This window comes from Thermothielavioides terrestris, chromosome 1 (assembly GCF_000226115.1).
Source record: "Thermothielavioides terrestris NRRL 8126 chromosome 1, complete sequence".
In the NCBI taxonomy this organism is placed as follows: Eukaryota; Fungi; Ascomycota; class Sordariomycetes; order Sordariales; family Chaetomiaceae; genus Thermothielavioides; species Thermothielavioides terrestris.
In genome coordinates this window covers 1-104,724 of record NC_016457.1, presented here as the reverse complement: position 1 = coordinate 104,724, position 104,724 = coordinate 1, and the positions used below count along the sequence as shown (strand labels likewise).

The window sequence follows — 104,724 nt, the reverse complement described above, 5'->3', positions numbered from 1 at the left end:
AGGTTCCTACGGTTATCTAGGGTAGAGCCCTAGATAACCCCTTTGGTTTTATACCTATAGCGTTAATAGAAAGTAAGGTATAGAAGGTGCTCTCTAAGTAGGTAGAGAGCAATAAACTAGTTGATAATTAGGAGCTAGAGTAGGTCGTTGTATAGACAATAGAGCTAGTAGAGTAGTTAGAGATATAAGCTAAGATCCTTCGACTTTAGGGAAAGGTAGCGATAATAGAGCTTATTAATCGTTAGAATATATAAGGCAAGAGCGTAGAACAGTAGTAGTAGATAGTCTTTAAAAAGAAGATAGTTGACTCCTCTACTCTTTTCTTACCTAATATATATTTTAAAGGTTTAATAGAGTATAAAAGTATTTAAACTTCTACCTTGAGAGCTACTTCGTTAAACCGTCTATAGGTATCTATACTATAGGAAGGTAGAGTACGTCGAACTACTTATTTTAATACTTTTAACGAAGCTATATATTATAAATATCTATATAGTATAGGCGAATGTTAATTCTTATATACTCTTCTACTATAAGGCGAATCGTCTATTAGTTATTATAAAAGATCTTCTAAGGCTCTCTAGTCTTAAACGCGAGGTCCCTAAATAAGCGTTTTAGAGCAATCGTTTTAGCTATAGTAACTAATAGAGCTTTCAACTCCGTTTCGATAAAAGATATAGTAATAGTATCTTGCTATATAGCCTTCTAGGAGATCAACTTGCTAAAGAGTATTATAATATAGCCCTATAAAGAGCATTGTATATCTAGATCGTTAATATATAATACATTAGATATAATCTAAAGTACCTAGTGAACAACCCTATCCCTATACTATATACTAAGGAAGTGTATAGTATATAAGTATTAGATAACTTGTTTTACTACTTTAATATACTCTAGTCCTAGATTTGTTAAGAACTAAGAGAGCTTTATAGCTATAAACGCGACGTTAGGCTAGATTATAACTATAGAGTAGAGGATCGAGCCTATAAGCTTTTGGTACAGTTTGACCTATTTAGGGGTCGCCTCTTCCTCAAACTTACAAAGCTTCTCTATAAGGAGAGGAATAGCCAAAGCATTTACAATATTAGAGAGACTATACTTCTTTATAATCTTCTCGATATACTAGTCGTATATAAGCTAAATCTTATATACTCTATAGTTATAGATAACCTTAATCCTAAGGAAGTATTCGACATTGCCTTGCTTATATACCTTATACTTCGTCTTAATACCCTTTATAATATACTTTATAGCTATAGCGTTATCTCGATAGTAAACTACTAAGAAGTTATCGATATAGAAGATAAAGATTATCTTCTTCTTAGGGTCGAGGAACAAGTAGGGTTCTTCTATAGAGAGCTATATACTAAGCTCCTTAAAAGTACTATAGAACTTATTATACTATAGGAGTAGTAAGTCCTTTAGCCTATAGAGAGCCTTTAAGAGCTCTACGTAGATCTCTAGTTTCTTAAATCCCTTTAGAAGCTTATAAGTTACTTACTCTATATCTAGCCTCCTTGTATTTAGGAACGTCTATTTAATATTAAACTACTTTACCTCGAGGTCAAAGTATACTATAAGCGCTATAATAGTATAAAAAGAGCGTATAGCGAAGGTAGCTATATATATATTTATAATATTAGTAGTGTCCTATAGATCGCCTTATATATAGATATATACTTTGCACTTTTTAAAGTTATTATCTTTGTTGAGCTTATAGTCGAATACCTATTTTAAAGGTAGAGGCCTCGTTTTTATATACTCTTGTTTAATCTCTTACTACGTTCCTTTGCTTATAAGATTATAGATCTCTTTATATATAGCCGCCTTAAACTCCTTCCTATATAGGTAGTTCTCTAAGTCTCTCTAGCTCTTTAAGAGAGGAGGGAGCTCAGTATTATAATATATCGTTAGTATCTAGCTAGTAGTAGTAGTAAACACTATATATAAGGTCTAAAACGACTTTAGGAAAAGCGTTTTAATACCCTCCTAAGATATAGGGAAAAGCGTCTTATTACTATCGTAGTGTTCCTAAGGAGTAGGATCTAGGTGATTAGTCTAGAACCTTAGCCCTAGGTTCTCCTATATTTCCAACGACCTAATAAAGAAAATGTATATATATTTCAAAGCTATACTTAGAGCTATATTCTTATACGCTTTTATAGAAGGCTTCTAACTCTATATACTCCTCTTTATAGGTATAAGATACTCTCTAGGCTTATATTACAGTTTTAGTATACTCGTTCCTAGCTTATTAGTCGAAGGTTATATTTATAGAGTTTTAAGCTCTATAGGCTAAGTATCTTACTCTACTATATATTCTATTGTATTGTAGAATATATCCTTTTCCTTACTTTATAGAGCTATAAGCTCTATAGGCGGAGACGCCTCCTTATACTTACTTTATAGAGCTAGGGGCTCTATAGGCGGAGAAGCCCTATATTCGCTTTTAGGAGTAGTGCTTCGTAGAACGGCTATAGCTAGCCCAAGATCCCTAGGTACTTCGCTAGTCTCTAGAAGAGTATTAGAATTATCGACTAGACCCCTATTTCCGTTATTACCTCCGTCTATAAGCTCTTTCTATAGCTAAGCCTATAGTTTTAATAATATCTTAGGGGTTAAGAGTCTACCCTATATATATATTTCCTCTACCTCTAAGTCTTAACCTAGTAGTATACTCTTACGTTTAAGAACTATAATAGTAATAGACTTAAATATTAGTCCTCTATATTTAAGTTCGTAGAGCGTTTAAAGAATCGACCTAGTGTCCTAGGTCTCTTTAACCCCCTTGTCTAAGTACTTTGCTACCTCTTTAACAATAGTAACTTCTTAAGCTAGAAGCTCTTCTTTACTTAGATAGTAAAAGGTCCTTTCATCGAATATTACGTTTTTTGTTATAATAACCTTGTTAAGCTTAGGCACCTAGATATAGTAAATATTGGATACTCTATATCCAACTAGATACCTAATTCGCCTATATAGCTATACTTTGAATTCTCTCTTCTAATACTTAGCTTTATACTCCTTATCTAAGGGGTATACTCTATAGCCGTATATGAAGATCCTAGACTAGTCGAGGCGTAGATTCGCTATTAGCATTTAGTAGAAGGTTAGCTCTTACTAACGAAAGTAGTTCTTAAACTAGGAGTAGAGTACCTTGTTAAAGCTTCAAAGACTATAAATATAGCTAGGCGAGATAGAATATAAAAAGGCTATTACCTTTATTCCCTTTAGCTAAAGCTTCGTAGATAGGTTTATAATAGTAAGTATCTTTATACTTTTAAGCTATAAGACTTGTCCTATCTACTCTAAAGCTCTATTTAGCTATAGAGTATATATTAGTATAAGCTCTAAGTTAATGCCTTTGTTGTATACCTAGAGCTAATAAGCTATTAGTTAGTGATCTTCTAACGTAATAACTCCTATATCATTGTCCTAGCGGATCTTATAGACATTAAGTCCCTATTACTGTTTAACCTAGTATTTAAAAGCTCTAATAGTATTAAAGAGCTTGGTTTAACCCTTATTAGAGAGCGTAAAAGCCTAGATCCTTCTACTAAATTCGTCCTTAATCGTAAAAAGGTACTAGGATCTGTTAAACCTAGAAAGGAATAAAAAGAGGTCCTAGGAGATATACTAGAACGGGCGTAGAGTACGATACTCTATCTTATAAAGCATATTATATTCCCTAGTATATAATAGAGTATATACCTTATATTCGATCGTCGGCGTTCCCTAGATCTTAACGTTTTTAGCGCTCTACGCCAATGCCTAAAGAGCTCTTTAACCTAGATGTCTAGATCTCTTATATTAAAGCTCCTTAGTATCTTCTCTCTCTCAAGGCGTATATAATATATATAACCTTATATTATCCTTATAAACAACTATATTCACTATTACTAGGCCTATAAAGCTCTATAAAGGTTGAAGAGTATAAAAGTAAGAGGAAAGGTTCTTCGATTTAAGGAAAACTATATTGAACTTATAAACTAATTACTTGACCTTTATACTCTTTTTAAGTGTTCTATACTATAGAGAGTAGTCTAGACTTAAATACTAGATATTAGCTATATATAGAGTAGTTTCTAATATAATATTAGTATAAAAGCCTTCTACTATAACGACGTTCTTTAAATAGAGGTCTATAGTTCCTTTCCTCTACTCTCTATCTAGTACCCCCTTTATAATATACTCTCCTCTTCCTAAAATAGGGAAAGTAGTAGTACCTACTTCTATATAGTCACCGTCTCCTAATAGTACAAAGGTACTAAGAACTAGGAGCTTCTTATCGTTAATAATATATAGAGTAGTATAGTTGTTAAAGAGAGTACTCTAAAAGAGCTAATAGATAATAGTGGTTAAGAATATAAGTAGATAGTAAGCTTCTTTACTAAAGAGGCTTAGGTCGATAATAGTATAGACGATTTTATTAAGAAGAGCTAAACTAGAGTTCCTCTACTTTATAGAGCTAGAGCTATACTACTTTTAAAGGCTCTTCTAAAGGGAATACTACTTTAGTTCATTGAGGTACTCCCTAATTTTAGTAATCTACACTTCTAAAAACTTATAACGGCCCTTCTCTACCCTAGTAACTACCGTCTAAAGAAACTAGTAGTCGACTAGCTTTTATTTATATTTGCTATTAGCCTTGTAAAGGTATAGGTAGAGCTTTAAGCTATAAGAGCCTACGCTATCCAAGGAACTATTGCCTTAAGCTACTCCTAAAGAGGTAAATATACTATAGCTAAGCCCTTTAAAGTAGGCGTTGTCGATCTAAATATTAAGGTAAACGTCTAGCTTATCGAGAATAGGAATTAAACGCCCTTTAGCTTCGAGTACCTTGATCTTAGAGAGCTAGTAGCGAGCCTAGTCTAGGGCGATCTAGTGACCGACCGCCTTAATAAGGTGCTTAGAAGCTCTAGGTCCAATAACCTCTAGGATATTAAAGCTCTTTATATATAGATACGCCTTGTTCTAAAAATAGTACTACTTATATAGATTGATACCTACTCTATAAGCTTCTTATAGGACTATTATATACTAGTAAGCAGCTATATCTTCTATAAGAATATTGGTAGGTATAAACTACTTATAGAGCTTATAAATAAGGGCCTAGGGGCTACTAAAGCTAGTGTTTAAGATAGCAATATATATAGCGTTAAGCAAAGGCTAGTAGACAAAGCGTATAATCTACTAGTTGATAAGCGAACGCGATTTAACCCTACTCTCCTAGATAATAGAGATTATAAGGTAGTCTTTATATATAGCTTCGAGCTTAGTAGTAACCTTTTACTTAATAGGAGTCTAAACTTGCTCTAGAAGAACGCCTAATACCTTAGTACACTTTTTATAAAGCTCTTCGATCGCGTTTTCCTCTATAGGGACTTTTAGTCGCTTATCCTAAGGCTCATTAGGAGTATCTAGATCGTATTTATCCTAGATACTATTACTTAGAGCTAAGATCTTAAGCTCTATAAACCACTTGGTCTAATCTATATAGGACTAGAGTATAATAGTTGAGTTGCTCTCGGTAGTTGTTATATTAAGATATAGAGTATAAGAAAAAGAGAGAGAGAGAGAGAGCTTGCTATAGGTTACTTGCTATATACAATTATAGAGCGCCTAGGCTTATAACTGACACGCTATAGCGAGCTACAATATATAGATACAACAGTAGGATCGTAGTAGAGTATCGGAATACAAAGAGAGTACGTTGTTCTAGTACAAAGGAAAGCTAAGGACTGAACAGAGCGTGGTATATATATATCTAGGAGTGGGGAAATCATGGCCAGTGCGCTATACCAAGCTCTGAACCCCTTACCCCTGACGTGACACATGGGGACATCCTGCGTAGCCGATCAGGGCAGCAAACAACCCAGATCTGTGTCCTGATCATAATCAGTCCAGATATGGAACTGCGTCACTCTGGCGTGTACGCAAGGTTGCATGTCGAATACACCACGCCACGGGACCTTGATGAGACAACACCCGTTTTCCGCGAGATCCCAGGCGATAACTCCGATGGGCGCTTAACTGTAAGTTATTGCCGAGCTGAGGCTGAGCCGGAGGGCTCCGATTACGGCCTAGCGGTTCAGCGCTAAGCAGAGGATTCGGATTCGGACCCCTGGGCCTGAAGAGCCCCATGTCTCAGGCGCTGGGCGTGTTCATCCACTTCACGTTCACGTTGACAGATACACGGGAGCTCGTGTGGCCTGCACTCCGCCCGCCGCTCCCCTGGCGTCCACAGCTTCACGGCCAGCGGGGCCACCACCCCCGTCCTCATGGCGCACCAGGCGCCCACGCACACATCGGCGCAGCACTCCCCAGACTGGCCGCCGGCCCAGCAACAGCAGCCTCCGGGCCAGAAGCCTTCGTGGTCACCACCCCATGGAGCTCAAGTCGAAGCAGCGCAGCATGTTCCACCGTCCGGCCACCAGCCACGGCTCCCGCCGGAGGTTGGGATGGCCAACCTGAGAATCGGCGGGGCGAGTCCGGCGCCTCCACGTCTCCTTCGGAAACCAGTAGCAGGGCACGGAAAGCCTCTCGAGGCGCCGCCGTTGAAGCCGCCGTCAACGGGCCATTTTTCACCGCCCACGCCGGCGCCGAGCCCGGGTTATCAAGCGTATTATTCGCCGCAGCAGGCGCCCGCCGAGGCCCCGGGACATGCTTGGGCATTCCCAACACCGCCTGTCTTCGAGATGGAGGCTTCTCTCTACCCACCGCCCGCCGGGAACATCGCATTGGCAACATGGACGCCTGCCGGGCAAGTCCAACCAGCCCAGAGCTTCATTGCCGAGCTGCCGGGATCAGAACCTGCAGCAGTGTCCAGTGGCTACCAGAACAACTCAAGCTCCCGAAGTACCGAGCCTTCAACAGTTGCCCAGATAAACCCTAGTCCCCAAAGCAGTGTCGAGCCTGCCCAACCACCAAAGTCTATTCTGATGGCAGACGGTCACTCTGACCCTCCTGGCCCGGGTTCCACAAAGAACCTAGATGCCGCGCAGGCTTCTCCTTGCGAGCCTGCGCGTCCGGACCCGGCGTTGTCTTCTCTTGAAAGCGGGGGCCTTATCGTGACCCAAAAGCCGCCGCCTCTTGACCATGAAGGCCTTATACCAGCTCTCGGGGCTGCAGGGCACGATGCTGTTGCTTCGAGCTCCCCGCCCAGCCTTGCCCGCCTGTCGACACCAAGCCCCAGTCTTGACCCCGTCCAACCCGCGGCCGGTCCGCCTCCGGTTGCTGCCGCTTCCGCTACGCCTTCGGCTTACCTCGGACATCGAGCTCATTCGGCCATGTCCCCTATTACCGCTCAGCCTCCCTCACCGGCAGCAACTCCTCACCAAGCTCACACAACAGCGATTCAAGGCCCCTCAGCAACTCATGAACCGGCTCTCGCGCCGATAGGGCCGACATACACGCCGGCTGCGCTCCCCGCTAAGCCTCCTACCATCCCAGCCCCAGTTGCGTCTTCTGGGCCGGCGGCTTCGGCTATCGCCAACGCGACCTCGCCCAACCTATCGACGCCGGTGGCGCCTCCGGCGACGAGCCTGGCTCACCCCGGCTTCCCAGCCCCGTCTGCACCACCCACACCCAAGCCCAGCAGGCACGCCGGAGCGAGCTCAAGCTTCAGCGGGTTTGCCAACTCGATATTTAGTAAGGACACGGTAAGGTGGAGCAAGAAGACGGCTAGTCGACTCGGTGACGCCCTCAAGAACGCGGCGTCGACAGCACACGCGGCCGCCACCAACGCACAGGTCGCTGCTTCACAAGCTGCAGCGCTGCACAGGCAGAGATCACTGTTGGCCGCTCAGAGACATGCGGCCTCGAGCGGCCCGGGCGAACCGCCGGGAACTGCTCCCGTGCTAAGCACACCGCAGCCGGCGCCTGCCGGGCAGCCTCAAGCCTGGCCGGCTGCGGCCCCCCATGCTGCAACGCACGGAGCACAGGCGGGTATCCTCACAGCACCTGGAGCCCAGGCGCATCCAGCTTGGCTGCCCGGCCCTGTACAGGGCCAAGCGGGACTGCTGGCCGGACAGCATGTCACCCCGGCGCAGCCGAGTACCCCTACACCTCCTCAGCTGATCAGTTCTGGGCTCGGACCTGGAGGGCAGCTCCCTGCTACCGTCTCGCAACAACCATCGCAGCAGCCCTGGTTGTCCGGCACCGCAGTCGCTCCTGATTCCGGGCATCTGGCAGGCAGTCAAACCCAAGACCATGGGCCAACACCCCCGAGTTGGCCAGGACACGGGCCCGCTCCCGATGCAAAGGGGCAGGATTCTCAGCCCGGCTCAACCAACGGCGATGCCACTGCGGATTCTAGGACCGTGCCAAACAGACCGGGGAAAACCGACTCGACAGGTCCCGAGAAAGTACACCTAGGCGCAGGAGACCCTGACCGGCCGTCGCAACCGCAAGGAGGTACTTTGCTCAGGGCTTCGGGACAAGTAGCCGAGGCACATCCTCGCGAAATGCCCGTCGCTGCGCCTTCTTTCAGCTATAACCAGGCACGTCCAGCAAATTACCCACCGCTTCATGCTTACCCACAAGCCCAACATCCCCAATACTGGGTACAAGGATACGTGGCTGCTCCTCTCGCCGGCTTTGGCACACCGGCGCTAGGAGTCGCAGGCCAGCAGCAGGTAGTCGCGGGACAGCCGCCTTCACAGCCTCTGGCCAGTCAACAGCAGATGGCGAACCATCCGAGTGGTGTATACTCAACGGCACCTGGAGCAATCCCATACCCGGGGGCGCCAGCTGGTCTCACGCAGGCACAGTGGGGAACTGGACATGTCCAGGCATGGAGTAGCCCGCAAATGCCTGGCGGCCCGGCTTTTCATCAACCCGTGCACCAACCCGCTATCCACCCTTCTCAACAGCCGCCGCAGCTCATGAGCAGCGCCCAGGCAGGCCCTTGGACAGTACATCCCGGTGCAGCACCTGGCGTGGTGATGCCTGGTCAAGTGCCGGCAGCTTGGCACCAGCCTGCTGCTCAACAACAGCAGCATCCTTGGGCGCCTCCGAGCATCGCCATGCCCGCCGCGTCCCAGTTCACTCCAGCACAGCAGCAGCCTCAGCCGTGGCCCCCTAGCATGCCGGTCGCGATGGACCCCAACACGTCCATCTCCGTGCCGTTCTCCAGGCTCGCCCAACCTCCCGTCCCCGTCGCCTACCCTGGGCCACCACACCCGGGCGTAGCCGCCGCGACCATCCCGCCGCACGCCCAGGGCGTACCGTCTTTCCCACAACCCCAGTGGCCAGCGCAGCCGTCGTACGCGCATGGCTACGTCCTCCAACAACCGCACCAGATGCAGCCGGCTCCGCAGGGCAACGACGACATTCAGCGGCCCGTGGGCGGGGTGGCGGAAAGCAGCCAACACCAAGTAGCAAGCGTCACCCAAGAAGGGTTCGGCGCAGGCAACGCGCCCTCCACAACAGGCCTGTCCCTCTCGAACGAACTTGCGACCGCCCCGGCACCGATCATGGGCCAGCTCACTGCCAATGATGGTTCCGAGAGGAAGAAGGCCCGGGCTGCCGAGCCTGGCGAGGCAGCTGGCCGCGACATCGCTGATCCTGGCGGTGCTGGTCATCCTGTCCAGGATGGTGCTGGCAGCAGTGACGCAGACCCGGGGAAGACGGAGCTTGCCGGGGACGGGAAGGCAGATGGCGAGGCGAAAACAGGGGATGCACAACCGGAGGCCGCCGGTCCCGGAGGGGGATGAATCTGCCGAGCAGGACAATGCGGCCACGGCGGCAGTTTGACGTGTTTGGTTACCTAATTGATCGAACACAAGACTAGACGGCAGACTCTAAGTTCTTCTCTCCCGAGTCCCACTTTGTTCTCCTGTTTTCCCTCATATTTTTTTCTTCCTTTGATTTCGTCTCTTTTCTTTTCTTTCCCTCCCCTACATCCCCTAGTTTTACTTGCTTCTTTTCTTGCTCCATTTTTTTTGTTCTGCTTTTATTTGTTCCAGGTTTCCTCTCTTATAGATTAGTTCACTAACTTGAGCGAGTGCAGAACGTCTAGTGTTTAGCTAAAGTAAACTGTACTACTGTAGCTGCAGTTTAGTCTGCTATCTACAGTCAAATATAAGAACCATCATGACATGAAACGAACTACAAGCATCTCCAACAAAGAGTCATGAACATACTTTTCCTTAAACGCCGTCCATTTATCATCCGTATGGCCTGTCATTTCTGTTAGGTCTGGGAGTCAGAGGCAGGGTCTCTAGGGGTTAGGGTTCCCTCTTATCGTCGAGAATCCGCAGCGACCGCTTCCCCGGGATCTCCACACTTTCAGAAGCCGTCAAGGCCAGGGCGAAGTGAACTACTTCAGCGCCGAACCTTGGTATCACTGGCTGACTGATTGTCCGAGAGGGGACTTTTGCATGAAACACTCTCACAACAGCGCCATATTTTCGTTGCGATCACCACGCCATCGAATCAGCCAGAGCACCTCGGGGAGGACGGGGGGCAGCCTCGATGCGGCCCACCCGCGCCGGCTGAAATTATGGCGCGGAGGAACATTCTGTTGTGCTTCGATGCATTTGGGACCCTGTTTAAGCCCAAGCGCCCCATCCAGGAGCAGTACGCCAGCGTGGCCCGGCAGTGCGGGCTCGACGGCTTCAGCGCCGAGCAGGTCCAGGCCTCCTTCAAAGCCGCCTTCTCCGGAGAGTCCAAGGCTCATCCCAACTATGGCAAGGACAGCGGCATGGGCGCGGAGAAGTGGTGGACGAACGTGAGCCGCCCTATACATCCTATACCGCTCTTTGCTATTCGCGACTGACGGGCATCATGCCAGGTCATTCACCAGACCTTCCGACCACTCATCGGTCCGGACAAGAAGCTGCCCGAGGACCTGGCTCCAAGACTGCTCCATCGTTTTTCATCCGACGAAGGCTATGCCCCGGCGCCGGGCGTGGTCTCGTTGCTCCGATCCCTCAAGCAGCAGCAGCAGCAGCAGGGCCGGAACCGGATCACCGTGGGCGTCATCACCAACTCCGACGACAGAGTCCCCAGCATCCTGTCGTCTCTCGGCCTCCGCGTCAGCCCCCTCCGTTATGGTTATGGCGCCAGCACGGACCTGGACCTGGCCAGAGCATCCGGCCACGCGTACGACATCGATCTGCACTGCATGTCGTACGACGTCGGCTTTGCCAAACCGGACCGCCGCATCTTCGACGCCGCCGAGCACATGGCAAACCAGCTGCTGGCAATGCAGCAGCAGCGAGGAGCTGAGACCGGGAGCAGCGGATCGGCGAAGGGGGATTCGCCCTGGCTGAAGCTGTACGTTGGCGATGACTTTGAAAAGGACGTCGTAGGAGCCCAGGGCGCCGGGTGGAACGCGGTCTTTGTCAGCCCGGAAGAACACTCCGTTTCGGACCAGAAGAAGGACATGTCGGATTTGGAACAGCTGGAGGGCAAGACGTTGGAGGACGTGTTCCCCCAGGACGGGCCATCTCCAACTCTGATCCGGGCAGAGCGCACTCAGAGCTTTCTCGCGTGGCTCATGAAGCGGTGCGCGGAGGGGGATCAGTAACTAGCGCACGAACCCAGCTCCACTAAGGAATCAGTGGTCAAGAGTCTATGCCGGGAGAGGAGTGAGCAGTTTGACACCGGGGCGCGAGACGCCGCTGGATAGACGCCGTCTACGGAAGCCAACCGCATCGGTGATAACGTTATGGCTTATCCTGCCAGAGGTGGACGGCGGACCTGTAGTCTCCGGGGAGATCGCAGGATGTGGGCCAGACGGCGCCTCGACTGGCAGGTCCCAGTCGCTCCTGACTCTGAGTGATGTAGCGCAATTGTTGGGGAACGCAGAAGCCCAGACGCAACAGAGTCGAGCCGGACCGACTTTACTTCCTTTGCTTCCATGCTATGTAAGGACTGCTGAAGTAGCATCGTTGCAGGACAGGTGTATTTAAACAAGGTATCCAGGTATTCCAAAGAAAAGAGCAAGGAAAGGAGATAGGGAACGAAAGAGATGAGCCCGAGACTGCAGAGGCTCCGGAGCCGCCCATGTGACTCAACAACGACAGCTCCAAAAAGGGAACACGGTCTCCAACCATGACGCACGGAGACAGAGCATCCGACACTGCTAACGACCCTGTTGGCGAGGAAGCCATTGTTGCTTTGGTTTGCTCTCCCGAAACCCTTTTGGTTATGACGAACACACGCCTTGCGCCACGCTTCCAACCTTCTAACCCTCTGAGATGTCCTGTCTTTCGCCATACTCCCTCCACCATCACCACGACGCCACAGTTCCCCGGGCAGTCCGTGCTCAACCCGACATGCGTGAATTCTGGTCGGCCGACACTGTTGGCCGAGCCGGCGCTGGAGGCGGCTCGGTAAGCGTTGCTGGCGGGCCAGTCTGTTCCCTGTTCCCGTAAAGCGTCTCGCACCACTCCTCGGCGCTCACGAGAGTCCGGTTGAGGACGTCGGCGACTTGGCTCATCAACTGCAGTGACTCTCGTGCGAAGAGCAGCGCCAAGTGCGAGCTATTCCGCGCTCGCATCTCCGGGCTGGGGTCCTCGGGTCGTCCCTCCGATTCGCGGACGTAATGGAACTGGTAGAGCCCCGGCAGACTCATCAGCTGGCGTTGGACGATGTTCTTTGCGTTCTCCGGGAGGGCGCCGCCGGCGTACTTTGAGATGGTCTGCACCGTGCGGTAGATGACGCGGAAAAGATCGTCGCGGAGCTCGCTCATGCGCTGGATGAGCGTCTTCCGTTGGGCTGCTGTTTGTGGGTTCGCGTCGGGCCCTCCGACCATGGCACGATCCTCGCCGTCGGTGCGGGCTGCAGCGTCGAACTCGTCGATGACGCTCTTGAGCTTGACAAGGACACCATCGATGTACCCATGTGTGTCCCTCAGCACCTGCAGGCAGTATCGAAGACTCCGCAGACTTTCTTGCTTCATGGCCACGCCAAGTCCAGATGTGGTCACGACGAACCGCTGGCCCCACGGCTGCGGGGAGGACCCGAGTTCCGGTCTCGAGCCGGTCGAATCCTCGGCCACCTCGGTATATGCCGGCGATCGTTGGTCGTCATAGGCGGGGAGCGTCTCTACGGTACTGATCGACGTGCGCCGGTCGTCTGCATCGGCATCCAAGTCCGCGTACGGCGCATCCGAGGGGTTCTTCTTCTCAACATCCCGCTCAGATTTGAGTCGCTTGTTGCTTCCGCGCTCGCCCGTCTCGATATCCGCGGACGCTTGTTGTTTCCTGCTGCGCCTGCCGAATATCCAGCGCACGCCACCCTCCACACCTGTTTTCCGGCCCACATTGCCAACGGCTTTTCCGACCGGCTTGAGGTAGCTCTCAACGTATTCGGCGCTCGTTCTGAGACGAGGCGAGTAGTTTTTGCCGCTGTTGTAGGCGGAAGCCGCTCCTTCGATGGTAGTGGCCAAGAGGGGGTGCGAAGTCGTGATCAGCGTCAAGAGGGGCTCTGGCTCCGGCGGGCTGCGGCCGTTGGTTTGGGGCGAGGGACTGACGGAGGAGAGGTCGCGGGAGGGCTTGCAATCGCTGTGTGTTGAAGCGAGCGACGTGCTGCGATGGCGTGGGGAGGAGCCAAAGTCTGCATTCAGAATGTTCCCGGTCAGCTTCCAACCTCCCGCAAGGCCAAAAATCCCAGTGGATCGTGCTCTCCCGTTGCCAACGTACCCGCTCTCATCTGCCCCAGCGCTTCAGCAGCCATTCTCACGTCGGGGTCATCTAAGCTGACGCTGGGACCCCTCCGGGCGGCGTTCTGCTCCACGACTGTGCCCGGCGACGACTCGACAGGATCTAGATAGCTGGGTGTGTAGTATGCTGTGAAAGGGTTGAGACTGGGCCAGTAGTTGGTCGTTTTGGTATACGGAGCGGGATGCGCAGGCTCTGGCGGCTTCGGGAGCGGTGCATGGGCTTGTGCGCCAGTGACGGAGGACAACGGCGGCAAGGTCTGGCCGGAGGGCCCGGTGGGCTTCTCATGCGGCTGCTGGATCGGCGCGAGCTCGGTGGTGGGATCGCTGGGGAAGGCGAGAGCGAGGGGCGGGAGCTGAAGTGGGGGCGTCGCGGCGACGGCGGGCGGCGAGAAGCCGGCTGACGGCATGTGTTCGGGGCGGCCATCCGCGAGGCGCGTTTGATCCGTCGACGCGTCCGAGACGGCTAACGCAGCCGAGCCGGCTGGTTGTTGCATCGTTGTTCCAGCCGATCCTGCGGCCTCGCCCGGCTCCGCCCGCGGCCTGGGATCGATGGGCGGCATGTGATCCTGCCTGACCGTACGGCCTCTTAGAAGAAAACCAGCGAAGCCGTCGGTTTAGAAGCGCGCCGGCATGGAACCTGGGGCTTTCATTCAGCGCTCGCTCGAATTGCTCGCTCGCCCTCGTGCGTCCGATCGCTCGATCGCTCGTCGGCTGGTCGTTTCGACAGCCAGTTACGTCAGGAACAGAGCCCACTCTCCAGTATTGCACTCGCAGATCCAAACTGCCCGCAGGGTCTGGCTGGGCTACAACACCGGAAGCAACACTCGCGCTGTTGCAATGGACAATGGCCAGCTCAGCTGAGATGGGTGCTGTTTCTACGGTGAGAGGGTTGTGGTCAGCGTGCGGAATGACGAAAGGCCTCTGCACTGCGGGTCTCACTGGGGGGGCGGCCAGCGCTGATGATATTGGCAGACTTCCTACCTTCCTGTGTAGTCCGTGCTGAGGGGGTTCGGTTTGGTCGACATGGGACCAGGGTGCTGGGACACACGAGAGGGTCCGAGATTGGACGGACGATTCCCGCGCGTATCCGCAGGTAACGAACAGGTGAAAAGAAATATCGGATGGATGTACGGATCAGTAAAGGATGCCAGTCGGAAGGCTGCAGCTCATAGCAACAGCGGAGAACTGTTAGGTCGTCTGAGGTTTGGGAGCAACTTTCGTTAGTAGGTGGGATAATGTCTTGTTCAACGCTGGAGGTGCCCAGCTTCTTGGCTGCCACACAGGGCCAGGGAAGATTCAGGATGTCACACTGAGGTCAGGTGCAACTGGACTGACCCTTGCATCCTTGCCCACCCACTGCGCGGGGTCCTTCATCCCATCCATATCCGGGCTGCAGGGTCCGAGGCTCTTCCGTTCATTCGTAACTGGAAGGTTCAAGCACGTGGGGCGAGGTCGGATTGTGGCGCTGGCGGCACGCCATTGAAGGCATCAAGACGCATCGACCGCCAACCTAATGCCTTGTGCTGGATAGAGAGTAAGAGGAATGCACACTGTATGAAGTTTATGTACACTACCTATAACCCACTGCAAACAAAGCTAAACACCGTTACGAGGAGCTGCGGTGCTGGTGCGATGTGGTGCTGGGATTCTGGTCTGGAACAGTCAAGTCAGCGGGGCCACCAGCTCCCCCATGACCGCACATGGCCCATGGCATCATTGTTGTAACTGAGCTTCGCATTCCTGGAGTTCCCACCACACTTGGGCGCAAAACGACGAACCGAGGTCCGCCTGATAACTGCCTAGCGTGAGCAGTAACTAGCGTTCAGCTGGTTCTGTAAGCATCGCTGATACGAGGATATTCTGATCCAAGCACGGGTGCGGTGCTCATCGGTGGAATGTCAAGCACGTGTCAGAGCTACCGATAGTTGCCTAGGTAGGCAGATTTAACCGCGCCCACTCGGCTCCTCCTGGAGCTTTGTCATGTCATGAGCACCGGTTGGCCCACTTTCACATGCCCATGGGTCCGCTGCAAACGCTGCCGCCCTGGGGCCCAATGGGTTCCTGTCACCGCGCCCTTCACTATGGAGGTACAGAAACATAAGGACGTCCTTATTTCATGGGAAAACACTCGTTCAGGTACCTGCGTGGTCATTGGGTTCCATCTTGTTTGCCCGGCATGTGATCTTGAAGAAGGCTTGAACAGTTTAACCGACACACGAAGCGGGAGGGAGGCTGAGGGGGAATCTGCGTTGTCGGTCGAGGCATGGTTGATCCGGCACGAAAACCGAAAGGGACTGAAGCTTTCAATGTGCTCGAAACAGCGGCTTCCGCGAGAACGGAGCGAGTGGTACGGCAGTGGGATGGTGGGATGTGCGGCGCCTCTGACGCTGCCCAAGCAACAAAAGGGATGCGGCTCAAAGAGCCACACAAGTACTCGGGCAGCTCTTATGGCGCCGTGCAATAATGATTCCTCTCCGCGTCGCTAAATCGCAGACAACATCAACAACGGCACGGATCGGAAACACGACAGAAAGCCGGCACCAGTTGTGCGTACGATGGACTGCACTGTCTATTGGACGCGTTGAGGAGAGAGAGAGAAGGGAAGAGAGCGAGACCAAGCCCGAAAAAATTCTCTGCAAAATGCCCAGTCGGGGCAGGCGCAGGGGACCCGCCACGGAGCTGAGTTTACTCCGTTGGTAGCCTTCTTCACCCGCCCCACACCGGCCGCAGCCCCGCCACGTGTGGGGTTGAACCTGATGCGGCCCGTGCGTTGGCAGCCGCCAGCATCGCAGCAGCACGGAGCTGCCTATCACTTGGCAGTTAACGTTAACATGAACTAACGTGAATGGAAACGCCGCCCCGTCGCCCAGGACTGGCGCATCTTGAAGCGGAAGCCCCGACGCCGATGCCAACGCCGATGCCGACGACAAGCCGCTCGCTGCCTTTGCCCTTTGACACGGACCGCGCGCAACGGTGCAATTGATTGATCGCATAAAGATCGCGAACAAGCAAGCAAAGCAGGCGAAACGTCGTCTTCTCCGCCACTGCCCTTGTCGCACTCGATACCGAACTCTGGATCGGCTCTCCCCAAGTTACCGGACGGCTCAATTCCTTCCGTGAAATCTTCTGCAAGCTTGGGCCGGAAAGCCTCCGGCACCTTTCCGCCATGGCGTCGGCCATCTTTTTCCTGGACCTCAAGGGCAAGACCCTCCTTGCCCGCAACTACCGGGGCGACATCCCCATGTCCGCTGTCGAGAAATTCCCCATCCTCCTCAGCGAAGCCGAAGAGGAATCGTCGGCGGTGCCCCCGTGCTTCTCCCACGAAGGGATCAATGTAAGAAGTTGTGTCCGTCTCGAGACCCCGCCCCGACTGGCCGGTGGCTGAGTTTCGCGCTTCGCGCCTCTGCAGTACCTCTACATCCGACACAACAACCTGTACCTTCTCGCCCTGACAAAACGAAACACCAACGCCGCCGAGATTCTGCTCTTTCTGCACAAGATTGTCGAGGTCTTTACCGAGTACTTCAAGGCGCTCGAGGAGGAATCCATCCGCGACAACTTCGTCATCATCTACGAGCTGCTCGACGAGATGATGGACTTCGGCTACCCGCAGACGACCGAGTCCAAGATCCTGCAGGAGTACATCACACAAGAGTCGCACAAGCTCGAGATCCAGGCCCGCCCGCCCATCGCGGTCACCAACGCCGTGTCGTGGCGGTCGGAGGGCATCCGGTACCGCAAGAACGAGGTGTTCCTCGACGTCATCGAGTCGCTGAATCTGCTGGTGTCAGCCAACGGCAACGTGCTACGGTCCGAGATCCTGGGCGCCATCAAGATGAAGTGCTACCTGTCGGGCATGCCCGAGCTGCGCCTCGGGCTCAACGACAAGGTCATGTTCGAGACGACGGGACGGACGACGCGCGGCAAGGCCATCGAAATGGAGGACGTCAAGTTCCACCAGTGCGTGCGCCTCTCGCGCTTCGAAAACGACCGCACCATCAGCTTCATCCCGCCCGACGGCGAGTTTGAGCTCATGTCGTACCGCCTCAACACGCAGGTCAAGCCGCTCATCTGGGTCGAGTGCCTTGTCGAGTCCCACAGCGGCTCCCGGATCGAGTACATGCTCAAGGCTCGCGCCCAGTTCAAGCGCCGAAGCACTGCCAACAACGTCGAGATCATCGTCCCCGTGCCCGACGACGCCGACAGTCCGCGCTTCCGCACCAACGTCGGCTCGGTCCACTACGCCCCCGAGCAGAGCGCCATCGTCTGGAAGATCAAGCAGTTCGGAGGCGGCAAGGAGTTCCTCATGCGGGCCGAGCTCGGCCTGCCCAGCGTCCGGGGCGATGACGAGCACGGCGGCGGCATGACTGGCGGCTTTGGAGGTAGCATGGGCGGGATCGGGGGCCCCGGCAAAGGGGCCAAGAGACCGATCCAGGTCAAGTTCGAGATTCCGTACTTCACCACGAGCGGGATCCAGGTGCGGTATCTGAAGATCACTGAGCCAAAGGTACTTCTGGATGCTCTTCTACTGATTTTCATCGGCTGACGTGATTTTGCTAGCTCCAATACCCTTCATTGCCATGGGTGCGCTATATCACGCAATCTGGAGACATTGCCGTCAGGCTACCAGATGTGATATGAGTGAAGACGATAACGATGGCCAACGGCTTGCGGGACAGTTGGATGGGATCTGCCATTTGATGAACCAGGAGGATGTTCATCAGATCAGATGAGGCGCAGGCCTTGGAGACACGATTTGAAGATGAGTGTGACGCCAGTGGTAACATTCGAAATAGACCGTGACAAGAACCAGACAAACCAGCCGGCATTTTGCCCTGAGGGCAAAATCTCTTGAGCGCGCATGCCACGCCAACGTTCGTCGTGAACTGAGTGACGCCGCTGTGTCATCCCGCGCTACCTTGCCAAGTTGGGAGAAGCAACCAGGATATATACACGACTCAGCCCGGCGGACTAGCTGCAGAGGAAGTTGATAACGCAGAAACTAACAGAAACAAAGATAGTAACCTGACAAGGAGCAGCAAATGGAAGAAGGACGGTGCGGTGAGTGACGATGAAGGGGAAAGAAGAGCGAGATAGGTGAAGGAAGAGGACGGGCACCAGCGTTAGCCCTGGACGAGAATGGTGCAACACTCTAGGTATTGCAACACCTCCGTGCATTGCTCGACCGGGATGTTGTTCTCAACGCTGTCTGCCAGACCGTCCACCAAGTTGTCCGTGCAGACCTGAACGTAGAGGCCTCGAGGGCTCTCGCCCGATTTCGGGACTGTGGATCCCGTCAGCTGGAGGACGAAAACGCCATGTTGACGCGCAAGAGCGGAGGGAGGAAAAAAAAAAAAAAAAAAAGAAAAGAAAGAAAGAAAGAGAAACAAAAAAAAGAAAAAAAGAAAAAAAAAATTGCGGAGGGAAGTACACACGGTAATTCGATGCGCGGTTCGACAGGGTCCATCTGTGCTGATGCCACCCGTGGGCGGAAAAGACGTCGCTCGCGCGGCCGGGCCGGCCGTGGAAGCCCATCAGGGCGAGGATGATGGGCAGGTAGCCGGAGAGGCCGCGGGAGGGGACGGCCGAGGGGCTCGTGTTGCGGTAGACGCTGGGCACCAGCGAGGGGATCCACGAGGCGTCCCTGCCGGCCACCCACGGGTCGCCGGACGCGCACGAGTAGACGTACGAGATGCCCTCGCCGTTGTCGCCGCCTCCAAAGTGCAGGTGGGACCAGGTCGAGTAGCTCTCGTCGAAGACGGTGTCGCAGGGGCACAGACGGCGCAGGAAGGTGAAGCCGAGCGATGCGTCGCCGTCGGTGACGATCATGGGCAGGAGGGCCGAGCAGGCAAAGACAGTCTGGGATCGGTAGACGGCGGGGCACCCGTCAATGTCGCCCGCCTGGTTGACCCGGACGATGCAGCCTTCCTGGCCCATTGCCGGCCGGTACCTGCGCCAAAGCAACGCACATCCCTTGTGTCAGTCGCTGCGGGACCGCGGGTCTTTGTGCTTCGCAAACCACACCGCTAGCAGGGGGCTTGGGGAAGTTACCAGATATATCCGGGAGCCGGAGACACGACCCCGTTCCGGTAACGGAACACAGTCCCTGGATACTCGCCTGTGTATGCTTCCGCTCGCTGCGGAGGCACCATGTTGAACCACTGGTCGGTCAGCGGATGATCCTCTCCGGGCTGCGGTTCATAGTCGACTTGGAACTCATTGACGGCGAACAAAAAAGAGGCTGGAACAGTTCCCGGGTCGAGGCCCCTGGGAATCTTTGTAGTCTTGGGGGCTTTGGAGTGCTTGGAAGCGTTCTGGCGGTTTCCGTGTCCAGAGCCATGCTTGTGAGCCTTGTTGCCGGCCTGCAGGGCCTCATGAGAGCCACGATCAGCACAATGGCGCGGGTACCTTATCCGGTAGTGGGGGCGTTTGGGGGCTTACAAGAGAGGAGAACATTGCCGCTCTCAATGTTTGTTGGACGAATAGCACGCCGTGAATGTAGGAAGGGGTGGTGAGACGACAGAGTCTCGGAAGTTACCAGGCAACTTAACTGGTTGTGGCTCGCTCAGTGAGACTGCAGGAGATCTATCACAAATGACGGAAATCAGGGGTAGATATAGATATTTCTGCAACATCGCCCACAATGTCCAGCACACTGACGTAGGCTCCGGCGCAAATGGCGCCGAGGATGACATGACTGCCCAACTCGACTTACACGGGTCACCGCCTCTTCTCCGTGAGTCATTGGGTTGACCGTGGTGGAGAGCGGGAAGCCAGACACAAGCACGATGGAGGGTCGAAGGAAGTCTGCGGGATGTTGGGTTGGGATTGCGGGGAGCGACGGCACATCAATGCGCCCTGATCCGCCGTCACCGCCCATCCTTCGCACCGGTAACCGGAGGACGACTCGGGACTGGTATCCGATGGCCTCACCCTGTAGAAGGGCTTGAGGTCGGTTCCGCGCCCAACCGAGCTCGCAGTGCTTGGGAACAAAGGGGTTGACTGGGCAGTGGGCACACCGGTGGAGCGGGATCGCCTGGTCGCCCGGCCTATCAGCGCTGGAAGTGTGAGAAAGCCGTGATGTCGGGCTCTGCGTGCTGAAGACGATCCCAGGCATCGCTGCCAACAATCTGACGGACTGCGAGCCCTGATTGGATCCGCTCAAGAGGGGAAAGAGACCATGCGCCTGGCACGCGTTGTAGAGTTGGATGTGAACCAGGACAGCCGGGCACTTGATGACGCGCCAGCATCTCGCGCAGTGCCCTCCGGTGGCTGACTGTGGGGCCAAATCAACAGACGACAACACGCGCTGCTTCATGACCATCGCGAGAGCCGGATGTCTGGGGAACACGGGAACTTGGGTGGTGGAAGTTCCATGGAGCGGATCCGTGTGTAACGTGAGGAAGCCTGATTTCAATCACGAGACTAAACACGGGAGATCGGCAAGGGCCACGGCAAAGGCTTTTCTGGAGGCTAGGATGGGATATCGGCGGCAAGGGATGGGTTGGCTCGACTCGCTTGGCCATGACGTCGGGGGCTTTGGCAGCCACAGGCTGGCAGGTAGGAAGCTAGCTACCTTAGGGTTCAGGGTATTGATGGCCCGGGTATGAGAAAAGGTAGCAGGTAGGAGCATCTCGCAACCGCCGGGCGCGGACGTATCAATGGCCAGGGGTCGGTATCACTGTGTAGGAGGGCTCGAGGCGGGCCGCCATAGAGGGTGGGCAGCCGATGCCCCCCTTCCTTCGCCTCCTATGTGTCTTCCCGCGGATTCCCCTCTGTGGAAAAGCAGGTCCAAAGCACAGTGATCGAACGCGACTGAGGTTCCACAAGGAACGAGACGTTCACCCTCTGCTGGCTGTCCGTAGCATGAGAAGGAAGGATGCTCAGGCGGTCAGCACGGAATCACGGCAGATGGTCTTCGAGCGGGCAGTTCAGCACCTGGGCTTGGGCATTCTTACAAATCGCAGTAATAGTCTGCCGCATGGTTGAAGGTAGCTGCGGTACGCCAGCCGAGGTGCTGGTCTCGGGATACCTGCTAAGGAAAAACCAGCCATTCAAAGTGGCTATTCCCCGCAGATTCGTTGGCACGACTTGGAGACATACGACTGTGTTGTGTAACGCGTTCGTGCTGGAGGGGGGGGAACCTCTTCGATGCCCAACCGGGCGAGCCTCTTGCGCGTGATGCGCTGAATCCAGTGGCCGTTCACGGGTGTGCCACAAGCAGGTTCTCGCCGCGTGGGGGCTGCCCTGTCATCTGGCTCAGTGCTTCGATAGTTTGCCCAAGGTAACTGGTTGTCTGGCCGCCCCGGACCTAACCTGGAAGCTGGTCATCCGCACCACCAACCTGGAAATCCCTGAACGCCGAATCTACCGGGCAAACTCGTCTGGCAAAACCCAGGATCCTGGGCCCAGGCTCGACAAAACACGCTGTCAGACATCTTTTCTCCTGGGTTGGTGGACATATCTAGGTGATGCTCGATAGCATACTCATCCGCGCGTCTGTCGAAGCGCTGCGCAGCGACGGTATCTGGCAGTACGCTTTTGCGTCGCCAGATCTCCTTCTTTGGCGGAGTGGCGGGCTTTGGAGGCCTGCTTGAGCATATAGGCAAAGGATAACCCTTTCGTCGAGCGCCTGATCGCCACGATAGGCGATTTCGGTACCTGAAAAGTCGAGAAGACCGTGTGCGTCGTATGGCCGCAAAGGCAGCCGTGCAGGGTTTCTCCGGTCTCAGGGAGCACGGCGTCTTCCAAGTCCGTGATCTGGATGCCATGGATGTCGAGACCGGTAGAAGGTGTGGTGCGTCTCTCTAATTTAGAACGATGATGTTTGGTTTGATATCTAGATGTAGAAACGACGTTTACGGTCGGGCGAATGCCAAAAAAAGGGGGCGCTGTCCTTCTCGGTCCAAGACCGCACGTCGACGAACCGGAGGAGTGTCGTGGCAACCTAATAACGCGGACCGTTTTGACTGGGACACTCAATTTCATGGCTTCATAGCTATACAGGGCAGTGACTCGTCTTCCGAAGTACACACTTAAGAACTGGTGGCTTTATTAGGAAGCCGGAGCGGGCCGGGTTACCGGTCAGTGTCAATGGCCTCGACGCTCCGTGGGCGAAGTCCGGGGCCAATCGTGTAGAAGACCTACGCAAATACGCCTTTGCCAGAGAGCACTCGCTCATTTATTATCTACTGCTTGTTGTATGAAAAAAGTATCCGTACTGGAAGTGACCGGGCAGAACGTCTGACGAGTGAAGGTTGATGCCGACTATTGGACTGTCGTTGTTCTGGCTAATCATGTCTGCCCCTGCCGCACGTCTTCTGGGGCCAAAATAGGAATTATTCGTTCCGATCCCTGGACCTAGGAGAACTGCCGACCGAGGTCTCGTCATTGTCAGTGCTGGTGCGCCTGTTTTATATTCCAGAATGGCACCTTAACTAACGCAATTACCCGCGCTCTATATTACCTACCTTGCCTCCCGGCTTCTAGTGTCCTGCAAAAGAGCCCATCCAGGGGTTCCCGGGGTTATATATGTCCCCGGACACCAGCGGGCTGTCCATCGGGCAGCGTCCATCTTGTCCTTCCTAGATTGCTCTCCTTCGCAGAGCCACACGCACGCCATCCTCCACGAGCCCAACATGCATTCTCTTTCCCTTCTAGCCTTCGCCGCTGTTGGCCCTCTGCTGGCCGCAGCGGCCAACTGCACACGCGAGTTCCTCAAGGGCACTGCCGACAGCCTAGTCGCCGCGCAAACCGCTGGCGACCCGAGCCAGCTCAAGCCCGTCTCGGAGAGCCTGGTATACCGCGAGAACTACGCGACCGCGGCCTTCAAGTCGGGCATCCTAGCTACGGCTCTCAAGATCGACCACAGCCGGCACGACCTCGACACGACCCAGTGCGCCACCTTCACGGAGCTGGTCTCGGCGTCGGGGCCCAAGCCCTACGTGATCGGCGTCCAGATGTACTTCACGGACGGCGCCGTGTCCAAGATCGACACGCTCATCACGTCCACGGGCGACTGGCTCTTCAACGCGACCAACACGCTCAAGTGGACCAGCCAGGAGGACTGGGGTACCATCCCCGAGGACAAGCGCGACACCCGCGCCGTGATCCAGGCGGCCGCCGACGCCTACTGCGACATCTTCAGCAACAAGAGCGTGGTCGTGCCGTGGGGGAGGCCGTGCGCGCGGCTCGAGGGCGGCGCGTACACGGGCAACGGCGGGCCCAACGACCGGTGCGACGTCGGCATCCCCAGCGGCGTCTCGCTGACCGACCGGCGCTACGTCATCGACGAGACGATCGGGGCCGTCTCCGTCTTCCTGAGCTTCTCTGGCATCCCCGACAGCCACGAGTTCCGGATCGAGAGCGGCAAGATCCGCTACGTCCACACCATGACCGTCATGACCGCCGCCAGAGGCAATGGCAGGGGAATGAGGAAGGTGAGGGGGATCGTGAGGCCCCTTGCCAACTAAATGCTCTTCCAGAGTATGGCGATGGGCAACGAAGGAAGGGGCAGTGTGCGGCCGTGTCCACGGAGCATGTAACTAGCTCTTAGTCCCCATCTTCGAACACTGCTATCTGACCTGCGGTCCAATGACCTGCGTGAAGCAAGTGTTTCTGAAGCCTATAACCTTTTGTAGCTGCTCGTCGTGAATGGGCCGACTGTATAGAACACCACCCACAGCAGGAAGGGCCAAGAGTGAGACCGAGAGAGAACTGAGGACGGCGCGCGCGCCCAACCACTTTCATTCTCGACTGCTATGGGGCCTGAGCCAGTGGCCATTACTGGGGTGTTGGAATGATTCAACGGCCGCCGTACCATAGCATGCACCATCTCCCGCACATATCGCTTAAAAAATGCACGCCATACCCGCAGGTATACGATCCAATGGCGAAACCTCGTTTGGTATGATGACGCCCGTCATCGGACTACTCCTCCGTAACCCTAAACGCCAGAACAATGCAGTGCCCTCCTTAAAAGCGTAAAATGTAAAACTTGCACAGGGAGATGGTAGGAAACTCCAAAACAACGGGCGGCTATCTCCGCCCACCGCGGCCACCCTGCCCACCCATCAAGCCGCTCATCTGCCTCATCATGGCGCCCATGTCCATGCCACCCAGGCCGCCCAGGCCGCCGGCGCCGGCGCCCCCGCCACCAAACATCTTCATTAAGCTGGCCATGTCGGGCATGCCGCCGGCGCCGGCGCCGCCTCCCATGCTCTGCAGGCGCTTCTGCATGGCGGCGAGCTGCTGGGCCTTGTTGCCGCCGGCCAGGGCGCTCTGGGCCCTCTGCATGTTCTTCATGTTGCCGCCCATCTTCTTGGCCATGCCGGCCATCATGCGCTGCTGGGTGAGCAGGTCCTCGACCTCGCGGACGGTGGTGCCGGAGCCCCGGGCCACGCGGGTCATGCGGGTCGGCTGGTCGATGAAGATCTTGCCGTCGCTGTCGAGCTCCTTGTCGGTCATGCTATCGCAGATATAGATCATGCGCTTGAGCTTGAGCGAGCCCTCCTCGTCGTCCATGCCCTGCATCATGTTGCTCATGCCGGGGATCATGCCGGCCATCTTGCTGAGGGGCCCCATCTTCATGATGTTCTGCAGCTGGTCGCGCAGGTCGCGGATGGTGAAGATGCCCTCGCTGATGTGCTTGATGGTCTCCTTCTGGTCGAGCTTCAGGCTCTGCACGTGCTCCACCAGGCCGGCCATGTCGCCCATGCCGAGGAGCTTGCTGATGAAGTTGCGGGGCACGAAGCGCTCGAGGTCCAGCATGTGCTCGCCGGTGCCGATGAAGACGATGGGGGTGTGGGTGGCGGCGACGGCCGAGATGGCGCCGCCGCCGGCGGCGTGGCCGTCGGTCTTGGTGATGATGATGGCGCCGAAGTCGGCAGCCTCCTTGAAGGCCTTGGCCTGGGCCTCGGCCTGCTGGCCGATGGAGGCGTCGAGCACCATGATGGTCTCATCGGGGCGGATGGCGGCCTGGATGTCCACCATCTCCTGGAAGAGGGCGCTTTCTTGCCTGTGGCGGCCCGACGTGTCGACGATGATAACCTCGAAGCGCTCCTTCTTGAACTTTTCGACGCCATCCCTGGCGACGACGGCCGGGTCCGTCTCGGTGAGGCTGCCGTAGTAGGGGATCTTGGCCTTTGTGGCATTCTGCTTGAGCTGGTCGAAGGCGCCGGCGCGGAAGGTGTCGGCGCAGACCAGGCAGGCACGGAAGCCGCGCGACTGGTAGTGCCTGGCGAGCTTGGTGCAGGTGGTGGTCTTGCCGGCGCCCTGCAGGCCGACGAACATGATGACGTTGGCCTTGCCCTTCTTGGGCTTGAAGGGCTCGGCGTGGGGATCGACGAGGCGCACGAGCTCGTCAAAGACGGCTTTCTGGATCAGGCGCTTCTTGTTGACGGCGGGGGGCAGCTCCTTGAAGTTGACGGTGGCGCGGATGGACTTGCGCAGCTGGCCGACGAGGCGCACGTTGACATCGGCTTCGAGGAGGGCGGAGCATATTTGCTTGAGCATGGAGTCAAAAGCCTGCGGAAGTACATTGCGCGGAGGTCAGCAACGGCATGGGGCGACCTCGATCTCAAGAGCGACCTCGATTTCGACCTCGAACCTCTGGCAGGAGATGATGGCAGGGGACGTTTGACAACTTGCCTTTTCATCAAGATTTGGCGCCCGTGTCAAGTCGCTCACCGCCGCATTGATGCGGCGGCCGAGATCTTGAAGAACCATGGCGAGAGGGGAAAGGAGAGAAGCACGGCTGCGAAGCCGGCAGGATATTGTTGCGTGGACGAGCGAGCTTGCTGTCTGCAGGCCACGGCCACGACGCTTGGCTTGTACTGACTGACCAAAAAGGTGGAATGGCGGGGTGCCCCACTGGGCGGACGGTGGGGCGGGCGAATAACGAATAACCGAGACCTGCTGGCAGGTTCAGGGTTAGGGCTGACCTTCTTGAGGCTTCAGGAAGCCTCAGGGTCGATTGCGCAGTCGCAGGAGCCTTCAACCAGTGCCGCCAGAACAAATGGAAGCCCGTTCCGGGCCTGCCCTGGAAGGCACATTACGCGTTTGCATCAGACATACCTATGTCGGAAAAAGCATGCCCGCACGCACACCACACCAAAGAGACCATATGATTGAAATAAAATCTCGGAGAGACCGGGCATTGCAACAATTATTGCGTCGATTCTGAATACCAGATCCTGGATCGTCCCTCCATTCCAGGTTGCTTCAGCCAGCAGGTTAGGTCGTTTTCTCAACACACCCGGCCGGCTTCGATGAACCAACACAAATTTGAGGGTGCCCAGGTGCACTACCTATCATGAGCGGTTCTCCCAACCCGCGAATTGCTCCAGCGGCATGACGGTTATTGGGGCCGCCATGTTCTCTTCCTTCTTGTCGTTTTCCACGAGCCAAGCCATGACGGGGCTCGATGTGTGTGCGTCAACGGCGGCCTGGTCGAGGTACCTGCAAGCAGGCAAGCAGAAACGTCAGCAACTCAACTCGACGCGACTCGACTCGACGCGCAGCCGCATGCACTGGGCCGCGTACGTTTCCCAAACCACGATCAGGGGCTTGTCTGTGCCTCCGGCCCGGAACCACTGGTATTTCAGGACGCCCGGTTCCTTCTCGTGCACCGACTCGCACACTTGCCGAGCGATTTCTTCGACCTGGCCGCGCCGATTGACCGCTGGTTAGCACTGATTGTACCGGTCTCGACTCGTGCTCCTTGCTCGTGCGCGAACTGCGCCTGGGCGCGGCTTGCTTACCCGTGCGACCCGGTCTGGCTTTGGATACAACATGGCTATGAAGTTGAGAGGCATGGCGCTCGCTCCCTTGCTCGGTCTTCGACGGATAACTGTGCGGGGATCCGAATCCTCGAATCGAAAACGCAGGGCTCCACAGCCGATCAAGACCACTATAGAGTTGGTGATCTACCGTTGACTGCTGATAGTAGGTAAGTAGGTCGTCTCTCAACACATGCCAAATCGATTCCGTCGTGATCACGCACCAGTGCGAGTTGCTGGATGGGGTATCTAACATGGAGGGGAATACGGCCTGCCTACCAATCCACACAGACCGGGCCGGAGAACGGTTCCCGGCGCGCGCCTAGGCGGCTTCACGGGACTAGGTAGGGTTAGCGTGTGTCATTGCGGCTTGCTGAGGTGTAGTATCAGCACTGCTAAGTGACCCGGTGACTCCTCCGCGCTGCTCATGATGATGAATCACCAAGGCAAAGAGGTAACTAGTAGTATTTGTCAAGTTGTCGAAGTCCAAGACAAAATGCAAACACACGCATAAATCACTCCGAAGTAAACACATATGTATGCATGGCCATGAGCATAATACAATGCCAAAAACAGATGAGAGAGTTTCCCTCAAACCCAGAGATCCCGCGCACGGAGGCATCCACGATCCATTTGCTGACCCTTCCCGAAGACCCCCCGGCAAGAAAGGATAGTGAACTCCTCGCCGGCACTCAATCAATCACTGCGTACGATGCAACCTTGGATTGAGACGATGCAGCTGCCGGATTGAACCCGGCCAGCCGAGGAAATGAACTCGACATCCTCTACGAGCATCTCCTCGCTAAGCGCTCCCGAAGCTCGAGATGTCTCAATGCACGCGAGATAAGAATCAGAGCACAGTGAGGGAGACGCCCGAGGGCAAATAACCGGCGAAGCACTACATGTAGCTGATGGGCTCGTTTGACCCAGCCGAGAATAAGATGCATGACCCAGCAATTGTCTCCAAACCCATGGCTGTCTTTGACAGACTTGGCGCGATCCAGGAATGCTCTTCTTCCCAATAACGAGAATGGCGGGAGCACCGGATATTAATATCGACATGGTTCCCGGCCAATGGGGGCACCCCCGCACGCGGGCCCCTCGGCGCACTTGTGGAAGCTGGGGAAACGTCCGAGGGGGTAACTGCCGTGGCCGCTTGTGTGCAGTTCGGAGCAGGTCTGCCGAACAGGCTATGATCTGCGATATTGACAACTTCATCCCAACGAGGTGGTTGGCTAAGCCACAGCATGGCGTCCCTTAGGACCCAAACTTCACCACGCAGCGAAATGACAGCATGACATCTCAATGCCCACCATCGTGGGCGCCAAGCACGTAGGGGGGATGCATTTGCCCATGGATTCGGAGTATAGAAGTAGGCATGTGTCTTCTCGTACCGTCCTCAGAGACCGGCATGTTTTGGGCTGAAGAGCCTTGCGCTGTGTGGCTGCTCCCCTGTGGTTGAACTTGTTTGTGCCTTCAACTTCTTTCCAGTTGAGAGTCATTTCTCCATTGTCACCGTGGGCAATGCGCCTCCTCGAGACAATTGGCGCTGCGGCGGCCCTGTGTTGGGCGGGTAGGTCCATGCCTCTTTCATATCATAGAAGAACAATCGTCGGAAAGCCCTTTGACAAACACCCGCCCGGGTTAGAAGACAAGGTTTTTCCGGTTGGGGCGCTGGCAGCATGAGCTGGTGCTGACCGTCAGACGACAGTCGCCGACGCCCAGACCGTGGCCAAGCTTCCGCTGCCCAGGTCGTGTAGCGGCGTCAGCAACTTCCGGTTCTCGAACCAGGTTGCGTCGGGATGGACGGCCGTGAAGCTCGCCGGCGGGCTGAAGCAGGTGCGCACCATCGTGTTCGACCCTCTGGGCAACATGCTGGTGGCCGAGGCGACCAAGGGCATCTCGGTGCACACCTTCGGCCCCAACGGCTGCATCAACAGCACCGCCATGCTCATCTCGGGCAGCCAGCTCAACCACGGGCTGGCGCTGACGCCCGACGGCACCACGCTGTATGCCAGCGGCGAGTCGGCGGCGTACAGCTGGAGCTACAACCCGGCCACGCGCACCGTCAGCAACCAGAAGACAGTCATCAAGGGCATCTCGTCGGGCATCCACTTCACCCGCACCATCTCGGTCGTGCCCAAGCAGCCGAACCTGATCCTCGTGCAGGTCGGCGCCGCCGCCAACTTGGACACTGCCGCGGCCCAGACGAGCACCGGACGGGCCATCATCAAGATCTTCGACACCACCAAGACCCCGTCCGGCGGCTTCAACTACAACACGGACGGCGAGGTGTTTGCGTACGGCCTGCGCAACACGATCGGCTTCGTGCCGGACCCGAACGGCGTGTACTGGGGCGTTGAGAACAGCGGCGACGTGCGTTTTCCCCCGTGGCTTGCGTCCGGCGTAAACCAAGCGAACCCCTTAACTGACGACGCGAAATAAAATTATCAATAATGCAGGACTTCACCCGCACCGAGAACGGGCAGAGGAAAGACATCCACCAGAACAACCCGGCCGAGGAGCTCAACAACCGTAAGTCTTTGAAGACCTTTTGCTTCCCATGGAATGACAACTTCATTGGAGGATCCGTTCCTCGGGGGCTAACCGGGCTGGGGTTGGGGTGGTGTGGACAGTGGGCGATCCCCTGACGGTGCGCAACGCGTGGTACGGCTATCCGACGTGCTTTGCCGTGTGGGATCCGTCGGCCTTCTCGGGCCTCAAGACGGGAAGCAACTTCGTGCTGGCGCCCAACGGGTCGTACAACGACGCGTCGTGCAACACCAACAAGGCGATCCCGCCGCGGCTGAGCTTCCAGGCGCACTCGGCGCCCATCTGGAACGCGTTCGACGGCGACGCCACGAACATGTACGTCGCCTTCCACGGCTCGTGGGACCGGCAGCCGGCGACGGGCTTCAAGGTGGTGCAGATCCCCTTCCAGAAGCTCGCCAGCGGCGCCTACGACCCCGTGGCCCCCGCCGACAGCCAGAGCGGCTACCGCGACATCTTCACCGCGCCGAACCCGGGCAGCTGCACCGCCAACGGCCTGACCCAGAGCAACTGCCACCGCCTGACCGCCGTGGCTTGGGACCCGGCCGGAAGAGGCCTGTTTGTCGGCAGCGACAACAGCGCCGAGGGCGAGATCTTCATCCTGAGCCCGCCGGCCTGAACGGAGGCCATCCAAGCCGAGCGAGAAGGTGCGAGAGACGGAGGTGGTGAGGTGGTCCACGGTGGAAGCCTGAGAAGTGGCGACGGATGGGATAACAGACTGAAAACACCTGCAACATCCCTATTCCCGCCCTACATCCATGACGTTGATCAAATCCACACGTGTACCGTCGATGATAACAGTCTTTTTTTGGTTGTTCAAGAAAGTAACGTCAGGGCGAAGCTCTTGCTTCAAACACCCTTTTTTTTTTCTTCATTTTCTCAGCGCCGCTTGGCGACCATGGCCGCAGCGTCTGCGCCCTTTCCCACAGAGAGTACGCCGGCCTGGCACAGAACTCGGACCGTGTTGTGAATCACGTTCAGGTCGACTCCTTGGCTCCGCTCGGGGAACCTAACCGTCTCGAGCCACTGCCGGGCGTCCTCCTCCGAGTAGTCCAGCTCGGTGCTGATGTACTTGATTGCCTCCTCCTTGTTCTCGTTGAAGTGCCTGATGCCAAGGTTGAGCTTGCCCAGCAAGTCGTCGACGCGAGGATCCAGCTTCTCGCCGTCGATCAGCCTCGTCGAGGCTACGATCTTCCAGCTGCTCCAGGGCGTGTAGATCTCGCCGACCTTGCGGATCTCGCCGTTGTCGTAGTAGCGCTTCGAAGTGAAGTGCTCCCACATGAAAAAGTCGGCCTCGCCGGAGTTGACGGCCTTGCGCAGCTTCTCGAACGTGTCGAGCACGACGAAGTCCGAGTACGGCGACGCCTGCTCGGCGGCCGTTCCCGCGCCGGCGGAAGGGATCAGCCACCCGCGCTCGTCGGCCAGCACATAGCCCATCACGTAGCTGCCGGACCCGATGCGCGACACGCCGATCTTGCCTCCCTGGAGCGAGTCGACCGACTTGATCTCGGGCCGGTCAGCGCCGGTCGAGATTGCCCAACCTGGCCGCAATGTTAGCCTCTAGCATCCTGAGACATGAAGAGAGAGGGAGCGAGAGCTGAGTAAGTACATAGCGGAGTCTCGACGTAGGTGCCGACGAGTTTAAAACCGCCGTCTCGGTCGCCTGACTCCTGCGACCTGCCGAGGCCGGCCACCCAGCCTTCGGTGAGGCCGATACCGACATCGATCTCGCCGCCGCGCAGCGCCGTGATCATGTGGCCGGTCCCGGATGGGAACGGAATCAGTTCCGCCTCCAAGCCATAGTGCTTCTTGGCAAAGTGGATGGGCGTCGAAAAGTGCTCGGGCACGTAACCGACTCTGAGTGGCCCGTGGGAGGCCATGGTGCGGGCGGTCTTCGGTGGTCCAGTCGGGGTGGCGGCCGTGAAACTGCGAGCTCGTTCCTTATACGGCAGGCAAGCTTTTCATTGATTGCCTTACGGTGTGTAGAAGAGGGTTCGAATTGACAGAGACGGGGTTGTTAAGTTGACGGCAAACAGAGAAAATGACGCAAGCAAATGCGGGGCGAGGAATGGAGGACCAAAGAGCAGCAGATCCACTCGCTCACTCAGTTTGCAGATTCACAGATGCCGTAGACGGCAATTACTCTCAGAGAAAAACTTACAGCCGGATGACGGCCTGGTTTGAGTTTGAGGCCCGCATTCATGACGACCGGTACGGTGTACCTGGCCATCTCGGGCAAGGCAAAGCCAAGGCCGGTGAGGGTGAACTCGGACCAGGCATTTACGATTTACCCAAGCTGAGGAGGAATTGGTGCGCTTCTTGCTGGCTGCTGACCTTAACGGAATAACCAGATCCGCCTTTTGAACATTGTCGAAGCGGTGAAGCGGAGGGGAGATTCCATAGGTAGGGTCCAGTTCCAGGGAGACATCTGTCGCTCTGCTTCTGGGAGAAAAAGGATTTCAGAATGACTGCATCATTGGCCAAGCAGTCCAAGGTAAGCGGGCACATATATCCGCCGGTTAGTTTCAACAGCGTCGCCACGACGGCCCTTGCATTGCTTGGCGCAGATCGTCTCCAGTAACCTTGGAAGTCTCTTCAGTTCTCCACGAGAGACCCATCCATGGATCCTGACAGCGGCAGCGAGCTCAGACCCTCCGGCTCAATGGCTCTTGCTTGGTGGGTGAGAGCTGGGAAACACGTCATGCCGATGCGGATTGCAAGCGTAGGACAATTCACAAATGACCTTCTGGGTTTCCTCTCGCAGCCACATGTAAGTGAGACGAGTTACAGATACGTGTCCATCGCCAGCCCTTCCAGGAGATTGGCGCTGCCACTCGACCTTAACAGGACAACCTTGCTAAAAATAGGATCATTGCCAGCACATTGACTGCTTTATGGCCTTGCCCAAAGCGTTCAACGGGGTGAAACTCCGGCTTGGCTTCGCAGAGCGCAAACGCTGCTGCGCATATCCCTTTGCTGCTAGGTAATCTCGTCGTACCCAAAGCCTGTAAGCTGTCCCGAACGGGCCAGCCCCCGATTCAGCCGCCCCGAACACGAGAAACTGGATGGTTGCCATGCTCTTGGCCAGGGACACTCCAGCGACTACCTTGTCTAGTTCCCTAGACTCAAGCCCTGAGGGGCCGGGTATAAAGTGAATCAGATCTCTCAACATAATCATCTTGCCCGAAGGCACCATTCAGCAACCCCAAAGTACGCACGCAAAGACGGAGCATAAGTCCCATCCTCAGATAAGCTTGGAGAACCAACCAACCTCCATCATGCGCGGTCTCTTCCTTGCCGTCCTGCCGCTCCTCGGAGCCACTGCCTTGGCCTCGGCCGACAAGCGGGCCACGCCCACCACGCTGGCTACTTCCAAGACGACGACGAGCCCGGCCCAGCCGACCTACCAGTCGTGCGGCGGCTTCCGCGCCAATCCTGTCGAATGCCCCGACGGCCAGATCTGCATCGACGACCCGTATCGTGGAGGTTGCGGCATGGCCTGCGACATGCCCGGCATCTGCGTCGAGCCCGTGTTTTGCGGCGGCATCGCCGGCATCGCCTGCAAGGACGGCAAGAAATGCGTCGACGACCCGCGGGATGACTGCGACCCCGAGAACGGCGGGTCCGACTGCGGCGGTATTTGCGTCTGAGAGCTGGATCTGCGGGTTCTGAATACGCACCATGGCAAACATTCTTGTACATACGTAACATAACACGTCTCGCCCTCAACAAGTGGGCCTTGAAAAGCAAGACTGCTTGATATCCATCTCAGTTGCAAGTGTCGACGCAGAGCTCGCGTTCACCCTCTTCCCTTCGTCCAAGAACCCCAACTGTGACCGAGGGTGTCAAAGGCAGACCGCTGAGGATGCCTGCTACTGAACCCCGTTGGTGTCTCGATTCTTCGAGAATATCGGAATGGACGCGATGGGGGGGTAACGCATCTCATCTCCAGGTAGTCGTTTTGGGCTATCCAGCATATAGTAGACAAGATCTTGTTGTCTCGCCGCCGCAACACGAAACTTGGAGATGCTGGAACGAGGAACGAGGGTGTGTTGCCGGGAAATCCGAGAGCTCGTATCACCTCAGCTACCTAACTTTCGGCCACCACCCCAACGCCTGCCCAGGCCATTTCTTTGCAGCCAATGAGTTTCGACTCATCATAGTCCTTGTGCCGGACGACGGCACCGAGAGGGGCCGGGATCGCCAGGGCAATTCGTGGTTCAGTCTGAGCTGAATCCCGCCGCTTAAGACCGCGATCCAAATCAAGAAGAGCGTAAGAAACTTGATTTGGTCAATCTCTGAAAGGATGACTATGCCCTTGGTGAAACTACTAGTGTTAGAACCAGCCTGGCCCGGGGCTCCGGGCCGGCCCACCGAGATTAGGATCTACCGGCTTGATACCCAACTGCCGCCTAAGACTGGGCTCTTGATTAGGAGAACTCTCCTACAATATAACATCTTTACTACTACGATTGTTCCTAGTTATATACATTACTTATATCGTAATAGCTTCATCTTCCTAAGCCTATATAGCGGTTCTAACAATTAAGAGTCTTATTAGCTCGAAAACCTAGCTCTATCTCTAAGTATATAGCCCTATATATAGTGCTTAGTAGTAACTATTATATTTTCGAAAACCGATATAAAGATCGATATTATCTTAGCTAGCCTAGATAACTAGGTAGTTTAGAATCGTAAGTTCGTCAATAAGGCTAAGTACCTTGACCTACTCGACTATTTCGAAAGTAAGGCAGAGCTACTCCTAAAGCCTATACTAGCTAATACCTATAACCTCGCTTAGGAACGTATTTGGCGTAAGCTCTAGGAATATATCGTTGAACTATAGGCTTCTACGCTAGCTATAGCTATAGAAGCTATAGCTAATATAGGAGCTCTAGCCGATCTAAGAGCGCCCTCTATAGACAAGTAGTAGCTTAGCACTGTATCTATAGCCTAGCTACCCTAGGATAATAAGGCGGATTCCTAGACCCTTTCTAAGAGCGAAGGCCTATAAGAGCAACTCGGTGTCGAAGCGTTAAATACTAGCTAGAGAAGGCTCTATAGAGATAAAGAGAGGTAGTTTAACAACAATATCGCTATCGTCATTATATAAATGCTAACCTTTATAACTACTACAGTGGCGGCCAACTACTAGTCCACCTACTTTACAAAGTATACTGACCTTTAAACGCAGTATAACAATCTTAAAAAGACTACTTAGCTAACTATCGAGACAATAACCGAGCTTTGAACGTATATTCGTACCTATCTCAATATACTTAAATACCCTAGGAACGTATATATTAAAGAAGCTAATTTCAAGAGGTAGCTCGTTAAATAGAAGAGCTTAATAGATAAGGCCTCCCTTTAGAAAATAAGCGAGGCAAAGGATTCTAGCCTATAGTTCAATGAACTAATAGCTATACTAGAGAAGCTATTCCTAAGCTTTGTTTCCCTCTATACTATAAGCAAGATAGAGATCCTTAAGAAGCTAACCTTTTAAAATATAGCTATAGAGGTTTATAAAAGTATATACTTATTCTTTAAGAAGGTACCTAGCTATATAGGAAAAGGATCTTTCCTAATATATAGCTTTAGAGAGAAAGAAAACAAAGACCTTAAACAATTAGAAGATTAAAAGGATCGCCCTAGACGCTAAACTAGTTGTAAAGAGGGAGCTAAAATCGGCTAATCCCGCTCTAAATATAAGCTAAGTACGTCTATAGCTTCTAGCACCTCTATAAGGTCCTTAAATATATTAAGGAAGTGCTATACCTACGATTATTTCTATTTAATTAAGCGATGCTACTACTTAAACTCTAAGAGTATATCGCCTAGATAGGAACTTAGAAAATATATTAAGGCTTATATAGAGGCTAATTTAAAGGCTAATTCAACTCTATAAGCAGAGGCTAATAAGCTTTAGATAAAGAGATCTAGAAGTAGCTTCGTTAACAACGTAAAAAGCAATATAGGCGAGGATCTACTACTATATTAACTAGCCGACTACTCTAAGAGAGCTATAGCTACACTTCTAACAAAGGAGCCTAAGGTCCCTAAAGTGGATATAGCCAATGCCAACGCCCCTAAAGAGGGCACTGCTCCTAAAGAGAGCACTACCTAGGAAGAGGGTAATGCCCCCAAAGTAGGTACTACCCCCAAAGTAGGCACCGCCCCTAATATAGGTATCGCCCCCGATATAGGCATTACTCCTAATATAGGCAATGCCCCTAAAGTAGGTACTAACATTATAGCGATATTTAGCTACTAGTATATTATAAGAATATAGTAGTAGAGAGCTATAGGCAAATATATAGCGAGCTTCGCTACGATCCTAGCTATATTCTAGATAAGCTAGAGATACCCCTTAATTAACTTGGTAATTCTAGATTTAGGGTCAACTATTTATATCGCTAACTATCTAAGTAGGTTTAAAAGGCCTCCTAAGTTAGCTATATCTAATAATTATATCTAGATAGGCAAGTACCTTATTTAGATTAAAGGATATAGTAAAATAGATATTAAACTATAGAACAACGAAGGCATTATAGTCCTTATACTATATAATATAGCCTATTGCCTAACATTTATATATAATATTATATTGTTAGAGTAGCTTAATCGACAAAGGATCTAGTAAGACAATAGGCTAGAGAGTATACTAAACTATCTACTTAAGTGCTATAATTATACCCTCCTTAGATATACTATAAAGAAGCTCCAACAATATATCTTTAAATATATACTCGAAGACTATACGCCTATAGCCTTTACTACCTAAATAAAGAGACTCGATCGTTAGGCTTACTATATAGAGAGTATAGTAGATACTATAACTTAGCACCTACGCCTTAGCTATATAGGCCTAAAGGCCCTTAAACACTTCGTTAATTACTTATAAAGAGGGTATATTAAAGGTATATCAACGTTTAAGTATAATGGCTATAGCCTTAGTAAGTTAAAATATAGGCCTAATCGCATTTCTAGGCTATTGAACTATAGCCTAGGCGATAAGATCGCCCTAGATCTATACCCTTTCTAAGAAGGCTAATAGCACTTTAAATATCTACTATTAGCGATAGATCGCTATTTAAGTATAATATAGGACTACTATCTATATAACTACGAAGCGCTAAGTATTCTAATAGCTATTAAACATCTTGCTATACTACTTAAAAGGCAGTATCAACTATATATTAAAGTCTTAGAGTATAACAACGAATTTATATAAGCGAACGCTATTACTACCTAGGTAGAGAAACAAGGTATCTAAATAGAGCCTTTAGCGCCTAATACACCTATATAGAATAGAGGCACTAAACGCTTAGGGGGTATAATTAAGGAGAAAGCTAGAATAATAGCTATTAGCGTATAGTTGCTAGAGCAACTATAGCTAAAAGTTATAAGGGCTATAGTATATCTCTATAATATAACACTATCTTTGACAATAGAGTAGATAATACTATTAAATCGCTTTTACACCTTCTTTACTAAAAGAGATAGCTTAAGAGCTTTAGAGTATAAACTATACTAAAGGTATTTAAAAGTCTATAGTTATAAAGTATTCGCTATAATAGATACTACTAAAAAGAAAGAAAGGCGCTTTAAATAGTTCTAACTAAGAGCCTAGATTGGTTACCTTATAGAATACAATTCTTTAAATATCTATTGTATCTAAAACTTAACTACTAACTAAGTAGTATATATATATAATATAATCTTTAATAAGAAGTAGGTATACCTAGGTGATCTAAAGCTTATAGTATAGGACATTCCCTAAATAGACTTTAAAGAGCTAAAGCGCTAGCTTAATACTAGAGGCGCTAATAATGCTAATTAGCTAGATAATAGTAATCTTACGCCTATAGCTAAGGAAGAAGATATAACAAAGGCGTTTAATACGCCTTTAATAACCTTTAAAGAACTAAAAGAAAGTCTAGCTACTACCAACGAAGTGTTAAATACCATTGTAGTAAAAGGCGATACTATAGGCATTTTTCTAGAGTTCCAATATTTTACTCCTCTACCTACTTTGCTAAACGCTTTGATTATAGCTACCTTCCTAGGCTTATATTCGCCTAGAGCCTCTAAAGGAGTGTTCTAGCTATAGGAGGCCGCCTTTAACGTAGAAACGTTAGGCTTTAGAGCTATCGAATATAAGTATTTAAAGAGGATCCTCTATATAGAAGAAGAAAGAGAGGAACTTGTCTAAAAGAGTAAAAAGAAGGCTAAGAAGATAGTCGGTTCTATTAAAAAGGAAGATAGTAATATTAAAAGGATCTCCTAAGAAGAAGTCGATCGCCTATAGTAAGAAGGTAAGCTTAGATCTATCTATTAGTTAATACTCCTATCTATACCTCGATAGCAATTTAAACTCGAAGATTATCTACTAGGCTAGCTATTCCTAGAGGCTAAATACGATTATCTTTAAAGCTATAAAATAATAGGCTCCTAGGAAGAGATTTACTACTATAATAAAGAGGTTTAAAGCAAATAGATCCTAGATTATATATAGGTATATATCTATAAGTTTAATAAGAGTAAATACCTTATTAAATATAAGGCGAAGCTTATAGTATATAGTAATTAATAAAAGAAGAGGTTTACTAAAGAGAACTATATAGCTATACTCGTTATATAATCCTTTAGAATAGTATTTACTATTATAGTAAAGTTCAACTTAAAACTAAAGTAGTTTAATATAGTTAATACTTTCGTTAATACGAAGATCAATAAAGATATTTATATAGAGATGCTATATAGCTACTATAAGCTAGAAACTATTTTAAAGCTAAAGAAGGTATTCTATAGCTTATAGAAGTCTCCTCTCCTCTAGCAACAAGAGGTAACGGCTACTCTAAGGAACTTAGGGTTCTAGACTATATTGTAGAAGCCCTATATTATAACGAATAAAGGTATTATTATCTTCTTCTATATAGATAACATTGTCTTCGCCTATTATAAGAAGGATCAATACTAAGCTAACGAAGTAATTAACTAGCTATAACGAAAATATAAACTTATAAAAGGAGATAACCTCTTATAGTTCTTAGATATAGAGATTTATCGTAATTATAAAAGACGTTTAATTTAGCTTAGTTAAACGGTATATATTAAGAAGATTATAAAGTTAGCTTAGGAAGAAAGAGAGCTAGAGACTCTAATAGCTAAAGGCGAATTACTCCTATATAACGATATTACTAGCTATAGCTCTATTAGGCTCTATCAAAGGAAGGTCAACTTAATCCTATATATCGTTGTTAATATATGCCTAGACATTGCCTTTATAGCCTCTAAGCTTATATAGTTTAATTAAAACCTAAGACTAAAACATTATTATATAGCTAATTAAGTACTATAATACCTCTATTAAATAAGGTTTTAAGCCCTCTAGCTAGGAGAAGGAGATATCCTAATTATAGTTAGCGATACTAGCTTTACTAACAATAGTATTAATTATAAAAGCTTATAAAGTTATACTATTATCCTATTTAGAGGGCTAATCGCCTAGTAAACCAATAAATAGGATATAGTAATTATATCGACTATAGAAGTAGAGTTGTTAGTATTTATATAGGTAGCGAAAGAAAGTATATTCCTTTAGTACCTATTAGAGGTATTAGAGATCTATCTAGATAATAAGATCTTATCGATCTAGTATAATAATAAATAGACAATTTAACTAATTAACGCTAAAATACCTATACTATAGATAAAACTAAAATATATTAATATTTATAACTATTAGCTATACTAAGAAGCTTAGAATAAGAGAGTTAATATAGATTATATACCTTTAAACTAGATATTGGCTAATAGCCTAATAAAGGCGCTAGAACCAAAGCTCTATAGGAAGTTTATAGAAATGCTTAATCTAATAGATATCTAGGCCTTTATTAAGATCTATATCTACTAGGCGGTATAGAAGGAAGAAGTATAGGGCTAGAAGAAGGCTCTAGCCAAGCTAAAGGTTCAGTTTATAATATAATATATAGGATTGAGAAGGGTAGGCGTAGAAGGCTCGATAGATTAGAGCAATAGCAAAAGGACCTTAACACTATAGAATTGCTAGATTAGGAAGGATATAGTATTAGAAATAGCTTTATAGATTACTAGATTTAGTAGGCTAGAGCCGGAGGCTCGACCTAGGGGGGTGTATTAGAACTAGCCCGGCCTAGGGCTCTAGGCCGGCCTACCGAGATTAGGATCCACTGGCTTAATGCCCAACTGCCACCCAAGACTAGGCTCCTAATCAGGAGAACTCTCCTACAATACAACATCTTCACTACCACGATTGTTCCTAGTTGTATACATCACTTGCATCGTGATAGCTTCATCTTCCTGAGCCTGCGCAGCGGTTCCAACAACTAGAATTCCATCAATGCGAACATCTGCTGCCCAAGCGATCAAAATACCGTGCCTAAATGGATCACGTAACTTTGATCCCTTCCCCTTAGTAGAAGGCCTTTTCCATGTCTCTGAACCTTGCCTTGAGTAAGTCGAGCCTCTGTTCAAGCGGGAGCACGTTGGTGCAGCTGAGCCAATGGCCGAGCGAGAAAGACATGCAGTCCTCCAAACGTACATGATCCCGTCTGCAATATCTCAGCTGGGTGCCATTCTTGGTTAGCATTGAACCACGACGCGGGGAGTAATGGTCATCAATAAGTTAGTCCAGCTGATGCTCGATGAGGCAGCTGTAACCCTGCTCTCTCCAACTCATCCAATACTATTTGCTGCTGCCACAGGAAGAATCAATGGCGCCTCAGAACGATGCGCGCTCGGACTCTATATCACAATAGGCGCTAGAAATGGGTATGCAAGAGACTCAGGTAGCAGGTCCTGGAGTATAAGAAGGCGCGAATCCGCGGAGGTATCGCTGCATCAGCCCTCCCCCTTCTCTTCCCACCTTATGCTCGAGGAAGCCAAGGGATCCCGAGATAGCGAGAAAGCGATCAAAATGAAGTCGGCATTCCTGGGCTCGTTATACTGCGTGCTGATGCTCGTGGGACTGGGGTTGTCGACAGACAACAGGATGCCCCCGAAAGCGCCCGGCCTCAGCCATCTGTACACGGTCAACATCACGGGCGGCGATGCTGTTCCAGTCGGGCCCGGTCCGCGCGGCACCCGGCTCGTGGTCCCCATCTTGGGCGGCAACTTTGCTGGACCTAAGCTCAAAGGTGTGTCGCCGGTTATTTATTGGGAATGCGACGGGGTTATGAACCCAAGCTCATCCACCGCTAGGGACGGTGCTGCCCATAGGCGCAGACTGGGCCCTGACCGATGCCAACGGGGTCAACGGCTCGCTCACGGCCAACGTCCGGCAGACGTTCAAGACGGACGACGGTGCGTTCATCCAGGTGTTTGAGACGGGCGAGGTCCAGCCGGACGGCAGCGCTTTTGTCCGTCTGGCGTACGAGACAGGAAGCGAAGCGTACTACTGGCTCAATACTGTCGTTGCAATCGGCATCATCCACAACGTGGACACGAACCACCTCACCATCGATACCTGGCAGGTCAGTACCTTTGCTTTTTCCCTTTCTGCGCTGTGGCCACATTTCCCATCATTCCCATCTCTGGGAGTCCTGAGACTTGTGCGGCTTGACGTTGACGGTATCTCGCACCGGGCTAGATGACGGCCCCGTGATCGGTTGCTGTGTCGTTCCGTGACTCGGCAATTGGAAGCAGATCCGCAATGGGGCAACTCCCCGATTCCCTGTGTTCTCGATGTGGTCAGGTCACTGGGTCCCAGAGCGCCGTGGTCGTTGGCAAAAAGCCAATTTAAAAAAATAACGAGAGGCCGAATACTTAGACCATCACCTCAACAACGACGGCTGCTATTTTTTTGTGTAGTCGTAATCTGCGCTGCAGGTGACCTTGCTCTTAAAATTCCAGCTCGGGCCGAGGTCAACCATGGCATTCCCGTCTGCTCCGGCTGCTTCCGGGGACAGTTCTTTTCCGCAATGACGCCAATAAGAGAGGGAACGATTCTCGTTCCGGCTTGTGCCGGTCGTCATCCGGCAGTTTTCCGAAGCGCAAGACAGTTTGACTCCCGACGGGCGGGACAGCAGAGCCCGATTGGCCCACCCAGCGGCGACGCGACCACTCCACCCAGTTTCACTCAATGCCATTGCGGTGGATACCTTACTTCAGTCCTCCCGTCATCCAGTCGCGGCGGAACAGACATTATTACGGAGGATATAAAGATCGAGGTGTAGGAGCATGCTTCTGATTTATGCAAAAATTGATATTTTCGGCAGTCAATTCACCTGCTATTTGCTGTGTGCCTATGCCATGAGTGAAAGCGGAAAGCCATCGAGTTGATATCGGGTAGGTACTTGGATGTAAATACATCCGAAAGCGGCTTGGGCCCCCCTTCGGGCTGCGGTGTGCGTGCCCCGCGTGCCCCTCCACTGGTGCCCCGCCAGAGGTTGAGGAAGCTGCTCTCTTCTGTTGAGCCCTCGGACGGGAGCTTCTCTGCGAGCGATTGACCCCGCACCAACCTTCAATTCATCCCACTTTCCAAGGTTGCTAGCCCTCCACACCGGGCATCAAGTCGAATCAGTGCTGCGTCATACAAATCCCTCATCGGTCGCGGCATATTGTTTGTGCGAGACTAAGGTAGTTGAACAGGTCTTCGATTCTCCATTTCTCTTGGGCTTCGGTTTCCCACTGCAAAACCCTTTCAGTCAGGTCAGCGCTACGGTATCGCTTGATTTACCCCGCCATTGCAACCTTGGCCTGGACGTCCGTCAATTGACATCCCAACATCAGCCAGCACCACACATCACATCACCATCATGGGTCTGCTCGAGGTGCGTGACAGCGACGAAAGGTACCGCAGGTAGTCAATCCTCTAACCGCTGACCGCCTCTCTCTGCACAGGATCTCAAGTTGCCCGTCGGCGTCCTCTACGGTGCGGAAACCCCTGTCGCCGACACCGGGGTAATAGGAAAAAACTGACCAAAGTTCGGAACAGGCGACGATGTGTTGAAGCTTTTTACCTATGCGCGCGAGAAGGGCTTCGCCATCCCTGCCTGCAACGTCACCTCCAGCAGCACTGTCGTCGCTGCACTCGAGGCTGCCCGTGATGCGAAGTCTCCGATCATGTACGGCCGCTGCCCCCCCTCCTCCGTCCGTCCCGGACCCCCGACGACAGAACAAACCCGGCTGACAACTGGTCGCTGCCAGCCTCCAAACAAGCCAGGGTGGTGCTGCCTACTTCGCCGGCAAGGGCATCAAGAACAGCGCCGAGAAGCAGGAGGCCTCGGTTGCTGGCGCCATCGCCGCTGCCCACTACATCCGCTCCATCGCCCACCTCTACGACGTGCCCGTCGTCCGTGAGTGCACTCACCCTCCTCTCCGTCCCACTGCTGCTTGCTCATGGCGTCCTATAGTCCACACCGACCACTGCGCCAAGAAGCTCCTCCCCTGGCTCGATGGCATGCTTGACGAGGACGAGAAGTTCTTCAAGCAGCACGGCACTCCCCTCTTCTCCTCGCACATGATCGACTTGGTAGGTTCCGCTGCTCCGTACTATCTGGAGTCTCCTAATCCGACCTTGTCTCATGCTAACTGCCCCAGTCCGGTATGTGATCAGTCCAACCCTTCACTCGCTCCGAGTTTCTCTGGCGACCACCACACACCCATGCCTTCGTGGACAGTACTGAAATAACGGCGTTAGAGGAGCCTGTCGATGAGAATATCAGCACCTGCGTTTCGTACCTCAAGCGGATGGCTCCCATGAAGCAGTGGCTGGAGATGGAGATCGGCATCACCGTAGGGACAACGCCTCCACAAATGCCCCGTGCAAGGGTGCAGAGTTGGCCGCTAACGCCGCTGCAGGGTGGTGAGGAAGACGGTGTCGACAATTCGGGCGTACGTTGGGAGCTCACCTGGTCTTTGCCGTATGACTCTGCTGACATTTGCCTCTAGGTTGACAACGCCGCCCTTTATACCCAGTAAGCAGCAGACTGAGATCTCCGGTATTTGTGGGTCACTGACATTCGCCGTTTAGGCCCGAGGACATCTGGAAGATGTGCGTGTAACGTTTTTCCAAAACGCTTGCAACGTATTGACTGACGCCGTTTCGCAGCGAGCAAGCCTTCCGGCCCATCTCTCCGTACTTCTCGATTGCTGCTGGCTTCGGGTAGGTCACCTGCGCCTCCATTGGGCGATGCAGGTGCTAACAACTTTGCAGTAACGTCCACGGCGTCTATGCTCCTGGCAACGTCCGCCTGCACCCCGAGCTGCTTGGCAAGCACCAGGCCTACGTCTCGGAGAAACTCGGCGGCAAGGATAAGAAGCCTGGTAAGATTGTGCCTTTGTAATGCGTCAAAAAATTGGGCGCTGACAACGACAAGTCTTCTTCGTCTTCCACGGCGGCTCGGGCTCCAGCAAGCAGGAGTACCTGGAGGCCATTAGCGTAAGACACACTAGTACCTAGATCATGGTTCGGGAAACTGACATTCCACAGCATGGTGTGGTCAAGGTCAACGTCGACACCGACCTGCAGTGGGCATACCTGACTGGCATCCGGTGAGTATCCGGCAGGTAGTGGGAAACTTGTGGTATTGTATCTATTGGCTGACGGGAGGCCAGTGACTACATCACCAAGAACATCGACTACCTCAAGACCCAGGTCGGCAACCCCGAGGGCCCCAACAAGCCGAACAAGAAGAAGTACGACCCGAGAGTATGTACCCTTCCGTTTCTTCCTCCATGCACCGAACTCTGACGATTCGTGCAGGTCTGGATTCGTGAGGGAGAGAAGACCATGTCGGCCCGCGTTGCGGAATGCCTCCAGGACTTCAAGACGGCTGGCACTTTGTAAATGAGGGTAAATCGTTGGCGGATGGGATGCCTGAATGCCTGTTGAAGTAGGTCCTCGACTTTACTTAGCATTTAGGAACTTCTAATGACCTTTGGGGGGTTGGTCAAGTCGATCATGGCTGAGTATCTGGTTTAGGGAGGGCTTAGATAGTCCACCACAGACAGGAACGCAAAAAGATACCATCCCTCACACCGCTTCTGATGTCCTTGGGAACAGTTTTTCTCCCCTCTGTTGCTTCAACAGAAAATTGTTGTTTGTTTTGTAGTTCTCATCGCCATCTCCGGATGCCGGCGACTACTACTTCCCAAGCGATGGCGATGGCCGCCTAGTATTGCGCCGGGTGGGCACGCATATGCGCGACGTGTGGCGTGCCCTTGAGACCTCGACCGACACGCTCCAGCCCGTCTGGCGGGCATCAGCCGCGTGCCTTTCTCTCGATGTCCTCCCAGTGGATGATAACGTCCTCCTTGGAGTAGAGGTACAGCCGCTCGCTTCGCGCGCGTCCGAAAAGGTGCGCGTCGTTCATGATGGCCGTGCTGAACGAGGCCGCGCTCGGTCGCCCCGACCAGCCGCCCGTCACCGTGCAGGCCCGCCCAGAACAGGGCCTCCCCGCGCCTGGGTCACGGCGAATGGCCAGGGAGATCAGCGGGTCGCGCCGAGGGCCATGGCGCGCGAGCGGGCTTCCAGCGTTTGGTAGAGCGGCTTGAGGATGGCCGAGAAGATGAGAACGGTCCGGGAATGTGGGAATAGCGCCGTCGACATATTTAACTCCGAGCAGAGGACGGGCATTGGCCAAGCCGTAGATGACGATCGTCGTGGGATGGCTGGGGTCCTGCTAGAGCTTCGTACCGGGTTTTTGAACGTTGACCTACCTGGTTGCTAGGCTTTTTGAAGCCGAACATCAACGGCACGGCCTCGACGGCTTGCTTGGACATAGCGACTCGGGGAATGCCTGGGAGAACACCTACTTTATTGGTTCAAGTAAACTGTGGAATGCGCCTCTTGGGGCAAAGCGGCGCCGTTTGCTTTGAACAATATTTGTTGCCAGCAATCACCAGGTCGTGTCGAAGTTGAACACCCAATCCAGGTCAAACAAACCTGCTCCTTGCACAGGAAGCAGTTACACACAGGAACTTAACTTCCGCAGTAGCAGCCAGCAGCCGAGGTTCCTGCCGGCTCTTTGTGGGTCTACCGGGGGGGTCACCCATTTATGATTAGTCGGCCGAGGAACAAGGTTGTCGGAGGCCATCGACCGTCTCGCACTTCGCGGTGGCACGGCGTCGGGGCTTGACCTGGCTTGTACTATGGAATCACTGCGTGTTCTTCAACGACCTTGACGGCGGCCGATCATCTCAATAGTCACCTGTTTGCGGAACCATGGACGCTCAAAACACAAGCAGCTTGGTGCCGTTCTCGGAGGCTACCAGGGTCGAACGACTTGATTCGCATGCGTACAGGGTGAATCTAGTCGACTCGTTTTGTATTGGGACTGGTCGGGCTCCGCCTCTCGCCCTAGAACTGCTCTTACTTACGGGGCGCGAGACTGACCGTGTTTCCAGTTCCAAATGGGGGCTACGTGGCGTCGTGCATCCTCCGGGCTGCGGGCATGCATCTGGCACAGGCAGGCCAGAAGGACGTGTTGAACGCGCACTTCCAGTTCCTGAACCGCACCGAGACCGGCCCCGCGGTCATCGTCATCGAGGACGTCAAGATCGGGCGGCAGCTTTCGACCCTCCATGCGACGCTCTACCAGCGCGCCCTCCTGCCCCAGGCACCGTGGATCACCCCAGGGGGACCGACCCGCAAGGAGGTCGCCGTGTACTTGACCATGACCGACCTCAGCAAGGAGCAGGGAATCTCACTGCCGACGTCGTTCAGTCTGCAGCACCCCGTCGCCGCGCCGCCGAGGCCAGACTTTGCAGCGCTGAGGCAGGATCGAGACGCCCACTGGTGGCGCCTCAGACAGCGCGGCAGCACTCCGGCGAGCTACACGCGCAACCGGCAGAACTTGGCCTACTACGAACCTCGCGGTGGCCAGCGCACCAAGACCGTCATCGACAAGTGGGTCCGGCTCGCCTCGGGCGAGAAGTTCACGGCCGCGTCGCTGGCCTACGTTGCCGACTGCTGGCCGTACATGGTCGAGGTGTGGAGGCCGTCGAGGGCGGAAGCCGAGGAGAAGAGGCGGCGGGGCGAGAGCGTGCCATTTGCGCCCAACGCTCTGTTCTGGTACCCGACCGTGGTGCTCAATCTCGAGGTGAAGAAGGCGCTGCCGGCGGACGGGGTGGAGTGGCTGCAGTTGAGGATTCAATCCAAGCAGATCAAGGACGGCCGGTTCGATCTCGAGGTGCTGGTGTTGGACGAGCATGGCGACCTCGTGGCGCTCAGCAACCACGTCAACCTAATCCTGGACAGCGAGAGGAACTTGGCAGAGAGGAGTAGAGGCGCCAGCGCAACGGGGCAGAAATCAAGTCGCATCTAGGTAATCTAAGGTTTGTGCTCGCAGAGGTAGAGACGACAACGCTCTGTGGGACTGAAGCGAGCTGCCACGACAGTGCAGCATCACGACTTCTGCTTCGGCTTGGTGCCGCGTCCAATGAAGTGCCGCCGCTTGTTGCCCTGCTGAAAAAAACATAGGCGAGAGTCTGCCGTGGTCTGGCTCCACTGAACTGAAACTTCCAGGAGACTCCCAGTTAAGGCGTATTTGACGGTGAAGGCAGCCACGTCACCTCCAACAGGCCGTTCAGGCGGTCGGACGGGGCTTGGGCAGACCTCGGACAGCTGGGTCGGGCTCCAAACTAATTGTCGGGAAGTGCGCCATGTGTTGACTGGGGCTGCTGCATATTCTGTAGCGCTCGATTGGCTCACCGGGCGCTGCCCCCTGATCGCCCTGCCCGAGGAGAGGGGGCGATATGGTTCTTGGGCACGAACGAGATGCAAACATAGTCGACTCGAGCCCGCGCTTAAATACTAGCTGCGAGCCTGGCCCTCGAGATGATGATGCTTCACACGCTTGCAACTTCCACCGGAAAACAACCTGCCTACCACTGTCTTCTTCACACACGGCAAAATGGACGACACCTGGGTCGACACTCAAGAACTTGTAAGTGGCAGTCTCCGGGCAGTCTCCTTCAAGTCAGACATGGTCCCCATTGCTGACTCGGGCCCATCAGCGGCGACGTTTCACGAACAAGACCAACGCGGTCTTCAGCCGGTCCGACTGGCACGATGATCGCGAGTACCCGGCCGTGAACTACGAGCGCGTGTTCGATTTCAGCGGCTGCAAGGACATCATCTTCCAGCGCGGCCGCGAGGACGACGTGCTCATGCTGGCCCACGGGTCCGGCCACATGACGCTGCCCGCCGGCGTGCGGGTGCGGGTGCTGTCTGGCTACGCCAGATGCGCGCCAGCCGCCCCGGACTCGGTCGGCAGCGGCTCGACTGTCGTCGGCTCGGGCGTCCGCGCGCCGCCGCCGAGCCGCGTCTCGGCTTATGCCCACTCTTCGGCCGGCTCGGGCTACGCACGCTCTTCGGCCGGCTCGGCCTACGCACCGAGCGCTGCGTCCTTCCACCGGGGCGGCGCCCGCAGCTCCTACATGTCGGCGTGCGGCGTGCCACTCCCCCCGAGCGAAGCGGGAAGCAGAAGCATGGCCGGCTCGGCCAATGATTGGGTGGTGGTCGAGGAGATGGAAGGCTATGGCTTCCAAGACGACCGGGACAACTGCAGCATTGCCCCGAGCGAGAGCATCAGCTCCGTCGGCAGCCGCGCCGCTTCCCGCTGGCCTGTATCCGCATCGCTCCGCCATTGAATGGTGAAGGCGTAGCGCGAGTGGGCGTGGAAAGCCGGGAGGGAGCCGAGCGGAGGAGCTTTTTCCCTCCCGGTCATGCGGCATGCGGCATGCGGCAGGTTTCTGATCAGGGTTCGGTCGGGGCGATGGGTTGTGCCGGAAGTCTGCAGGATAATCATTCGGGATAGTATTTCTCTTGGGATTCTTGGTTGATGTATTGTCGCTCTCACCCTCTTGATATACACGATATAACGGCAGATCGTGGTCCACCAGTCGTTCAAAATGCGCGCAGTAGAAACTACCCCCCTTCCCCCCCCCCCCCCCCCCCCCCCCCCTGCCGTGCCAAATGCCGGCGTTATGCCACTTTAGGCTTCTTGCACTCGAGGGCGAACAGGCATGCGTGTATCTCCCCGCCATTCCTTCCTTTTTTTTTTTTTTTTTTTTTTTTTTTTTTTTTTTTTTTTTTTTTTTTTCATGGCTTAGGCAGGCAGCAGGTTGTTTCCAGTTCCCTTCCTGCTTTGGATGCGACTGGCCTGGGAAGCTTTTAAGGTGGGCCAAAACAACAAGGCGGGCCAAATGAAATACGGAAAATGAAATACGGAGTACTTGATTGCCTGGTGCTCCAGAATCTTGCCTATGACACAACAGCCATCCACGCCGGGCTTTTTAACGGGTGGCCCGGGGTGGGATGAGTTGGGTTGCAGCAAGAGGTCGTCGGTGGAACGGTGTGTAGCTAGCCGGAACATATGCGCATAAATACACGCCTCACTCAGCGCATTAGCTCGGCCTCGCTTCTCGTTACGGTTAGCAGAAACGCTAGGTAGTCAATGTTACAGTCGAAACCCCACCATGGGTCCCGGACCCAACATGGCCGTAGCACATCCACATGGGCATCATCGCAATAATAAAAGGAGGGAACGGCCCGCGAGCAGGTGCCGGAGCGCAGCGGACTGGCCGATGGACCACCTTACATCATGATCGCGACCGTTGTCCTCCTGGCCCTCCCGCTCGTGGCCACCTACTTGGTTGCGACCATCTGGCACCGCCGGTTTAGGCAGTATGCCGGGATTCCTCAGCTCAAGCCCTCCTTTCTCTGGGGCCACTTGCGGGCCATCCACGAGCTCACCACCTTGCAGAGCCGGCCAGGGCTCCACCCTGGTAAGTTCGGGTTTGAGAAGCTGGTGTTGCCACGCAGAGGTTGAACACGCAAAAAAAGGCCGGACATATTGACCGGCACCGCCTACCTCTCAGACCATGTATTCGCCGAGATGGCCAGACAGCTCGGCCATCCGCCGCTCATGCTGCTCGACCTTCGTCCCGTCAGGCCCCCCATGATCATCGTCACCAGCCACGAAGTGGCCGAGCAGATCACGCGCGTTTCCAAGCTGTTTCCTTGGAGTACGCCAAAGTCCCCGACGATGAGCAGTCTGGTGCGGTTAACGGGAGCGGAGTCCATCCTCGCGAAAAATGTGAGGGTTTCACGTCGTTGGCCCCCTGATCATAGCTACTGGTTGCTGACGGATAAACCCGCTGATCACCACCCGGGCAGGGCGAGGACTGGAAGCAACTTCGCAGGCGCTACAACCCGGGGTTTGCGCCGCAGCACCTCATGAGCCTCCTCCCGTGCATCCTGGACAAGACGGACATGTTCGTGGAACACCTCGACCGCTACGCCGGCTCGGGCGAGGAGTTTCAGCTTAGCAAGCTCGCCATCAACCTGACGTTCGAAATCATCGGGGCCGTCACCATGGACGTGGACTTCCACGCGCAGCACCCCGAGTCGTCCGGCCAGGGCGAGTTCATCAAGCTGTTCGACCAACTGCTACACATGTACGGTCCCGTCGACAACCGGTTCCCGTGGTGGATGTACCCGAGGCGGGAGTGGCGGCGGTGGCGCTTGAGCGAGCAGATCGACCGACTCCTCGAGGACATGATCCGACATAAGCACGCCGAGCACCAGCAGCAGGCCGGGAAGGCGGGGCGGGCGCGCGACGTGCTCAGCCTCAGCCTGCAGGACAGCAAGGAGCTCACAAAGAGCTTGCTGTCCGAGACGCGTGACCAGCTCAAGACATTCCTGTTCGCCGGCCACGACACGACGGGGATCCTGCTGTCCTGGGTCTTCTACGAGCTGTCCCGGACCCCGGCTGCGCTCAAGGCGGTCCGGGACGAGCTGGACGACCTCTTCGGCCCGGATCCGAGCCCGGCTGCTGTACGACGTAAGCTGCTGGCGCCCGGCGGCGAGGAGCTGATCCACCGCATGGCGTACACGACGGCCGTCATCAAGGAGGTGCTCCGGCTGCACCCGCCGGGGGCCACGGCGCGCATGTCGCCGCCGGGCACCGGCTTCAGGGTGCGCACGTCGGACGGGCAGAGCTTCTGCCTGGACGGCGCCATCCTGTACAACTGCGCCACCATCATTCAGCGCGACCGGACCGTGTTCGGCGACACGGCCAACGACTTCATGCCGGAGCGCTGGCTGGGCGACAAGGTGGGCATCATGAGCGCGGGCGCGGGCGGCGGCGCGGACGAGGACGCGGGGAGGAAATTGCCGGCCGGCGCGTGGCGAGCGTTCGAGCGGGGCCCGCGCAACTGCATCGGGCAGGACCTGGCCACCATCGAGGCGCGGGTTATCGTGGCGGTCGTGGCGAGGCGGTTCGACTTTGTCAAGGTCGGGCTCGGCGAGCTCGACCTCGACGCCGAGGGCCGGCCGGTGCTCGACGAAAAGGGCCAGTTCAAGACCAAGTCGGAGTTGTACAGTGTAAGTTCCGTCATGGCTGGAAGTGGCCGAGCCTCAATTCCTCCTCCTCCGCCTCCTCCCTCTCCTCCTCCCCTCCGAGTAACAGCCCAGTCAATGCTCACTGTCATCGATAGACGCAGCAGGTGACAGCCAAGCCAGTCGATTCCATGAGAATGAAGGTGAGGCGGCGGTCGTGATTGGCTGGGCGAGGGCGAGGGCGAGGGCGAGGGCGCAGTCGCGGCGAGGGAACCTTTTCTTGTCTCGGGTCTGGGGTTATGTTGGGAACCCAAGACCAGCCCACTCGCGTCCCCCAATTCTGCCCAATCCTGGCTGAATCTGTTCAGTTCCGCCTAATTCTGGGACAGCTCGCCAGATGTAGGCGCCTGTAAAGTGAGATGTCACGCGAGACTCTCGAGCTTGGATTCCTTTCCTTTCTTTCCTCTTTCGCTTCCCATTTCTCTGCATCGGTTCGGTATGTGGCTTTTTGTTGTCAGTACACCGCCGAGTGCAGTTGTGTAGGTGATTCGTACTTCGTAGTTAGGTTATTCGTAGCTTCCATCGCCGTCGCATGTCGAAGGAAAGTTCAAGTCGAGGAAGCGCAGCGAGCAGGTCGCGAAAAAAAAAGTGGGTGCTTCTTTTCACAAGATGACGTCATTCTTGGCCTTATGTGCTGTATTCCGTACTGTACAACTTCAGTTATTCAACCTTTATGACCCCAGCATGCACTGCACATCGCTTAGTGCAGGTTCCCGTCCCCCGGGCCCCCACCAGAGCGCCCTGACCCGCCCTCATGGCCGCTCCGCATCGCGCCTTTTGACTGACGGTCCCGGTCTGCCCGGACCCTTTTGACTGAACAGCCTACCTTAGGTACCCGGACGGCCCCCGACTCCTGGCGCCTGGCGCTGGACAGGAGATTTTGTCGAGCCAGGTACTCACAATTCAGTATTTCGCTGGGTACAGTACCTGAAGGAGCAAGCTGGCTTCCCCCGTGCAACGGTCTAACTGTAGTTGGCACGTAACACAGTCCATCCCCGGTCTCGTGCCTCTAAATCCCCCTCTGTTTTTCAACTCGCACATCTTCTCCTGGAATAGCTGCCGACAGAGACGGGAAGGCCCTTACCTCCCCCCTCCTCCCCCTCTTCCGTTCTGGTCTTATTTTACCATAATTGTTAATACTATTTTTGTTTCCCGGGTAAGGTACCCAAGGACGCCGAGACCGAGACCGCCATGGCAGCATCTCAGGAGGCCCTGGAGCATGTCTTGTCGTCGACGGTGGCCCAGATCCGTCTAGATGCCGCGCCAGCGCCCGAGCCCGAGAAGACCAAAAGCGCTTGTGTTTCTAGCCCATCTGGCCCAGCCGTGTCCGCCACGGTGACGGTGACCGAGCTGCCATCGCCATCAACGCCGGCCTCGCCGGCTGCGAGTGCGCCTGCTGCCGAGGAGACAAGCCCCGACGAACCAGGGCCGCCCATCAGAGCCGCGCCCGGCACGTTTCCCTACTTTCCCTATCTCCCGGCCGAGTTGCGTCTCAAGATCTGGTGAGTGTTTTGTTTTTCCTCCCTTCTCTTCATTATTGGAGCATCGGGCTACGAGTCCCACCGGTGGCTCTGCGCCGCCCCCTCCTGTTCCTGCATTGCCAGCATTTAATTGTTTTACCATGGCGCTATGGTGGCCTGGAAAAGCCATGTGAGAGGAATGGATGATCGGCGGACATGTATGCACTGACAGGGAGGCCGGGTCGGCCCTGGCTGTGGAACCAGGCACATGTCGTTTCTGCCTCGCACGGTCGAGCTCCACACGCGGCGCTCGCACTACGCCGACGACGACCGGCACGGCAGCACGCCCAAGTGGCAGTCGCTGTCGCGCAACCCGGCCGCGCTGTCCGTGAACACCGAGGCCCGCGCCGCGGCGCTCGAGTGCTACACCGTCGCGCTGCCCCTGTTCGCCCTGCCCTCCCGCACCCAGGCGTCGGAGCGCCCGGGCGAGCTCCTGCAGGACAGCGACCGCGTCCTGTACCTGAACCTGGAGCAGGACACGGTCGTGCTGCTCGGCGACCTGCAGTACGCCCGCCTGACGAGGTTGCTCGGCTGGTTCCGCAAGATGGACACGCTGGCCCGCGGCCGGGGCCGGGGCGCTGCCGCCTCCTCCCCCCTGGCGGCGAAAGGGCTGAGGCGGCTGGCCATGAGCGTGGCCCCGTGGGCCCACGAGGTGGGCGCCGCCACCCTCAAGGCCTTTGCCCGCACCGTCTTTGCCGACCTCGACGAGTTTGTGCTGTTCATGTATTCGGAGCGCCTGCCGCCGCCGACTTGGACCGGCGGGCTCTGCGTGCTCGAGGAGGCGGCCCCGGATACCGACCATTACCGGCGCTTCGTCATCGGAAGGGGCAGGCAGTTTCGCGTCGGCGACGGCTGGATGGTGGTTGGACAGCGGCCCATGAAAGTGGCCGACATATCCTTCGAAGAACGCTGGTGATGACTTGTCTCTTGTGTCCTGGGCGGATTTTGTGCCGCCGATGGCCCCATGCCGGTCGGTTTTGTTGGTCCCCTTTTTCTTTTTCTTTTTCTTTCTTTCTTTCTTTTTTTTTTTTTTTTTTTTTTTTTTTTTTTTTTTTTTTTCCGGTCGTATGGGCGTCGGCCTCTGCAACGTTGGGAGAACTAATATTAACAGTGTACGAAAGCACAATCCTGAATGAACGCAGCTGCATCTCGGTGCGTTTTGCCGAGGGGCCGGCCGTTTGCTCCGTGAGCGACATGACAATCGTGAGCCACGGGTGGAAACGCAGACCGAGGAGTCGGGCCAGCCTCTCTCTATTCCCTCCCTGATATGGTACAGAATTATACATGTCTCCCATTCCGCCGCGAGCCCGTGTTTATGCTCCGAGCCTCCTGAGGATCTTCTCCCGGACCACCTGTTGTGCCACTGCCGCGCCGTGTTGTAAAGAGATAGCACCGATGATTGCGAAGAGGGCTGTGTTGAGGACGACGGTCAGGCCGGAGGTCTCGAGCTTTTCGGGCTAAACGCGTCGTTAGTCTTGGGCGATCCTGTTATGTGTGAGGCAGCCTGCGGGCTGGTATCAGGTCACATACCATCCTCGGCTTCCACCTGACCACCTCCGGCAGGCCCACTTCCTTGGCAAGCTTCGCCAGCTTTTCCTTGGACGCGACGTCACGGGGCTGCCTCACGCTGAGCTTGTCGACGTTCGAAAGCGCGTGGTGCTGGAAGGGTTCGCGGCCAAACTGATCCGGGGCCGGCGGGTTTGGCGACGAGGCGGGAGAGACCATGATATGTCTCGTAGTTTCAAGCGCAAGAATCAGCCGCCCTGCCCAGCATCGTTTGGTTAGCCGCCCGGCTCCTGAGTCCTGCGCGAAACCAACCAGGGCTCTCTCTGGGATGACAGAAGGGCAGGGTGCAGGTCTCTGCGAACGCACCGAAATAAGCCAGCCTCGTGTTGAAACCTCTCCTCCCTTGGTCGAAGCTCTTGTGTGTAATGGCAAGCCACTTGATCTCGTCCGGCAGCATCCTGTCGCCCTTGGGCCCCAGCAGGCGGTTGTACATGGCGTCCAGCTTCGCCGGGTCGTCGTTGTTGTGCCACACCGTCCGGCGGGGATCCTTGACGATGTTGATGGAGAAGCCGGGGCCCTTCATGCGCTCTGGCGTGTAGGACCACCGCGGCCGTTCTTGGGTCTCGAGTGCCGCATCAACAGCGTTGGAGTTGCGGGTGGCCGACGTCGTGGACAACTGTCGAACGGCAACGGCGGACGGACCGAGCCGCTGCGCGATCGAGTGGGCAGGGGCACTGCATCTCTGGAGCGCACTGCTGCAGCCCGATGAGAGCGCTGCGCAGGTGGAACGGAGCGCCATTGCGCCGCACGCTGCGAAGATCAACGGCCCGGGGCCCTTACAGGTGAGTCGTGAGTCGTGGAGTCGTGTGTCCTGGGGATGGCGAGTGGTGCATCGATGATCTCGCGCAGTTGTTTGATGCCCTCCAGTTTTGAGATGCGCGTCGCCTTGGGAATTTTTCCTGTCGAAACCTCGCCAGCTGGCAGGCTGGTCACGCCCGGCGTCTGGTAAGTGTTGAATACAGCACATTACGCGACGTAATTTACCTCTTAACACACGGGCCTTGGATCGTTCTTGGCAGGGGCCACCGCTTGTTAGCCTTCACATTCACTCCCATCAGCCAAGTGCCAATTGGCCCATCCCTACCTCGCTTCCCGCTCCGTTCGGTACCAGCAAGCCAAGTCTCGAGCTCCACCTCGCTTCCCCCAATTCGCAGCCTTTCGCATCAATCTCGCACCAACCGCAGAAGCGACGCGTTCCCGGTTGAATGGTCTCGCGCTGGCGGCAGCCATGTCGTCGTCTTCCGCGCCGCTCGCCCCGAAACGAAGTTCCGCCAGCGCCGGACCCGGCAGCAGCACCGCCAACAACATCAGCAGCAAAAACAACAGCGCCAGTTCTCTTCGCGAACGGCTCGCAGCCGTGCTCCCTCGAGGTTACAAGTTCGGCGTTCACCACATCTCGACCCCCCCGACGCGGGCCCAACCCCTCTGCCCCGCCCCACCGGGCCACCGGCCAGACAAGACTTACAAGGAGAGCCATTTCCTCGCAGTCTCGATCCTGACCGACCCCGCCAATGCCGCCGTGCCGGTGAAACGCGCCTCCCCGGGCGCCGGCCAGGCCAAGGAGGCTGAGGCGAGAAAACGGGTGCTCGTGTTCGCCATCGAGGTCTTCATCTTCACCACCGCTTACCAGACCACCCTCTTCGTATCGAAGGCCGACTCGACCGGCTATCTCCACCTCCTCGGCCTCCCAACAGGCTCTCCGTCTCCGATCCGCCAGGTCTGCGCCATCTTTCTCGCCCACCTCCTGGACCACCGCCAGCGCAGGCACGCCCAGTCCGTCGTCAACCTGTTCGCCCGTGCCCAGGCGCAATACCTCTTCCCCGGCAGTGTGCGCAACAAGGGGAAACATGTTCTGGACGACTGGGGCCTCGTCAGGTGGTGGTGCAAGATCTTGAACCCGCTGATGGAGGGCCTGAGCAAGCGCTCGTGGGGCAGCACCAAGGGCTACCTGCTCGTGCCCGGCTTGGAGGAGACGGAAATGCGGGCCTTCATCCCCCGGACGCCGGCGAGCACCCGGAACTGGGCCATCGGCCACCCTCTGGAGCGCATCTCACACTACACACGCGAGCTCGACTGGGTTCCGCCCCGGTGCTTGATCCCCAGCTACCCGGACGACCCCAAGGCGCGGTTCCGCGACGAGCTTGACGAGGAAGTATCGAAGCGGAAACAGGGCGCCGGGGCGTGGAAGAGTGTCAGGTCGTTGAGCCAGTTCTGGGAGATGATGGCCTTCCGTCAAGAGTGCTCGAGTGGGCGTTTGACTGGCTTCATCTGGTTGGTCTTTGACCCGCCCGTCAACAAGTCTGAGTCTCTCGGGAATTCTTCTCCCTCGGCCACCGTGGCAGCACCCAGCCTGGCGACCCCGAACGCCTCCTTCGACTCGTCCTTGACTCCACCGGCGCCGGCAACTCCGCCTCGGCGACGCGTCGATATCGCAACCCACACGCCTCAATCAAGCCCCCTCAAGACAGCGCCTGTGTCCCCTGCCGTGTCTTTGCCGCCACCATGCAAAGTTTCCAAGAAAAAGGCGAGAAAAAAGCTGTCCGGCCGAATCGTGCCACGCGCCCCGAAGATCAAGACCCAGGCGCGGAATTACCTCCAAGACCGCCCGACAACGACCGCTTACTATTACTGGCCTCAGGCGGGCCGCGGGGATAGGCTGGCGAGTGAAGCCGAGTACAAACGCATCGTCGAGCTGCTGCTCCATCTGGACTTCTCCACGCTCGATAAGGCTGCTGGTAGCTCTCAGCGATGGCTCAAAGAGGTCGGTCTGGGTGATGCCGCGGAGGGAGAGGTTGTGGGGAAAGCAGCCGCCCCTGAGTCGCTGAGGGTCAACGAAGCCGCTCCCACTGCTGCTGCCGGCAGCAACGCAACCAATTTAACTGGACTGATCAGAAGGAAGAACGCACCGCAATCGACTGCGCCTGATCCGGGCCGATCCTCAGATGCGGCCCTAGACATTCAGGGCGGGCCTGCGGCCGACTCGTCAGCCGCAAAGCAGGTAAATGTTCTTGAATCCGGCCTGGTGCGGAAAAAGAAAAAGGATTCGAGTGACGATGCTCGCCGGTAGGTGGTTATCACCCCCCGACCCGGGGTGGAATCTCCGCCATGGTTGCCTCAGCGATCGCCGCTGGCAGCCTTAGCTGCCTCTTGATACCATGCGGCAGTTGGGGTTGATGGATGCTTACCTTCCCTAGCATGGATGGGGCCAGTTTGCATATCAGCCTGGATCATTGTCCCTCCCCAACATCATTCTGATCAGAGAGTCCCGCTGCTAGCGTTGGCTGCTGGCACCAGGGAGACCCATTTTGTCCATGTTTACCTCCGCGCCGTCGTTTCCCGAGACGTGTACTGCATAGTATTCTTCCTACGGTCCGGGCTCTATGTAATAATACAACGTGAGAAGCACAAGCGTCCTGGCTGCCGGTATCTATCCGTCCAGCAGAATGGCCGACGGTCCCCCGACTGTTCAAACCCGCCGTCTCTTCACAGCTGGGGCGTCATCCTCGCGCGTCGTCCGGGACGCCTGGCTTTGCAGCTCGTCCAACTCCCTCCGGACCCACGACTGCGCCTCCCTGAGGAGCACTTTCTCGCCTATTCTGACGCACACGGCCATTTCCTGCCGCCCGGTCAGATTCCCGGCGTCCATGAGCTGCCTGTCGTCCTCGAGCGACGTGGCGTATTGTCGCTCGCGGGCTTGGAGGGCGGCCAGAACGGCCTGCAAGTACAACTCCTTGCGCATCTCCTTGTCCGAAGCAGCCCGGGCCGCAATCTCGGAATTGGCGACCTTCTTCGCGGCCTTGAGGAAGGCCTTGAACTGTTCGCCCAGCTCGTCCGGCAAGCCAGCGAAGACGGCGTCACCGCTTAGCTGTCCGGTGGAGTCGGGATCTGCACTGGAGCGCTCCAGCACGAAGCTCCCCTCGAAGTCGTCGTCGGCCCGGACCAGCTCCCGGACCTTGTCCCACTCGGAAGCGGTCCAGTGAGTCCCGACGCGGCCCTTCAGCTCGGCTTCGACGAGCTCCCACGGCAGCTCCACCACGTCGTAGCGGCTGTGCTTTGGCGTCACGTAGCCGTACCGGCGCAGGAGCTCGCCGTTTGGCAGCGGGCCGTAGTAGTTCAAGATCTCGTCGCCAGCCCTGATGGGCCGCAACGCGGTGGCCGTGAGCGCATCGTCGCCGTGATTGATGTGCGCATTGAACTCGGCGTCGGCGTTGAGCATATCGGCCATGGGGACCATGCCCAACATCGTCCTTCCCTCCCTGTCTTCGACCCACTCGTCGTCTTCGTCGGCCTCGTCGTTGTCCGAGTCGTCGTTTTCTAGGTCAAAGGCATAGGCCATGATGGTGCTTCCCATGCGGTGAGCCAGCTCGAACAGCTGGGCATCGTCGAGCTTCGCGCGCCCGGGGGGGAAGAAGACCTCTTCGTGGGCTCGAATCACCGGGAGTACCTTGGCCTCGATCATCCGGTCGGCCTCGGCCCTGCCAACCTTGGCCACCAGCGCGCTGGCTTGCAGTTCGGACAGCTCGGTGGGCGACCAGAACATGGGCGTGTCGAAGGTCGGTGGCAGCACATCCAGGTACGGTCTCCAGCGGGAGGCTTCCCCCTGGAGGTGCTCGTAGATCAAGACGAGGATGAGCAGAGTCCAGGAGTCCTGTGACGACGATGATGCGGCACCGTCCTCATCTCCCGAGTCGGAGTGGCCGGCGCCATGGTCGCCCTCGAGATCGAAGACATCCGGGATCTTGTCTCGGAGGGCTGAAGTTGCCGCGCAGAGTATGGCGCTGCGGGGGATGGTGAAGAGAACAGTGTCCGCGGGGATGTCTGCCTTGGCAACTGTGTGTGTAATAAATCAATCACGAACGGCTATGGTTAGCAATCAGAGCTGCAGAGTGAAGTTGCGGCTGAGTCTTCTTGCTCACTGATGCCGCGGCCAGCACCGCGTCCCCTGAGGTCCTCGACCACTATGTCGGGATGAAACGTGGCGCCGGGCAGGGCCTGGAACCAACTTGTGAACCTGCGCGTGCCTTCGGCAAACCCGGAATCCATCGCGAGGTGGCAGTGCTTGACTGTGAACTGTATTGCCCAGACTTGCCGATTTCCCCCTCAGTCGCTTACCTGATTCAACAATTCAGTTAAGGAACGCTCCGAGCAAATTTTACGTTGACCGAGCAGCGGGTGGCTCGTGCATAGCCGCCGACCATTACAACTTCCGGCACCACCATCACTCAGCCCCTGAACAACGTGTGTATACAACACGACCTTCCTTTTACAGCTCGTGAGCATCTTGTTAATGGACTGAGCAAGCTCGTCGAGGGCTATGATCCCCGCAATCCGATTGGATTCATAATTAGCCGTCGTGAGGGGGGTGTCTCAACGCCGGACTCCGAGCCGACAACTTGAAGCGCTCTCCGCGCCAACTCGCAGTCAGTCAGAGAAGAGTGTCCTTTCAGTCCGGGGCATCTGCAAGGAATCAAAGGCCGCGTGATGAGCGATGAGCGACTGTCGCGGCCGCCTCGGACGTAGCCCGGCATTCGGCGATGCCTCTCTGCTGGCCGCGTCACGGCTACAACCCCCGCATGACGCAATGTTCAATCGGATGGAAGTTAACTGCCCATGTTAGTTCCCCAGGGGTGCATCGCAGCGTCGTCTTCCCCCGTCACACAGGTGCTTCAGTTGCAGATACGGGTGAGCTGCTGTGCGACTCCGCAACGATCATCCAGCCGGACTCGCAGACGGCATCCGGGAATACAGAGGGATTGCGGGGAGAGATGCGGGGTTTTTGAGGAGACAGGCCTCGGTCTGGGATCGAACACCGAGTTTGTGACGGCGAGGTCGTCGAGGACATGGGACGAGCGGAGCGGAGCGCCCATAAAATGGGAACGGGGGGAGGGGGCGGCGACGCAGACATGACATGCCCGCCTCTCCCCGAGCAGCCCAGGCATTCTCTGTCTCCTGAGTCTGTGTCACTGCCTCCCTAGGTGCCTGGACAATTGCACGTCCGCGAGTGTGTTCGAAACATCATGCACCACTCTCAGAGCCTCCTATGCCTGCTGACTGCCTGCTGGCAGTCTGCCAGAGTATTGGCATTGCCGGCGCCGCAGTGAGCAACCCATATAGCCGCTCCTCCCCCGCGGCTCTGTCGGACATGCAACTAACCCTCCGCGCCGCCCCGCGATCTCGCATCACCAGGATTGGATCGTATGGTGAAACCACAGGTGCGGTCGGCGGTGTCACACCCCCCATCCCGACCGCCACGGCGCCCAGCGGCTCCCTCCGCGGAGACTCCAGCCTGTTGGGAGGCAACGCGCCGTTGCCCGACCCTGACAAGTCCGACTCGGCGGTCGTGTCCAATCCGCAGCTTGTCACCGGCCAAGAGGCCGACGCCAAGCTCGGTCTCTACCTGGACTTTGACAGTGCTAATCCCCCTCAGCCGATCCGCGGTGCCAACGGGAACACGGATCCCGGACCCCGTGAGCAGAATCTCCGGTGCTACCAAGGCTTGGAGAACGGCTGTGGTGCTGATTGAAGTTCCTTGCAGGCACCTTTGAGTATGAGAAGCTCAATCCGGACCTCTTCGCCCCGCCGGGAACGGACACGGGCGACATGCCCAACCTCATGTGGCCCATGGGCCTGTCGCACAACCGGCCCGGCACTGGCAAGAACTCGGGCTGGGCGAGACAGCAGAACACGGAAGTGCTGCCCGCAGCCAAGGCCATGGCAGGCGTTGACATGCGTCTGGCTCCCAACGCGTACCGGGAACTACACTGGCACACCGCGGGCGAGTGGGCCTTGATGTTGAAGGGCTGGTAATTGTCAACCGCCTACCGGGAAGCCGGGGCTTGTCCGGCGTCATTACGTGGCTGACATGGTCCAACTCTAGCGTGCGTGTTGCTGCCATTGACGACGAAGGAAGAAGCTTCGTTGACGATGTCTGCGCCGGCGACGTCTGGTTCTTCCCCGCCGGCATCCCGCACAGCATCCAGGCTTTCGACGAGGGCGCCGAGTTCCTGCTCGTGTTCGACAACGGCGACTTCTCCGAAGACGGCACCTTCCTGGTGACCGAGCTGTTTCTGCGCAACCCCGTTGAAGTGCTCAGCAAGGACTTCCGAGCCCCCGTCGACGCCTTCAACAACCTGCCGAAAGACCAGCTCTACATCTTCAACGGGACGCCCGCGCCCAAGGACATCTCGGAGCAGAACACCACGTCGTCGGCGGGCGCCATAACCGGGAACGGCTCGCTGACCTACCACTGGTCTCAGCAGAGACCCTACACCGTGCCGGGGGGCTCCGTGAAGATTCTGGATCCGCTCACCTTCCCGGCCGCCAAGATGTTTTCGGCCGCCCTGGTTGTCGTGCAGCCCGGGGCTCTCCGGGAGATCCACTGGCGTAGGCTCTCTCGCACACATGACTTTCTTGCCTCCGAGCATGCAAGTTGGCTAACAGTTCCTGGACAGACACGACCTCGGACGAGTGGAACTTCTTCCTGCAGGGGTCCGGACGCATTACCGTGTACGGAGCGCCCGCCTCGTCCCGCACATACGACTTCACCGCCGGCGACGTGGGCTACGTGCCCGTGGCCTGCGGTCACTACATTGAAAACACGGGCACCGAGGACCTGATCTTCCTCGAAGTCCTCCAGGCACCGAAATTCACCGACATCAGCGTCGCCCAGTGGCTCGCCCTGACGCCCAAACAGGTCGTGAAGGACCACCTTAACCTCCCCGACTCTGTCGTCGACGCGCTGCCCAAGGAAAAGCCCCTCATCTTGCCTGGAAACACGAACTCTACGGCGCTGGCCGGGAACGGCACAGCGTTCTGATCTTGGCGCTTTCAGATATGTCCCCAATTTCCTGTTATGGATGGATTTCTAAATGCCATCGAAAATGAATGACTATAATAGTCAATCATGCCTGCAGTTACTCGTTCGTTGGCGGGCGCTTGTGGCGGCATCAGGGGTCGCAATAATCAGCTGTGCGTCTGAGGATCGGCTGCATTTTCAATTTCAACTTTGATCTACCCTGCTTGTTTCCACTTACACCACTGCATCCACCTTATCCGGGCGGCAACCCCCCGCCTCAACACGGTGGCGTAAGTATTACAACGCACATCGACATGATGAATGTACCTAGGCACGTAGCCCGGATACTGACACGATCATGCCGTGGTCGGATCAATGGCCTGCGGGTAGTCGAAGAGCTGGGTGGGGTCCAGCTGCTTCTTGAGCTGCTTGAGCCGAGGCAGGTTCTGCCTGTAGTACACCTCTTCCGCCTGGGCCCGGCTCATGGCCGGGTCGGCGTAGTTGATGTACATGCCCCATTGCGTGGTGTTCAGGCCGCTGGTGAAGATGTTGACCCAGTCGTCGAGGAACGAGAAGCCGTTGGACGGGTAGGATCCGAAGTAGACTCGGTCGTAGAACTCGTACAGGAAGAGGTAGTTGGGGTCGCGGAATGCGAAGGACGTGGCGTTCGCGGGGACGTTGGTGACGGCCGAGTTGGCGCCGCCGAACATGTCGATGATGATGTACCAGGCCCGGCTGTTCGACCGGGCCTTCTCCACCCAGTAGTTGGACACATTCTGCAGCACGCTGCTCGGGAGCGCCGAGGTGACCAGGCTCTTGGAGTAGAACGTCTCGGCCTGTCCGGTCCGTGTGAGCCGAGCCTGGTCGAGCCGCGATCGTCGGCAGCGAAAGCGACGTAGGGCCGAACTTACCGCGTTATACGGACCCGTGATGTCGATCGTCGGGCTGTACGCGTAGTGCGCGAAGGCGTCCATCCAGTCGGATTCCTCCGTGTCGGACAGCTTTGCGCCGAGCTTGCTGAGGATAGGCTGCATGGCGCTCTGCAGGGCGCTCGAGTTGCCGTAGTACAGGCCTTGGAGTTGGGTCTGATACGAGTTGCCGAGGATTCGCATGTTTAGCTCCTTGGGCATGTCGGTCTTGACCCAGTCCTGGAGCTTCGCCCAGCCTGACGCGATCGAGGAAGCATTCTTCCAGGGCAAATCGACTTGGAACGTGGTGACCAGGGACGGCGCAGCGAATGTCTTGAACTGAAAGGATGCCACGATGCCGAAGTTGGAACCGGCGCCGCGCAGCGCCCAGAAGAGGTCCGGGTTCTCGGTCTCGGAAGCGTTCACCACGGTAGCGTTCGCGAGCACGACGGTCACCCCGGCGATCCAATCCAGAGCCAGCCCATGCAAATGCGAGCTAAAGCCAAAGCCGCCGTGCAAAGAATGACCGGCCACTCCCACGCTGTGATCAGCGATCCGACGTCAGCCACTTGCAGGGAAACGGGGGCAAGGACAGCATGAGCAGGGAGCGTCTATGGTGTGTACCCTGGGCAGGTCCCGTGGCTGAACGCCCGCTTTCCTTGCTCGTACAGAACGGTGGCGACGTGGCCCAGGCGTGCTCCGGGCTGGACCGTCGCGATTTGGGTCGTCGAGTCCAGCGTCACATTGTCCATGCGGTCGAGCTCAACCACGAGATGGCCATCTTCCCCGCCAAGACCAAACGATGCATAGCTGTGCCCGCCGGCCTTTGGGTTCACCTTGACGCCCACCTGGGCGGCGCAGGAGACGGCGGCTTGGATGTGCTCCGCGGTGGTCGGGACGGCGATAGCAACCGGGGTATAGGGCAGCCTCTGGTTGAACGGGTTGGCGTCGGTCTTCCACTCGTCCGAGTCCGGCGTGTCCACGGGGACCTTGGCGGCGCTCAGACAGTCGTCGATGGCGGCTCTCTTGGCCAGCGGATCAGCAGCGGCCAGGGCCGCCGCCACGGCGAAGGCGAAGGGAACCAACATGGCGCTGACGTGTGAGACTCGGACAATTGCGTCTTTCTTGGTGGTGAGAACCCACAGGGAAGCTTGCTCACTCGCCTGACCGCATGGCGAGAACCAGTCAGTTTAAGTGTTCTTGGCCTTCGGGCGGCCTGCCGCTGAGAAGGCGCTCCGCTGAGGCTGCAAAACACGGGGGTTACAGATGATTGTCACTCAGCCCACACCGCTGATACATCATCATATTGCGTGGCTAATTTAGCGTCGGGCGCGGAGCAATCAATACCTCGCGTTAGCCGTAACCTATCTGGACCACCCTCCCCCAGCCAACCCCCCCAACCCCCACAACTGTCTGTATATGTTGGAGGTGCGGACGGATCCTTACTACTGCAATGTGCCGTCCGCGCGCCCCTGGAAGGAGATTGTTGGGAACAACAGGATGAGTCCTGGGGCCCCGGATGGAACTTGAGTAGGGCTCGACCGGCCTACGTTCTTGACATCGAGACCTCCTGGGTGAGGCCAGCAGTTCGCGGTGCGATACGCGGACGTCCGGTGCGTTCCGCGTCAGGACATCACCCCAAGCCTCGACGACGGCTGCAGGAGAGCTGCATATTGGCTAAATTCTAATTTCCAGGGCAGGCCGCCCGGCTGCCGTCTCGGCACGTTGGCTCGGCCCTGGATGGGTTCGCCCTTGGTTGCATCTGTCCCTCGGGAGATCCACGCGGTTGGCAACGCCCCTTGTGTGACGATCTCATTCTGCATAAACTGTTCAGCCGTACCAATGAAGTGCCCCGAGTGCCCACCGGCCAGCGCATCGCGGAAGCACGGTTCCCGGGAAACTCCAGCGGCGGTGGGGGGAACCTCTGCATGTCATGCAATGCACATAGCGATTTATATACCACACCACTGCTTATCTGGTGTAGTGTATCGTGACATGCCGCAGACACAACGTGCTTCCGGATGGCACACGGCATGTCCGCCATGCCCGCTCGCGCTCGGCGTAGCGCTTGAGTACGGCGCTCCAAACGCATCACTGTCTATTAACCTAAACCCGTTTGCAACTGACCGCCAGCTGAACAATCGCTATAGCAACCAGCTTACCCCGCTGCAACCCGATTTTAAGAATCGCCCCTCGCTCTGTATAATCGCCCCTCCCTCTATGCAATTAAAGATATTTGAGCTACTTTATACCTTGTAATACCTCTAGGAGCTATAGGCAGGGCGTATATAAGCTATAGGCAGGGTGTATAAGTGTAGCTGCCGTAGATAGGGTGTACAACTATAGCTGCTATAGGCAAGATGTACAACTGTAGCTGCTGTAGGTAGGATGCATAATTGTGGCTGCTGTAGGCAAGGTACGCAACTGTAGGTGCCACGGTATGTAACTGTGGGTGCCACAGGGTGCGCAACTGCCCTGTGGGTGCCGTAGGGTATGCAACTGTGAGTGCCGCAGAGTACCTCAGGTATACAACTATGGGTGCCACGGTATGTAACTATGGGTGCCGCAGGGTACGCAACTGCCCTATAGGTGCCGTAGGGTATGTAACTGTAGGTGCCGCAGGGTATATAACTATAGGTGCCATAGTGGTATATAACTGTGGGTACCGTAGTGGTACGTAACTATAGGTGCTACAAGGTATATACAAGCTATAGGTAGGTAAGTGGGAGCGATAGGCAGGGTAGGCAATGTTTTATTGCATATAGCGAAGAGCGATTTTGAAAGTGGGCCAGGTTTGTTTGTTTAGTTGGAGTTAGTTGCAAACGAGTGTTACGTTTATGGACAGTGATGCGTTTGGAGCGCCGTACTCGAGGGTTCCTGGACCACCCACTTCGGTCTTGTGCTCCGGCGTAACCTCTTGGCATCTTGGCGCACTCCAAACTCCCGCAACACTGCGAGAGTCTCGGGCAGTCTCGACCGTGCCCGCCCGCTCCGCCGGCCCACCCAGCGCGCTCGACACGCTGCTGCACATACGCAGTACTCGGACATGCCGGGGAAGCGTGCCAGAACGTCAGAGCGCGTCGGCGCGGTAGTAAGATGAAGCCGGATAGCCTTGGTGGCCTCAAGAAATCACCGTCTTGGCGTAATAGGCCCTGCGAAAGAACACTAAATTGTGGAATTGAAATGCGCGCGTGCCACTCGGGATTCAGGATGACACGGTGCGGCCCTCGTCGATCGCAATGGCGAAGTTCGGGCGGCAATCCGAGATCATGGAAATGCGGGCAAAGACCTGGAGCGTCAAGATGCACGGATTACGGAGCAAGTCAGATTGAAACCAACCAGCTGGCAATGTCAAGCTCCGAGACGAAATAGAAACCCACAACATAATAATCGACGTGATGAGATTGGCAAACGAAGTCTTCCGGTCCCGGTCGAACACGGAAGGCGGGAAAGATAGCTACCACACGCCCGAGATGATGATGCTGAGGGGGTGGCCTTGGGAATCCAGGACAGCGTGCCGGCGAGCTTGAGGTTGAAGACAAGCACGACGGTAGGGGTGACAAGGCCCGAGAGGGGCGACGTCCGCCACGCCGTGAAAACACGAGATCCCGGCTCTGGTCCCGACGTACCTAGTGGTTTCTGGCACTGAAGCCGCGAGCAGCGGCGTTGTGCTCGACAGCTGACGGAGCTGACGAAAACTGCTACCCAGGGCGGTGCGAACCTGGACAGGAGCTCGACGCTCGGGACGCGGGGAGGCTCCCTCCTGGCCGTCACGTTTGATCCGGACGAGGTTAAATGCGACAATCGCTCACGAAGATGCCTTCGTCGTGCCCATGACGGCATGGATGGCCGAAGGAATCCAGCTGGACATGAGTCCGTACAGCACCGGGACTGTGGAAGTGAGCGTACCACAAGCCTTAGGGGATCAGCACCAGCCCGAGGCCAAGCCCATTATGACGTGATTGACCAGCGATTCAAAATCGTAGCGCGGGAGCCAGCCGGTGATGGGGAGCCTGTCAAGCACATATCCAACTGCGGCACCAGGAAAAGCTCCGGCGAACGGCGGCGACTGTTCCTGGCTGATCGATTGCGAACAACCAGCGCTCGATCCTGGTTCTTGGGTTGTTGGCAAACAGCCTGGGCTAGGGTCGGTGAACTGCCGAGGCTCGTCCGGACAAGTCTTGTGTAGAACGTAAGATACTGCCCCGTACCTAGTTACCGCCGTTATCCCAACCTGCTCCATTCTAGGCTCAACGGGGACGAGCCGACCCGGCAGGTAGTCAGGGTTCGGTGGCAAGCCATCCCTCATCGCGCAGCATCCATCTGTTCTGTATATATGTTCCGTCGGGTTGGCTACCTAGCTGGTTTGGCGCAGTGGCCAGGCTTCCTGCTTCGATGTTCAGCTGTGGCGAGGCATGCATCATCTTGGGGCCCTCTGTTCCTGTCATTGGGGTACAGGCAGACAAACTCTGAGACGGCTAGCTTCCGGCGTGCTTCTGCGATGTGTGCTGTGGATGCCATATGCGGCAAACCATGGCTACTTACTCGGATCAGAACGCAAAATAATCGGGCATCTCGATCGTTGCAGGGCCAGGTCCTTCCGACGTTACGATCTTTGGTTGCGATGTCGGCGACCCAACGGGCCAGGCCAGACCGATGGCCGTTTTCGCTCCACAATTCGGGCTCCCCAGACGAACAAGCGCGTAAGCATGGCCTCATCTGCTCGTGGTGTTGCTGGCCTCGCCAGCAACAGCCAGTCCGCACGATGACCAGAACCACGAGCTCGTCTTCCTGTGTCCCACTGCGGACCAGCTCTACGACACGATGAACAATGTCGGCGACTCAGCGTGACTTATACGAGTCCATTTCCTACACCGAATTTGTGTATCTCTTGCAACGGAGGCAACCGCCAGGGTACGTACCTGAACGTTTCCGGCCTCATTGGAAATGGAGCGACTGTCACCGCTGGCTGTGCTAATCAGCCGTGGAACACACCTGCAGTCTCCATGGAGCGAGACATGAGCTGCGACGCCGCAGTCCCCGTAACTCTCAATTTCACCTCGGCCACGCCGTTGCTTTCTCGATCTCCGGCGAACAGTCCGGTATCAACATCATCAGACACGAGCGAAGTTCTGGCGGGATGGTGCTAGGCCTGGCATCCTCAATGTCGCCCATAGCCACGGCAACCGCATCCTTCCCGACTCCGAGCACTGCTCTCAGCACGGCCGCAGCCGGAACAAAGCTGAGCTCAGCCACTAGCGAGACTTTGGGAAGCACCGGGGCGCTTTCGACACCATCAACCGGCACCGACGTCGACAAAGCAACTTGAGCAGGTCGCTGTTGGGGTTATCGCTATTGCAGCAGGCGTTCTTGCATGGTGTGATGTATCGGAGATGGAGAAAACACGTCCAAGCGGTAACCGGCAAGGAGGAATACGAGCATGCTGCGTAGTCAATGGAAGGACCAGCCAAGCGGGCCAAAACACGATGAGGCCAAGATTCCCGGCCGGACGGTGGGCGTCGACCAAGGGCGGCATCAGCTCTGCCGCGGGAGAGGGATCCATGGATTCCTCGCCGAGCTCAGCACAATCGCACATTCCAGTCCAGATTGCATCCGCCGAGGTCCAGGACACACAACATGAGCTGCTACTTTGGGCAATGAGGGGGCCCCTGAGTGATCGAAGCATGGGGCATGAATTATCGTTTATGTGCCTGGACTTTGGTGATAGTGTAATCCATTCGGCGGACTTGGCACTCTCCATTCAAGAAGAAGCGCTTCCTTCAACAGGGATTTCTGTCGAACGGGACCGGAGGATTTGAGTGGATCGACGCCGCCAAGCCCAGCGGGCCGGACTGCCGTAAATTACTGAGGATCCACGGTCTTCCTTCCAATATCTGGACACAACACAGATCAACACCACGACTGAACGTATTACAAGGTTCCGGGGTTTGAATTGTTATTTTTCGTGACTGACCAGGGTCCTGGACGCAGTTAAGAAGCCACCTACTTACGTAAGTCTCTCCCAACAAGTCACTTTTCTCGCAGTTTCTATGGCGAAGTGACCTCCATCCTCTGGTGCATAGGCCACACCCGCAGTTCCCAGTGGTCTTGCAAATTGCTGACGCAACACCTACCAAGAGAGCCAAATCCAAAGACCTTCTGCGTGACGAGAGGATCAAGATATAAGACTTTTATCTATACGGAAGATTCAATTTTATCTAGATCGTCAAGTTCACTGGGTTCACGGCTCAGCAAGTCCAATAGGCCTGTACTCCAGGTGGTTGCAGATGTGCAGAAAGGCTGAGGGGAGTACAATAAAACACAGCTCTGTGCGGCCAAATAGCCCCTGAAAAGTGTAGCAACCCCCTGGTTTAACTAGTGGCTTGGCCGTACCGAGCTAACAAAACAAACCCCGGAACCTTGTACTGTTGAGGTGGCTCAGATCGCGATAGCTTCAATTGCCCGCATACGCGCAGCGGTTCTAACAATCAAGAGTCTCATTTGCCTCGAGAACCCAATCTCTCGTTAAAATGATCAAAGAACGCGGCGACCTTTGGAGATAAGTGTTTGTGCCTCTGGGTGAAAAACGCCGAGAGTGTTAAGCAGCTCTCCTAACCAAAAGCGGCTGACAAAGGAATATGTACCTTGAGCCACAAGAGTCCCAAGACAAAATTGGGGCCCGAGAGTTCTTCTGCCAGTTTCCTGTGTCGGGGAAAGCTCACGAAGGATTCGGGCCATTCATTGGCAGGGTGGAGATTTAGCGAGATTGGGCGAGGCATTGCAGCAACGCCCTACCTACCTAGGTAGCTGTGATTAGGGGAGTTCTGTATGTACACTAGAGTTATCCCTGTAGTGTACACGTCCAGTGTTCATCGTGTCCATGCTAGTAGCTTCCCTCTTGTCTAGACCGAGAGAGACAGCTGGACAATTTTGCTTCCGCATGTTGGCACCTTTGTGTCGCGGGCTGGAGTTTTCTGGGGGTCATCCGTGGGTGGACTATGTAGTGTATGTGTGCTCCGTATCGCCGCGCGATGCGTCTGGGGAAGGATCAATTCGTTCGACAGTTGTGGGGGCCACACGCAAGCACCAAGCACTAGCCAGTCACCGCAACCTTCCTACCGTGCAAGAAGCCGGGGGAAGGCATGGGGGCAATTTCAAACAGCCGCCCCATTGTGGTGTGGCAGACCATGAATTCTGTGTATAAAAGAAGCAGCCAGCTCCTGTCCGTCTCCTCTCGGCTTCTCCTCAGTCCCAAGCAACAGAACACTCAGCCCAACACAGAGCCATCGTCCTCCCTCAACCGTCAGTTACTCGGCAAATCTCTGACAAGATGCAACTCACTGCCCTCGCCCGCCTCCTCGCCTTTGCCGCCCTTGGCGCGGCAGCCCCTGCGGAGCTAGCCCCTGCGGAGCTCACGGAGAGGCAGTACTGCACACCTGGCAAGTATCACCGCCGCGTGATAATAGCAGCGGCCTTCGCGCTAATCAACTTTACCCCTTGTCAGGAACATACTGGTGCGGAACAACAACCACGGGCAACCGACCGTGTATCTACGTCTGCAAGGACGGCGTTTACATCGACCTGAACTCCGTCTGCCAGAACGGCTGCAGAACCATCAACGGTCTTCCGTACTGCTACTGAATTGCAGCGCGTGTCGTGAGTTGGGCGAGTCAATTCGGAGCTGGAGGAAGGAGCAGGAGCCTTACGGGTGGGGTGCAGGGGTTAAAAATCGTTGTCGTGCTACCTGAGTCAGGGACTTCTCTTCAGGGAAGGAGATGGTCGATGACGTGGTGACTAATTCTTCGATCTGCCATGTGTGTCATATAATTCAACGGATTCCTAGCGTTCCGTGCTTGTCCTCTCGGCTTTTGCAGCGCAACCTTGCGTGTTCTCGTCCTTGACTGAGGATACTTAGAAGGTGTAGTGTTCGGCTTTTAAGAGTTCGGGCCTTGCATCCGAGGACATGGAGTTGCACGGGCAGCCGGAGTTCGCCGACTTAACTCAAACTCAGTCAGCTGATGGATTTGCACATCGCCTCCATATATATCCCGCCCCTGCATACTGCGATTCAAGCCCGCTCAGGGTCAGGGGGTAGCTGGGTTCTTTGAACGGAGCCTCTGAATTCGGCGTCACGATAATTATCATGATACCACTAATTAAACGGAGGAGAGAGGTTTGCTAGGGTTGATGTTGTCCGCGGGCGGGCGGGATCGCGTAGTACGGAGAGTCCCAGAAGCTACCCAGGTAGGGTGTACAGAATACATAATACAGTCCGCAAAGGATGTCTTAATTAACTAGCGCCAAGGTTCGCTCCATTTGCATATGAACATAAGACGTCGTTTAACACACTCTTGCTGCTTCGCCCAGAATCTCTGTCCTGTGAACCGAGACTACCTCTGATTAACATAGCAACGTATTCAAAGCTACAGGTAGTTCTTCCACGTCCAGTCTTCACCACATTTGCTCTGATTTCTATGACAGTCTACGACAGCCTTCCACCGGCCCTAGCCAGCCCAGCTTAAGTTGTTGCCCATTGCTCGCGGCACGTCAGCATCCTTGACTCTGCGAGGTCAGGTCACCACCCAGAACCAGTCACCGCCAACAGGGGCAATAGTTACAGAGCTGCTCAGTTACTGCTCAGCTAGGTACATACCTCGGTAGGCAATAACAAAAATTGGGACCCCAGAGCTTTTAGCTCAGTGGCCTGGCACTTCAACTTACGGCCAGATGCTAGCAGCATTATTACTCTGTTCTCCGTCCATGCTACGAATAACTGTTCACTAGTGGAGAATTTGCTAAATGAGTTGACACTATTCCCTTCGAAGGCACGTTTGCAGTTGGTTCGACCCCAGCGCCGCGCAGCGGCCCCCACAGCGCGGTCGAATCGTGGTGGCCGGCGTGGATCGGCGCACACCGCCAGTTACGAATTCTGAATCTCCTAGCCACGCAAGAGGGGGCACCCTTGAGCTCAGGAACGGTGTGCCACAAAATCCTCAACCACTCTCTATTGGCGCCTTATTGCCAGCCATCAGCAAAGTGATGGTGCGAATTTTCGCCAGTTGATTGGCCGCTCCTGTTCCTGAACACCATCGCATGGCAGCAGAATCCTCCATGCTGGCCATGGCTCGATTCCCGGACCTCGGATCTTGGTTCATGCGCTCGGTCCGTCGTGACCATTTCGCCAGCACCCCCGTCTTGGCTGTCGAGAGGCTGAACACGCTGCCCCGGCCGATTCAGGATGCCGACAAGGAGGTCTTAGTCGGCGCCGTGCTCACCATGAGCTCGAGTCTACACCTTGCCCTCAGCATGCTTCGGGAACTCTTGCCACATGAGAAGTCTCAAGAGCGGCTGGCCGAAGTCGTGTGTCCGACTCTCAATCACCTTCTCGCCGCTCTCCAGAACACACTGTCCTCATTTGAGCGCAGAGACTCTCCGTCGACGCCCTCGGTTCCCGCATCGTGTTCGGCCAAAGCGACCCAGCAGAGCCATGCTCGAGCTCTACACGCTAACACGGCCCTGAAACCCGCGCCAGAGCCCAAGCGACCGGGCATTGCGAGCGATGAGCAGCCTGTGCAAGTAAGGCGGCATGGAGACGACCGCTCCTGCAGCTCTTGCGGCAGCGCAAATACCGAAAGACTCCTCCCGCTGCAGGACAACGACCAATCCCGCCAGTTGCATATCGAAGTCAGCAGCCATAACAGGCCCGAGACGCACTTGGTGAAGGCTTTGCAAGCCGAGATGCGCGTACAAGCAGCCATCCACGTGGCCATTGAGTCCTTAGAGTTTGCTGAGGGCCAGCTCAAAGTGGTTAAGGAAGTCAACCAGTTGCACGGAGGGGGTAAGTGAAAGTGATTCGACGGTTTTGATGAACGACAGTCCCCAACCCAGCCCACTCTGCTGGCTGTCATCTCTTCGTTGCCGCGGGGTTCTATGCTGACGCCTCCGCAGAGCTGGACATTCTCCAAACCCACTTCTATGAAGGTTATAATCGCCTATTATTCCGGGCCCTTGAGCTACAACGGCGAGAGCTGGGCTTGCTGCAAGATCGTGATAGCTTGATATTGGATTCTGCACTGCAGCAACGTCACCAACAACCAACGGAGGATGGGGTTCTACAAACGAGTCCTAAACAGCACCAGTCTGTCTCGTTCCAAAAGCCCCTCCCGCTCTGCCGCTCGGCTTCCACGCTCCGGTCCACGGCGGCAGTCCAGGGTGCGAGCTGGGAGAGGCGGGTTCCAGGTCGCAGGAATACGATACAAGGAATCAGACAAGAAGGTGTGAGACTCATGAGCTGGCTGAATTCCTTGCCCCAACCGTTGATGATGCTAAAGCGGTGACTGCAGGTGCTCGCGCAAGAGACTCCAGACCGCCTCTCAGACGACGCCTTTCCCTGGCTGAAGAGCTGGCCTTGGCCGGCGACGACTCGGAGAGCGGCTATCAAGAGGAGACTTCGGAAAGAGCAAGCTCTGGAAGTGAACATTCTGACGCTGAGGAGTCGAGCAATGGTGCTCGGGGTTTGATGATCAACAGGAACGAGAGCGAGGAGTCTGACAGAAACGCAGAGAGTGGGGGTGAAGAGAGCGCGCTTGACAGCAGTGACGACGACGGCCAAGGGGACGACGATGGCGAGGAGACCCTTATTCCGGCGATAGCGAGTCTGGGAGGAGGTAGCAGCTATTCTAAGAGCAGGTGGCCGAGGTTGCAACAGCGACGATGATGAAGGACAATATATCAATCTTCCGTCTTGTCTCCCGCTGTCGTTGCTTTATTTCTGCGTCCTGACCTCCTATTGCTCAGCTTCTGGGTCCGCAGAAACGTTACAACCCCGAGGCTGGCGGACTACACGTGCTGGCGCCGAAACGTGCATGTCCAGCGCGGGCCCCTAGCACGCCATCTTACGCCTTACACACGCGACACGGTGTGCGCCAGTCCGGCCGCTCCACGGATTACACAGCATCCAATCTTCGGCTCCCCGGATTACAATGACAACTCCACCATATCTCCGACTCATCCGTCGCCGATAGCGTGTCCGCGACCGACGAGGTGCTCGGGAAGCGATTAATGTTCGTCAACGCCTATTCTGCAGCCCTACACGAACGGCGACACCACCCCTTCTGACCGCATTCAAATCTCCAATCTACTTCAAGTCACGAATGACGGCGATGGATTTTGTTGAACCGGACGCCGAAACACCCCTGCTGTTTGACACGTCGAGCTCTCAAGCGGCCGGGTCTCCCAACTACCATAGCATCCTAAAGCGGCGGCCTGGCGTCGCGGACGCCCGGATCGGAAGCGTCGACAACACGCCCCGGTCTTTGGAAGACGATGTCGTGCCCGAGACGGCAGTGCCGGGGCGAAATCTAGGTTGGAGCAGCGCATACATCATCATCATCTCGCGCGTCATCGGCAGCGGCATCTTCGCAGCGCCTGGAGCCATCGTCAGCTCGGTTGGCAGCGTTGGCCTGAGTCTGCTGCTGTGGATTGCCGGCGCTCTCATCAGCTGGTGCGGACTGGTTGTGTCGCTCGAGTATGGCTGCATGCTGCCACGCTCCGGCGGTGAGTGCGGGGACCGGTTTTTTTTTTCTAGCATACCCCCGACTGCAGGCTGACAAGCAGTTGCCTCTGCATAATGAAGGGCAGAAGGTCTACCTCGAATTCACATATCGGCGCCCGCGCTTCCTTGCCTCGACCCTCGTTGCCGTGCACGCCGTCATGCTGGGATTCACGGCCAGCAACTGCATCGTCTTTGGCGAGTACCTTCTCTTCGCCTTGGGAAGAGCTCCGGCAGAGCGTCCAGTCCATGTCCGGCTGCTTGCGGTCAGCCTCATGACCGGCATCACCGTGCTCCATGGCTGCTTCTTGCGGACCGGCATCCTGGTGCAGAACATGCTCGGCTGGGTGAAGATAGGCCTGGTCATAATCATAACCCTTGCGTCAGGGGCGGTCGTCATTGCTCGGTATACTCCAGGCGAAGCGGAAAAGCTCGACGCCGGCAAGATTCCCGTCAACCTGGGATTCCCGGCAACCTGGGATGGCATATGGGAAGGCTCCGTCTGGAATTGGGGTGTCATCAGCGCCGCCTTGTTCAAGGTGTTCTACTCATATGCCGGCCTGCAAAACGTCAATAACGTCCTGAACGAGGTGCGGGACCCGGTACGGACCCTACGATCTGCAGCTCAGACGGCTCTCGCGACGGCGTGCTTGCTCTACCTTCTCATCAACGTGGCATACTTTCTTGTCGTGCCCCTCGATGTCATCAAGGAAAGCGGCGAGCTGGCTGCGGCCTTATTCTTCGAGAGGGTTTTTGGACAGACCCTAGGCAGGTTGCTTCTACCGCTCGCGGTAGCGATATCCGCCGCTGGCAATGTGATGGTGGTCACTTTCGCGTTGGTATGTCCGCCCCGACATGCCCGTCTTGATCGCGGGCTCAAATAAACTCACCCTTGAATACCATCTAGGCGCGGCTGAACCAGGAGATCGCTCGCCAAGGCTTGCTGCCCTTTGCGGAGCTCCTCTCGTCCTCTCGGCCCTTCGGAGCGCCGCTGGGCGGCCTGATTTTGCACTACATCCCCTCTGTTATTGTCATCTGTATTCCCTACAAGGACATCTACTCATTTATCCTCGAAGTGGAGGGCTATCCGGGCCAATTCTTTTCGTTGGCCACTTCGATCGGCTTGATTTGGCTGCGACGGAGCCGCCCAGACCTCAAACGGCCTTACCGGGCATTCCTCCCCGCGGCATGGTTCATGGTTTTGCTGTCCTGCGCTCTTCTGCTCGCTCCCTTTGTTCCCCGCCAGCGGGAGGACTGGCGGGCGCACCTGTCCAGGGTCAGCTATGCCCTTGTTGGCATCTCCGTGTAAGCGCCCATTTCTCAATGCTTCGAATGTGGTAGTGGATGCTGACAGTGCTCGTAGACTCTTGTTTGGGGTCCTGTATTGGGCAGTGCTGACCATCCTCCTTCCGTGGCTTAGGGGATACAGGCTTGAGGAAGAGACTGACATCCTGCAAGACGGGACCACAATTACAAAGCTAGTTCACGTGCATCGAGAGGATGATCATTAGATACTGAGATAGACAGACCCCTCATCTCCGTCAGAACCGGGTTCTCCCCAACCACTCCAACAGCTACATGACAAAGCTACAGACGGTGAGGGGACGGCCAAAGTAGGCCAAGCCAATTAATCGTGCATCTTGCTAGCATCACCGGGAACACATTTCTAATCATTTTCCTCCGAGGTATGGTACCGCGGCCTTATAGGACGGATCAGGACGAGGATTCCTAAGCAAGTGGTGATCACTCGGAACGATTCGGTCCACAATTGAGCCGGAAGTTGGCGTCACCGATGGCGTGACTGCTTGCTTGCAGCAGTGTGACACCAACCATCTCGCTGCCTTCGGGGCAATGACAAACGCTGCATGCCGGGTCGAGCGGGCGTTAAGCCGTGAGGAGAGAGCCGGGAAGAGTGCCAGCCTATAAAACTGGCATCGTCTGCCGAGGAGGGGACTCGATTCTCTGCCATCGTGAGTTTCGTACTTTCCGCAATCCACCTCGAGACCGAGATTTCAAAGTCGCAAAGGTTCGAAAACGAAGCATTGAAACCAGAGGACACCTCGTAGCAACTTCGCAACCATGGCTGCCGCAGACGTCGTCAACCCAGCGCTCTTCGATCGCCACCAGGCCGCCATCTCACCCGCGATCGCAAATGATGGCAGGGCGGCGCCGCATAACGTACGCACCGTCTTGAATTACTACAAGGATCCCGGGGACGGCACTCCCCCTGCTCCATTTTACGTTGGGTAAGTCGGAACAGACCAGGCATGCTCGCGGGGGGGACATCGGCTGATGGCTGACGTTTTTTTTTTCACCCGGCAGCAAATCTTTCGAGCAACAGCAGGCTTTGAGACCGACCGTTAGCGTGGAGGTGGAGGTCACCGACATCAGCGGAAGCGAAGACAAGTACACGCTGGACAGCCACGGCTTCCAGATTGTCAGACACGAGAGCAAGGAGAAGCAGTTCCTGGACGAGGAGCAGATCAAGAGCATCTATTACCCAGAGACGGAGCAGTTGCTCAAAGACGTGTAAGTCAGCCATCTACCATTATCATCCAGGCACGCGCTACCGCTGGGGATGCTAGGTAAACCAGACTCCTCAACGCTAATAACCACCTCAAAGAACGGGAGCTACGCGCGTGTTGATCTTCGACCACACGATCCGCCGCCCGCCCAAACCCAACGGCGATGAGAACGCTCTCTTGCGTGGCCCTGTGCGGAACGTGCATATCGACCAGTCGTACACGGCCGCCGTCAACCGGGTGCGGTACCACCTCCCTGACGAGGCCGAGGAGCTGTTGAAGAAGCGGTTTCAGATCATCAACGTCCGTCTCCCCGACCTAGCCCTTGGGGTAGTGCAAACCCCTTTGTGTCGGCGGACAGCTGATAGGTCGTTATTGAGCTCTAGGTATGGCGTCCGATCAAGACCATCTTGAAAGATCCGCTGGGCGTTGCCGACGCCCACTCGGTCGCCGAGTCCGATCTCGTGGGCGCCGCCCTGATTTACCCGAACCGCAAGGGCGAGACTTTCGCGGTCAAGCCAAACCCGGCTCATCGCTGGTATTTCAAGTACGCGCAGCGGCCCGATGAAGTGACGCTTATCAAGTGCTACGACTCGGTCACCACACCGGGCGTCGCACGTCGGATCCCGCATTCCGCGTTCACCGACCCGGCCGAAGAGGACAAGGAGCCTCGGGAGAGCATCGAAGTGCGAACCTTGGTGTTTTATGACTACTGAGACGGGTGTTTAGGCGGGGATGGCTCAAGGCTGGCGGGGAAGTGTGCGGAACGCCATGAACCCCCCTAGCGCACGACTGGGTTTCTGCAGCTTCGACAGGACGTCGTCTCGATGTCTCAGAAAGAGAGACAGAGAGACAGTGTCTCGGGGTGACATTTAAGCGGCCGCAAGAATGTTAAGCCGTGAACCATTGCAAAGCAACAACCCTGATATGCTTTCCCGACCTGATGGGTAATCCATTTTGTGCTTGTTAGGCTGTGTTGCTACGTTATCCGACTTCTCGTCAAGAGAAGTAGGATTCATGTTGTCATTCATTATCGCCACTTGTTTTAGGCCATCATTATGTCGACTTGGGGAGTTATCTGTAGCTGATGGCAGCAATGGCATCGACTACCCCGCAACACAAAGAAGGCTTGTGTCATGAATGCGAATTAATTGAAGCGAAGCTTCAAGATCAGCTCCATGACAGTGGTTACATACCTACACATAATGTACGCACTGGAGCAGCGAAGCTAAGGCAAGGGCCCATGTAGGTGTTGTAGTAGTCGAAATACAACAGCGTGCTGTACTGCACCCGGAAGGGAATGCCCAGCTCGGCCAGCTTGGCCGAGAAAGGGGCTAGCACAGTCTGATTGATTGACGTAGTCGCCCGTGCTGTTGCAAATGGTGGCGGCGTTCAGCCAGAGCATGCTGTTTTTCGCCAGGCAGATGACGTCTGCACCTGAGTCTGACATGGTGGGGATCATGGCATGCAGCGCCGAGGCGTCCTGGTTGAATCTGTCCTGGGAAGTGAAGGTGGCCGACAGCTGCAGCGTGGCGCCGCCGATCATGGCACCGGGGTGCATCCGGACCGTCATGTTAGTGTACATACAACAACGCCGAAGGTGCCTGGTCCGCCCCCGGAATGCGCGCAATACAGATCATTATTCCGGGATGGCGAAGCCGACACGAGCTGACCATTGGCGGTCACCACCATGTATTCCAGTACTTGGACATCGGCAGCGCTTGGGATGTTGACCGCGTAGCTGACGTAGTCGCCAATCTGGTACGGTCTCGACTGCGGCGTGAACGGGTCCCAGCATTGGTTGGCATGGAAAGAACGGCTCCATGACGGACGAGGACGAGCCCAGACAGGAAAACCTGTCAGCGACATGGCGGCAGTCCATAAGATATTGGCCAACTGCAAAGGCACAGACTGCGTCCCAGGTTGCGCCCATGTTTGCTGCAACGCAGCGCATGCATTTGCGTTGTAGGTCGGGTCTGGCGGACATTCACATGCCCTACAGGCACGTGGCGGCGAGCCGGCGGTGGGCCGTCCAGTTCAAGGCCGGCCTTTGCCGCGGCGCTCGGGCCAGTTATCATCTCCGGGCAAGCAAAAGCACTGCCTCGGCGTAGCGGTTACCCCAACGGCGAGACCCGGCGAGAAGGTCGCCGGCTCCCAAAAGCGTCTTCATCTGAGGAGCTGGGAAGAGCGGATCGAGAACTGGGGCTTCGTAGGGAAAATCGCAGCAGGAATAGGTGAGCGCGAAGATGCAGGGACGTACACAGTGAGTACGGTTGGGTGATATTCCAGGACGTCGGGTTACAAGACATCTTATAGGTGTCCTCAGCACCTGTTTGCGCTATCCCCTGCTGGCAATGTTTATTGGGCCTCGGCTCCAAGGTGAACGGCAGCCCAGAGATGGGAACAAACAGGGACACACATCCGTCCCGATGGGCTCCAAATATCCATCTCAACTCCACGTTACACTGTACATACCCCAAGCTGGGATCTCCTGCCCCTCACAACGCGCCCTCTTGAACATGGTGAAGTGAGGGCTTCGCTAAAGTCGAGAATCCAACATTAGGTATGCTTTCCTTTTACATTGGTGAAGAACTGAGCTCTGTATCGACGCTCCACAGTAGACAATTCGCCACAGCGCAATTCCAGTCTGTCTGCGAATGGTTTGACCGGCAGTGTCTCGGCCCTCATTTGCCCTCATGTGGAGACCATGGACGCAAAAGGGTTGCCCTAAAAAACTTGACAGACGCGGACATTACACAGCAACCCGGAACCGCAACCGACCATCGGTGGAATGCCGGAACTAACGATTAACTAGCTCCACAAGGGGGACCCATGGCCCTGCCGGCTTGTTGCGTCGACCGATCGACATCAATCTTGAGCGCCCCTGGGGATCTGTCGAGCGAGACATGAGGAAGACATTGCTTGCTTGGGATGTTCTAACTAAGTACATCTTTCAACCACTGCACTTCACTAAACTAGTTATCGAGCGAGAGAAGATGAGCGACTCGATGATCATCTGGGTAGGGGGTGAAGCCGCCAAGTTGTTCATTTTCTTTACGAATGCTTCACAGCACAAGATGGTATGTTGCCCCTGACCCCGTGAGGGGGGCATCTGTCCCTGAAGCCCGTGCAGCCGCTTGGGCTGCATAGTAAACACTATCACAGTAGTGTAGATCATTGGAGACGTCTAGGGCGATACCACAGCGGATCGCGTATGATCACGAACTGATGATCGCTCATGCATACGCCAAGCTAGCTCGCCGATCTGGGCGTCCAACCGTAGTCGGCAGCTGCTGTTCCGGGCCCCGCCAGGATCAGGCCTGCGTGGCGGCTCCATCGCGGTCCAAGGGAAGAGTTGTGTGAGGTACTGTGCACACGATTAGGGGCGCACTTTGACGGCAGCATAGGCGTAGGAAAGTGACCATCGCAAGTCGTTTTCCCCGTCCTTCCGTGTTGGCGAAAATGGAACTGGCACTTTCTGTTTCCGCTGGGGCCAGAGGGAGGAGGGCCCCGGAGGGAGGGGAGGGACATTCTGACTGCTATCCATCCCTGGAGCAATGGACGAGTTGTGCTAGCTTCCCCTGGGTTAGTCAGCGACTGTCAGTTTAAAACGCAAGCTGCGTCGCGCCCCGTCTGCCGGGCCACTTTGCCAAGGTCGCCAGGCTGATCTCACGGACAGAAGTCAGTTGTTAGAGGCTCCCGGGGGCTCCGAGAGAGCCCCAGAGAACTGGCACCCAACGTGGTTGCCGGGAACTACCCTGCAACCTGTCGTCGGTTCTCCACAACAGGCGATCTGCTTAGTGTGTGTGCTGCATTCTTCCCATGGAGACGCCCACTGGTCTCTCCACCGCCAGGTAACGAGCCGTGGATGAGGATGTAAGAACCGGTCCGCTCCCCTTCCATCTTCCTGCGCCCATAGACCCCGTCCGATCGGAAAGACTTCGAAAACGCTTCGCACATTTTCCACGCGACAGACACTTCCGCCTCCGCCCATCGCCCGCTAGCGTGTCTTGTTCGCCCGGTATGAGAGGCATTCTCGGGTTCGCCGTCGCGCTCCTGACGACGGCGGTGTCGCTGGTGTCTGCAGACGATACGTCTGCAGCGCTCCAGGCCTTGCCCAAGTGTGCGGTATGTCAAGATCCCGAGGCCGAGTTCGTGGGCGCAACGCACTGATGTTCGGGCTACATGCATCACAGCTTGCTTGCCTCGCTGACGGCATCACGCATTCCGCATGCGCCTCAAACTTGACGGCCGCGTGTATGTGCACCGATGAGCCGCTTCAGGAGCAGCTCACGCTTTGTGTCACGGCCAACTGCACCGTCAAGGAGACGCTCGGTACGTGGCTCCCCCCTTCGCCGGGAGCCGCTCCCGGGCCAACAAGGGCAGCTCGACCTCGTGGATCTCGCTTTCCACCAGCGCCCCCGTCTGCGTTTTCAACACTTACCTAACAATATTCTGCTACTTCCTCACAGTGGCCAAGAACATTACAGATACGTCGTGCGGCGTGCCGGTGCGAGACCGCGGTGCGGCGTACGACACCGCCACGATCGTCCTGTTCGTGATAGCGGCCTGTACCGTCGTTTTGCGGCTGGGCTTCAAACTACTGGTCACACGGAGCCTGTCCGCGGACGACTACGCCGTCTTCCTCCTGATCCTGGTCGTCGTGCCGAGCGTGGTGTTCACACATTACGGCACAACCCCCAACGGCGTGGGCAGAGACATCTGGACGCTCACGCCGCAGAATATCACCGACTTCCTCTACTACTTTTACTTGATGGCCATGTTCTACTTTCTGCAGGTCATGCTTCTCAAGCTCTGCTTGCTGCTCTTCTATCTGCGCATCTTCCCGAGCCAGTCGGTGCGGCGCTTGCTCTGGGGTACCATCGTCTTGGACGTGGTTTTTGGCGTCGTCTTCTTCTTCCTCGCCATCTTCCGTACGACAACCTGAGCTCTTTTTTGCCCATTACGGTTTCGGGTAGCTCTTAGTTGCTCCCGAGACATTTCCTTTGCTCCCGAGTTGCTCCCGATGTCCTGATTAGGGAAGAACTAACTCACATTGTTGAATAGAGTGCTCGCCCATCAGCTACTTCTGGACCAACTGGGACGGCGAGCATGAGGGAAAATGCCTAAACAGCAATGCGATCGCGTGGGCAAACGCCGCCATCAGCATTGCGCTCGACCTCTGGATGTTGGCCATCCCCTTGGCCCAGCTCAAGACGCTGAATCTGCACTGGAAGAAGAAGATTGGTGTGGGCCTCATGTTTTGTGTCGGCACCTTGTGAGTCCTGAGGCCCCAACCTTGGTCTGCCTGCTTGTCGATGGAGGTTTCGGCTAACATGTGTCTTCGCCAGCGTTACGGTAGTGTCGATCCTCCGTCTCCAGGCCCTGGTCACCTTCGGCAAGTCGAACAATGCGACGTGGGACAACTTCCCAGTCTCGCTCTGGTCGACGGTCGAGATCAGCGTCGGCATCATGTGCACGTGCATGCCGACCCTGCGCCTGCTGCTGGTCCGGCTGTTCCCGGTTCTAGGAGGCGGCACCAAGATGGGAAACGGTTACTATTTCTCCGGTGGCGGCCCGGCGGCCTCGGGCAAGGTGCGCAGCAGCCGGAACCGGGGTCTGCGAGATTCTTCCTCCCGTTCGAAACACGCAAGCACACATCCCGGCAGCAGCGTGGATACAGTCCCGGTGAAACCTACGGGAATCATGCGCCAGCAGACGTTCGCGGTGCAGTACGACGACGACGAGACTAGCCTAGTGCATATGCGCGGCCTGGAACATAATGGGCGTTCTGCCCTAGGTGTTGAATCGGTTTCATAGGTAACCAAGACCAAGGTTCGCTCAGTAGCTTTGAGACATTAATAAAACTGCTGTTGTTCACTAGGAAGCTCTAGTGACGTCGAGTGTCTTTCGCTTCGTGACATTACGTCTCCTAGATTTGACAATGGTCTAGCCCTAGTCTGTCACGATGCTCCGCAAGCCTCCCAAATTGTAACCGTTAATGCTTTGGGTCTACCACTGTGCGTATGTAACACTTCAAGAAGCCTATATCGAAGCCTCGCTGCGAACAAATTCACCGCGGGAAGGCATCGAAACAGTCGTTGTTGCTGTGGCTGCGTTCTGGCTCATCCACAACTACCCTGATGTGTTGACGCGGCCAGATTCCTCTCAGAGGATGGGCGCAAAAGCATCCGCACCCGCTTTGCCGCCAACAACGATTTCACCCGAAGGGAACGCTTCACGTGGGGTAGTGCCGTTGAAGGCTCCGCGATTAACCCAAGGACTGGCTGTCTGGGCTGAACTTCCACACCATGAGTCTGTCGCTGTATACCGCGTCGCTGTTCCTGGTGCGTAAGATGTCCGCGCCCCGGAGGTTTACATTATCCTAAGCAGAACATCATCCAGTATCTTGGCTACTCGTTAGCCAATGCTCAGCTCATGAGCATCCTCCCCTATGCCTTCGCATTTCTGACAACAATAGGCGTTGCAGCGGTCTCAAAGCGGCGGGGACATTGGGCCATGCCAACTCTTTGCTCGGCGTTCTTCGCGATCATCGGCGACATTACTCTCCTAACCAACACTGACCAGAGCGCGAGGCCCGGTGTCCCTTAGTACCTTCTTTGCGACAAGCGGTATCTCCAGAGCAACGGTGGTCTCTCTGTCGTGGCCGGCCATCAACATGTCGGGCAAGCCCAAGCGAGCGGTTGCCAACGCCATGCGACTCAGCATCGAAAACCTCGGGGTCGTGATCGGGACACAGCTTTAGGTACATTACCGCACCAAGGCGGGCCCGCGTTACGTTGTCGGCCACAGTTCTGCGCTCGGTTACTTAGGTGGCGAAATTGCCGTGTCCTCCTGCCGTACTTCTTGCATCAAGGGAGAAAACGGGCGGTGAGAAGCCACTGCCCCTGAGGTTGAAGGAGCTGGGTGAACTGACCCGACACACTGGAGCGGTGATGACAACCCAACTCGGCGGTTCAAGTTCTAGCCCATATTCGCGGGACGCCAAGAATGGTCAGCTGCCATGTGGCATGGCCAAACAGGAAACTCAGTCCGAGCACTTTTTTTATACGCCTTGCCGTACACAGAAGTGGGCGCGCGCTACGCCTTTTACCCCTGAAACTGGGTTGTTCTCTCGTCTCACTCGCGATTGCGAGATTGCATTTGTGAGTCGTCAATCTAGGAGGTACGACTACACGGCACGCGGTGATTGGCATGCCGCGGGGGATCGGTTCATGTACACTAATGTGGCGTGCGATGAAGGCATGGCCTGAAAGCCGGATGTCGAAGTTGGGCAACCCGGGCCAAAGCCAGACGGATCTCCTTGTCCCCTTCGGTCCAACTTTTAACACGATCCACGGCCACTTTCCATTGGCTGTTCTCATCGGACAAACTTGCCCTTTTCCAACAGGGGTAAGCCCAGGGTTCCGACATCGCAGCAACTTCCGACACCCTCATAATCCACTGAAAGGGCAATTTTCGCCGGCCCAGGCCAAGTTTCGACCTGACGACGCGCAGCTGATCATCAGGACGTGGAGAATCAGTCGCAACAACGCGTTATTGAATGCAAGGCCACGCAAATCTGTGGAACAAACGGGAGCATGCTTCTCCACCTATCTTGATGTTTGCGTATTTTGCCATGGCAGATGGAACCGGACCTAGCGCGTCAGCCAGATTCGCTGGGCCCGCCGTCTGCGACACTTCACCTTCCTCGCCTCGCTCCATGAGGTGTCGCCGCTGCTCCTGCGCCGTGCTTCCCCACCAGATAAGCCCACGGCGAAGGACTCGGGCCACTTGTCTCGTTTGGACCGCTGAGTGCAAAGGAGCCCGCAACCGGGGGGGCAAGCAAGGATGGGGCGATACCAGCTATAAGTTGAGCTCTGCTCCCGAGCTCGTTTCCTCTGCTTGCCTCCCTCCCCAGCCCTCCTCGACATCGGTACCGCAAGTGCGTTGAGACAAGGCGGTCCGTCCTGCGTCCTACGAGTTGGCTTTGTCCCCCAGCGCCCCGACCAGCATTCGGCCGAGAAATCTGCCAGATTTGAACGACATCTGACGCGGCGCGATGGCCTCTATTGCAGTGAGTGAGCCTCCCGTCCACCGAGACGGAGCGGCCCTCGAGGCCATATCCGATGCTGTCGACACGGTCAACATCTTGAGGGCCTCGTCCCTCGTGGACGGGACAGCGTTTGACGCCGAATCGCGCTTCGACGCCGAGAAAGACAAGGCAGCGTTTCGACGATACGCCGATGCGTGCGAGAGGGTCAAGAACTTCTACGCCGAGCACCATGCCAAGCAGACAGTGGCTTACAACCTGGCGGCACGCGAGCGTTTCTATTCGCCCTCGCGTCCACGGCTCGAGATGACCATCTGGGAGGCCATAGAAAAGCTCAACACACTGATCGACGACAGCGACCCCGACACGGAGCTCAGCCAGATCCACCACCTGCTGCAGAGCGCCGAGGCGATCCGCCGCGATGGCAAGCCGCGATGGATGCAGCTGACTGGACTCATCCACGACCTGGGAAAGATCATGCTCATGTTGGACGACTGCTCCACCGGCCAGTGGGACGTCGTGGGCGACACGTTTCCTGTCGGCTGCCGCTTCGACGAGCGATGCATCTTCCCCGAGATGTTCCAAGCTAACCCGGACTCGACCCACGAGGTGTACAGCACGCAGTATGGCATGTACACGCCCAGGTGCGGCATGGACAAGCTGCTGATGAGCTGGGGCCACGACGAGTATTTGTACCTGGTCCTGAAGGACCAGAGCACGCTGCCGCGCGAGGCTTTGGCAATAATCCGGTTCCATTCATTCTACCCATGGCATCAAAGGGGCGCCTACATGGAGTTCATGGCCGACGGCGACGAGGTGCTGCTGAATGCCGTACGAGCGTTCAACCCATACGATTTGTACAGCAAGTCTGATGATGTGCCCAAGGTCGACGAGTTGAAGGTAAGAATCGCTGATGGCATCATGCCCTTGAGCATTGTTGGCTCTAACACTTTACTGCCGCAGCCGTACTACCTGGAACTCATCGATGAGTTCTTCCCACAGAAGGTCATCAGGTGGTGAGATGGAACTGTGCGCGGCGGTTGTTGCGGATCAAAGACGAGACTTGGCACCATGGCAGGGAGTCGATAGTCGGTCTTCGAGCGTGTTTCTCTGAGTGGTCATCGATTATTGCTCTGCATTTGGAGTATTGCAACCGCTCAATCGTCCCAAAAGCGTGCATTGAACTTTAGCTAGTATACATAAATGAAGTCCTCGTTCTGGAGGTCGGTCAGATCTTCGAACGCCCGCTCACCGACATGATCTGCGGCCTGATTCAGGACGTCCTCATTGCCTTTATCCTTGGCATCGGCCATGCTCAAGTCGACGATCTTTCCGGGCTTCCCCAGCGCTACACGTGCCTTGGCGTGCTTCGCATTCAGGAATTTAATCCAGAGCGCCCCCAGGCCGACCAGCACAGCGAGCAGAATAAACAACACCAGGTTGGCGGTCAGGCCGCGAGTGTAGCGAGGCTTCTCGTCAGGACGAAACAGTAGCGGGCCGATGACGTTTCCGGCTGTAGCCAATTGTCAGCACCATCATTATCTGTCTCTGTGTAAGGTAGAGTGGCCAAGTCGTCGCAGGAGCAGTCCGCGAGAAGAGTTAGCTCGGTCTCGTGAGTCTTCGCGCTCCTCACGCAACCACACCAGCAAGGCGAGTGAGAAAGGCAGCATACCGTTTGAGCCCACAAAAAGAAACCCGGTAGTCACTTTACGCTTCGTGTCGCCGGCCGTATTTTGGCCCGACCACGAGTAGATAAGCGGCGAAATACCGGGATCTGTAGCAAAGGTCAGCACGCCATTTCAATAAGCCAGGCCAGCCCACGAAAAAAAAAAAAAAAAAAAAAAAAAAAAAAAAAAAAAAAAAAAAAAAAAAAAAAAAAAAAAAAACTGACAGATCGAAATGATGTAGTAGCCGAATAGAAGGACGCCACGGTCGCTCACGCCCCGCCCAACGGCGAGTAGAATCGAGCATCCAGCGATTGGACCCAAACATAACAAAATAAGCACGGGGAACTTCATTTTAATCTTGTCAGAAAGCCAGGCCCCACCGAGGGTGGCAATTATCTGTACCGCGCCGAAGGGTATGTTGAAGAGGATGGTAGTGAAGCTGTCGAAGCCGAAAGATTGAATGATCAGCGGTCCAAAAGTCGAGATTCCACCACTTGGAATGCTAATCTTACGGTCAGCGCCTGCCGCCAGTCTTGCCGTTGTGTCAAAAAAAGCTGTTTTCACTTACGAGATGATGAACATGAGACAGAACCAGAGCCAAGTCTTGACATCAAGCAGCGCCTCCCAAACATGGCTCCACTTCCAAACGCCAGCGACAATACCCTGTTGGTTCATCCGCAGGCGCTCGATGGCGATCAGCTTGTCGTCGCCCTTGAGAAATTTCGCCGTCATGGGTGAATCCGGCATGAAAATGCTGGGCAACGGGGTGTCAGCAACGCGCCCAAGAACTCCTATGCAGGTGACGTACAGGGTGACGATGGACCAGGCCACTGTTAAACAGCCTGCAAACAAGAATATGATCTGGTAGGGGCGTAGGACGCTCGAGCTGGCATGGCCGAGGCCGTATGTCAAGAGACTCCCGAACTGCGAGGAGCCGTCAGTGAACCGCTGCTCGGCGTCAACGGGCGCCAGACATGAAATCTTACGATATTGATGATGCCCAACATGGCATACCACGCAGCATTCCGTGTGGTTTGCTCTCGGCGTCTGTACCACATTTGAACGATGGCGACGAAAGTGGGAGCTAGGACGCGTCAGCTCCCCAAACAGCAAGGCGTCCCGATATTGAAGAACGAGAACAAGACATACCGATAGCGGCCTCAAAGATACCGAGAAAGAGCCGCGCGATCAGCAAGCCCGTAAAGTTATGCGCCGCCGTCATCCCGCACAGGATGGCACCCCATGCGAAGACCATGAAGGCCAGAAACTTCCCGATTGGGAATTTGACAAGGATGTAAGCGATCAGCGGCTGGAAGACCAGCTGGGCGAGGTAGACCACGGAACCAAGCCACGAGTATTGGTCGCCCTTGAGGCCCGTGTCGTCGATGAGACTGAATACGGAGGCATACGAGAGGGTGTTTTTGTCGAGCGACTGCAGGCAGTAAATGACTCTGGTCGGCGGTCAGGGCCCCGGCTCCATTCACTCCCTCATAACCTGACCAAAGACTTACAGCATGATGGGCATAAGCCTCCAATCGATCCGCCTCAGCACGCGTCGGCTGTCGCTATGTGTGACAACAACCTGGTGGTCTGCCTGTTTTAGAAACGCTGCGGCCTTGTCGAAGCCCCCCGGGTAGTCCGTCGTGGAACGGTTAGGAGCAGGCTCAACTATCTCCAGTTGAGCCGCCGACCTGTGAGGGCTGGCCTCGATGTCCCTCTCGTGGACCGTATCTTCAATCTGGGTGGCGTTCGCCATCTCCTTGGTGTCTGTCATGTTGTTGAAGAATGCGACAGTTGCGACAAGGGGTCCAAGGTAGGAACGTTGGAAAGCAGCGGGCCTGGTTCCGCCAAATGTACGGTTGGGGATCGCCAGTCCTTTTTAACTTGTCGGCATGACAGGGCCCGAACAACGTCTTGGAATCTACACTAAGAAAGCAGCCCAGGAACAGTCGGGCCCGTGGAGACCTGCCGTTACCCCATGGGGTAGACTCCGATCCACGCGCGTGGTGGACGCAGGGTCAAACGCACAAGGTGACTTTGTGGGGAGAGAATGCCGAGCCGAGGGGCGGTCGAGATCGCTGCAGGGCTCGGATATCACTGCATTACGGCCGATCCTTGTTAGCCTTCCTTCTTGCCAGCCAGCCAAGAATGTTACGCAAGAGACCACCGCACTGCGGTGGCTATTGGCGCACAACGCGAAAGGGTGGGGAGACGGGACTGACCAGGATCGGATTTCAGTTGCTTCGACCGAGCTACGGCGATCGGACTCGAGAACCGATCCTGGCTCTGTGGCTACATTCCCCTCCTTTCCCCTCCTTTTCCCCAAATTTCCCCACATTTCTGCCATGGTATGCCCGCAAAAAGCCAAATTCGAAGGTTTCGAGCGGAGCTTTCCAGTGCGTTGACGGTTCCCAAGCAACCGGTTCACGCCTTTTGTTCATCATGGGACATACGGTGTAACGTGTTTCCCGAGCGCGGGCGCCGGTTCGGCGTCTTGCCTGCGGCCATCTCCCAGACGCACAAAAAAGGATGAGTGCCCGTTGCTGCGTCGCGAGGCACGCCCTCTCTGCGCCCCCGACTCTCGGTCGCTCCTTGGCTCAATCCTTTCGTGTCTACCCCAGCGTAGCTGGGAGCCAATTCTGAACAGTCGTTTCCTCCTCATCGTCCTTCGTTGTTTGACCATTCTCTGGTGACCTCCAACAATGCCGCCTCAGAGAGAACGCATCCCTACGGGATGGTGGCCCAGTCCTCAACAGCATGAGAACTCTCCGTCGCTGCGCCTCAGCTCTTCCCAGCCCCCTCCGCCGTTCGTGTTCACGTTCGAGACTGTCCGCCACAATGTCTTTAGGACGACTTTCAGTTCCGAGACTCACCCCGTTCCGCCGTATCCCAGTGTCCCGCGGATGGAGACACAGTTGGATGGGATCCAGCCCGTGGTGACCTCGACGGAGAAGAGCAAGAGCATCAAGATAGGCTACATCACTGCCAGCGTGCACTTCGCCGGGGAGACGCCGCTGGTTTCCATATCCATTGAGGGCCAGCCATTCCCTATCCTCCAGGATCTGCCGAACCGGAGCTACGTCGCCGACGGCGAAGGCGTTTCCCATTACACGCGTTACAACCGCAAGACGCTGCACGTCGGTCTCGGCGAGAAGGCAGCGCCGATGAACCTTTCCGGCCGCCGCTTCGAGCTCTCGGCCACAGACAGCTTCGGGTACGACGTCTATCGGACCGATCCCCTGTACAAGAACATTCCGCTGTTGATCAATGCCACACCGGACGGTTGCGTGGCCACCTTCTCCACGAGCCAGGGCCGCGGCCAGTACTCGATCGGCGCCGAGATGGATGGAATGCACGGTTTCTTCAAGGTCTACCGCCAGGATTACGGCGGCCTGGAGGAGTACATCATCGTCGGCAAGACGCTGAAGGAAGTTGTGCGAACCTACGCTGATTTGGCCGGCTATCCTCTCCTCGTCCCCCGATGGGCGTTCGGCTACATCTCAGGCGGCATGAAGTACTCCATGCTGGACGACCCTCCGGCGCACGAGGCGATGATGCAGCTCGCCCGCAAGCTGAAGGAGCTCGACATCCCATGCTCAGCGCATCAGATGTCTTCGGGCTATACCGTCTCGGCGACGCCACCTAGGACGCGCAACGTGTTCACATGGAACCGGCACCGGTTCCCGGACCCGGAGGGCTGGATCCATGAGTTCCACAAACAAGGCATTCGGCTAATTGCCAACATCAAGCCGTATGTGATCGGAAGCCACCCAGAGTACGAAAAGCTCAGGGCCGCCGGCGCGTTGTTCACGGACCCGCACACGGGCAAGCCGGCCGTGACCAAGCTCTGGAGCGCGGGCGGCGGCGAGAGCGCTGACGGCGGCCACATCGACTTCACCTCCAAGGCCGGCTTTGACTGGTGGTACAACGGCGTCAAGGAGCTGGCTCGGCAGGGCATCGACTGCATGTGGAACGACAACAACGAATACACCATTCCCGACGACGACTGGAAGTGCGCGCTAGACCTTCCGCTCCTCCAGATCCCCCCAGGAGCCGAGAAGCGTCCGCAGGTGGGCGTCTGGGGGCGAAACGTCCATACCGAGCTCCACGGCAAGGCCTCCCACGACGCGCTCGTCGACGTCAACCCCGACGTCCGCCCCTTTGTGCTCACGCGAAGTGCGACAGCCGGCACGATGCGGTATGCGGCTAGCTCGTGGAGCGGCGACAACGTGACCAGCTGGGAGGGGATGAAAGGCGCCAACGCGCTGTCGCTCAACGCTGGCATGAGTCTGCTGCAATGCTACGGCCACGACATTGGCGGCTTCGAGGGCGAGCAGCCTAGCCCCGAGCTTCTCTTGCGGTGGGTGCAGCTGGGCATCCATTCGCCGCGCTTCGCCATCAACTGCTTCAAAACCGCCTCTGGCGACAACTCGGTCGGCGATGTCATCGAGCCCTGGATGTACCCGGCCATCACGCACCTGGTGCGCAAGGCGATCAAGCGTCGCTACGCGCTCATCCCCTACATATACTCGCTCATGCTCGAAAGCAACCGCACCGCGACCCCGCCGCAAAGGTGGACCGGCTGGGGGTACGAGTCCGATCCGGAGGTGTGGACGTCAGTTGAGCTCACCAACGGCGAGACGCAGTACTGGTTTGGCGACGCGCTGCTCATTGGGGGAGTGTACGAACCGGGCGTGTCCAAGAGCCGCATGTACCTTCCCAAGGCCGCCGATGCCGAGAGAGATGAGGGCTTCATGAACACGAACGCGCCGTTCCAGTATCTCGCTTCCGGTCAGTGGGTCGACATCGATGCTGAGTGGCACGGCGCCGGCATACCAGTCTTGGCTAAGGTGGGAGCGGCCATCCCCGTCGGGAGGGACGTCCAGGTGCTCTCTCCTGGCGAGCAGGATAACGTGGCAAACCTGCCATTGGATGACTACCGTGGTGTCGAGATATTCCCCCCTAAGGGCCGGTCGTTGAATGGCCAATGGCATACCACAACTTGGTACGAGGATGATGGCGTCTCGGCGGCGCACAAGAACAGGGTCTCGTCTTACACCTTTGCCTACACCGCCACGGAAGCGGGAGCTTCGGGGGAAATCAAGGTCAAGTTCTCGAAGGACGAATCTTCGGGCTTCGAGGCGCCATGGAAGACGCTCGTTGTCATTCTGCCATCTGGCGACGAGCGCACGGTGGTCAGCGACGACGGAAGGACAGTGGTTCAGCTTGGGGTGGATGCGCAAGGAAGGAATCGGTTTGAGCTGCAGTAATTCAGGGCTGTACGCGTTGCGAGAATCACAGCAAGATAGGTAGCAGCCGAAGAAGAATGCAGATAGGTTCGTTGAGGATTGGTTGCAAACCGTGCAAGGACTTGGCCTTGGACTTTGGCCCCACATCGCCTGGCTTTTCTGTCAGGTAAGTGGCAATTATTGACATGTATTTACACCGTTGAACGCAGGGGTACGCGGTCTTGGGATGTCCAACGTGCATCGCGTAACGTGCCTCACTCGCGGCTGACGGACCCTGTGTCATGCATTAATCCTTATTGACATCCATGGTGGTTGAAGATCGTAGAAGTAGATGCGTTGGTATTCACCTGTGGACCGACTTTCTTCGTGTTCCTGTGGCCAAAATAATGGAGTCCTAGCGTTTCCCCACCTGCTTGAGCCCCGGTCTCGACCCCGAGATCAGTCCAGTCCTGGCTTGCGGGGAAGAAATGCCAGTGGTTATGGCTAAAGAGGTCCCGCCAAGCCTAATTTCCGGCCCCTGTCAACGCCACCCCCCCACCACAACTCGATGTACTGCAGCAGTACCGGCAGGGGGTCTTCGCGTATATTCCAGGGTGTAGCGCGCTTAAAGGTAGGTAATAGCGCGCTTACGCTATAGGCTAGCTATAGGCTATCGCTATATCTACGCTATATTAGTTAAGTCTATATAGTAGGTAATATAACCTACCTTAGAGCTACTACTATCTTACTATATAAGAATAGGTTATATATAGAGGCTATAGCTAGGCTAGGGAAGTATAAGACTATATTTGACCTAGGCAAAGCTTAGCTAGCTATTAGGTAACAATAGAAATATATTAAAATAAAAGAATTGAACTTAAATATCTGCTTTACCTTTATCTTTACCCTTATCTTTACTATCCTTCCTACCCTAAATTTCCTTATACTATACTAATTAGCTACTAGCCAACTATAAAGTAGAGATATAGTATACTTATAATATTCTATTTAATATTTATAAGGTGCTTATATATCTAGGTTAAGGCTTTAGTATATCGCTTAGCCTTCTCTAGGGTATTTTAAGCTAGCTAGGCTAACTCTTTAGTAGTAGTAGCTAGCTACTTGGCAATTATAGCCTAGTGCTCCGCTACTAGAGCGACTCTCTCTTCAATGCTCTACTAGGGCTTAGCCCTAGTAAGCAAAAGGTAAGCTATAAAGGTGGCGAGAGTACTAGACGTAAGTATATCAACGCTAGCTAGGGGCGGGGTAGCGGCGGTCTCCTTATATATTGTGCCTTTCAGTGCTAGTTAGTTGAATATAAATATAAGGTAGCTATAGAGCTATATAGCTTATAAATGGTTGTAACTAAATGCCTACTCTACGCCTTAAGGTCGATAGGTAGAGGCTTGTCTTTGTCAACTTCGAGGACTTGCTTATACTATTTAATAATCTCTAGCTAAATTATAGAGGGTAGCTATTAGTAGCTCGTTAGCATTGGACTAGTAGTCGTTCGTTAGTTAATATTATTTATAAAAATATAGGACTTAGTATAGCTCTATTTAGTATATTCCTAGTATATATTGCTTAGATCTATATACTAGTTAGTAAATATAAACCTAATATATTAAAAAATATAATATTATACTTACTCTCTTAGAAATAGTAGGCCTATATATCCCTATTGTAGATATATATAATATAGACTATATATAGTATCGCCTATACCTCACTATAGTTGGGCTCCTCTTTCTTCTTCTTTTTCGCCTACCTAACATTAGCTAGCTACTAACTAGCACCTAAATAGTACTCTTTATTAAAGACTTTATACCTAAGGACCTAGCTAGGCGCTTCCGAAGGTTGTTAGACGTAACTAGCTTGGACTTGCCCTTATTAGCGGGGGTAGTAGGGGTAGCGGGGGGAGTAGCTAGGGCAAGGGGGGTAGGGGGAGCGGGGGGGGCTAGCTACTTACTAATAGCGTTCTTACTACTAGTACTAGTGTTAGTAGTAGTAGTAGGCACGAGGTATATATAGGAGCGCTACTACTACTAGCTAGGGGCAGTAGGGGCTAGGGAGGCAGGGGGGGCTAGCTACTTATTAGTAGCGTCCTTACTACTAATACTAATATTAGTAGTAGTAGTAGGCGTGGAATATATAGGGTAGGCATAGAAGCGTTGCTACTACTAGCTAGGGGCAGTGGGAAAGGCGGTGGCTAGGGCGAGAGGGGCGGTAGGAGCTAGCTACTTACTAGTAGCGTCCTCGTTAATAGTGGTAGTAGTAGTAGTGGTAGTAGGCGTAGAGCGTATAGGGCGTGTAAAGCAGGGCTAAAGGCGCTGCTACTACTAGTCGGAGGTAGTAGGAGGGTCGGCGATAGGGGTTAGGGGGGTAGTAGGAGCTAGCTACTCGCTAGTAGCGAGAGCGTCGTTGTTAATGGCGACAAAGGGGTTGTTCTCCTTATATAGCTCTATATCGTTGTATTTGAAGTTGCTATATAACTCAATTAGCTATTGCCAATCGCAATAGTACCGCTATTATCGCGATTTCAACTGATTTTTCGACTTAATCGACTTATAGAGCGTATAAAAAGTATAGATTGAAGCTATAATATAGCTAATTAGCTTCCTAGCGATAGCGACGATAGAAATAGCTTTAAATCAACTTATATAATAGTAATATATATAGGTAGGTAGACGGCAACGGCTATAGCTATAAGGTTAGAAAAAGGAAAGGAAGAAGAAGTAGGTAGAGGGCTCTAGGGCAATAGAAAAAGGTATAGCCTATATATCTATATAGTTCTTAAAGAATTGAAGGTTTCAATATTAACTATATAGAGTAAACATTGTTTATTTTTTAAAATCATTTAACTACAAAGTATCTAGACTAGTAGTAGAAAAGTAGCTAACTAGTACCTCCTCTATATTTATATTTCTTCTCTAGTTTCTTTATAAAGCTGAGCTTAGGGGTTAGGATAAAATTTCTATTTGTCTACGATTTTATATAGTGTTGAGCCCCCTTTTAGAAACTTCGATCAACTCTATAAAGTTCGTCTAAGGGCTAAGACTTAGACCATTGGCAACACTTGCTATATCTTAGTATTATAGAAACTCCTTTCTAAGCACGTTAATTAGCTAGGAACTAAGTAACTTGTTTATAGTCTAGTAGCTAGCTAGCTACTAATCCTTTGACTTCTAGCTATTAATTATTACAAAGTTCCTTAAAGTTGAAAATAGTATTAGAGATATAAGGTAATATAGTCTAGCGGCTAGCTAGTACTCAACTAGAGAATGGTATATTGCTGTTTATTATTGAGATATAAACAAAGAAATATCTAACCTCTAAACCTATTGTAGATCCTTCTAAACCCTGCCCAATAGCTTCTCTAGAATATAGTCGAGATCCTTTTACGAGCTATATATTGCCTATACGTTATCCTAGATCCTATATATCGTAGTTTATAGCAACTATATTAGCTCCTAGACCTATAGGAATAGGTACTATATAATAGAGACCTTGTCTAAACTAGTGAGATCTGCTAGCGGTAGAACGACGCTATAGTATATCCTAAACCCCTTCGCTTCTAAGATGTTGACTAGCTACTAGAAGTGCTCTGGCTATAACGAGTTCGTTAATAAGTAATAATGCTAGATATACGAGTAGGGGAGTAACTAGCTCTTAAACTACTTATACCTATAGCGAGGGATGCCAACTAGCTCTAGAATTAAGGTATTCTACGAGAGCTAAGCCACTTGATCTACCTAGTTGACTACGTTGTAATAGTCTAGGTTATAGCGTTTATCTAGAGTAGCCTACCTAAATGCAGAGACCTTAGTAGCAATGTCGGTAGCACCCTAGGTAGTTAGCTATAGTAGCTGGACAGCTACTAGACCGCTCTACCACTGCCTATCGTTGTATTATAGACTAGGGAACTAGTCCAGTATAAAAACGCTATTGAAGTCGAGAGGCTCGTTAGTATTGAACTACTTATAAGCTATCGATAGCTTATATACGATCAGTACTTAAGCTCGCTTAGGCAGCCTATTGAAGCCCTAGCTGTTAAACCGCTCTATATATATAGCTAGAAGTATATAATTGAGACTCCTAAACTTAGTTCGGATCGCCTTGTTTCAATAGTCTTGTATATAGTGATCGAGGTAAATGATTAAACTAGCAAAGGGGAAGGTACTAGGCATTTGCTACTTTAGTATAGACTTAGCGTTCTTGACCTTCGAGTGCTATCCTTCGACTATATTTATTATAGTGATCTAGTAAAGTAGAGGGATCAGGTCTTGTACCTAATACGCCTATAGCTAAGTGTTGTTTAGCTAGTTGTTCTTCAAATACTACTTAAGCCTATTGGTACTAACGTAAGCAATAGCAGCCTCAATAGACTCTATATAGCCTTTTTCCAAATAATAGTTTAGAAAAGTAGCCGCTATATAGCTAAGGCACTCCTTGTTGGTACTAATCTAACGCTTCAAAGTCTCTTAGCAATACTTTATATAGAAGAGATATTATATATATAGGAGGCTATGCTTATTGTAGCTAAATGCCTCCTAGACAGTAAGTTGTTTAGCTATAGAGTCGTTGGTAATTATATATTTTAGGAGCTAGCCCCTATCAGCTACTCCCCTATACTACTCTAATAGTACGCCTAGGTATACTATAATACTATTAGTAGTCTACCTCTCTATAAAGAAGTAAGTAGAAGGGAGCTAGTAGCTATTGAAGTCTTGAACTATAATTGTAAATAGGTGCTAACCGCTATAGGCAGTCTTATAAGTAGTATTTATAATCGCTAATTAGCTATACTTTTTTAGCGTATCCAACAGGTCTTTATATACGAAGACCAACGTAAAGGAGTTCTTACTAGGTATAGTCAATGCCTTATACTTATACCGATCATTGTAGGCTAGTAGCTAGGTAACGGCTTCTACGAATTCTACCTCTTTAAAAACCTTATAGGACTATATCTTACAAATATTATATTTGCTAAGCTTAAGAGACCTACGAAGGTTGTAAATCTCCTTAGTTATAACGTACTAGCCACCTATACTATAAAGACGTGCCCTAGCCTCAGAGGTTTCAATATAGCTATATAGCTAGTGTTCTACTACTCTATTGCTATATCTAATAGAGAGGAGGTAAGCGATATACTCTATAATAGTATATAGGCGTTTAATTATCTCGATATCTTCTATCGAGTGATTGTAGCTATAGCGAATTGAGATGTCAACGATGCTATCGTTGTACTGAACCTCGTAGAGAGTATAGCGGTATAGCTCTATATTCTATAGCGCCCTATTACGTTTGCCTTGCCCTTTAGTCTTTTATAGCGTTTTCTAGAGGCGACAACGAAATATAGTCTTCATTTAGCATTGCCTTAGGGCGTCTCTCCGGCTATAGAAGTGTAATACCTAGCGCTATTCAACTTACTAGACTATATATAGGAGGGTAAACTCACCTTCTTTGAACTAACGTTCCTAGATCTCTAGAATGTTGTTAGGAATTGCAAGGCCGCTATTTAGCGTCTTAGGCTCTAGTTTAGATAAGCGAATTAGGGATATATGTCTATACCTATATCTAGAAGCCAGTTCCTCTATTAAAGAGCTATCTCCCTTATCGGATAGTACAGAGCTATCTAGCAGCTAGGCAGAAGCTAGAGCAGGACTTGGAAAGCCGCTCGATTATAATGATTGTAGGATCAGGGGCTCTAAGTTAGGAAGGAGCTACGGTAGCACCTACTAAGTAGCTAGATCGAGGCCAAGCTCGGTAGGCAGATGTTCTAGGACCGAGGAGCTCGCTATAGGCATAGTATTAGCAATTCAATACTAGTAATTAAATTAAACATTAGACTAAATGGCATTTATATATTAAAGGGGACTAAGGGCGCTAGTAGGCCGTAAATACTACGTCGTTTTATTGCTAGTTATATAGCACGTCGTTTTGTTGCTAGCTGTATAGCGTATCAATTTATTGCCAACTATATAAAGTAAGCTAGTCTATAGTAGAATACTAGTCTATAGCTAGATCAATGCTTAGCAACTACTAATAGATAGACGATAAAACAACTTATCTAGTGTGTCTTTAGGTTGCTAGCTATATAGTACATCGTTTTACTACTAGCCCTATAGCACATTGTTTTACTACTAGCTATATAGCGCGTCGTTTTACTACTAGCCCTATAGCACGTTGTTTTACTACTAGCTATATAGTATATTGTTTTACTACTAGCTATATAGCATATCATTTTACTACTAGCTATATAGCGCGTTGTTTTACTACTAACTATATAAAGTAAACTAGTCTATAGCTAGATCAATGCTTAGCAACTGCTAATTAGTAGATAGTAAAACAACTTACTAAGCGCGTCTTCTAGTTACTAGTCGTATAGTGTAAGTTGGTCTATAGTAGAATATTAGTTAGTAGCTAGATAAATGCTTAGCAACTACTGATACGCTAGTAGCAAACTAACTTACTAATAGGATCTATTGGATATAGGCTAAATACGTAGTTCTATAGCGATACAACATCGTGATATAGGTCTAAGCAGAATAGAGGGTTGGTATAGACGCGGATTAGTTGGGGAAACGTAGGCAGGATATACGTAGATACAAACTAGCGGCTAGGCAGCCGCTAGCGCGACGCGGGCGTAAGGACTACCGCGTTGAAATTGTTAAGCGGCGGCAAAAGGAGTTACTTCTAAGCACGGCGGCCATGGTATCTGTAGGGACATCGGAAATTGGTCTTGGCGGGACCTCTTTAGCCATCAGCATGCCAGCTCCTCAATTAGTTCGCCTCGGCACGCACTTGAAAAGGGGGTCAATCTGCGCAGAGCAGCGCCCATCCCGGCGCCCACAACATTCGCTTTAAACACCCGCATCTATCTCGGACCATGCAGATGGCGTCTCCTGATGAGGGTTCTTCCAACCTTGCGCCAGCACGCAAGAAGCGGATTCCGGTAGAGACCCTCAACTCATGATGTCGGGAAACAGTGCTAACAAATAACGGTCTAAAGAAAGCCTGTGGGTCATGCAGATCGTCAAAAGTGAGCGTCTCCAAACTCGGGGGGTTGCCCTCTCTTCCTTTGCAGGGACTAACACGCGCGTCTCCAAGGTCAAGTGCGATGGACTCCGGCCATGTTCCCGGTAGGCCAGACCAGGCTGCTCTTCACAATGACGGCTTGTGCCACACCCTGTTCTACTAACTTGTATTGAAGATGCCGCACCTTGCTAAAGACATGCGAGTTTGTCGAGCGCCCCAAAGACCCCTATGAAGCGTATGACTCCCAGCTAATTTCGACGTGAAGAGCCGCTAAAAAATGTTGTTTGCTAGGAAAGTCGAAGCCCTGGAAAAGGAAATTGAATACCTAAAGGCGCAGCTAAGCAATCCCTCAAATCCAGGGTCAAGTTCTATGCCGAGCCCGCAAAGCTGGTCTGCGACGCGGTTGGAGGAAGATGTTAGGTCGAGTTCTGGGGGGCAAAGAATCGATATGGCCAGTCCCGGACAGGAACAAACGGTGGTGAGCCAGCTCAGATCTAGCCCATCGATGCCGTGCAACAGTCTTACCGGGAATTTCGACTCCTTTCGCCCTGTGCTGCAGAGCGCCGCGCCTCCTGCACCCATTTTCAGGGTCGCTCGAGCTACTCCTGAAACCGCACCGCTGGAGGACACAGCGCCTTCTCAAATCGTTGTCACCTCTGAGACAGGGACCACGGGGTCTCGGAAGAGGAGCAGAGCGCACTTCCAGGCAAGCACACCGCTTACGTACTCCAACCTAGACCCCATCAGCACCGGCTTGATTACGCTCGAAGACGCCGAATCCTATTTCAGCACTTTTTTTTCTGGCTGTGATCGATACGTGCCCGTTTTCTGTCCGCTGTCCGACAGCTTCGAGAGCGTCCGGTCTCGGAGCTCGGTTCTTCTCAGCGCCATTTGCTCCGTCGGATGCCGCATCCTCACCGGTTCCGAGTCGCACCATAGCCGTGCTCTCAACTTGCACACCCAGCGCATTATCAACGCTGCAGTCGCCGCGGCGCCTATCCCAGGAATGTCGTGGGACTGTCTCGAGACCGTGCAGGCGCTCCTTGTCAGGGCTTGTTATGCGCCGGAGCGGTCGCTGTTGATCGCCTTGGCCACCCGCATGGCATTGGAGATCGGTCTCCCAGAAGCTTATGGCGATCTCTGCACCCGTTGCCTAGCTAACCCCCCGACTAGAAGCCAGGGTGGCTCCAAATGCTCTGACGGATCCGCAACTGCTCCCGGAGAAGTGGACGAGAACGATGCAACTTTGATGCGGAAGACTCGAACATGGTTGCACCTGGTGATGATGGGACAGATCTTGCACGTCGACGCCGGTGGACCCCCAGGTTTCCGGCTTAGGGGCGCCGCTCAGCGATGTCGAGTATTGATCAACGGCCCCTCATCAACGGGGATGGATTTGTACCTCATTTCCCAAGTGGAACTCAATGCAATTCGGGCCCGGATCTATTCGACGTTCTCTCAGTACGCTCAACAACGCCCCCGGGAGCACGATGATGACGAGATCATGGAAATGCTGGCCGATGCGCGGATCGATATCAACGTTTGGTTCGAGGACTGGACGCGCATCTACGAGAAACATCAAACACAAATGCCTTGGCTCAGCCCGAACCTCGCCGTCCAGAGGTGCTGGGCGGACAGCATGGCAATGTGTGCCGCGCTCAAGGCCACGGGAATCGAAGACGTCAGTGCCATGTCCTCTGCCGGAAAGGAAATCTTGCGCATGGCCAAGCAGGCGTTGAGGCAGCACCTCGACATCATCCTAGAGGAGCCACGGCTATATTTGCGCGACATCCGGTACGCGATGGACTTTGTATGGGCCAAGAATGCGTTCTGCTACCTGCTACTCCTGAAACTGGCCGTCTTGTTGCCAGAAGACGGTTTGCACAGCTCGTCTGTCTTCAACGACGATTTGATTGAGAAAGGCCGGATGCTGGTGGACGAGCTAAGCAAATCTGAGGGAGGACTCGGGGGCTCGGCGCGCAACAACACTGCTAGCGCCTACCTGCATCTCATCCGGGTCAGCATTGACAAGTTTAGCAAAGCGGTGAGATCATGGAGACAGAACAATGCTTCTCACGGGTTACTCGGGGAGCCAAACGCTCTGAACGATGGCGAATTCTCCTGTCCGGGACCGGAGAGAGCAAACGAGCCTGCTAAAGAAGGCCAACACGAGCTAGAGTCCTTTGTCCCTGAGCAGTTTGTGTTCGAGTGGGATTTTCCAGGGCTCACGTGGTTCTCATCGCTAGCACACGAGACCAGCTGGCTGGACAACATGTTAGGGGGGGTATTTGATGGCAGCGAGACCTTCGACATGTGGGGATATACATCGCAGGACTATTATGCTTCTTGATGAGATCTCTGGTCTTTGGCGGACATGGACATAGGTAGCTCTTTAGGAGGTCGCGTTGAGGATGGATCATGATCCTGTGAAAGAGGCAGTCCTAATGATGGGTAGGGGGTAGGTGGGAGGTCGCCAATCCATGGATCTACTAAATAATACACTCATTCCTCCCCAGTGAAGCTAATGGCCGCGCATTGCAAGCTCGAGGGGACTACCACGGTAGCCAGCAAACCGTGATCTTATTCCAATTGCCCTGTTGGATGATCTTCGCGATATTGACGCGGCGTTCCGTGTAGAGTAGAGGCGGCGAAGATGCCGAGGATGGCGCTGAAGTCAAGGCAGCTTAGCTGAACGCAACTCCCGATGTCGTCCGCTCAGAGCGCACTGCTTGCAAGCTGTCTCTTCACGCCCAACCGAGGCTGTCCATGTTCGAGAGGCACTACTCTATACAGAAAGGTGATCTGCAAGGGAATCCAATAGTGCCACTGTCTGGTCACAGCCGCATTAGTCTTGCGGATATCTCGGTGGGTTGGTGGACAGCTTAGGGGCTTGTCCAGCTGAGCAAGTGACAGAACAGCTCGATTCACAATTGTCGCCAACCACTCTGTGTGGCCACAGCCGCACATGTCTTGCTAACCCGGTGGGGTGGCGGACAGGTCGGGGGCCTGTCCAGCTGAGCAAGCGACAGCAAGTGGATTCGCGATGGCTGCCAACCAATCAGTCTTGCTTACGCGCGTGGAGAGGATGCCACACACTTTCCCAATACAGGAAGAACGAGGCGCCAACAACGCAAGCAGCGAGGTCGCCATCGCTCAAGCAGTGGGGTGGCAATCAAGCTTAGGAGCTTGAGCAAGTGTTGCCCGATGAACGGCCTCAGGGCTGTCTAGGCTATGGAGGGATGAGGAAGCGGGAAGCTGTGCAAGCTTCGAGATACAAAGGCAGCTCTCTCAACCCTCTTTCCTTGGTCCTCGGTCTCTCTGACAAGCCTCTCCTGCCTCACAGCCTGTCTTCAGTGTGCGAACACTTCCTACTACAAGCTCTCGCCAATCACCCTCAGACAGCGACTGTTTGCCCATCATGTCTCGCTTCGTCAACGACATTGAGCAACGCTTTGGCGAGAGCGACAACCAGAGCAGCGGCTATGACAACTCGCAAAGCGACCGCTCCGACAACGACTACCAGCAGGGCGATGGCTACGGGCGCAACCAGCAGGGCCGCAACTACGGTAGCAACGACGACAACAACAACTACGGTGGCAATCGGAAAGATAGCAGCTATGGCAGCAACCGGGACGACAGCTACGGCAGCAACCGGGACAACAACTACGGCAGCAACCGGGACGACAGCTACAGCAGCAGCCAGGGCAACAAATACAGCAGCAACCGAGACAACAACTACGGCAGCAACCGGGATGACAACTATGGCGGTGGCCGGAATGACAGCTACGGCAGCAACCAGGACGACAACTACGGCAGCAACCGGGATGACAACTACGGCAGCAACCGGGACGACAACTACGGCAGCAGCCAGGCCAACAGCTACTGTAGCAACCAGGACGACAGCTACAGCAGCAACTGGAACAACAGCTATGGCCGCAACGACGATGACAGCAGTTACAACAGCAGCAAGAATAACGACCAGCAGCAGAGCGGTCGCGGCTTCTTTCGCAGCAACTCGTCGAGCGGGTTTGGCAGCACCAATGAAGGCAACAGCAGCAGCAGCAACAACGAGGACCAGAACGACTCTGGAAACAGCGGCTCCAGTAGCTTCTTCTCTTAAGGAGAGTTGGGCAGCGCTAGCGAGTTTGTCGACCAAGGTAAGTAAGACTACTTTGCACTTGTAGGCCACGATCATAGTGTTAGACTTGAGGTTGACAGTGTTTAGCGACATATGCAGAGGCTGACAGCTTTGTTAACAAGGAGGGTATTCTAGTAGCAATGGGTTTGTAGGCAATGTACTTAGCAATCAATGTCGCTGTTGTCGCTTAGTCAATGCAGTTAACTGCTTAAGCAGATAAAGACCTCACGCTATAAGCAGGGGGCTCCTAGAGGCAAGGGCGAAGATATTAAAGTGATAGAGTATAAACATGTTGGAACCGCTACGCAGGCTTAGGAAGATGAAGCTATTACAATACAGGCAATGCACACAACTAGGATCAATCATAGTGTTGAGGATGTTGTATTGTAGGAGAGTTCTCCTAATTAGGAGCCTAGTCTTGGGCGGCAGTTGGGCATCAAGCTAGTGGATCCTAATCTCAGTGGGCTAGCCCGGTGCCCTAGGCTGGGCTAGTTCTAATACACCCCCCTAGGTCGAGCCTCTGGCTCCGGCCTACCAAATCTAGTAATCTATAAAGCTATTCCCAACACTACGTCCTTCCTAATCTAGCAATTCTATAGTATTAAGGTCCTTTTGCTATCGCTCTAATCTACTAAGCCTTATACGCCTACCCTTCTTAATCCTATACATTATACTATAAACCGAACCTTCGGCTTAGCTAAAGCCTTCTTCTAACCCTATATTTCTTCCTTCTATGCTACTTAGTAGACGTAGATCTTAATAAGGGCCTAGATATCCGCTAGATTAAGCATTTCTATAAACTTCCTATAGGGCTTTGGTTCTAGCGTCTTTGTTAGGCTGTCGGCTAACATCTAGTTCGAGGGCATGTAATCTACACTAACCCTCTTATTCTAAGTATTATAGGAGTGATGGTGATGCAACCTTATAGTAGTGTATTAACTTGTGTAGTTGCGCGAGGAAGGGAAGTGGGAGATAGCTATAGAGCGTAGAGGATATCCCTATTAGCCTACAACCCTATACTAGTCCGGATACGGACTAGTGTATATACACTATCTTATCTACCTGCAACGAACTACGTTATAGGGCATCCTATGACACTACCCCCCCTTCTAAAATAGGCCCCTTCCTCTAGGGCGCTAGATTCCTGTAAGGAACTTAGGGTTACTTAGGGTTAGGGTTACTTAGGGTTAGGGTTAGGGTTAGGGTTAGGGTTAGGGTTAGGGTTAGGGTTAGGGTTAGGGTTAGGGTTAGGGTTAGGGTTAGGGTTAGGGTTAGGGTTAGGGTTAGGGTTAGGGTTAGGGTTAGGGTTAGGGTTAGGGTTAGGGTTAGGGTTAGGGTTAGGGTTAG

At 54.4% G+C, this 104,724-nt stretch overlaps 32 protein-coding genes across 32 annotated transcripts; 21 read left to right on the top strand and 11 right to left on the bottom strand.

Moving 5' to 3' along the window:
* Positions 1-8,813: 8,813 nt before the first annotated feature.
* Positions 8,814-9,719, top strand: THITE_153704 (uncharacterized protein; the record flags this gene model as incomplete). Its single annotated transcript, XM_003648495.1, has 1 exon — positions 8,814-9,719. One exon carries the CDS (start codon positions 8,814-8,816, stop codon positions 9,717-9,719), a length of 906 nt encoding a protein of 301 aa, XP_003648543.1.
* A 574-nt stretch (positions 9,720-10,293) lies between these two features.
* Positions 10,294-11,609, top strand: THITE_2106121 (uncharacterized protein). The gene is made up of 2 exons (XM_003648494.1): positions 10,294-10,735; positions 10,799-11,609. Exons 1-2 carry the CDS (start codon positions 10,508-10,510, stop codon positions 11,534-11,536), a joined length of 966 nt encoding a protein of 321 aa, XP_003648542.1. The 5' UTR covers positions 10,294-10,507; the 3' UTR covers positions 11,537-11,609.
* Positions 11,610-11,756: 147 nt separating this feature from the next.
* THITE_2106119 (uncharacterized protein) lies at positions 11,757-14,413 on the bottom strand. Its single transcript, XM_003648493.1, has 2 exons — positions 13,656-14,413; positions 11,757-13,569 (listed from the first exon to the last, which is right to left on the bottom strand). Exons 1-2 carry the CDS (start codon positions 14,167-14,169, stop codon positions 12,278-12,280), a joined length of 1,806 nt encoding a protein of 601 aa, XP_003648541.1. The 5' UTR covers positions 14,170-14,413; the 3' UTR covers positions 11,757-12,277.
* Positions 14,414-16,841: 2,428 nt separating this feature from the next.
* Positions 16,842-18,316, top strand: THITE_2040152 (uncharacterized protein; the record flags this gene model as incomplete). The annotated part of the gene is made up of 3 exons (XM_003648492.1): positions 16,842-17,009; positions 17,085-18,182; positions 18,236-18,316. The coding sequence occupies 3 exons, from the start codon at positions 16,842-16,844 to the stop codon at positions 18,314-18,316; spliced, it is 1,347 nt and encodes a 448-aa protein (XP_003648540.1).
* A 482-nt stretch (positions 18,317-18,798) lies between these two features.
* Positions 18,799-20,131, bottom strand: THITE_2140518 (uncharacterized protein; the record flags this gene model as incomplete). Its single annotated transcript, XM_003648491.1, has 4 exons — positions 18,799-18,959; positions 19,111-19,286; positions 19,727-20,037; positions 20,084-20,131. The coding sequence occupies 4 exons, from the start codon at positions 20,129-20,131 to the stop codon at positions 18,799-18,801; spliced, it is 696 nt and encodes a 231-aa protein (XP_003648539.1).
* Positions 20,132-23,313: 3,182 nt separating this feature from the next.
* On the top strand, positions 23,314-24,147 carry THITE_2083723 (uncharacterized protein; the record flags this gene model as incomplete). Its single annotated transcript, XM_003648490.1, has 1 exon — positions 23,314-24,147. The coding sequence occupies one exon, from the start codon at positions 23,314-23,316 to the stop codon at positions 24,145-24,147; it is 834 nt and encodes a 277-aa protein (XP_003648538.1).
* A 463-nt stretch (positions 24,148-24,610) lies between these two features.
* Positions 24,611-26,524, bottom strand: THITE_2106112 (uncharacterized protein). Its single transcript, XM_003648489.1, has 2 exons — positions 26,324-26,524; positions 24,611-26,200 (listed from the first exon to the last, which is right to left on the bottom strand). The coding sequence occupies exons 1-2, from the start codon at positions 26,399-26,401 to the stop codon at positions 24,713-24,715; spliced, it is 1,566 nt and encodes a 521-aa protein (XP_003648537.1). The 5' UTR covers positions 26,402-26,524; the 3' UTR covers positions 24,611-24,712.
* Positions 26,525-26,985: 461 nt separating this feature from the next.
* On the bottom strand, positions 26,986-27,489 carry THITE_2041120 (uncharacterized protein; the record flags this gene model as incomplete). The annotated part of the gene is made up of 3 exons (XM_003648488.1): positions 26,986-27,133; positions 27,218-27,336; positions 27,436-27,489. 3 exons carry the CDS (start codon positions 27,487-27,489, stop codon positions 26,986-26,988), a joined length of 321 nt encoding a protein of 106 aa, XP_003648536.1.
* Positions 27,490-29,861: 2,372 nt separating this feature from the next.
* THITE_2072060 (uncharacterized protein) lies at positions 29,862-31,962 on the bottom strand. Its single transcript, XM_003648487.1, has 2 exons — positions 31,613-31,962; positions 29,862-31,544 (listed from the first exon to the last, which is right to left on the bottom strand). Exons 1-2 carry the CDS (start codon positions 31,881-31,883, stop codon positions 30,883-30,885), a joined length of 933 nt encoding a protein of 310 aa, XP_003648535.1. The 5' UTR covers positions 31,884-31,962; the 3' UTR covers positions 29,862-30,882.
* A 1,161-nt stretch (positions 31,963-33,123) lies between these two features.
* THITE_2106106 (uncharacterized protein) lies at positions 33,124-34,181 on the top strand. Its single transcript, XM_003648486.1, has one exon. The coding sequence runs from the start codon at positions 33,282-33,284 to the stop codon at positions 33,651-33,653; it is 372 nt and encodes a 123-aa protein (XP_003648534.1). The 5' UTR covers positions 33,124-33,281; the 3' UTR covers positions 33,654-34,181.
* Positions 34,182-40,960: 6,779 nt separating this feature from the next.
* Positions 40,961-41,647, top strand: THITE_2140512 (uncharacterized protein; the record flags this gene model as incomplete). The annotated part of the gene is made up of 3 exons (XM_003648485.1): positions 40,961-41,180; positions 41,230-41,516; positions 41,633-41,647. The coding sequence occupies 3 exons, from the start codon at positions 40,961-40,963 to the stop codon at positions 41,645-41,647; spliced, it is 522 nt and encodes a 173-aa protein (XP_003648533.1).
* A 1,153-nt stretch (positions 41,648-42,800) lies between these two features.
* THITE_2140511 (uncharacterized protein) lies at positions 42,801-44,833 on the top strand (the record flags this gene model as incomplete). The annotated part of the gene is made up of 15 exons (XM_003648484.1): positions 42,801-42,815; positions 42,886-42,916; positions 42,980-43,109; positions 43,192-43,340; positions 43,398-43,520; positions 43,685-43,779; positions 43,846-43,878; positions 43,936-43,961; positions 44,018-44,038; positions 44,096-44,149; positions 44,201-44,310; positions 44,364-44,425; positions 44,477-44,538; positions 44,602-44,695; positions 44,750-44,833. 15 exons carry the CDS (start codon positions 42,801-42,803, stop codon positions 44,831-44,833), a joined length of 1,089 nt encoding a protein of 362 aa, XP_003648532.1.
* Positions 44,834-45,248: 415 nt separating this feature from the next.
* Positions 45,249-45,768, bottom strand: THITE_2083715 (uncharacterized protein; the record flags this gene model as incomplete). The annotated part of the gene is made up of 2 exons (XM_003648483.1): positions 45,249-45,665; positions 45,706-45,768. 2 exons carry the CDS (start codon positions 45,766-45,768, stop codon positions 45,249-45,251), a joined length of 480 nt encoding a protein of 159 aa, XP_003648531.1.
* A 157-nt stretch (positions 45,769-45,925) lies between these two features.
* On the top strand, positions 45,926-47,488 carry THITE_2106085 (uncharacterized protein). Its single transcript, XM_003648482.1, has 2 exons — positions 45,926-46,325; positions 46,393-47,488. The coding sequence occupies exons 1-2, from the start codon at positions 46,211-46,213 to the stop codon at positions 47,310-47,312; spliced, it is 1,035 nt and encodes a 344-aa protein (XP_003648530.1). The 5' UTR covers positions 45,926-46,210; the 3' UTR covers positions 47,313-47,488.
* A 19-nt stretch (positions 47,489-47,507) lies between these two features.
* On the top strand, positions 47,508-49,283 carry THITE_2106084 (uncharacterized protein). Its single transcript, XM_003648481.1, has 2 exons — positions 47,508-47,933; positions 48,004-49,283. The coding sequence occupies exons 1-2, from the start codon at positions 47,901-47,903 to the stop codon at positions 48,637-48,639; spliced, it is 669 nt and encodes a 222-aa protein (XP_003648529.1). The 5' UTR covers positions 47,508-47,900; the 3' UTR covers positions 48,640-49,283.
* Positions 49,284-49,487: 204 nt separating this feature from the next.
* On the top strand, positions 49,488-51,626 carry THITE_2106082 (uncharacterized protein). Its single transcript, XM_003648480.1, has 3 exons — positions 49,488-49,776; positions 49,870-50,087; positions 50,168-51,626. Exons 1-3 carry the CDS (start codon positions 49,593-49,595, stop codon positions 51,500-51,502), a joined length of 1,737 nt encoding a protein of 578 aa, XP_003648528.1. The 5' UTR covers positions 49,488-49,592; the 3' UTR covers positions 51,503-51,626.
* Positions 51,627-52,982: 1,356 nt separating this feature from the next.
* Positions 52,983-54,368, top strand: THITE_2106079 (uncharacterized protein). The gene has a single exon (XM_003648479.1). The coding sequence runs from the start codon at positions 53,120-53,122 to the stop codon at positions 53,825-53,827; it is 708 nt and encodes a 235-aa protein (XP_003648527.1). The 5' UTR covers positions 52,983-53,119; the 3' UTR covers positions 53,828-54,368.
* A 61-nt stretch (positions 54,369-54,429) lies between these two features.
* THITE_2106075 (uncharacterized protein) lies at positions 54,430-55,408 on the bottom strand. Its single transcript, XM_003648478.1, has one exon. The coding sequence runs from the start codon at positions 55,214-55,216 to the stop codon at positions 54,653-54,655; it is 564 nt and encodes a 187-aa protein (XP_003648526.1). The 5' UTR covers positions 55,217-55,408; the 3' UTR covers positions 54,430-54,652.
* A 191-nt stretch (positions 55,409-55,599) lies between these two features.
* THITE_2106074 (uncharacterized protein) lies at positions 55,600-57,744 on the top strand. The gene has a single exon (XM_003648477.1). It carries the CDS (start codon positions 55,706-55,708, stop codon positions 57,542-57,544), a length of 1,839 nt encoding a protein of 612 aa, XP_003648525.1. The 5' UTR covers positions 55,600-55,705; the 3' UTR covers positions 57,545-57,744.
* Positions 57,744-59,606, bottom strand: THITE_2106073 (uncharacterized protein). Its single transcript, XM_003648476.1, has 2 exons — positions 59,394-59,606; positions 57,744-59,307 (listed from the first exon to the last, which is right to left on the bottom strand). Exons 1-2 carry the CDS (start codon positions 59,518-59,520, stop codon positions 57,944-57,946), a joined length of 1,491 nt encoding a protein of 496 aa, XP_003648524.1. The 5' UTR covers positions 59,521-59,606; the 3' UTR covers positions 57,744-57,943.
* An 888-nt stretch (positions 59,607-60,494) lies between these two features.
* THITE_120212 (uncharacterized protein) lies at positions 60,495-62,293 on the top strand (the record flags this gene model as incomplete). The annotated part of the gene is made up of 5 exons (XM_003648475.1): positions 60,495-60,574; positions 60,664-60,944; positions 61,013-61,280; positions 61,355-61,860; positions 61,929-62,293. 5 exons carry the CDS (start codon positions 60,495-60,497, stop codon positions 62,291-62,293), a joined length of 1,500 nt encoding a protein of 499 aa, XP_003648523.1.
* A 167-nt stretch (positions 62,294-62,460) lies between these two features.
* THITE_2106069 (uncharacterized protein) lies at positions 62,461-64,457 on the bottom strand. The gene is made up of 3 exons (XM_003648474.1): positions 63,805-64,457; positions 63,184-63,721; positions 62,461-63,108 (listed from the first exon to the last, which is right to left on the bottom strand). The coding sequence occupies exons 1-3, from the start codon at positions 64,266-64,268 to the stop codon at positions 62,629-62,631; spliced, it is 1,482 nt and encodes a 493-aa protein (XP_003648522.1). The 5' UTR covers positions 64,269-64,457; the 3' UTR covers positions 62,461-62,628.
* A 3,347-nt stretch (positions 64,458-67,804) lies between these two features.
* On the top strand, positions 67,805-68,509 carry THITE_2083705 (uncharacterized protein; the record flags this gene model as incomplete). Its single annotated transcript, XM_003648473.1, has 3 exons — positions 67,805-67,883; positions 67,934-68,027; positions 68,182-68,509. The coding sequence occupies 3 exons, from the start codon at positions 67,805-67,807 to the stop codon at positions 68,507-68,509; spliced, it is 501 nt and encodes a 166-aa protein (XP_003648521.1).
* Positions 68,510-72,103: 3,594 nt separating this feature from the next.
* Positions 72,104-74,028, top strand: THITE_2106066 (uncharacterized protein). Its single transcript, XM_003648472.1, has 3 exons — positions 72,104-73,018; positions 73,129-73,455; positions 73,524-74,028. The coding sequence occupies exons 1-3, from the start codon at positions 72,301-72,303 to the stop codon at positions 73,895-73,897; spliced, it is 1,419 nt and encodes a 472-aa protein (XP_003648520.1). The 5' UTR covers positions 72,104-72,300; the 3' UTR covers positions 73,898-74,028.
* A 162-nt stretch (positions 74,029-74,190) lies between these two features.
* THITE_2106062 (uncharacterized protein) lies at positions 74,191-76,414 on the top strand. The gene is made up of 4 exons (XM_003648471.1): positions 74,191-74,736; positions 74,816-75,570; positions 75,639-76,036; positions 76,095-76,414. The coding sequence occupies exons 1-4, from the start codon at positions 74,343-74,345 to the stop codon at positions 76,240-76,242; spliced, it is 1,695 nt and encodes a 564-aa protein (XP_003648519.1). The 5' UTR covers positions 74,191-74,342; the 3' UTR covers positions 76,243-76,414.
* Positions 76,415-76,515: 101 nt separating this feature from the next.
* Positions 76,516-78,047, top strand: THITE_2106060 (uncharacterized protein). Its single transcript, XM_003648470.1, has 4 exons — positions 76,516-76,977; positions 77,054-77,260; positions 77,355-77,556; positions 77,640-78,047. Exons 1-4 carry the CDS (start codon positions 76,811-76,813, stop codon positions 77,967-77,969), a joined length of 906 nt encoding a protein of 301 aa, XP_003648518.1. The 5' UTR covers positions 76,516-76,810; the 3' UTR covers positions 77,970-78,047.
* Positions 78,048-78,298: 251 nt separating this feature from the next.
* Positions 78,299-78,826, bottom strand: THITE_112038 (uncharacterized protein; the record flags this gene model as incomplete). The annotated part of the gene is made up of 3 exons (XM_003648469.1): positions 78,299-78,331; positions 78,469-78,570; positions 78,611-78,826. The coding sequence occupies 3 exons, from the start codon at positions 78,824-78,826 to the stop codon at positions 78,299-78,301; spliced, it is 351 nt and encodes a 116-aa protein (XP_003648517.1).
* A 2,450-nt stretch (positions 78,827-81,276) lies between these two features.
* Positions 81,277-85,666, top strand: THITE_2093483 (uncharacterized protein; the record flags this gene model as incomplete). The annotated part of the gene is made up of 8 exons (XM_003648468.1): positions 81,277-81,381; positions 81,450-81,588; positions 81,726-82,187; positions 82,321-82,531; positions 82,605-82,985; positions 83,415-83,495; positions 83,570-83,600; positions 84,916-85,666. The coding sequence occupies 8 exons, from the start codon at positions 81,277-81,279 to the stop codon at positions 85,066-85,068; spliced, it is 1,563 nt and encodes a 520-aa protein (XP_003648516.1). The 3' UTR covers positions 85,069-85,666.
* Positions 85,667-86,210: 544 nt separating this feature from the next.
* Positions 86,211-88,064, bottom strand: THITE_2106058 (uncharacterized protein). Its single transcript, XM_003648467.1, has 6 exons — positions 87,960-88,064; positions 87,782-87,897; positions 87,542-87,727; positions 87,198-87,475; positions 86,979-87,080; positions 86,211-86,819 (listed from the first exon to the last, which is right to left on the bottom strand). Exons 1-6 carry the CDS (start codon positions 87,978-87,980, stop codon positions 86,497-86,499), a joined length of 1,026 nt encoding a protein of 341 aa, XP_003648515.1. The 5' UTR covers positions 87,981-88,064; the 3' UTR covers positions 86,211-86,496.
* Positions 88,065-89,325: 1,261 nt separating this feature from the next.
* On the top strand, positions 89,326-92,477 carry THITE_2106057 (glycoside hydrolase family 31 protein). The gene has a single exon (XM_003648466.1). It carries the CDS (start codon positions 89,676-89,678, stop codon positions 92,241-92,243), a length of 2,568 nt encoding a protein of 855 aa, XP_003648514.1. The 5' UTR covers positions 89,326-89,675; the 3' UTR covers positions 92,244-92,477.
* Positions 92,478-99,013: 6,536 nt separating this feature from the next.
* THITE_2106054 (uncharacterized protein) lies at positions 99,014-101,772 on the top strand. The gene is made up of 6 exons (XM_003648465.1): positions 99,014-99,156; positions 99,214-99,243; positions 99,312-99,343; positions 99,415-99,474; positions 99,536-99,717; positions 99,799-101,772. Exons 5-6 carry the CDS (start codon positions 99,688-99,690, stop codon positions 101,587-101,589), a joined length of 1,821 nt encoding a protein of 606 aa, XP_003648513.1. The 5' UTR covers positions 99,014-99,156; positions 99,214-99,243; positions 99,312-99,343; positions 99,415-99,474; positions 99,536-99,687; the 3' UTR covers positions 101,590-101,772.
* A 633-nt stretch (positions 101,773-102,405) lies between these two features.
* Positions 102,406-103,942, top strand: THITE_2106044 (uncharacterized protein). Its single transcript, XM_003648464.1, has 3 exons — positions 102,406-103,396; positions 103,513-103,521; positions 103,594-103,942. Exon 1 carries the CDS (start codon positions 102,658-102,660, stop codon positions 103,357-103,359), a length of 702 nt encoding a protein of 233 aa, XP_003648512.1. The 5' UTR covers positions 102,406-102,657; the 3' UTR covers positions 103,360-103,396; positions 103,513-103,521; positions 103,594-103,942.
* Positions 103,943-104,724: the final 782 nt, after the last annotated feature.

Bases quoted from the DNA above. Each gene is read 5' to 3' on its own strand.
- THITE_2072060 (XM_003648487.1), bottom strand. From the start codon at position 31,883: ATGGCCTCCCACGGGCCACTCAGAGTCGGTTACGTGCCCGAGCACTTT. The intron at 31,545-31,612 runs GTACTTACTCAG...CATTGCGGCCAG, and splicing joins CTACGTCGAGACTCCGCTAT to GTTGGGCAATCTCGACCGGC.
- THITE_2106054 (XM_003648465.1), top strand. From the start codon at position 99,688: ATGGCCAGTCCCGGACAGGAACAAACGGTG. The intron at 99,718-99,798 runs GTGAGCCAGCTC...CCTGTGCTGCAG, and splicing joins CCGGACAGGAACAAACGGTG to AGCGCCGCGCCTCCTGCACC.
- THITE_2106066 (XM_003648472.1), top strand. From the start codon at position 72,301: ATGGCTCGATTCCCGGACCTCGGATCTTGGTTCATGCGCTCGGTCCGT. The intron at 73,019-73,128 runs GTAAGTGAAAGT...ACGCCTCCGCAG, and splicing joins CAACCAGTTGCACGGAGGGG to AGCTGGACATTCTCCAAACC. The intron at 73,456-73,523 runs GTGTGAGACTCA...CGGTGACTGCAG, and splicing joins ACAAGGAATCAGACAAGAAG to GTGCTCGCGCAAGAGACTCC.
- THITE_2106069 (XM_003648474.1), bottom strand. From the start codon at position 64,268: ATGTTGGTTCCCTTCGCCTTCGCCGTGGCGGCGGCCCTGGCCGCTGCT. The intron at 63,722-63,804 runs GTACACACCATA...CGCTGATCACAG, and splicing joins AGCCACGGGACCTGCCCAGG to CGTGGGAGTGGCCGGTCATT. The intron at 63,109-63,183 runs GTAAGTTCGGCC...CGGACCGGACAG, and splicing joins TCACGGGTCCGTATAACGCG to GCCGAGACGTTCTACTCCAA.
- THITE_2106075 (XM_003648478.1), bottom strand. From the start codon at position 55,216: ATGGCGCTCCGTTCCACCTGCGCAGCGCTCTCATCGGGCTGCAGCAGT.
- THITE_2106044 (XM_003648464.1), top strand. From the start codon at position 102,658: ATGTCTCGCTTCGTCAACGACATTGAGCAACGCTTTGGCGAGAGCGAC.
- THITE_2106058 (XM_003648467.1), bottom strand. From the start codon at position 87,980: ATGTTGGGCATCATCAATATC. The intron at 87,898-87,959 runs GTAAGATTTCAT...GGCTCCTCGCAG, and splicing joins TGTTGGGCATCATCAATATC to TTCGGGAGTCTCTTGACATA. The intron at 86,820-86,978 runs GTATGCTGCCTT...AATTGGCTACAG, and splicing joins TCTTTTTGTGGGCTCAAACG to CCGGAAACGTCATCGGCCCG.
- THITE_2106079 (XM_003648479.1), top strand. From the start codon at position 53,120: ATGTCGTTTCTGCCTCGCACGGTCGAGCTCCACACGCGGCGCTCGCAC.
- THITE_2106085 (XM_003648482.1), top strand. From the start codon at position 46,211: ATGGACGCTCAAAACACAAGCAGCTTGGTGCCGTTCTCGGAGGCTACC. The intron at 46,326-46,392 runs GTCGGGCTCCGC...CCGTGTTTCCAG, and splicing joins CTCGTTTTGTATTGGGACTG to TTCCAAATGGGGGCTACGTG.
- THITE_2106062 (XM_003648471.1), top strand. From the start codon at position 74,343: ATGGATTTTGTTGAACCGGACGCCGAAACACCCCTGCTGTTTGACACG. The intron at 74,737-74,815 runs GTGAGTGCGGGG...TGCATAATGAAG, and splicing joins CATGCTGCCACGCTCCGGCG to GGCAGAAGGTCTACCTCGAA. The intron at 76,037-76,094 runs GTAAGCGCCCAT...CAGTGCTCGTAG, and splicing joins GCCCTTGTTGGCATCTCCGT to ACTCTTGTTTGGGGTCCTGT.
- THITE_2106060 (XM_003648470.1), top strand. From the start codon at position 76,811: ATGGCTGCCGCAGACGTCGTCAACCCAGCGCTCTTCGATCGCCACCAG. The intron at 77,261-77,354 runs GTAAGTCAGCCA...ACCACCTCAAAG, and splicing joins GAGCAGTTGCTCAAAGACGT to AACGGGAGCTACGCGCGTGT. The intron at 77,557-77,639 runs GTCCGTCTCCCC...ATTGAGCTCTAG, and splicing joins AGCGGTTTCAGATCATCAAC to GTATGGCGTCCGATCAAGAC.
- THITE_2106074 (XM_003648477.1), top strand. From the start codon at position 55,706: ATGTCGTCGTCTTCCGCGCCGCTCGCCCCGAAACGAAGTTCCGCCAGC.
- THITE_2106106 (XM_003648486.1), top strand. From the start codon at position 33,282: ATGCGCGGTCTCTTCCTTGCCGTCCTGCCGCTCCTCGGAGCCACTGCC.
- THITE_2106057 (XM_003648466.1), top strand. From the start codon at position 89,676: ATGCCGCCTCAGAGAGAACGCATCCCTACGGGATGGTGGCCCAGTCCT.
- THITE_2106082 (XM_003648480.1), top strand. From the start codon at position 49,593: ATGATCGCGACCGTTGTCCTCCTGGCCCTCCCGCTCGTGGCCACCTAC. The intron at 49,777-49,869 runs GTAAGTTCGGGT...CCTACCTCTCAG, and splicing joins CCGGCCAGGGCTCCACCCTG to ACCATGTATTCGCCGAGATG. The intron at 50,088-50,167 runs GTGAGGGTTTCA...CCACCCGGGCAG, and splicing joins AGTCCATCCTCGCGAAAAAT to GGCGAGGACTGGAAGCAACT.
- THITE_2106121 (XM_003648494.1), top strand. From the start codon at position 10,508: ATGGCGCGGAGGAACATTCTGTTGTGCTTCGATGCATTTGGGACCCTG. The intron at 10,736-10,798 runs GTGAGCCGCCCT...GCATCATGCCAG, and splicing joins CGGAGAAGTGGTGGACGAAC to GTCATTCACCAGACCTTCCG.
- THITE_2106073 (XM_003648476.1), bottom strand. From the start codon at position 59,520: ATGGATTCCGGGTTTGCCGAAGGCACGCGCAGGTTCACAAGTTGGTTC. The intron at 59,308-59,393 runs GTGAGCAAGAAG...TTACACACACAG, and splicing joins CGGTGCTGGCCGCGGCATCA to TTGCCAAGGCAGACATCCCC.
- THITE_2106112 (XM_003648489.1), bottom strand. From the start codon at position 26,401: ATGGTTCTTCAAGATCTCGGCCGCCGCATCAATGCGGCGGTGAGCGAC. The intron at 26,201-26,323 runs GCAAGTTGTCAA...GTACTTCCGCAG, and splicing joins CGCCAAATCTTGATGAAAAG to GCTTTTGACTCCATGCTCAA.
- THITE_2106084 (XM_003648481.1), top strand. From the start codon at position 47,901: ATGGACGACACCTGGGTCGACACTCAAGAACTT. The intron at 47,934-48,003 runs GTAAGTGGCAGT...CGGGCCCATCAG, and splicing joins GGGTCGACACTCAAGAACTT to CGGCGACGTTTCACGAACAA.
- THITE_2106119 (XM_003648493.1), bottom strand. From the start codon at position 14,169: ATGCAACAACCAGCCGGCTCGGCTGCGTTAGCCGTCTCGGACGCGTCG. The intron at 13,570-13,655 runs GTACGTTGGCAA...TTCTGAATGCAG, and splicing joins GCTGGGGCAGATGAGAGCGG to ACTTTGGCTCCTCCCCACGC.